Raw genomic sequence first — 139,434 nt, forward strand, 5'->3', positions numbered from 1 at the left:
AAACTACTAATATGGAAACTACAGGGAATGTGGACAAACACATTCCAACTGCAAATGTCTGCTATGGTGGGGACGTTGAATTAGGAGAAGCCGTTAACCTCAAGACAGGAAGGCAGCTCTTCCGTTGGAATCTGATCTTTAATCTCATCTTGTGGATCCTTGTTCCTCTTCCTATCTGGTTGCCTTTCGTCTCCCAAGAGATCTCGCTTTTTCTCCTTCCAAGCATTCAGGGGGCCTTTATCGTATTCTGGATTTGCGTCTGCTTGTTGGCCATAAGAACTACAGCGGTCATGTTTTGGAACAGAAAGACGGACTTCAAATCCAAGTGCGACCAGTTGATGAAGAAATGTAACAAGGATCCTGAAGCACAAACAGCTGAGAAGACACCGATCCAACACGTAGCAGTCTTGGCTTGTTATAAGGAGCCTGTGGATTTGATTGCTGCTTCAGTTCAAACTCTGGCCAATCAAACTGTTTCTTCCAGAGTAACCATGGTGGTGTCATTCGAGGAAAAAACTCCGAACCTGTGCAACAAACAGCAGGATTTGGCAAAACTCTTCGGATCACAATTCCGTGAACTTATTTTTGTTACGCACCCCTTCGGCATGGAAGGAGAGATCCCAGGAAAGTGTTCAAACAGCAACTGTGGCATTAGGACAAGTATAGCACACATGGAGAGAAAGGCTGGCAGTAACTTTGATCCGGATAGGATCCTTATAACAACTGGCGATGCAGACTCCAAATTTCATCCAAGATACATGGAAGCGCTGGAGTACAAATACGAGCGAGAATTCATTAAAACAAAAGATCTCGATAGAAAGATGGTAAACTGCTTGTTCCAGTCACCACTACTCTATAACTGGAATTTAGATGCAGCATCTGTTGTTACCAGATTGACTGGCATGTTGCGTGCATTCCTCATGATGGGAGCCATGATTCCATTTAATGTCAACACTATGAGCATATACAGCTTCTCAGCTTCTCTGTGCATGGCTGGGCAGTATATCCATCCTGCATACCAGATGGAAGATATAATCGCTCTCATAAGGTAAGATGAAGCAACGTACATACACAAAAAAGAGAACTGCACTCTTTTTGAACACCCCGTGTATAATCCGCTTAAGGAACACAACAATTACTTTTTTCCTGAACTTTATCCTCGGTAGTACATTTAAATCATGATTCGTGTTGCTATATTCTTTATATTGAGAATAGCTATGGCCGAGTGAGCATGGCTAGTATTAATCAACTGAGTCAAGAAAGGCAATTTACACCGAAAAAAGATTGAAAAGCTAACTCGCACGCTAGTCCTTCGTCAGAGCGAACCAAGGAATTGTAGGTAGTGTGGTTCATATATCGAGCGGCCGCGGAGCTGTCCTAGTTAATAGTGTGAACTGGTAACATAAAAAACAAGAATAATTTAGTTGAATAAAAAGCGTTTATTGATTCCGAGGAGATTTAGAGAACCGATCTGAGACATGAATTTTATTGCAGGTCACAAAGTTAGATTCTTAGCAGGGAAGGTCAATTTATGGTACTGTCATTGATCTGTCTTTTTCCTTTTTGTCCGATGACGTCATAGGTGGATGGGAGTCTGCAAGAGACGGCTTCGCATTGTAATGGTTCCCGTACCCACTCTTTCCGGTCCAACATCTGGAAGGGTGATTGAGGAGGAGTTGGAGGAATGGGCACGACAGGCGCGAAGATGGACTATTGGAGCTGCTGAGGTGTTTCACTACTTCATGGTCAAGTCAAACAATATTCCATTCTTTACTGCCTTGTCCTGGGGAATCACTTTCATCATCTATTATGGTAGTTACTTGTCTTTATTTATAATCATCATCTTCACTTTAACAAAATTCTGCAATTTGATTGGCTATCGGTAGCCCTGATTTCAGCATTAATAACAATACACCCTACATGAGGTTCAACAATGTAATAGGACAACACATCACGTGACTCTCTTTGTCCCGTTCTCGATTTTACGGAAGAAGCCGCCATACAAGGTTTTATTTTGAAACTAAAACTGATATCCCACATTTGGAGCGATTTTAATAAATTCGCTTAATTCTGTCCATTCCCTTTACAGGTATTATCCTGTGCTGCTCGTCACTCTACAGCGTTACGTTGGCGATCTCCGTTAACTTTCTGTTTGTGGAGGTTCCAGTCATCCTTGAGTGGGGAATGTTAGCTTTCCTTGTGTTCAACTACGCTGTCTTCGCCTTGATCTTCTTGTTGGATCGAGTCACAGTCAGGCTGACGGAGCCGAGAGTAAAGGAGAGGATCTCTTTTGTTAGAAATCTTTACCATTGGATCGTATCACCGTTTGTGCTGACGGCCTACTCCATAGTGGAACTGTACGCCCTACATGAGGTCATGGTACGGGGAAAGAAGGTGTGCAAGCACGGGGCAAGCAAAAAGGATGCTCTTGGTTCTAAATAAACAACAATTTCCTATTTTAAAATTTCATGCTTCTCTTCCCGAATTTAAGTATTTTTTGACGCATATTTTCGCAGTACAAGTTTTTTCATGGTCAGTAAATAGGTTTATCAACAGTATTTATCTACGCAATATTTATTATTAATTACAGCAGACAAACGTAAAATAACAACTTTGCAACCAATAACACGTTTCATAGCATTTTTAGCATCGAAGTAAATGTACCTATTTTATTTGTACTCATATAATTGGCTAAAAAAATCTTGCTCCATTTTCTCGGCCAATCAAAAGCAAGATCGTAGCCAATCATCACGCGGTTGCACGAGGTATTGTTCGTGTCAGTGGAATTAATTAATGAGCAAACTTGAATATTTCCTAGTTCATAAATTAATTTTATTTCAGACTTAACGGCATTTAGTGTGTTTAATTTAATATATTTTTTTTACATGTAAATATATTTAGTATTAATTTATAAGCGGAATTGTAAGGTAAAAAAGTGTTGAGGACAATAAAAGCGAGACCTGGCAAGTGCGCCATCTTTTTTTAATAACCTTTTTTAAACCAACTAAATAATGGTCAGTTCAGGTTCAGAAAGAGATTGCAAAGGCTTGACAACATATCACGTTAACACAAGATTGAAGATGAGATCTCTGACTACATGAAGCGGTTTATCTTTCCTTAACTTCTGTAAAGCTTTCTTGAAATTTTCCAACGGATGAATAGTTTGAATGGTGGCAGCTTAACTACTCTGGATACTGAGTCAAATCCAAGGTGAACACTCGGCTCACTGTGCAGTCTTTGTCAGGCTAGAAAACAAAAAGAAACGTCATTAATGAACGTCAGTAACTCAAGTGATGAAAACACGGGCTGAACTAGACTGTTCAAAATCCCCTACTTTTCCATAAGATCGTCGGCATGATACACACTTACGACCGAGTCAAGCCTGGAAATGAGTACCAAATCTACTTAGGGGACGGGGGACGGTAAACAGCGCCCAAATATTATCATCAGAGTAAATGCATACTAACTTCAGCAGTAATTCCAATAAGAGCTTCTGCCCTGGTATAAAACTCTTCTTTGAGGGAAATCACAATACACTGGAAATGTTTTTCAGTTTCGCTGATAATGTACCTGGCGACCTAAAAAGAAGTAGTATGTTAACATTGCAAAACGAATAAAATCTCGCCATGATGGTAAACAATAAACAGTTATTTTATAAGGAGGCGTCTACTGACATGATTTACAAAAACGCGTACTGCAAAATCCACGGTTAATTATACAAGTAGGGCACGCCTTCAACAGCCGCCTACTTGTTTTCACATAAGATCTCTGATCTAGCCGACAAACGAAGGCTCGAACGGATCCCGCCGACCTGACTCAACAAAAGTACTGGCGTATTACACAGTCAGTTACCACATATGTTTTACAGTCAAACCAGGTCAAGCGTTCCCGTCGCTAACAAACTAATTAATTCATTAATGGAAAATGATTTCGTTTGTTGATTCAATGATCCATTCATAAAATGAATAACCCAACAGTCAAATTGTACCTCGATTCAATAATCAAATGTTGATTTGGTTTATGAACAAAATCTACCTGTTCTTTATTCTTGTCTGTTGTGTTCAATCGTATTTGCTTCCTTTTTCCTGCCGTTTGCGATTGCGTTTTTCATTGCCTTTAATCAAAATAACAGCTAGAATAGACAGACCGCAAATGCAAAGAAACTGACAATGGCCGAGGATCGAAATCCACCAATCACCGCACATAACCTGACCTCAGTTTGACCGTCGTGTTTTCTAAGAGGTCAGTCCTAGGTCTGTTGCACTGATTACAACAAACTGGCGTACATGTAACAGTTTGTTTGGGTTTGAACTTCAGAACTCGCCAGCACTCGACTCTCAGAAAAATTCTGAGGTCAACTTGTGGAGAGAGTAGTTTTTCAAAAAACAGTAATCGAATCAACATTCGATTATGGAATCGAGGCTAAATATGAATATTGGATTGTTCATTTTATGAATGGATTATTGAATCAACAAACGAAATCATTTTTCCGTGAATGAATTCATTAGTTCGTTAGCGACGGGAACGCTTGACCTGGTTTGACTGTAAAAATAAGCTTCCTAGCTCTTGCATCTCAGTTGTCGGAGCTTTTAATGTACCTTATTGATGTTGGTGTTGTCAAGAGCGGCGTCTATTTCGTCCAGGACAAAAAACGGTGCTGGTTGAAAGCTGCAATAACATAAAATCAGTAGTCAAAAAAGTAACAAGGGCCATTTAAGATTCTTTTGCACTCAAAGTATGATAGTAACATTCCAAGCTCGTTTCTAACGCGATGAATGGTATAAGTTACATGTGACAATCATATTGTTATTATCTAGAACAAAACAGAGCTACTTATTTACCTGTGAATACTGAAGAGAAGAGCAAGTGCTGCTACAGTTTTTTCGCCACCAGATAAATTATCCATTGGTCGGAACCTGGGCATTTACACAGCACTAATTAGTAAAACTAAAGAGCTCTGCTTAATACTGTATAAACCAAAACTTAAAAAGTAGTACTAATATTCTGACCTTTTCCCGGGCGCTACACAGTTGTAATTTATTCCTCCAAGGTAGGGCTCCTAGAACGGCCAAAAAACAACTTTAAGAACAAAATTAACACAATTTATCCCCCCCACCATTAAAGAACCACCGGAACCTTAAGAACATGACCTCTCAGTGGTAAAAGGACGGTAGACACTGAACAGCGATATACTGTGTTTTATGCTTATTACTATCCTTGATCCGAACTTAAGGGTCTGTGATTAGTAAATATTGCATACCTCGGCATCTTCAGGACCAAGGAATGCTTGTGCGCTGGCATTGTTGGCAATGTCCTGAAAGAAAATAAAGGGACAAGAGGAGTATAAATAAAATTATACTTGAACCGGCCTTAAATAATAATGACGTAATAATATTTGCTTTAAACTTACTATCACTGTACTTGTACTACAACCCCAAGCCCGGTATGTGTTCTATATATTTCAAGAACATGGTATAATAATTTTCTGTGTGGTTTATATTGACCTGGTAATAAGAAATAATATGTTACGTTCAGTTTTTGGTGGCTTCTCTTAGTTTTATAGCGGAGCTCTCGCGCGCGAAGCGCGCGCAGGGAGCACTATAGGTAAGAAAATTAGGTAATCTATGCATCCAACAAATTTTGGTACTGAGAAAATCGTCCGTACCGGGTACGTCCACCCCTTCATGTAAGAAGGGATGAAATTTTGCATTTCAAGCACCCGCTCGTTTCGGCGGTAAATCGTATACCGTAAAATTCCGAAAATAAGCCCCGGGGTTATATTTTTCAAAGGGCCTTTGTGAGGGGCTTATTTTTGGAGGGGGCTTATCTTCGGAGGGAAATTTGCGTTTGAAAATCGATTGGGCTGGCTTATAGATGGAAGTAAATTTACCGTCTTTGCTTTGTTTTACTATATATTTGAGGGCATTTTTCCAAGTACAAGACCCCGGGGACCTTATATTTGGAGGGGCGATTTAACGGTGGGTTTTTTCCGTTACCGGTTTGGGGAGCTTACATTTGGAGGGGCTTATACATGGAGGGGCTTATTTTCGGAATTTTACGGTAGCTTTCCGGCCTTTTAGAGGTAAAAACAACAACAACAAATGTCGACTATTTCTTTCGACTTAATTTCAAGAGAAAGAGCTAGAGCGAGAGATAAAAACCAAAGGAGACCAATTTCGTTGGCAGAAAAACAAACAAAAATCATAGCGGCGGTGAGAAAAAGGGGAAATATTAGCCGCCAAAAAAGTGAAAATGAGGGGCAGCGAGAAAAAAGTGAACAGGTAGAACACATACATTTCCTCCATAAAACGTGTAACTGGAAAGTTTCTGGAAGTTTCGCGTTTTATTCGTTCAAAACAACGGCAAAGAAATGGACAAAAAAAGCGTGCAAAGTTGTTTTTTGCTAATTAGAAAAAAAGTGTGCTGCACGTGCAAAGTTTTTTTTTGGCTAATTAGACCTACTGATTGTTTTTTGGCTGTTTTCGTTTATATTTTGTTTAGTAAATTATAGATTTAACGAGAGCTTTTCTTTTAGCCCTGGCTAAATCTATATATTATATGTATATGTAAATACACGACAAACCTTGTAAATTTCATCTATTTTCGTTGAAATATGTTCAAACGCTGTCATGAAGAGTTCATATCTGGTGGTGAAAGAGACTGTCAGGGCTATGTAAAAGTATATTGCAGTTTAGTAAAATCCAACTAGTGGTCTATTATCAATGCTGCGTTCTGATTGGTTGAGCTACTACTAGGCTATATGTTATAGACCACTAGTAGCGAAAAGCGCGGGCTTTGAAAACCAAAACAATGGCGGCTGAATCACGTTTTACTAGCTAAAGTTGTTTTATCTCGATATTTTTGACCAACTAGTTGGATTTTACTAAAAAGATTATTCCTCTCGCCCTCATGGCCTCTGAGTCAATAGCCCATTCGGCCTTCGGCCTCATAGGCTACTGACCCAGAGCCCATTCGGGCTCGAGGAATAATTGTTAAATATTGATATTTACCTTGAATACAAAAGATAACTACTACTGATACGTCCAATCTCTACTCGAAAAAGTAAAGTTATATTATATTATCATAGAGTTATAATTTCATGATTTAATGAAACTTTACGAATGTAAGTCACTAAGGAACGACGAAATGCGCTCTGTTGTTTGTGGACCTAAAAGCATTATTTCCCTTTCATGCTACACACCTACTATGCACTACTATTCAATAATAAAAAAATGGTTCTCACTGAATCACAACCTTAATCGCATCTTCTAACCAACATCTTCCACACTTCCGCACCATTGGTCAGTACTACCTGAAAAGTTCCTTCTTGAAATAGACATGCGCAATAGGACGAAGAGTCTGTTTACTGACATGCGCAAAAGGAAGGAGGGCTCTGTTTACTGAAATCTTTCCTTGGTTACAAAACAAAGCAGCAAGCGGTGCACGCAATACATCAGCTTAGCAGTTTCTCGCGGTTTCTTAAAATATGCAATGACACGTACACTCGGGCGTACGTGCATTGGTTTGTATCCGCTTAGTCGTTGAAAGCTTCTACCGAACAATAAATAATGATTGAATTATCATCATGCATAAAATGGTCCCCTCAACAAAACAGCGAGCTATAAGCATATTTTATCTTCAGGTATATTTTCGTTTCTGAATTACTTTTAATTTAAACGGCTTTTTCGATATGGTCCAATAGTGGAAGATCTTGTCTGGTTGGAGCTAATTTACTGTAGGATAGTACTCAGTCAAATTTCGGGTATACAAATGGCACACTCTTTGTCAGGCTAAGAAAAAAAGAGAAACACGACATTACTGAATCCGTGCTACAGTCGTCATTAACTAAAGTGTTGAAAACATGAACTGAACTTTTGGATCAGTCGAGTGTTTAACTAACAGGACTCAAATAATACCAGAGTCGATGATACTTACTTACGCAGTAATTCCAATAAGAGCTTCCTTACTGGTAGATAAAACTCTTGCTCGAGGCAAGGGAAATCACCGGCTGCCGGGAAGTTTTTAATGTACCTCATGGCCTACACTGCAAAACAGTCCCAGCCAACAATTTTAATCAGAAACTTAAGTTATTTGTCTTTATGCTGCTATGTAGAGCAGGATGATAACGGTAATGGGGAATACAAGAAGTCCTACATACAAACGGAGAACCGGTGCCTCAAGATGGCTTTGATCAGTGATTGAGACCAATAAAACCTGAAAAGCTTGACTCTGCGGGATTTGCAGAAGATTTTTCTTTGCATTACAAATCTGTGCGACTAAAGAGTGGAGAACGTTAGTGAGAAAAGGCGTCTTTTTTTAATCTAGAACGGAACAAAATTTGCTCAGTCATTAAAAAAAAGGCCTCTGAGTGCTTTTCCGACACTAAGGTATATTGGACTGATCACTGACAGGGTTAGGGTATCAACAATGCATGATTAGAGAGGTTAAGCATCACCTTTACGTCAAACGGAAAAGGCGAATTTGTACCACATGACCAAGTTTCCCCTTTACTTATCGTTTACTGTTCATTATTTCAACACAACACGTGAAGCTTAAACTCCCTATTAACTAAACTTATAGATCCCTGAGTTATCAGATTTGGGCATGTTGTTAAAATATTTGTGAAAATGTTGTTCTTCTGTCCTGGCGAAGACATTGTCGTTGAGAAAATTTCAAAAGTCAGAGCAAATATTAAATGTTAAGTTCCACTATTACGCTCGAATCGCTGTTACACAGGGGCGGATCTAGGGGGAGGGTGCAGGGGGTGCGCACCCCCCCCTGAGATGACCTGCAGTTTTCTAATACAACTGGTATTCTGCAAAAAAAAAAACTATGTGGTTTATTGGTGTTGAAGTAGAGCAAGAGAAGAGTGCACCCCCTCCTAAAAAAAATCCTGGATCTGCCCCTGTTACATATATCCGAGAATACTAATCCCAGGAATCTTCTGCCGTGTTCGCTCACTACCAGGCAATTTGGGACGAAACATCAACTCAAACGAAGTAAAAGTTCTGATCAATGAAGACCACACCATCAAGTGTCAAGTTCAGGATGCCACTGGTAATTAAACAAAGTAAACCCTCCCTGAATAGGGAAGGCACTACGCCAGAACAAAACTGCAGGTGAAAATGATCTGCCTAAATGGCTAAGGAAGTTGGAGCGATTCGAACGAAATACGTGAATGTAAATTTATTATTTCTAAAACAGGTAATAAACATAAGCATATTAGCATTCTTAGGAAATTTAAGAGAGCCGGTTTCGTTTTCCCTTAGGCGGCTTAACGGGATTAACTGGCTACAGTACTCAGCTGACTCAGTTTTGTGAAGCCTCTGTTGGGGCTACACTAGTGAAGTAACACTAAAAAACGTTTCTATAAAAAAGGATGAATTCGGTCCCAGCCAAGAATTGAACAAGGAACTTTGAATAGTTATTTGTCTGTCAGCTATGTCTAGACAGATTGAGATTGAGGAACCGGTGCCTAAAGATGGCTTTAATCTGCTGGATTTGCAGAAGTTTTTTCTTTGAATTCAAAATCTGTGCGATCAATAGATGGACTACTTTAGTGGAAAATGGGAATTCTAAGTTTTTCTGTAACGAAAAAAGCATTAGCTGTCCTTTCCAGAACGCCCTGCGTCATGTTGGGTATATAGTTGTAATCATTACAATCAAGCTACGTTGCCAATATCAGATTCATTCCTTTATACTTGCATACGCAATGAGCGGTAAATTCCTTGCGAATGCTTTTTGCGAATGGAGTTCAGCTTTCTTTTTGAACTCAATAAAATGTCTTCACAGGACAATATTTTATCCGTTCAAAGTCTGAAAGATGTTTAAATCTGACCGTAGTCTAAATTGCTCTTCATTATACAATCAGTAAGTAATGGCAACGGCTAACAGATTCAGCTTTTACACAATTAATTCATTAAATATGTAATCAATTAACGAAAAGAATCTATGGTGTACGCTTGACCTGACTTCTATGTAAGGTGTATTGGACTGTTCCGAGGTTACGAGTATCAACAATAGACCACGGCACTTAACCGTCTTAACATTGACACTTTCCTTTTTTCATGAGAGAAAGGTTTTTTAAAACATTGAATATGTCGCCATGTTGACGAATTGCGTATAGTTTAGAAGCTTTAATTTACTTTGCCTCAACTGGATGTAACGATATTGGTAAAATAAACAGATTAAATCGGGGCAATGTTTCATGTGAGTGTATTCTGTTGTGGCTAGAGATCCTTCCTTATATTTATTTTTATATATAAATTTGCTATTAAATAAAGCTGTTTTGAGAAACATGAAACGGAAATTCAACAGAAAGTTACAATTATTCAATCAGTCATTCTTTTGCAGGAAATATAGTATCCTTATTAGTATGGAGGAAGTCAAAAATTAGTATGCAGGAAATCCAAATTAGTATGTAGCAAGTCCAAAGGGGCTTATCTTTGCTGAAGCATAACTACCGAACTATGTATGATTTGGTTTGGGTTGCAAACATGAAAGTTAGTCATCTTAAGTCGGAACCGCTAAAAATGTAGCTGTTCATTAATGACTGTCTAGTTCATTGGGTTAACATTGCCCATAACGCGTCTTTATTCGTTAAGGAATTTAACGTTAAAGAGGAATTTACTCAATAAATGACAACATCACAGCTGCTTATCAAACAACAACTCTCCCTGAGCATTATATCAAACGCTACAAACAACAAAAATGAACTTTGAAAACCTGTTAGGCTAACAAGTTTTCAAAAACCTCAAATGTAATCCGTTTTAATCTTCTTCAAGTTTGTCCATTTGTGCCTTCGTTTTGTACTTGTTTTTTTTACTCATACCTTCTTTGAATGTTTTCAACTCATACTTTAATATTTCACACAATTTGGTGGCAGCTCTCTTTGTTTGAATTTTGATAAATGTTGTGACGCAGCTCCTTAAAAAAAATTGCTTTACTTTGATTTTTAATTTTTTGCTTGATAAGGGTTGAGACCGACAGGCCGGCGCTCTTTGCAAAAAGTTCCAAAACATCCCCTCCCCTCCCCTCCCCTCCTCTCCTCTCCACCCAAAAAGGACCAACTATGTATGAGACAATAAACATGAAGAGTTGACTAAATAATTTTTATTAAATGGACGTTGTTTTTTATTTGGCTGCCTTCGGCAACGCCCAAATAAGTTCTTAGTAGCGTCATGTCAAAAAAACACAAAATGGCGGACGTATAACCAAGAGGAGGTTGCGCCGGCGTTACGTGTCCTGACACTTCAAGGTCTTTGGAAGGGGGGGGAACAATTTTGGGGACAACAGTGTTTTGGTCGATTTTTCTCTCTTAGCATGCTGAAAGTCACGTTTCATTTCAGTCAAGCGTGAAGCATCCGCAGTTTAGAAGTCCACATTTCTTGCTTGCGTATATCACCATGAATTTATGTGGCTTATTATAAAGAAATAAACTCACAAATAACATTTTAAAGTTCTACTTTCTTTAACCACGACTAGAATTTTTAAAATGGGGGACAATTTTGGCGCAGCATGACAAGTTGTTACTTAAACCGGCAGACCAATGTACCCTCATTTGGGGGGACTTGTTATTGACTTAAATTAAGCTTCTCATGGGGTGTATTTAAAAGTTTCAAAATGACGACAATTGTATTTTTGATCTATCTTTTAAACTCACCAATATAATTAAGCTCTTGCGTATAGGATGCAAAACAGGAATGATGAACATAATAAGCTTATTTGTCCTTTGGTCTAAGTGCTTCTGATACGGTGTGCGAAAGCAAAGTAAGATGTTGCTGAATAGTTATTTTGTCTTCGAATACTGAACCTGGAACATTGCATTAAACTCAGTTCACGAACATCAAGTATTAAATCACGTTAGCCGGCTCTGAGTAAGCCGTAGACACCCTGCACAGTGTATAAAAGGATATTGGACTGTCCAAGCTTTATAGACATTAGATTTTAAATTGACCATGCTACTAATCTATCATTACTTATTTGTTTGAAGCCAGTCTAATTCTCCATATCAATATGAACAGGTGTATGAAATAATTAATTTGCTGTCGTGAATCTGTGGTTCTGAAATAAGGTTTAAATTTGTTTAATGTGCTTTGCAAAAATACCCAGAAATACGTTGCATATTTCGAAAGAAATACCTTTTTAACGTGTATCAGGAATATCAGTAGTTTAAGGCAAAGGAAATACAGTAAAAAACTAGAATACAATTGGTTGGCCGGGTAAGTTTTGACTTAACAGTATTATACCTTTAAGGAACGTCAAATAGCTAAGAAGTAACAGACCCTTTAACGAAAAAGTTAACTCAAGCAAAACCTCCAAACTATTCGAGAATTGTTAAGATCATGATGAAATTGAGTAGTTTAGAGAGCCTTTTTACGTCACGAAAAAGATCTAAAATTTGATTGGACCCCGTGGCAACAGGGTTTTCAGAAGTTGTTTGTCATAAAAGTCACCCCCTATTCCTTAAGCTGTCGATATCTTGTGGTATTGCATCAACCAGGTGGTCTGAGTGTCTCAGCCAGGAAAAAAAAAGGTTAGTCAATTTTCGTTATGACTAAAAATGCTTAAAAATACAAAACACTTTATTTGGAGTAATTCTTTATTATAGCCGGTTTTTGGTTGCATGTATGACATCCCGGTCGCGGGAATGCAACTGCACGGGAGAACATATGTGACCCAGTCTGGCCAACACAAATTCTAACAGCGACAGCCGGGCAGAAACAAGCATGTTCTTAGATTTTTTGAGAAAAGGTTGGCTTAGCCCAAAGTAAGGAAATCGTATATAACTGAGTAAACGTAAGAAAAGAACTTCAGTATTTCAGGTTTGCTTTTCGGCCGCTGATTCTCACTGGATCATCAAATGAGTGCTTAGTGCCAAAGTAGTTGGAACTTGATACTGTTGGTAATCATGAATTAAAAAAGAAACTTGTATCAGTAATTCATTTACAGTGGTAAGGTATCTAAAGAAAAAAGTGGAGAATACACCCGGAAATTTAAGATCTAGGATCGCCCGCAGGCGACTCGACTTAATAATGAAAGCAAGAAAAACAAATCTGTCTATTTTTTGGATTCGTCTCATCATTGCTTTACTTCGGTCTTGCCAACAATGAAGACAGGATTAAAAAAACGTATATCTTGGTGGCAACACTAGCACCCGATGATTTCTACAGAGGGAGTTTACTGGAAATCACAGAGGCGTAACTAGGACAGACATATGTACAGTTTCCACGCGTGAACAATTGGGAAAACATCGCATTTTATTTTGAAAAATATCTGAAAGAAGTTAATGCGGAGGTACATGGGAGCTTGTTTTATTTTCAAACTTTCACCTGATTACTCACTTCCCTATCGATTCTCTCCTCTCTTTTTTTTTAAAAAAAACTTGCAAATACGCGAAGCGCTATGAACGAAAAAGCTGTGAGGCCTTTGGGTCCAAAGTCTCTCCATCCCTCTTAATAGTTAACGATCGTTAACGGACTTGAACAAGATGACACCTGCAAATCACGTGAAGAAAAAAAAAAAACGCCTGATCACAGGTTAGTAGCTTTCTCAATGGCTCACTGGATCTCAGTTATTTAACAATTACTGAGTGAGGCTGTGTATGATGTGAAGATTTATGTGTATGATGTGAAGACTTATGTGCTTTTCGGCCTCGGCGGATAACAGCCTCCGAGAATACTCATTCTCCAACGAATTTTTTTCATCATTACCAAAAGAAATAGGAAAAGAAATGAATAGCAATATTCTCAATTATACTTCTCAAGAGATAAGTGTGTCATGGCCAATGGAGGAAAGCGTTTTAGTTGGATATAGAGTACTAAAGTGATGGAAAACTCCATACAAACCCTTCTAATTTTTTCTTGGGTCGACCCCAAAAAAATTTAGAAGGGTTTGTATGGAGTTTTGTAAGCATAACTGGGCTACGATCTCAGAGACAATTTGCCCCCAACTGCTCATTTTTGGCAAGTAGGCCTCTTGAACATTGTTCTTTCAGAATATCCTGACAAATCCCATAATTTCAGAAATTTCATTTTTATGACGTCACACTCTAGTACTCTATAACCACATACTGCAGTCAGCATCGTCAGCGTAATTACCAAAGAGAGGAAATAAAAAAAATCTCGAGGCAACGAGAGCTGACCTGAAATACCTTCAAATTCGACTTTTACCTAGGAATAAACCTTACTCTATATCAAAGAACTGCAGTTGGTGTTTAATACCTCCTTAGGTTTTCATCAGAGAAACTCAAGCTGTACTCAGTTATGTCTTCAATTGATGAAACAGGATGTAGTGAGGCCTGTTCTTCAAGACTGCGCCTCAATCAAGCTATATCAACGGAAGAAAGTGTTGTGGAAATACCCAAGTCTGGTGAGATTGGAATTTAATGAGTGTGAAAGATAACGAGAGAAAAAAACAAATTATTCTTATTCTAGCAATCAGGAGTTTCGCTACTTGTAAGCACGTACGCACGTGCTGGGGGTACCTGAAAAAAGTCAAAGGTTCGTAAAACTTAACACAAAACCAAAAAAAACGACAAGGGAAATAAATGAGACATATCATGTTACTGTGATCCCTTAAAGAAGGCTAGCCTGCCAAGTTTTACAAAGAAAAGATAACAGGATATTTTAATTTTAACGTATAAAGCTAAATAATCATTAGCTCCGGAATATATCTGTATAATAAACATGTTTTATAATCTGGATAAACATTAATAACTTGCGAGGTCATTTTCCTTTTCCAGGCCAGTATCTTTGGGGCAAAATTAGCCAAGATACACGCAGTAAGACTAGCCTTAATAAGGGGTTTGTGGGATATATATAAATGCTTTGAAGTGTATACAGATTTATTTCTATTCAGTTTTCTATTCTTTTTTTGGACTTAAATGATTATCATTTAGTGTCTCCAATTAGCTTCTCCACCTCAATACCTAGACACTCAAATAAAGTTCATCTTTATTTGTATGTCCCGTACATGACAGACAGAGGACGATTTGCCAGACAGACTAGTCTGGGGGTTATTGCACATAAATAAAGCCACTGTTTATACACTGAAAAACCCCTTTGCCGTTTTTAAACGGCACAAGTCCCCCTAAATGCCGATTTTTAAAGAACGAAAGACTTCAATAGAAAGGTGGTAGAACTTTTGTTCCAATCACTTCGTTCCACACTTGGGCTCCAGTAATGAGGATACTGAGCATCCGTTGATGACTGAACAGGATATCATAGCGAGCCCTTTCCTCAGTTCTTATCTGCGGCTCAATCAAGCCATACCAACAGAAGAAAGTGTTGAAGAAATACCCAAGTCTGATAAGATTGGAATTTAACGTGAATGACAGACTTGAGGAAAGAACTACCACTTTTTTTCTGGTACCTCAGTGTACCCACGTATGCCCGCAAGTAGTCTAGCGTAAATTCTTTAACAACAATTTTTTTAAACAAAACACACCGTTCAGATCGGAAATGTCGGTTTTGGCCGAAGAAGCCACTTGATTGGATCACTAAACACGAATATTAGGGTGGGAAAAGGCGAGAACTACACAGTGATATCTCAAGGGGTTTTAAGGCCTGGGTCAAAGATGTGTTCTGAATATATAAATAAATGGCAGTATCTTTCGCTAGGAAACCTAGAACAAAATGAACTTTTCCCCAAAAGTAAATCTTGAGGTTTCCTTGTGCCTTAACGTTTAGATTATGGTCACGTGACGGAAACTGGCGAATTTACTTTGTTTCGATAAACAAATTGGTATTTCTGAAAGATGACAAACATACCTAACTTTCTACGTTTGGAATGAATGTACGCGAAGTTTAAAATTAAAGTTTTAAATAATTCAAGATTAAATTTGGGTATTTAAAATGATGTTTTCCCTCATAACATTTTATTGAAGTGCAATGGACGGTCATTCCAAACGTAAAGTGTTAGAAATATTTAATATGAATTACAAAAATGTTTTTTCCCGATTTCTTTCCTTAAACCGGCCACCAATTGGTCAATAATTTACGATTTTTAGCAAAATGGTCACGTGACATATCACGTGCCTTATTAACACAATGTTTGTACTTTAAAATGTTAAGGACGATGAGTTCTTTATGTGTGCCAAACTTTAATTCAGCGCCATCATCTATGCCAAAGATATAGCAAATAATTCATTTTCCACAAGCAAACGCCTTAGTCCCAGGCCTTAATCTATTTAGGTCTTTATTAATCACCTTCCTTGTCCCGCTTTTAGAATCAACAATGCCTCCAAGTGATGAAAATGTATGTGGAACTTCTCCTGTTGGGCTGCTGAATTACGCAATATCAGTCGACAGTTTGGAAATCCTACACGATTCGAACTCTGTTTCTAACATTGCACACTCCGCCGGTAAGACGTAAATATCATTATAAGTTTAAAAGTTGTGTGTTTAGTCCGCTCTGAAAACGCTTATGTGACAGCTGTGTTTGCAAAGTTTGATAATTACTAATAATTTGTTTAACAGTCTAAATTAGTACAAATTAGCGTCTTGAAGTCTCACCTCACGATTCGAGCTCTGTTTCTAAAAACGAGAAGTCCAAAGACCAGTGCAAAGCTGATTCAGAACAACGTGTATTGTTTTTCATAACAATATTTCGGCTGGTCATACCAGCCTTCTTCAGGTTTACAGATGTTACTGAACTTATGTAGGAATCACAATGTTATATAGATGGAGAATGTCGCAATAAAAAGTCGGTTTAAAGTGAGAGGCGGAAATGACGTACAACATAAAAACTGGAAAGGAAAAATACTAAGGATAGGGATTACAATAATTCGTCCCGGCCGTTTAGGCCATGAGGTTTAAGAGTCATGTCCTTATCTATCAATTGCGACTCCCTAGCCTTACGAACTGAGTCACGTGAAGAATGAATTTTCTCTAGTGAGATTAACTGCATGTCAGTATGAAAATGGTTAGAGTGAGAGAGAAAGTGTTCAGAAACAGTAGTGGGTTTAGATCAAGAGCCATAATAGGACTATATGGCTCTTGGTTTAGATTTAATGTTAGTTAAACGTAAAAGTGCCTAATTACCTGTTTTATCGAGAACAGCCTGGAAGACACGACAGCAACCTTTTTTTTCCTCTGAACTTTGATACTGTCCTTTAGAATTCCACTGAAAAAAAAATTTGCCAGCCTTTGACGAATTAAACGGGATGGAATAAGCGTGATAAAGTTTAATAAGGCAGCGCAAATTCAATTTTTAATTGACGTTTTCGTAGCCCGTCGTCGTCCTTGTTGCTTCGGTGGCAAAAAAAATGTTTTACATAGTTTATTTCATATTATCAGATTGATAACTTGCAAAAATAATTTCAGTCCTTTCGTTTTCATTCACTTGTTTTAAAACCTCTTTGTAAACTTTACAAGAATTTTCTTTTTAATCTGTTCCTTTGCTTGAGGCTTTTAAAGCCACGGCTTTCGTCACATGGTCTGTTGCTGAAAAAACGGTTGGATTTTTGACGGTAAAGTAATGGCGTTACTAACAACTTTTGTTTCTATTCTGAAGTAATTTTTCCCAGTGAGTTTTTTTAAGGCTTGTAGATAAGTTCCTGGTTTCAGCTTAGCCCCCTTCCGAAACACCCCCACTTTCAACCTCCAAGCTTGCTCCGTGGTCCCTGATATTCCTTTCACTCATAAAACTGCACTCCTCCTCTTTATTAAGATTATAGTAATTGTACCCTAGACAGATACAAAGAAGCATTAAGTAATTGTTGAGCGAATTTCTTTTTAGCATCACTACATTCTTTAAAAGACGAAAGGGCACAAAGTGAATCCCCTTTAGCCAGAACAGCATCGGCTGCCCCATTGCAGCCTTACGCTACTGTCTACAGTAGGCCTAATTCAAATCCAACTGCTGAGCCAGAGAAAACTACTAATATGGAAACTACAGGGAATGTGGACAAACACATTCCAACTGCAAATGTCTGCTATGGTGGGGACGTTGAATTAGGAGAAGCCGTTAACCTCAAGACAGGAAGGCAGCTCTTCCGTTGGAATCTGATCTTTAATCTCATCTTGTGGATCCTTGTTCCTCTTCCTATCTGGTTGCCTTTCGTCTCCCAAGAGATCTCGCTTTTTCTCCTTCCAAGCATTCAGGGGGCCTTTATCGTATTCTGGATTTGCGTCTGCTTGTTGGCCATAAGAACTACAGCGGTCATGTTTTGGAACAGAAAGACGGACTTCAAATCCAAGTGCGACCAGTTGATGAAGAAATGTAACAAGGATCCTGAAGCACAAACAGCTGAGAAGACACCGATCCAACACGTAGCAGTCTTGGCTTGTTATAAGGAGCCTGTGGATTTGATTGCTGCTTCAGTTCAAACTCTGGCCAATCAAACTGTTTCTTCCAGAGTAACCATGGTGGTGTCATTCGAGGAAAAAACTCCGAACCTGTGCAACAAACAGCAGGATTTGGCAAAACTCTTCGGATCACAATTCCGTGAACTTATTTTTGTTACGCACCCCTTCGGCATGGAAGGAGAGATCCCAGGAAAGTGTTCAAACAGCAACTGTGGCATTAGGACAAGTATAGCACACATGAAGAGAAAGGCTGGCAGTAACTTTGATCCGGATAGGATCCTTATAACAACTGGCGATGCAGACTCCAAATTTCATCCAAGATACATGGAAGCGCTGGAGTACAAATACGAGCGAGAATTCATTAAAACAAAAGATCTCGATAGAAAGATGGTAAACTGCTTGTTCCAGTCACCACTACTCTATAACTGGAATTTAGATGCAGCATCTGTTGTTACCAGATTGACTGGCATGTTGCGTGCATTCCTCATGATGGGAGCCATGATTCCATTTAATGTCAACACTATGAGCATATACAGCTTCTCAGCTTCTCTGTGCATGGCTGGGCAGTATATCCATCCTGCATACCAGATGGAAGATATAATCGCTCTCATAAGGTAAGATGAAGCAACGTACATACACAAAAAAGAGAACTGCACTCTTTTTGAACACCCCGTGTATAATCCGCTTAAGGAACACAACAATTACTTTTTTCCTGAACTTTATCCTCGGTAGTACATTTAAATCATGATTCGTGTTGCTATATTCTTTATATTGAGAATCGCTATGGCCGAGTGAGCATGGCTAGTATTAATCAACTGAGTCAAGAAAGGCAATTTACACCGAAAAAAGATTGAAAAGCTAACTCGCACGCTAGTCCTTCGTCAGAGCGAACCAAGGAATTGTAGGTAGTGTGGTTCATATATCGAGCGGCCGCGGAGCTGTCCTAGTTAATAGTGTGAACTGGTAACATAAAAAACAAGAATAATTTAGTTGAATAAAAAGCGTTTATTGATTCCGAGGAGATTTAGAGAACCGATCTGAGACATGAATTTTATTGCAGGTCACAAAGTTAGATTCTTAGCAGGGAAGGTCAATTTATGGTACTGTCATTGATCTGTCTTTTTCCTTTTTGTCCGATGACGTCATAGGTGGATGGGAGTCTGCAAGAGACGGCTTCGCATTGTAATGGTTCCCGTACCCACTCTTTCCGGTCCAACATCTGGAAGGGTGATTGAGGAGGAGTTGGAGGAATGGGCACGACAGGCGCGAAGATGGACTATTGGAGCTGCTGAGGTGTTTCACTACTTCATGGTCAAGTCAAACAATATTCCATTCTTTACTGCCTTGTCCTGGGGAATCACTTTCATCATCTATTATGGTAGTTACTTGTCTTTATTTATAATCATCATCTTCACTTTAACAAAATTCTGCAATTTGATTGGCTATCGGTAGCCCTGATTTCAGCATTAATAACAATACACCCTACATGAGGTTCAACAATGTAATAGGACAACACATCACGTGACTCTCTTTGTCCCGTTCTCGATTTTACGGAAGAAGCCGCCATACAAGGTTTTATTTTGAAACTAAAACTGATATCCCACATTTGGAGCGATTTTAATAAATTCGCTTAATTCTGTCCATTCCCTTTACAGGTATTATCCTGTGCTGCTCGTCACTCTACAGCGTTACGTTGGCGATCTCCGTTAACTTTCTGTTTGTGGAGGTTCCAGTCATCCTTGAGTGGGGAATGTTAGCTTTCCTTGTGTTCAACTACGCTGTCTTCGCCTTGATCTTCTTGTTGGATCGAGTCACAGTCAGGCTGACGGAGCCGAGAGTAAAGGAGAGGATCTCTTTTGTTAGAAATCTTTACCATTGGATCGTATCACCGTTTGTGCTGACGGCCTACTCCATAGTGGAACTGTACGCCCTACATGAGGTCATGGTACGGGGAAAGAAGGTGTGCAAGCACGGGGCAAGCAAAAAGGATGCTCTTGGTTCTAAATAAACAACAATTTCCTATTTTAAAATTTCATGCTTCTCTTCCCGAATTTAAGTATTTTTTGACGCATATTTTCGCAGTACAAGTTTTTTCATGGTCAGTAAATAGGTTTATCAACAGTATTTATCTACGCAATATTTATTATTAATTACAGCAGACAAACGTAAAATAACAACTTTGCAACCAATAACACGTTTCATAGCATTTTTAGCATCGAAGTAAATGTACCTATTTTATTTGTACTCATATAATTGGCTAAAAAAATCTTGCTCCATTTTCTCGGCCAATCAAAAGCAAGATCGTAGCCAATCATCACGCGGTTGCACGAGGTATTGTTCGTGTCAGTGGAATTAATTAATGAGCAAACTTGAATATTTCCTAGTTCATAAATTAATTTTATTTCAGACTTAACGGCATTTAGTGTGTTTAATTTAATATATTTTTTTTACATGTAAATATATTTAGTATTAATTTATAAGCGGAATTGTAAGGTAAAAAAGTGTTGAGGACAATAAAAGCGAGACCTGGCAAGTGCGCCATCTTTTTTTAATAACCTTTTTTAAACCAACTAAATAATGGTCAGTTCAGGTTCAGAAAGAGATTGCAAAGGCTTGACAACATATCACGTTAACACAAGATTGAAGATGAGATCTCTGACTACATGAAGCGGTTTATCTTTCCTTAACTTCTGTAAAGCTTTCTTGAAATTTTCCAACGGATGAATAGTTTGAATGGTGGCAGCTTAACTACTCTGGATACTGAGTCAAATCCAAGGTGAACACTCGGCTCACTGTGCAGTCTTTGTCAGGCTAGAAAACAAAAAGAAACGTCATTAATGAACGTCAGTAACTCAAGTGATGAAAACACGGGCTGAACTAGACTGTTCAAAATCCCCTACTTTTCCATAAGATCGTCGGCATGATACACACTTACGACCGAGTCAAGCCTGGAAATGAGTACCAAATCTACTTAGGGGACGGGGGACGGTAAACAGCGCCCAAATATTATCATCAGAGTAAATGCATACTAACTTCAGCAGTAATTCCAATAAGAGCTTCTGCCCTGGTATAAAACTCTTCTTTGAGGGAAATCACAATACACTGGAAATGTTTTTCAGTTTCGCTGATAATGTACCTGGCGACCTAAAAAGAAGTAGTATGTTAACATTGCAAAACGAATAAAATCTCGCCATGATGGTAAACAATAAACAGTTATTTTATAAGGAGGCGTCTACTGACATGATTTACAAAAACGCGTACTGCAAAATCCACGGTTAATTATACAAGTAGGGCACGCCTTCAACAGCCGCCTACTTGTTTTCACATAAGATCTCTGATCTAGCCGACAAACGAAGGCTCGAACGGATCCCGCCGACCTGACTCAACAAAAGTACTGGCGTATTACACAGTCAGTTACCACATATGTTTTACAGTCAAACCAGGTCAAGCGTTCCCGTCGCTAACAAACTAATTAATTCATTAATGGAAAATGATTTCGTTTGTTGATTCAATGATCCATTCATAAAATGAATAACCCAACAGTCAAATTGTACCTCGATTCAATAATCAAATGTTGATTTGGTTTATGAACAAAATCTACCTGTTCTTTATTCTTGTCTGTTGTGTTCAATCGTATTTGCTTCCTTTTTCCTGCCGTTTGCGATTGCGTTTTTCATTGCCTTTAATCAAAATAACAGCTAGAATAGACAGACCGCAAATGCAAAGAAACTGACAATGGCCGAGGATCGAAATCCACCAATCACCGCACATAACCTGACCTCAGTTTGACCGTCGTGTTTTCTAAGAGGTCAGTCCTAGGTCTGTTGCACTGATTACAACAAACTGGCGTACATGTAACAGTTTGTTTGGGTTTGAACTTCAGAACTCGCCAGCACTCGACTCTCAGAAAAATTCTGAGGTCAACTTGTGGAGAGAGTAGTTTTTCAAAAAACAGTAATCGAATCAACATTCGATTATGGAATCGAGGCTAAATATGAATATTGGATTGTTCATTTTATGAATGGATTATTGAATCAACAAACGAAATCATTTTTCCGTGAATGAATTCATTAGTTCGTTAGCGACGGGAACGCTTGACCTGGTTTGACTGTAAAAATAAGCTTCCTAGCTCTTGCATCTCAGTTGTCGGAGCTTTTAATGTACCTTATTGATGTTGGTGTTGTCAAGAGCGGCGTCTATTTCGTCCAGGACAAAAAACGGTGCTGGTTGAAAGCTGCAATAACATAAAATCAGTAGTCAAAAAAGTAACAAGGGCCATTTAAGATTCTTTTGCACTCAAAGTATGATAGTAACATTCCAAGCTCGTTTCTAACGCGATGAATGGTATAAGTTACATGTGACAATCATATTGTTATTATCTAGAACAAAACAGAGCTACTTATTTACCTGTGAATACTGAAGAGAAGAGCAAGTGCTGCTACAGTTTTTTCGCCACCAGATAAATTATCCATTGGTCGGAACCTGGGCATTTACACAGCACTAATTAGTAAAACTAAAGAGCTCTGCTTAATACTGTATAAACCAAAACTTAAAAAGTAGTACTAATATTCTGACCTTTTCCCGGGCGCTACACAGTTGTAATTTATTCCTCCAAGGTAGGGCTCCTAGAACGGCCAAAAAACAACTTTAAGAACAAAATTAACACAATTTATCCCCCCCACCATTAAAGAACCACCGGAACCTTAAGAACATGACCTCTCAGTGGTAAAAGGACGGTAGACACTGAACAGCGATATACTGTGTTTTATGCTTATTACTATCCTTGATCCGAACTTAAGGGTCTGTGATTAGTAAATATTGCATACCTCGGCATCTTCAGGACCAAGGAATGCTTGTGCGCTGGCATTGTTGGCAATGTCCTGAAAGAAAATAAAGGGACAAGAGGAGTATAAATAAAATTATACTTGAACCGGCCTTAAATAATAATGACGTAATAATATTTGCTTTAAACTTACTATCACTGTACTTGTACTACAACCCCAAGCCCGGTATGTGTTCTATATATTTCAAGAACATGGTATAATAATTTTCTGTGTGGTTTATATTGACCTGGTAATAAGAAATAATATGTTACGTTCAGTTTTTGGTGGCTTCTCTTAGTTTTATAGCGGAGCTCTCGCGCGCGAAGCGCGCGCAGGGAGCACTATAGGTAAGAAAATTAGGTAATCTATGCATCCAACAAATTTTGGTACTGAGAAAATCGTCCGTACCGGGTACGTCCACCCCTTCATGTAAGAAGGGATGAAATTTTGCATTTCAAGCACCCGCTCGTTTCGGCGGTAAATCGTATACCGTAAAATTCCGAAAATAAGCCCCGGGGTTATATTTTTCAAAGGGCCTTTGTGAGGGGCTTATTTTTGGAGGGGGCTTATCTTCGGAGGGAAATTTGCGTTTGAAAATCGATTGGGCTGGCTTATAGATGGAAGTAAATTTACCGTCTTTGCTTTGTTTTACTATATATTTGAGGGCATTTTTCCAAGTACAAGACCCCGGGGACCTTATATTTGGAGGGGCGATTTAACGGTGGGTTTTTTCCGTTACCGGTTTGGGGAGCTTACATTTGGAGGGGCTTATACATGGAGGGGCTTATTTTCGGAATTTTACGGTAGCTTTCCGGCCTTTTAGAGGTAAAAACAACAACAACAAATGTCGACTATTTCTTTCGACTTAATTTCAAGAGAAAGAGCTAGAGCGAGAGATAAAAACCAAAGGAGACCAATTTCGTTGGCAGAAAAACAAACAAAAATCATAGCGGCGGTGAGAAAAAGGGGAAATATTAGCCGCCAAAAAAGTGAAAATGAGGGGCAGCGAGAAAAAAGTGAACAGGTAGAACACATACATTTCCTCCATAAAACGTGTAACTGGAAAGTTTCTGGAAGTTTCGCGTTTTATTCGTTCAAAACAACGGCAAAGAAATGGACAAAAAAAGCGTGCAAAGTTGTTTTTTGCTAATTAGAAAAAAAGTGTGCTGCACGTGCAAAGTTTTTTTTTGGCTAATTAGACCTACTGATTGTTTTTTGGCTGTTTTCGTTTATATTTTGTTTAGTAAATTATAGATTTAACGAGAGCTTTTCTTTTAGCCCTGGCTAAATCTATATATTATATGTATATGTAAATACACGACAAACCTTGTAAATTTCATCTATTTTCGTTGAAATATGTTCAAACGCTGTCATGAAGAGTTCATATCTGGTGGTGAAAGAGACTGTCAGGGCTATGTAAAAGTATATTGCAGTTTAGTAAAATCCAACTAGTGGTCTATTATCAATGCTGCGTTCTGATTGGTTGAGCTACTACTAGGCTATATGTTATAGACCACTAGTAGCGAAAAGCGCGGGCTTTGAAAACCAAAACAATGGCGGCTGAATCACGTTTTACTAGCTAAAGTTGTTTTATCTCGATATTTTTGACCAACTAGTTGGATTTTACTAAAAAGATTATTCCTCTCGCCCTCATGGCCTCTGAGTCAATAGCCCATTCGGCCTTCGGCCTCATAGGCTACTGACCCAGAGCCCATTCGGGCTCGAGGAATAATTGTTAAATATTGATATTTACCTTGAATACAAAAGATAACTACTACTGATACGTCCAATCTCTACTCGAAAAAGTAAAGTTATATTATATTATCATAGAGTTATAATTTCATGATTTAATGAAACTTTACGAATGTAAGTCACTAAGGAACGACGAAATGCGCTCTGTTGTTTGTGGACCTAAAAGCATTATTTCCCTTTCATGCTACACACCTACTATGCACTACTATTCAATAATAAAAAAATGGTTCTCACTGAATCACAACCTTAATCGCATCTTCTAACCAACATCTTCCACACTTCCGCACCATTGGTCAGTACTACCTGAAAAGTTCCTTCTTGAAATAGACATGCGCAATAGGACGAAGAGTCTGTTTACTGACATGCGCAAAAGGAAGGAGGGCTCTGTTTACTGAAATCTTTCCTTGGTTACAAAACAAAGCAGCAAGCGGTGCACGCAATACATCAGCTTAGCAGTTTCTCGCGGTTTCTTAAAATATGCAATGACACGTACACTCGGGCGTACGTGCATTGGTTTGTATCCGCTTAGTCGTTGAAAGCTTCTACCGAACAATAAATAATGATTGAATTATCATCATGCATAAAATGGTCCCCTCAACAAAACAGCGAGCTATAAGCATATTTTATCTTCAGGTATATTTTCGTTTCTGAATTACTTTTAATTTAAACGGCTTTTTCGATATGGTCCAATAGTGGAAGATCTTGTCTGGTTGGAGCTAATTTACTGTAGGATAGTACTCAGTCAAATTTCGGGTATACAAATGGCACACTCTTTGTCAGGCTAAGAAAAAAAGAGAAACACGACATTACTGAATCCGTGCTACAGTCGTCATTAACTAAAGTGTTGAAAACATGAACTGAACTTTTGGATCAGTCGAGTGTTTAACTAACAGGACTCAAATAATACCAGAGTCGATGATACTTACTTACGCAGTAATTCCAATAAGAGCTTCCTTACTGGTAGATAAAACTCTTGCTCGAGGCAAGGGAAATCACCGGCTGCCGGGAAGTTTTTAATGTACCTCATGGCCTACACTGCAAAACAGTCCCAGCCAACAATTTTAATCAGAAACTTAAGTTATTTGTCTTTATGCTGCTATGTAGAGCAGGATGATAACGGTAATGGGGAATACAAGAAGTCCTACATACAAACGGAGAACCGGTGCCTCAAGATGGCTTTGATCAGTGATTGAGACCAATAAAACCTGAAAAGCTTGACTCTGCGGGATTTGCAGAAGATTTTTCTTTGCATTACAAATCTGTGCGACTAAAGAGTGGAGAACGTTAGTGAGAAAAGGCGTCTTTTTTTAATCTAGAACGGAACAAAATTTGCTCAGTCATTAAAAAAAAGGCCTCTGAGTGCTTTTCCGACACTAAGGTATATTGGACTGATCACTGACAGGGTTAGGGTATCAACAATGCATGATTAGAGAGGTTAAGCATCACCTTTACGTCAAACGGAAAAGGCGAATTTGTACCACATGACCAAGTTTCCCCTTTACTTATCGTTTACTGTTCATTATTTCAACACAACACGTGAAGCTTAAACTCCCTATTAACTAAACTTATAGATCCCTGAGTTATCAGATTTGGGCATGTTGTTAAAATATTTGTGAAAATGTTGTTCTTCTGTCCTGGCGAAGACATTGTCGTTGAGAAAATTTCAAAAGTCAGAGCAAATATTAAATGTTAAGTTCCACTATTACGCTCGAATCGCTGTTACACAGGGGCGGATCTAGGGGGAGGGTGCAGGGGGTGCGCACCCCCCCCCCTGAGATGACCTGCAGTTTTCTAATACAACTGGTATTCTGCAAAAAAAAAAAACTATGTGGTTTATTGGTGTTGAAGTAGAGCAAGAGAAGAGTGCACCCCCTCCTAAAAAAAATCCTGGATCTGCCCCTGTTACATATATCCGAGAATACTAATCCCAGGAATCTTCTGCCGTGTTCGCTCACTACCAGGCAATTTGGGACGAAACATCAACTCAAACGAAGTAAAAGTTCTGATCAATGAAGACCACACCATCAAGTGTCAAGTTCAGGATGCCACTGGTAATTAAACAAAGTAAACCCTCCCTGAATAGGGAAGGCACTACGCCAGAACAAAACTGCAGGTGAAAATGATCTGCCTAAATGGCTAAGGAAGTTGGAGCGATTCGAACGAAATACGTGAATGTAAATTTATTATTTCTAAAACAGGTAATAAACATAAGCATATTAGCATTCTTAGGAAATTTAAGAGAGCCGGTTTCGTTTTCCCTTAGGCGGCTTAACGGGATTAACTGGCTACAGTACTCAGCTGACTCAGTTTTGTGAAGCCTCTGTTGGGGCTACACTAGTGAAGTAACACTAAAAAACGTTTCTATAAAAAAGGATGAATTCGGTCCCAGCCAAGAATTGAACAAGGAACTTTGAATAGTTATTTGTCTGTCAGCTATGTCTAGACAGATTGAGATTGAGGAACCGGTGCCTAAAGATGGCTTTAATCTGCTGGATTTGCAGAAGTTTTTTCTTTGAATTCAAAATCTGTGCGATCAATAGATGGACTACTTTAGTGGAAAATGGGAATTCTAAGTTTTTCTGTAACGAAAAAAGCATTAGCTGTCCTTTCCAGAACGCCCTGCGTCATGTTGGGTATATAGTTGTAATCATTACAATCAAGCTACGTTGCCAATATCAGATTCATTCCTTTATACTTGCATACGCAATGAGCGGTAAATTCCTTGCGAATGCTTTTTGCGAATGGAGTTCAGCTTTCTTTTTGAACTCAATAAAATGTCTTCACAGGACAATATTTTATCCGTTCAAAGTCTGAAAGATGTTTAAATCTGACCGTAGTCTAAATTGCTCTTCATTATACAATCAGTAAGTAATGGCAACGGCTAACAGATTCAGCTTTTACACAATTAATTCATTAAATATGTAATCAATTAACGAAAAGAATCTATGGTGTACGCTTGACCTGACTTCTATGTAAGGTGTATTGGACTGTTCCGAGGTTACGAGTATCAACAATAGACCACGGCACTTAACCGTCTTAACATTGACACTTTCCTTTTTTCATGAGAGAAAGGTTTTTTAAAACATTGAATATGTCGCCATGTTGACGAATTGCGTATAGTTTAGAAGCTTTAATTTACTTTGCCTCAACTGGATGTAACGATATTGGTAAAATAAACAGATTAAATCGGGGCAATGTTTCATGTGAGTGTATTCTGTTGTGGCTAGAGATCCTTCCTTATATTTATTTTTATATATAAATTTGCTATTAAATAAAGCTGTTTTGAGAAACATGAAACGGAAATTCAACAGAAAGTTACAATTATTCAATCAGTCATTCTTTTGCAGGAAATATAGTATCCTTATTAGTATGGAGGAAGTCAAAAATTAGTATGCAGGAAATCCAAATTAGTATGTAGCAAGTCCGAAGGGGCTTATCTTTGCTGAAGCATAACTACCGAACTATGTATGATTTGGTTTGGGTTGCAAACATGAAAGTTAGTCATCTTAAGTCGGAACCGCTAAAAATGTAGCTGTTCATTAATGACTGTCTAGTTCATTGGGTTAACATTGCCCATAACGCGTCTTTATTCGTTAAGGAATTTAACGTTAAAGAGGAATTTACTCAATAAATGACAACATCACAGCTGCTTATCAAACAACAACTCTCCCTGAGCATTATATCAAACGCTACAAACAACAAAAATGAACTTTGAAAACCTGTTAGGCTAACAAGTTTTCAAAAACCTCAAATGTAATCCGTTTTAATCTTCTTCAAGTTTGTCCATCTGTGCCTTCGTTTTGTACTTGTTTTTTTTACTCATACCTTCTTTGAATGTTTTCAACTCATACTTTAATATTTCACACAATTTGGTGGCAGCTCTCTTTGTTTGAATTTTGATAAATGTTGTGACGCAGCTCCTTAAAAAAAATTGCTTTACTTTGATTTTTAATTTTTTGCTTGATAAGGGTTGAGACCGACAGGCCGGCGCTCTTTGCAAAAAGTTCCAAAACATCCCCTCCCCTCCCCTCCCCTCCTCTCCTCTCCACCCAAAAAGGACCAACTATGTATGAGACAATAAACATGAAGAGTTGACTAAATAATTTTTATTAAATGGACGTTGTTTTTTATTTGGCTGCCTTCGGCAACGCCCAAATAAGTTCTTAGTAGCGTCATGTCAAAAAAACACAAAATGGCGGACGTATAACCAAGAGGGGGTTGCGCCGGCGTTACGTGTCCTGACACTTCAAGGTCTTTGGAAGGGGGGGGAACAATTTTGGGGACAACAGTGTTTTGGTCGATTTTTCTCTCTTAGCATGCTGAAAGTCACGTTTCATTTCAGTCAAGCGTGAAGCATCCGCAGTTTAGAAGTCCACATTTCTTGCTTGCGTATATCACCATGAATTTATGTGGCTTATTATAAAGAAATAAACTCACAAATAACATTTTAAAGTTCTACTTTCTTTAACCACGACTAGAATTTTTAAAATGGGGGACAATTTTGGCGCAGCATGACAAGTTGTTACTTAAACCGGCAGACCAATGTACCCTCATTTGGGGGGACTTGTTATTGACTTAAATTAAGCTTCTCATGGGGTGTATTTAAAAGTTTCAAAATGACGACAATTGTATTTTTGATCTATCTTTTAAACTCACCAATATAATTAAGCTCTTGCGTATAGGATGCAAAACAGGAATGATGAACATAATAAGCTTATTTGTCCTTTGGTCTAAGTGCTTCTGATACGGTGTGCGAAAGCAAAGTAAGATGTTGCTGAATAGTTATTTTGTCTTCGAATACTGAACCTGGAACATTGCATTAAACTCAGTTCACGAACATCAAGTATTAAATCACGTTAGCCGGCTCTGAGTAAGCCGTAGACACCCTGCACAGTGTATAAAAGGATATTGGACTGTCCAAGCTTTATAGACATTAGATTTTAAATTGACCATGCTACTAATCTATCATTACTTATTTGTTTGAAGCCAGTCTAATTCTCCATATCAATATGAACAGGTGTATGAAATAATTAATTTGCTGTCGTGAATCTGTGGTTCTGAAATAAGGTTTAAATTTGTTTAATGTGCTTTGCAAAAATACCCAGAAATACGTTGCATATTTCGAAAGAAATACCTTTTTAACGTGTATCAGGAATATCAGTAGTTTAAGGCAAAGGAAATACAGTAAAAAACTAGAATACAATTGGTTGGCCGGGTAAGTTTTGACTTAACAGTATTATACCTTTAAGGAACGTCAAATAGCTAAGAAGTAACAGACCCTTTAACGAAAAAGTTAACTCAAGCAAAACCTCCAAACTATTCGAGAATTGTTAAGATCATGATGAAATTGAGTAGTTTAGAGAGCCTTTTTACGTCACGAAAAAGATCTAAAATTTGATTGGACCCCGTGGCAACAGGGTTTTCAGAAGTTGTTTGTCATAAAAGTCACCCCCTATTCCTTAAGCTGTCGATATCTTGTGGTATTGCATCAACCAGGTGGTCTGAGTGTCTCAGCCAGGAAAAAAAAAGGTTAGTCAATTTTCGTTATGACTAAAAATGCTTAAAAATACAAAACACTTTATTTGGAGTAATTCTTTATTATAGCCGGTTTTTGGTTGCATGTATGACATCCCGGTCGCGGGAATGCAACTGCACGGGAGAACATATGTGACCCAGTCTGGCCAACACAAATTCTAACAGCGACAGCCGGGCAGAAACAAGCATGTTCTTAGATTTTTTGAGAAAAGGTTGGCTTAGCCCAAAGTAAGGAAATCGTATATAACTGAGTAAACGTAAGAAAAGAACTTCAGTATTTCAGGTTTGCTTTTCGGCCGCTGATTCTCACTGGATCATCAAATGAGTGCTTAGTGCCAAAGTAGTTGGAACTTGATACTGTTGGTAATCATGAATTAAAAAAGAAACTTGTATCAGTAATTCATTTACAGTGGTAAGGTATCTAAAGAAAAAAGTGGAGAATACACCCGGAAATTTAAGATCTAGGATCGCCCGCAGGCGACTCGACTTAATAATGAAAGCAAGAAAAACAAATCTGTCTATTTTTTGGATTCGTCTCATCATTGCTTTACTTCGGTCTTGCCAACAATGAAGACAGGATTAAAAAAACGTATATCTTGGTGGCAACACTAGCACCCGATGATTTCTACAGAGGGAGTTTACTGGAAATCACAGAGGCGTAACTAGGACAGACATATGTACAGTTTCCACGCGTGAACAATTGGGAAAACATCGCATTTTATTTTGAAAAATATCTGAAAGAAGTTAATGCGGAGGTACATGGGAGCTTGTTTTATTTTCAAACTTTCACCTGATTACTCACTTCCCTATCGATTCTCTCCTCTCTTTTTTTTAAAAAAAACTTGCAAATACGCGAAGCGCTATGAACGAAAAAGCTGTGAGGCCTTTGGGTCCAAAGTCTCTCCATCCCTCTTAATAGTTAACGATCGTTAACGGACTTGAACAAGATGACACCTGCAAATCACGTGAAGAAAAAAAAAAAACGCCTGATCACAGGTTAGTAGCTTTCTCAATGGCTCACTGGATCTCAGTTATTTAACAATTACTGAGTGAGGCTGTGTATGATGTGAAGATTTATGTGTATGATGTGAAGACTTATGTGCTTTTCGGCCTCGGCGGATAACAGCCTCCGAGAATACTCATTCTCCAACGAATTTTTTTCATCATTACCAAAAGAAATAGGAAAAGAAATGAATAGCAATATTCTCAATTATACTTCTCAAGAGATAAGTGTGTCATGGCCAATGGAGGAAAGCGTTTTAGTTGGATATAGAGTACTAAAGTGATGGAAAACTCCATACAAACCCTTCTAATTTTTTCTTGGGTCGACCCCAAAAAAATTTAGAAGGGTTTGTATGGAGTTTTGTAAGCATAACTGGGCTACGATCTCAGAGACAATTTGCCCCCAACTGCTCATTTTTGGCAAGTAGGCCTCTTGAACATTGTTCTTTCAGAATATCCTGACAAATCCCATAATTTCAGAAATTTCATTTTTATGACGTCACACTCTAGTACTCTATAACCACATACTACAGTCAGCATCGTCAGCGTAATTACCAAAGAGAGGAAATAAAAAAAATCTCGAGGCAACGAGAGCTGACCTGAAATACCTTCAAATTCGACTTTTACCTAGGAATAAACCTTACTCTATATCAAAGAACTGCAGTTGGTGTTTAATACCTCCTTAGGTTTTCATCAGAGAAACTCAAGCTGTACTCAGTTATGTCTTCAATTGATGAAACAGGATGTAGTGAGGCCTGTTCTTCAAGACTGCGCCTCAATCAAGCTATATCAACGGAAGAAAGTGTTGTGGAAATACCCAAGTCTGGTGAGATTGGAATTTAATGAGTGTGAAAGATAACGAGAGAAAAAAACAAATTATTCTTATTCTAGCAATCAGGAGTTTCGCTACTTGTAAGCACGTACGCACGTGCTGGGGGTACCTGAAAAAAGTCAAAGGTTCGTAAAACTTAACACAAAACCAAAAAAAACGACAAGGGAAATAAATGAGACATATCATGTTACTGTGATCCCTTAAAGAAGGCTAGCCTGCCAAGTTTTACAAAGAAAAGATAACAGGATATTTTAATTTTAACGTATAAAGCTAAATAATCATTAGCTCCGGAATATATCTGTATAATAAACATGTTTTATAATCTGGATAAACATTAATAACTTGCGAGGTCATTTTCCTTTTCCAGGCCAGTATCTTTGGGGCAAAATTAGCCAAGATACACGCAGTAAGACTAGCCTTAATAAGGGGTTTGTGGGATATATATAAATGCTTTGAAGTGTATACAGATTTATTTCTATTCAGTTTTCTATTCTTTTTTTGGACTTAAATGATTATCATTTAGTGTCTCCAATTAGCTTCTCCACCTCAATACCTAGACACTCAAATAAAGTTCATCTTTATTTGTATGTCCCGTACATGACAGACAGAGGACGATTTGCCAGACAGACTAGTCTGGGGGTTATTGCACATAAATAAAGCCACTGTTTATACACTGAAAAACCCCTTTGCCGTTTTTAAACGGCACAAGTCCCCCTAAATGCCGATTTTTAAAGAACGAAAGACTTCAATAGAAAGGTGGTAGAACTTTTGTTCCAATCACTTCGTTCCACACTTGGGCTCCAGTAATGAGGATACTGAGCATCCGTTGATGACTGAACAGGATATCATAGCGAGCCCTTTCCTCAGTTCTTATCTGCGGCTCAATCAAGCCATACCAACAGAAGAAAGTGTTGAAGAAATACCCAAGTCTGATAAGATTGGAATTTAACGTGAATGACAGACTTGAGGAAAGAACTACCACTTTTTTTCTGGTACCTCAGTGTACCCACGTATGCCCGCAAGTAGTCTAGCGTAAATTCTTTAACAACAATTTTTTTAAACAAAACACACCGTTCAGATCGGAAATGTCGGTTTTGGCCGAAGAAGCCACTTGATTGGATCACTAAACACGAATATTAGGGTGGGAAAAGGCGAGAACTACACAGTGATATCTCAAGGGGTTTTAAGGCCTGGGTCAAAGATGTGTTCTGAATATATAAATAAATGGCAGTATCTTTCGCTAGGAAACCTAGAACAAAATGAACTTTTCCCCAAAAGTAAATCTTGAGGTTTCCTTGTGCCTTAACGTTTAGATTATGGTCACGTGACGGAAACTGGCGAATTTACTTTGTTTCGATAAACAAATTGGTATTTCTGAAAGATGACAAACATACCTAACTTTCTACGTTTGGAATGAATGTACGCGAAGTTTAAAATTAAAGTTTTAAATAATTCAAGATTAAATTTGGGTATTTAAAATGATGTTTTCCCTCATAACATTTTATTGAAGTGCAATGGACGGTCATTCCAAACGTAAAGTGTTAGAAATATTTAATATGAATTACAAAAATGTTTTTTCCCGATTTCTTTCCTTAAACCGGCCACCAATTGGTCAATAATTTACGATTTTTAGCAAAATGGTCACGTGACATATCACGTGCCTTATTAACACAATGTTTGTACTTTAAAATGTTAAGGACGATGAGTTCTTTATGTGTGCCAAACTTTAATTCAGCGCCATCATCTATGCCAAAGATATAGCAAATAATTCATTTTCCACAAGCAAACGCCTTAGTCCCAGGCCTTAATCTATTTAGGTCTTTATTAATCACCTTCCTTGTCCCGCTTTTAGAATCAACAATGCCTCCAAGTGATGAAAATGTATGTGGAACTTCTCCTGTTGGGCTGCTGAATTACGCAATATCAGTCGACAGTTTGGAAATCCTACACGATTCGAACTCTGTTTCTAACATTGCACACTCCGCCGGTAAGACGTAAATATCATTATAAGTTTAAAAGTTGTGTGTTTAGTCCGCTCTGAAAACGCTTATGTGACAGCTGTGTTTGCAAAGTTTGATAATTACTAATAATTTGTTTAACAGTCTAAATTAGTACAAATTAGCGTCTTGAAGTCTCACCTCACGATTCGAGCTCTGTTTCTAAAAACGAGAAGTCCAAAGACCAGTGCAAAGCTGATTCAGAACAACGTGTATTGTTTTTCATAACAATATTTCGGCTGGTCATACCAGCCTTCTTCAGGTTTACAGATGTTACTGAACTTATGTAGGAATCACAATGTTATATAGATGGAGAATGTCGCAATAAAAAGTCGGTTTAAAGTGAGAGGCGGAAATGACGTACAACATAAAAACTGGAAAGGAAAAATACTAAGGATAGGGATTACAATAATTCGTCCCGGCCGTTTAGGCCATGAGGTTTAAGAGTCATGTCCTTATCTATCAATTGCGACTCCCTAGCCTTACGAACTGAGTCACGTGAAGAATGAATTTTCTCTAGTGAGATTAACTGCATGTCAGTATGAAAATGGTTAGAGTGAGAGAGAAAGTGTTCAGAAACAGTAGTGGGTTTAGATCAAGAGCCATAATAGGACTATATGGCTCTTGGTTTAGATTTAATGTTAGTTAAACGTAAAAGTGCCTAATTACCTGTTTTATCGAGAACAGCCTGGAAGACACGACAGCAACCTTTTTTTTCCTCTGAACTTTGATACTGTCCTTTAGAATTCCACTGAAAAAAAAATTTGCCAGCCTTTGACGAATTAAACGGGATGGAATAAGCGTGATAAAGTTTAATAAGGCAGCGCAAATTCAATTTTTAATTGACGTTTTCGTAGCCCGTCGTCGTCCTTGTTGCTTCGGTGGCAAAAAAAATGTTTTACATAGTTTATTTCATATTATCAGATTGATAACTTGCAAAAATAATTTCAGTCCTTTCGTTTTCATTCACTTGTTTTAAAACCTCTTTGTAAACTTTACAAGAATTTTCTTTTTAATCTGTTCCTTTGCTTGAGGCTTTTAAAGCCACGGCTTTCGTCACATGGTCTGTTGCTGAAAAAACGGTTGGATTTTTGACGGTAAAGTAATGGCGTTACTAACAACTTTTGTTTCTATTCTGAAGTAATTTTTCCCAGTGAGTTTTTTTAAGGCTTGTAGATAAGTTCCTGGTTTCAGCTTAGCCCCCTTCCGAAACACCCCCACTTTCAACCTCCAAGCTTGCTCCGTGGTCCCTGATATTCCTTTCACTCATAAAACTGCACTCCTCCTCTTTATTAAGATTATAGTAATTGTACCCTAGACAGATACAAAGAAGCATTAAGTAATTGTTGAGCGAATTTCTTTTTAGCATCACTACATTCTTTAAAAGACGAAAGGGCACAAAGTGAATCCCCTTTAGCCAGAACAGCATCGGCTGCCCCATTGCAGCCTTACGCTACTGTCTACAGTAGGCCTAATTCAAATCCAACTGCTGAGCCAGAGAAAACTACTAATATGGAAACTACAGGGAATTTGGACAAACACATTCCAACTGCAAATGTCTGCTATGGTGGGGACGTTGAATTAGGAGAAGCCGTTAACCTCAAGACAGGAAGGCAGCTCTTCCGTTGGAATCTGATCTTTAATCTCATCTTGTGGATCCTTGTTCCTCTTCCTATCTGGTTGCCTTTCGTCTCCCAAGAGATCTCGCTTTTTCTCCTTCCAAGCATTCAGGGGGCCTTTATCGTATTCTGGATTTGCGTCTGCTTGTTGGCCATAAGAACTACAGCGGTCATGTTTTGGAACAGAAAGACGGACTTCAAATCCAAGTGCGACCAGTTGATGAAGAAATGTAACAAGGATCCTGAAGCACAAACAGCTGAGAAGACACCGATCCAACACGTAGCAGTCTTGGCTTGTTATAAGGAGCCTGTGGATTTGATTGCTGCTTCAGTTCAAACTCTGGCCAATCAAACTGTTTCTTCCAGAGTAACCATGGTGGTGTCATTCGAGGAAAAAACTCCGAACCTGTGCAACAAACAGCAGGATTTGGCAAAACTCTTCGGATCACAATTCCGTGAACTTATTTTTGTTACGCACCCCTTCGGCATGGAAGGAGAGATCCCAGGAAAGTGTTCAAACAGCAACTGTGGCATTAGGACAAGTATAGCACACATGAAGAGAAAGGCTGGCAGTAACTTTGATCCGGATAGGATCCTTATAACAACTGGCGATGCAGACTCCAAATTTCATCCAAGATACATGGAAGCGCTGGAGTACAAATACGAGCGAGAATTCATTAAAACAAAAGATCTCGATAGAAAGATGGTAAACTGCTTGTTCCAGTCACCACTACTCTATAACTGGAATTTAGATGCAGCATCTGTTGTTACCAGATTGACTGGCATGTTGCGTGCATTCCTCATGATGGGAGCCATGATTCCATTTAATGTCAACACTATGAGCATATACAGCTTCTCAGCTTCTCTGTGCATGGCTGGGCAGTATATCCATCCTGCATACCAGATGGAAGATATAATCGCTCTCATAAGGTAAGATGAAGCAACGTACATACACAAAAAAGAGAACTGCACTCTTTTTGAACACCCCGTGTATAATCCGCTTAAGGAACACAACAATTACTTTTTTCCTGAACTTTATCCTCGGTAGTACATTTAAATCATGATTCGTGTTGCTATATTCTTTATATTGAGAATAGCTATGGCCGAGTGAGCATGGCTAGTATTAATCAACTGAGTCAAGAAAGGCAATTTACACCGAAAAAAGATTGAAAAGCTAACTCGCACGCTAGTCCTTCGTCAGAGCGAACCAAGGAATTGTAGGTAGTGTGGTTCATATATCGAGCGGCCGCGGAGCTGTCCTAGTTAATAGTGTGAACTGGTAACATAAAAAACAAGAATAATTTAGTTGAATAAAAAGCGTTTATTGATTCCGAGGAGATTTAGAGAACCGATCTGAGACATGAATTTTATTGCAGGTCACAAAGTTAGATTCTTAGCAGGGAAGGTCAATTTATGGTACTGTCATTGATCTGTCTTTTTCCTTTTTGTCCGATGACGTCATAGGTGGATGGGAGTCTGCAAGAGACGGCTTCGCATTGTAATGGTTCCCGTACCCACTCTTTCCGGTCCAACATCTGGAAGGGTGATTGAGGAGGAGTTGGAGGAATGGGCACGACAGGCGCGAAGATGGACTATTGGAGCTGCTGAGGTGTTTCACTACTTCATGGTCAAGTCAAACAATATTCCATTCTTTACTGCCTTGTCCTGGGGAATCACTTTCATCATCTATTATGGTAGTTACTTGTCTTTATTTATAATCATCATCTTCACTTTAACAAAATTCTGCAATTTGATTGGCTATCGGTAGCCCTGATTTCAGCATTAATAACAATACACCCTACATGAGGTTCAACAATGTAATAGGACAACACATCACGTGACTCTCTTTGTCCCGTTCTCGATTTTACGGAAGAAGCCGCCATACAAGGTTTTATTTTGAAACTAAAACTGATATCCCACATTTGGAGCGATTTTAATAAATTCGCTTAATTCTGTCCATTCCCTTTACAGGTATTATCCTGTGCTGCTCGTCACTCTACAGCGTTACGTTGGCGATCTCCGTTAACTTTCTGTTTGTGGAGGTTCCAGTCATCCTTGAGTGGGGAATGTTAGCTTTCCTTGTGTTCAACTACGCTGTCTTCGCCTTGATCTTCTTGTTGGATCGAGTCACAGTCAGGCTGACGGAGCCGAGAGTAAAGGAGAGGATCTCTTTTGTTAGAAATCTTTACCATTGGATCGTATCACCGTTTGTGCTGACGGCCTACTCCATAGTGGAACTGTACGCCCTACATGAGGTCATGGTACGGGGAAAGAAGGTGTGCAAGCACGGGGCAAGCAAAAAGGATGCTCTTGGTTCTAAATAAACAACAATTTCCTATTTTAAAATTTCATGCTTCTCTTCCCGAATTTAAGTATTTTTTGACGCATATTTTCGCAGTACAAGTTTTTTCATGGTCAGTAAATAGGTTTATCAACAGTATTTATCTACGCAATATTTATTATTAATTACAGCAGACAAACGTAAAATAACAACTTTGCAACCAATAACACGTTTCATAGCATTTTTAGCATCGAAGTAAATGTACCTATTTTATTTGTACTCATATAATTGGCTAAAAAAATCTTGCTCCATTTTCTCGGCCAATCAAAAGCAAGATCGTAGCCAATCATCACGCGGTTGCACGAGGTATTGTTCGTGTCAGTGGAATTAATTAATGAGCAAACTTGAATATTTCCTAGTTCATAAATTAATTTTATTTCAGACTTAACGGCATTTAGTGTGTTTAATTTAATATATTTTTTTTACATGTAAATATATTTAGTATTAATTTATAAGCGGAATTGTAAGGTAAAAAAGTGTTGAGGACAATAAAAGCGAGACCTGGCAAGTGCGCCATCTTTTTTTAATAACCTTTTTTAAACCAACTAAATAATGGTCAGTTCAGGTTCAGAAAGAGATTGCAAAGGCTTGACAACATATCACGTTAACACAAGATTGAAGATGAGATCTCTGACTACATGAAGCGGTTTATCTTTCCTTAACTTCTGTAAAGCTTTCTTGAAATTTTCCAACGGATGAATAGTTTGAATGGTGGCAGCCTAACTACTCTGGATACTGAGTCAAATCCAAGGTGAACACTCGGCTCACTGTGCAGTCTTTGTCAGGCTAGAAAACAAAAAGAAACGTCATTAATGAACGTCAGTAACTCAAGTGATGAAAACACGGGCTGAACTAGACTGTTCAAAATCCCCTACTTTTTCATAAGATCGTCGGCATGATACACACTTACGACCGAGTCAAGCCTGGAAATGAGTACCAAATCTACTTAGGGGACGGGGGACGGTAAACAGCGCCCAAATATTATCATCAGAGTAAATGCATACTAACTTCAGCAGTAATTCCAATAAGAGCTTCTGCCCTGGTATAAAACTCTTCTTTGAGGGAAATCACAATACACTGGAAATGTTTTTCAGTTTCGCTGATAATGTACCTGGCGACCTAAAAAGAAGTAGTATGTTAACATTGCAAAACGAATAAAATCTCGCCATGATGGTAAACAATAAACAGTTATTTTATAAGGAGGCGTCTACTGACATGATTTACAAAAACGCGTACTGCAAAATCCACGGTTAATTATACAAGTAGGGCACGCCTTCAACAGCCGCCTACTTGTTTTCACATAAGATCTCTGATCTAGCCGACAAACGAAGGCTCGAACGGATCCCGCCGACCTGACTCAACAAAAGTACTGGCGTATTACACAGTCAGTTACCACATATGTTTTACAGTCAAACCAGGTCAAGCGTTCCCGTCGCTAACAAACTAATTAATTCATTAATGGAAAATGATTTCGTTTGTTGATTCAATGATCCATTCATAAAATGAATAACCCAACAGTCAAATTGTACCTCGATTCAATAATCAAATGTTGATTTGGTTTATGAACAAAATCTACCTGTTCTTTATTCTTGTCTGTTGTGTTCAATCGTATTTGCTTCCTTTTTCCTGCCGTTTGCGATTGCGTTTTTCATTGCCTTTAATCAAAATAACAGCTAGAATAGACAGACCGCAAATGCAAAGAAACTGACAATGGCCGAGGATCGAAATCCACCAATCACCGCACATAACCTGACCTCAGTTTGACCGTCGTGTTTTCTAAGAGGTCAGTCCTAGGTCTGTTGCACTGATTACAACAAACTGGCGTACATGTAACAGTTTGTTTGGGTTTGAACTTCAGAACTCGCCAGCACTCGACTCTCAGAAAAATTCTGAGGTCAACTTGTGGAGAGAGTAGTTTTTCAAAAAACAGTAATCGAATCAACATTCGATTATGGAATCGAGGCTAAATATGAATATTGGATTGTTCATTTTATGAATGGATTATTGAATCAACAAACGAAATCATTTTTCCGTGAATGAATTCATTAGTTCGTTAGCGACGGGAACGCTTGACCTGGTTTGACTGTAAAAATAAGCTTCCTAGCTCTTGCATCTCAGTTGTCGGAGCTTTTAATGTACCTTATTGATGTTGGTGTTGTCAAGAGCGGCGTCTATTTCGTCCAGGACAAAAAACGGTGCTGGTTGAAAGCTGCAATAACATAAAATCAGTAGTCAAAAAAGTAACAAGGGCCATTTAAGATTCTTTTGCACTCAAAGTATGATAGTAACATTCCAAGCTCGTTTCTAACGCGATGAATGGTATAAGTTACATGTGACAATCATATTGTTATTATCTAGAACAAAACAGAGCTACTTATTTACCTGTGAATACTGAAGAGAAGAGCAAGTGCTGCTACAGTTTTTTCGCCACCAGATAAATTATCCATTGGTCGGAACCTGGGCATTTACACAGCACTAATTAGTAAAACTAAAGAGCTCTGCTTAATACTGTATAAACCAAAACTTAAAAAGTAGTACTAATATTCTGACCTTTTCCCGGGCGCTACACAGTTGTAATTTATTCCTCCAAGGTAGGGCTCCTAGAACGGCCAAAAAACAACTTTAAGAACAAAATTAACACAATTTATCCCCCCCACCATTAAAGAACCACCGGAACCTTAAGAACATGACCTCTCAGTGGTAAAAGGACGGTAGACACTGAACAGCGATATACTGTGTTTTATGCTTATTACTATCCTTGATCCGAACTTAAGGGTCTGTGATTAGTAAATATTGCATACCTCGGCATCTTCAGGACCAAGGAATGCTTGTGCGCTGGCATTGTTGGCAATGTCCTGAAAGAAAATAAAGGGACAAGAGGAGTATAAATAAAATTATACTTGAACCGGCCTTAAATAATAATGACGTAATAATATTTGCTTTAAACTTCCTATCACTGTACTTGTACTACAACCCCAAGCCCGGTATGTGTTCTGTATATTTCAAGAACATGGTATAGTAATTTTTGTGCGGTTTATATTGACCTGGTAATAAGAAATAATATGTTACGTTCAGTTTTTGGTGTCTTCGCTTAGTTTTATAGCGGAGCACCACGGGTAAGAAAATTAGGTAATCTATGCATCCAACAAATTTTGGTACTGAGAAAATCGTCCGTACCGGGTACGTCCCCCTATTCATGTAAGAAGAGATCAAATTTTGCATTTCAAGCACCCGCTCGTTTCGGCGGTAAATCGCATACCGTAAAATTCCGAAAATAAGCCCCGGGGCTTATATTTTTCAAAGGGCCTTTATGAGGGGCTTATTTTTAGCGGGGCTTATCTTCGGATGGAAATTTGCGTTTGAAAATCGATTGGGCTGGCTTATAGGTGGAAGTAAATTTACCGTTTTTGCTTTGTTTTACTTTGTATTTGAGGACAATTTTCCAAGTACAAGCCCCCGGGGAGCTTATATTTGGAGGGGCGATTTAACGGAGGGTTTTATGCATTACCGGTTTGGGGGGCTTACATTTGGAGGGGCTTATACATGGAGGGGCTTATTTTCGGAATTTTACCGTAGCTTCCCGGTGTTTTAGAGATAAAAACAACAACAACAAATGCCGACTCTTTCTTTCGACTTAATCTCAATGTCTGCATTAACGTGGATAACAGAGAAAGAGCTAGAGCGAGAGATAAAAACCAAAGGAGACCAATTTCGTTGGAAGAAAAACAAAAAAAATTCATAGCGGCGGTGAGAAAAAGGGGAAATATTAGCCGCCAACAAGGTGAAAATGAGCGGCAGCGAAAAAAAAGTGAACATGTAGAACACATACATTTCCTCCATAAACCGTGTAACTGGGAAGTTTCTGGAAGTTTCACGTTTTATTCAAAACAACGGCAAAGAAATGTACAAAAAAGCGTGCAAAGTTGTTTTTTGCTAATTAGAAAAAAGTGTGCTGCCGGTGCAACGTTTTTTTTTTGGCTAATTAGACCTCCGATTTTTTTTGTCTGTTTTCGTTTATAATTTGTTTAGTAAATGATAGATTTAACGAGAGCTTCGCTTTTAGCCCTGGCTAAATCTATATATTATATGTATATGTAAATACACGACAAACCTTGTAAATTTCATCTATTTTCGTTGAAACATGTTCAAACGCTGTCATGAAGAGTTCATATCTGGTGGTGAAAGAGACTGTCAGGGCTATGTAAAAGTATATTGCAGTTTAGTAAAATCCAACTAGTGGTCTATTATCAATGCTGCGTTCTGATTGGTTGAACTACTACTAGGCTATATGTTAAAGCCCACTAGCAGCGAAAAGCGCCAGCTTTGAAAACCAAAAACAATGGCGGCTGAATCACGTTTCGCTAGCTAAAGTTGTTTTGTTGCGATATTTTTGACCAACTAGTTGGATTTTACTAAAACAGTTATTCCTCTCGTCCTCATGGCCTCTGAGTCAATAGCCCATTTGGCCTTCCGCCTCATAGGCTATTGACCCAGAGCCCATTCGGGCTCGAGGAATAAAAATATTGTTAAATATTGATCTTTACATTGAATACAAAAGATAACTACTACTGATACGTCCAATCTCTACTCAAAAAAGTAAAGTTATATTATATTATCATAGAGTTATAATTTTATGATTTAATGAAACTTTTTTGCCCCATTTAATAATTACGCAAAAAATAAATACTTGTGAGGCAATGTATCATAATAACAAGGCAAGACTAAAAACGAAAAATCTGTTTCTTCTGTGAAAACAAGTTTCATAAATTAAGTTAATACAAAAAATAGACAGAAAAGGCAAGGATCGGCAAGTAAGATTTTGTTAAAATCAACTACACAGAAAAAATACCTTTCCTTCTTGACTGTTTCAAATTCAATCTTTGCCTTCCTTGCTTTGTTTCTTGCTTGCTCAAACTCTGCACTCGTTTCTTGGAAACGGCTACTCACACCATCAAGCCTGAATGACAAAATAAATAAAGGTCAGAACTGAGTAGAGATATTAAATATTCATCTAAAATATAATCATCAATGGATGGAAATCCTCTTTTGTAGGTGTGCAGAGGACATAAAGGGAAACAAGTAATGTTGAAAAATCGCAACATTCGATTGATAGTTATTCTCTGACTGTACAGCGAGTTCCTCTTGAAGGAGTAAAATTATTGTTACAATCATTGTAAATGCTTTCTCCTGACAACTTAGATCTTTTGGCTACGAAAATGTTTTAGGCAAACACTCTGAAGCATTAGGCCATTTGCATAATGGCCTCATTTTTCTACTACTACCAGAATCCTTCAGGGTTTTGCTTTCTTGTGCAAAATTTGGGCTTTTGTTATTTCAACCTCAATGGGATTAACAAATTTAAATATGAAAGAAAACACGAAATGAATTCTGGTCTCAGTAGTAAAAAAGCCGTAATCGTACAAATGGCCTATTCCATGAAAGCTCTGAGCAATGCAAAGCAATTTTTTGTCTCCAACGTTCTTTAAGATGTCTACTAAAAAGAAGTGTTCTTACTTTTCAAGTGCCTTCATGTTGGGAGCTTGAATCCTTTGTAAAGTTGTCTGCAGTTTATTCACCTTGTTTGTAAGCTCATTCATCATGTTGCGAATTTCAGCAGGGTCTTCAAGCTGACAATAAAATAATAATAATGAAAAATAACAATAATGATAATGATAACAATTATAATATAAACTTTCTTTTGCATCGAATTCTAAAATGAAACCTTTCCTGGATAGTTTAAAATGTCATAAAGGTTTATTGGTGAGTAATTTACAAAGCAAAGCAAATACCATTTGGCTTCAACAAAACTCCAGATGCACTAGTCAGAATCTAAATAACAGGCCATTTCCGAGTTCCAAAAATTCTCCCTTTTAAAACAAGACTAAGTACAAAACATTTGTGAGAATGAGTTTTATTTGCATAAGAATAAAACAATCATTTTCATATCAATGGCTTTGCACTTAGCAGCCTTGGTTTGAAACAGAGGCTTGAGGCATCTTGGACATAGACTATTCTAATGGATTTTGGAGGTATGTTCTCACCTGCTTTAATCCTCTACTGAGTGATGAATAATCAATGACCAGGTTAGCCTCTCTCTCATATGTTATTTTTGCTCCCTGCAAATAGAATGTGCAGGGTCAAGAATATAATGTAGTAATAATAATGAAGTGAAAGATAAGGCAAAGGCCACTTGGATGGGGTGTTAGGCTATGAGCAAGATGTTTTGTTTTTAGAAGAAACAGAAGTAGGGATCAGAGCTTGACTGCGGGTAACATCCTACAGTGTGATAATGTATCACAGATAAATCTTCTCCGGACCGTTTCTATAAGATATGTTTGGTGATGAAAAATGGAGAACTTGTGTTTTGATAATAGGGCTTATATGATATGCTCCTTTAAACAAGCATGTAACAGTGAACAAAACAAGCAGAATTATCATAAAACATTAAAATCATGGCCTTGATTAATAAAGAACTTCTCCCCATTAGAACCTTAGAAATGTACGGATGACAGTTTGGAGAATCAGCTTATAGGTAGCCTGAGTATCACTAATCAGGTGTTCCTTAGTGGTCCGAGGGGGAGGGTGGAAAGAGATAAGGGAAGAAGAGAGAGAAAGAAGAGGTTTCTCCCCCTTAGCAGTATCCCCTTTTGCTTCTCTCTTCCTCCTTTTCCCCAGAAACGTCTGACAATCAGGCTAGCTAATTGATCTAAGAGTGTTTTATAACTGGGTTACAAGGCTCTGCACCTGTGTGCTTGTGCTGTCGACATCCATTGAAGATGATTCAGTCTGGTCTTGGCTGGATGTTTCAGGTTGACTGGATGATGGTTCACCAAGATCAATATCATTCATTCCACCCTTCTTAAATGGAAGGAAGATATCTTCCATCTGTATGATAATCAGAAAAGAAAGAAGAACAAAGTTAAAGCATTTTCCATGCTGTGTGGAAGCTGTTCAGCAACAAAACACTACACTAGATTATATGCTCAAAGACCCTTTTGGAAAGAGCCTTAACTCACTAACCCTAACCTAAGGGCCATAAGTTTAAAAGACTACAAATTGCACTGATAAAGTTTGACTATACTAAAGTCTTATGGTCAGTCAAAAGAGCTATCTGTTGAATTAATCATTGAAAGGTTTACCTTGCAAGACTTCAGTAGACTATGACGATCAGCTCTCTTTTGTTCAAGCTGGGTCTCCTGAAAAACATCCAATGAAATGGAGAAAATGAACAAAAATGGATAACTACATAAATGGAGACTGACTATTCAAATATTGACTTTTCAGACAACTTCTAGTAACATGATAACCAATCTCACAAAGAAAGTTTTACAACTCAATTGTAAAACGCAGTTAATGGAGCGTGACGCCCTCAATCAACAACATGTAACGCAGTGTTATGCTATAGCCCTTATCAAATCTCGTAGAAGTTTACTCGTGGTGGGTAAAACTACTGGGTAGTACGTAAAATCACGGCTATAGCTGGGAAACTACTGATACAATAGCAATCCTTGTTTTTTGTTGCAGTTGAGGCTAGTTTCTGATGTATCGCTCGTTTTGTATGGCTAGTAAAAATAATTTTCCTCATGCATATCTCGTGGAGCACTTTAGGTGCACGTTCTGTTCTGTAGTACAGTATTTTTCATTGGCTTACCTTGTGATAGCACTCGGACTATAAAAGGCCTAGTAAAAGTCCTGTGCCTCATTCCGAGCTGTATTGCGAAGTTGGTTACTTCAACCGTCCTAAAGTTTTGTAATTCCCACCCTTCCCTCCCTTTGGAGGCTTTGTTGCGGTTCCCAATAAACACGGGCTCACCGCTTTCTTTCGCTTTCGGTTTAAGTCTCACGGCGACTTCCCCAAGCTTTGATTTTAACGCAAACTTTTATATTTGACTGTATTCCAGCACGTGCCGGCGGAGTCGGCTCGTAGTGCTGATAAGATAAAGTTCCCAGAACAAAATATTTGCCTACACCGTTCCATTAAGTTGCACGATGCTGGCCGGAGGTTTCAGCTCGTAGTGCCGTGGAGTGTTAGGCCGTATTAAGTTTGTTTCTTTCGGACCTACCTGAACTTGTCCGATCCGGCGCGTGTAAATTAGCGCCGGGGAGATAAGTAAGGCTTTATGGTCACGCTATGGAAGTCGTCCACCACGCCAATCGCGGAGCGGTGTTCCCCCCATTACGCCATCTGTTTGTTGTCTTATTTTATTACAGTTATTGTAAAGTCTAGCGAAAGGAACTACGACATTAACTAAAATATAAAATGATAGTTCTGTGGATTTTGACTGACTGTCAACTTATGCAGTACTTATACCATCAGTTACAGATATGTATGCAGTTTATTTTGTTATATTGTATGTACCAAGAAATAAAAGGAAAAAATCTTCATGTACCATTGCAGTCATTTGTTTCTGATGAGCTGTTACGTCCTTCACACATTGCATCACATCCTTCTTCACTTCTCGGATTTCTTGTTCCTGAGTTAAAAATAAGGCAAAGCATAAAGCTTCAATCTTGTGATTAAACAGGTCTGAAGATATAAATTACAGTAACAAAACATGTTGCAAATTACATTTACAATAATGACCAGAGCACAGATAGCTAAGTAATTAACTAGTAAGACATTCGTGTAATAGACTGGCTATATGTTGTCAAACCTTCTCATCAATCTCTGACTTCTTGCTTGATTTCTCCAAGTGCAATTTTTGCAGTTCACTATCAACCTGATTGATTATCTGCAAGTTATACAGCAAAATATCTGTCAGAACTTTTGTAAAATAAGTTCTTATGAGCAAAAAAAAAAAAAAAAAAGAAGGAAATTTAAGATATAAATAATAATATACACATGTTGGCATAATAAATGATGTAAAAAAAAAATGATCTTAATGAATTAAGACCACTGTCTTGGTAACCCAAATAGTATTGTTTTAAAGCATATGTGGTATGATGAATTATATTCAAAAATTCCTGCAAATAGAGTTTATTAGAGAGCATAGATGAATGATTACACACTATCTTTGTCAATCAGCCAAGAAAAGTGCAAAATTTTGCTGTTTTCAAATCAAAATGCTCCATTGATTTAGTAGACTTCAGTTTGATACTTTAATTAGTAATGTCTTCCATAGTACCGGTAACAACAGTAACAATAATTATTATTCTTTACTAACCTAATGCCAGGGACAATATTTAAGTGTTAGAATGACATAATCTTCCTGTTTTGTTCGTTTAGTAACTACAATTTGAAGCTTGCCACTATGTTAGACCTGCCTTAAGTTTTTCTTTCTCCTCTGCTTCGAGTTTTAAACACTCTTCCTTATCTGCAGCCCGACTGTCTTTAAGTTTCTTCAGTTGACCTGAAAGCAACTGATCACTTAGCAAATCTTTACAAAGAATAGTTATTAGCATCCAGTTACTTTTTCTAGTAATATCCAGGTGTTAAGAATTTAAGATAAAATTGTCAAAAATGAATTTAGTCATTTGTCTGGTCTATGTGCCTGTTGGTGAGAATGCCTTCCTTTTTAATTTTTTTTTATATTACCATCCAAGAATGAAAAAAAAAAGTTTCAATTATTAGGTACTGTATTGGTCAAAAGGTTACAAAAGTGGACAAACTATTTTAAGACGTTTGTGTAAAAGTTATGTTATATGCAAAATAACAAAATATGCCCTCAAAAAAGTAATCATGGCACTTACCTTTAGTATCTCTACCCCTTTCATAATCCAACTATAAAAACAAGACAATAGATCCTTAAGATAATACCATGAATACTACCCTAAACTACCTTAATAACTTGAGTATAAGCTGCATCTTTTTGCATAGATTTTAGGCCCAAAATCATGAGTGGCTTATCTACAAGAACATCTCTTCTGGTCAGTTTGGTGTCAGAAAAAGGACAGAAAACATAGTAAAAAATATGAAAGAATGAACACTACTGACTTGAGCTTTAACATTCCAGAGAAGGAATAACTTGAGAGTTCATTGACGTATTTAATCAAGCAACAACAAATATGCAGCTAACACTGAATTTACCAAAAACTTGAATTACACTCATGAAGCTTAGCACTAAAATTAAAAACCTTCATCATTTTTTAAGTGTTTTTTTTTTTCAAAATCAGGATTGAAAGTTGGGGGGGTGACTTATCCACCCATGCATACGGCTTATACATGAGTGTTAAATCAGTTTGGTAGATTGAACAAATGTGTAGAGTCACATTTCTTTCTAACCTGATTCATTAAGCGGGACTCCTGGTTAGAAAACTCCAGACGGCGTTGAGCTCTCTCTTGCTGGGACCTCAGTTGTCTTTCTTCATATTGCCTTGAAAAGATAAAAACACAATATCAGTTACAGGTTCTGTTCTATGTAGATGGTTCCAGGCAAGGAACAAGGGTGAGACATTATTCTATTTATTTTTAATAATGCTGCATCTACTATTTGACTTCAATGGTCCTTGACTCTTTATGTAGCCATAGGAAGGGTTGAAAACCTCAATAACCATTATTCCCATTCTCCCTGTCTTGTAAATAAACCCTCACTTTCTTCTATTGATCTCATTCCCCACAACATTATACAGCACTGGAATTACATTTCACAATTAAGACAGTGAAATCATTTCCAATAGGGAACACAACAAAGTCAGATTTGTAACATTCTCTGTGTAGAAAGATGATCTAAATCTGTATGTATACCTTATGTTCTCTACACCAATTTGATCACAGAATTCTCTGAATACCTGTAAAAAAGTGCTTTGGTGAAAACGTTTTATAAAGTTAATCATGCTGCTTTCCTGTCACTGTTTGGCCATAAAGAACCAAACAACCATTTATACATTGAACAGTATGCCGTCTCCAGCTTGGAAAGTTCAGACAAGCACAGAAAGCAAAATTTGCTTTTCATCCTCCCCCCCAGGGCTCTTTCCTTGCTTTTTTACCTACTTTTTTCAAGTTTTTGGTTAAAATTTTAGGATCATAGCATTGGAAGGAAGGAGGTGCAGCTGGGTGTCAGAAAAAGATTATCATTGGACTTTTTGGGTCAACTTTTCATGGTTTTACACATTTTTCTCCGGCCCATTAGACTGAACCTTTCTAATTTGATTCTGCTTTCAGAGATCTTTTCCCCCTGCACAAGTTAAAATTAATTTCAAAATCGTCTATGAAAACACATGACATCACAACCAGCAAAAGGGACAATGATCTGCGTGGGGTGTTATGGGTGGTTCAGCGGTGAATGAGTTAAATCTGGAATCAAAATAACTAAATTGGAGAGTATGGCATCACTTGGATATCTGCAAGTAGTTTGTTATGTTATATCTTTAAATAATAAAAAAAAGGAAAGGAAGAAATAGAGACAAGGGTGTATTACTGGTTCTCAAACTTGTGTTGGTTGGTTGCCCATTATGTTATTTAAAGAGAAGTTCGTATTAACCACTCCTGACTAGCAAATTAAGGTTTTATTAGGTTAAGGTTAAGATCAGTCCCTGTGTCACCATATGAATTAACTTACCTGATCCTCTACTCTGTTCATTCTTTTCTCTGTGTTGGTGATTGCTATGCTTCTTTCTTCCATTGATTTTCGCAACTCATCCCTCTTTGGCTGAAATGTCCACAACACGCATCACTTAAAAAGTCCAATAGAAATTATGGCATACAGGAAATTGCATTGCCCGAGTGATAAACCTGAACAAGCTGTTTTACTATCAAAGTGATAAACAGTGAACTTCATAATGTTTTTTAACTGTACTAGTGCTTAACTACACTGTAATAATATCAGGGTATCGTGTTAGGTGAACTCATGACTTGCACAGACAAAAATTAATTTTAACATTTAAATGGTTTGGTTATTGACATAACTAATTTTGCCTACCTTAGATTAAGCAATATTAGAAATTTCTGAAAAAATGGACTTAAAAAATTCCTAACTAAATACATTGTTTTTGAAAAAAATGAAAAATACCTCCAAGCTTCTCAGTTCTTTTTCAATGAAGTCAAGGTCCTTAGAGATGGCAGTCAATGATTGCTTCTCCTAAGACAAACAAAAAGTAATGTATGCAATGCTGCTTAATTCACCAGATCCAATTGTAAATGGAACATACTTTCTTTACATGGTAACTACTTAAAAAAGCTTCACTCTCTTACTCTGGCATTTTGTTATCACTTGTAAAAGGAAGTATGGAAGGTAGTTGAGGGTACAGGTGTAGTAACTGCATCCTCATACAAAACTGTAGGTTTGAAGAACAACTCATCTTTGTGGGGAAAAAACACTACAGTACAAAAAGCAAACTCACTGTGGTTTCTTTGTCCTTGTGAGAGTACCTCAGTCGATTCCGAAGCCCATCAATTTGAGACTTCAAGTTTTGTAGTTGTGGTTCTTTTCTACGATGCTTTGATAGCTCTTTCAACTCAGCCAAGAAGCTGTCTCGTTTACGTTTCAGTGCATCAACTTGCTTTTCATCCCATCGTCTGGCTTTGGCCTTCAGATCACTGGTTGAAAATTATGAAAAAATTGTAAAATGTTGAAAACTTTATTGCCTAGTTTACATGACACTCAAACACTTGGATCTAGTAAAAATAGCTTTAATGGTGTATAATAATAACAATATATGGAGGAAATCTCTGTGTAAGTGAAAAAGTGCTCTGCTCTTAAACAACATAATATATATTATTTAACATAAATATAAGTTTAAGAACAGAATTTGATCATTGATTTACCTTACTCCCCCTTTAATGATCCCAGACTTTTGAAACAGCGTTCCATCTAAGGAAACTGTCTTCTTTCTTTCAGCTCCTGAAAATGCTAACTGTCTAGCATCCTCCATTCGGTCACAAACAAGAGCATTAGCACAAGCATACTGTAGGGCTTTCTGCCAAAAGAGAATGATATATTCCTTCAGCAATACATCATGGGTATATTGTTTCATATCAGATTGGAAAAAAGACAGTGAAGGATGGTTATTTTGTAAAAAAATTCTTCAAAATAAAAAGTTATTGTGCCATTACCAGTAACACCACAGGACAATGTCAATGTAAAGCATATTAAGATGTATAACAGTTTAAGTAAACTTAATAGTCACAACCCTATATGGTACACTTAATAGAACTAGTTGTTATACCTTGATAACTGCTGGTTCAAATTTGATCACATCAATGACTAACTTAGCCGAACCAGCGCTCTGCCGGTACTTCTCTTGAACAGGTTTGACCTGAAGGGAATCCAGTGGAAGGAACGTCTCTGGATCAGCCCGCTGTAATAAAATGAACAAGATAAAAAATAATTATATTTTCAATATTTTTGACAATTAATTTTGAGCCCCCCCTTCCCCCCCCTGCCCTGCCCACACACACACACACCTAATTTTGATTTTATGTTACCTTTGGATCTCATGCAGACACACACAATCAAACAATTGAGCTGTTGCTTTTGTAACAAGAAAATGATCATAAATATGTTGGATCTACACGTAGCAAATCAAACCTGTTCTTTAAGGTACTGAATGCAATCTCTTCCAGTTTTCTCTGTATCCACAACAATGGCATCCATGTTTCTCCCAAGAACCCTGGTTATGGCCAGGGTATACCTGAAAAAAAAAAGGCATCATTATAAATTAAAAATTTGTCAATTAATAAACAACTCTTAAATATAATTTTTCAAAAATGACGAAAAAAATCGACAATTTTATTGACTGTTTTACGATAATTATTGAAAAAGAATCAAATAGTAATATTCTTGCTTGTCACACTTTTGTGGTTCCTCAGCTCCTAACCAAGTGCCAGCTCAAAACATAGCTAAGTGACAAATAAACATTACAGTAGAACTTCCGTACCTCGAACTCGGATAACTCATACTCCTCGTTAACTCGAACTAAGTCCCATTTTCCTTGGATTTCATCCCACATTTCAGTCATTTTTACTCAGATAACTCGAATTCCCTCCTAACTCAAATTAAATTTCCTTTCACTTGATCAAAATTTCACTGAAATTTCGCCCGACAACTCAAATTCTGGCTCTTGTTACCCCACTCGGATTCCATCCCGTTAGTTTTTCTTGTTGTAGGTAAAAACAAGAGCCCCTATTATGACTCTTGGTAAAACACTAAAACTAACACTACCAGAATTTGATTGTAGTTGGTGCAACAAACAGATCGCATTTTATCATAAAAATGCATAATCATTTCACCATTTTTCATGAAAATTATAAGTAAATATGCACTAGCTATACACACTGAATTGCCGAAAAATCAGTAACTATTAATCATTAAAGCAGACAATTGATCCCGATAACCCGAACTCCCGCTAACTTGAACTGTTTTTCTTTTCCATTCAGAGTTCAATTTACCAGGGTTCCACTGTATTATTGTAGCAAAAGTCAAGTTCTGTTAACATTTTGTATAAATTAACTTATTGACTTTGAGAGAGGATGGATATTATTTTTCTTGACTAAAACTGCTGGTTGATGACTCACTTTTTGTGCACTGGTTCACATAGCTCTATGAGCCGTCCATAAACTCCCGGAAAGAGTCTCTTCATACTCTCCAGCACTTCCTGTTTTTTCTGATGTCGTGCATTCTCATGTTTGTCTACCTTAGCTTCGCTCAGTTCAACCTGCACCTCCTCCAACAGCTTGCATAGTTCAGAGTGACGAGAGTTGGCATTACTAATAAAGACATATTAAGAAGCAAAGACAGAGAAAATCAATGAAAGTAAATATATACGGTTAACTATAAGCCTAGGAATATATTTTGTTGTTTGTTTCAACACATACTTGATTTCTGTGTCTAGTGCATCATGTTCTTGCTGCAATTTCTCCACTTGCTCATGATTTGATCTGAAAAATAAAAAATATGCTCACTAGGACCTTACTAAAAAAAAGCATTATATTAACAACAACAACAACACTATGATTATAATATCAAAAAAAGAGAGAATTAAACATATTGCATGTAAACAAACACTTACTTTTTGCAGTATTTAATATTTACTACACTGGTATATTGCCCATACTGAAAGAGTCATAATGAACACAACAAACTCTACCTCTAATCTTACAGTGAAACGTTTTATATACAGATATACCTCTTGTTACCTCTAATTAATTATCATTTGCCTGTACCATTAAAATACACTGCACTTGAGCAATATAATATTCCGTAGAGAAATGTGCCAGTTACGTCCAGGCTTTTACCATGACTTGAAGAAGGAAGCTATTTTGCTTGAGTAGACAGTAATCAAACAAAATAGGAAAAGTACAAAGTATACAGCTGTACCTGATATAATCATCAAGTTTCTCCATTCTCTCCTCTAACTGTTTCCTAGTACATAAAAATATAATACTTGCTCTTTATTTTGAATAACACCAACAACGACTTTAACAATTATTAAAACAAAAGAATGTCACTAGTGCGAGGGTTTGGATATCACTTACATGTTGATACATTGCACGTTGTATTGTATTTTATTTTACAGCAACGGACTTTCAATAATACTCTCAAACGATTAAAAGTTATGCACAAACCTTTGATCTATCTTGTGTTTCTGCTGAGACAATAAACTTATTTCTCTCTGCTTCAGTTGATCAAGAGTTTTCTGCTCCGCATTCTGCTCTCGGACAATCTATAAGAGACGAACAAGCCAATAATAAAATTTATTAATGATTCTTTATTTTTATGTTGTTTATTTAAATATTAACCTTCAGTTTTAAGGTTATGCCTGATAATTTTTGAGTACACATACATACCTTGTCAAGCTCTAACTTAACTGCAGCAGTTTCCCTTCCAGCCTCCTCCTTCAAGGCATTATACTGTTCAAGCTATTCAAAGAAATACACACATTAAATCATGGCTAATTCATCACTGACTGTTACAGCACTTGATCAAGGTAATTGCAGGTTAAGTTGGCCATGATCAAACATCCAAAACAATTTTCTACAGTAGCATTTCTTAACAGCTATGCCTAAACTGTAAAAAAATAAAGAAATAACAAATTTTTTACTGCTCTAGGTTATAACTATGACAAGGTGACTTAACTGCAAAGAACATTCAGAATACCGCTAATTTATTTTCTATAATATTCTTTTTGATACAGGGGTATAGTATCTGTCAACAAACTGGCCAGTTATCAATTACATGTACTTGTCTTGGTTTAACATCTCACTTCAAAGAAGAACCATTGTAAACTATGGGAATGGAAACTTATGGATATGTTGTAGGTCAAACTGGTTTCAGCCTGAGTCGACTGTCAAGTTTTCTTGTTTCTTTTCACTAACTATTCACAATCATAAATAGTTCTCATTTCAGCCTGACTGATGCATTGGCATATAGAAGTGCCTGCAAATACTTGTTGATACCCTTAGGTACCCACAAGTACTTAAAAAGGAATCTCTATGCTGATCTCACCTGTGCTTCCATTAGTTCAACATTTTCATCTTGACTGTCTCCCGACACATCATTTTCATATTGTTCAGCAGCCCTGCGAACTTCTTCAAGTTCTTTCTCAAGCTCTTCAATCTACACAATTTGAAAGATATGAAATTACTGTACATCTTGGATAAACTCTCCTACACATTACGGTGAAAGATGTGCTGAATGAAAGCAGTATATATGCTGAAATTTCATTTCATCCTTGCATGGCTGGTTCATTTAACACAAATTAGAGAATACCTGTAGGTGAACAGGTCATAGGTAGGTAAAAAGGTACCTCAGCCTCATGTTTCTTATGCGCTTCCTTTGCTTTGGCCACAGCCTTCCTATAGAAAACAAAAGTTCAAAAATTGCAAATCTTGAACAATCTAATACTTAATGTAAAATTTCAACATGAAGCAACATAGCACAAAGAGCAAAAATCATTCATTAAAAAGTGATTGTACAGTTGAACTTCCACCATAAGGTAATAAAGATGTATTCAAGCTATACCTGGAGTTTAATAATTGCTTCCAAGATTTTGAAAACTCAACCTTCTGCTGGGGAAGCTACTGCATATTCAAGATTTTGAAAACTACAGGCATTTTAGATCTTGCTGCCAATAGGGTGAAAACTCAATATCATGCCACCAAGTCAAAATGTTAAAGAGTCAAGAATTTGCTGCCATTTTATGCATTAACAAACCAAAAGGAACATACACTTACTTGGAGTTTTCTATTCTTTTTGAGAGATGAGAAGTTTTCTCTTTGGCTTTGATGTACAGAGGTTTATTCTTGTTCTGTTCAGCTTCCTTAAAGGGAAATTTACTTGGTTTCAAAGTTATCAAAACTGAACTATTGAAAGAATATACAATGTACATGTAGGCCTGGCCCAAATAAATTTGAAACAAAAGAGTATGGGTTGAAACACGACAAAAATTCTGGAAACAGAAATGCCTTGCTATAATAATTATTAATATCAGGCTACACATCTGGGTATATGTGTAGCAAAGTACGGTTGCTACAACACCTTGGATATATTTTTTAAGCACCTCCCTTCCCCCCCCCCACCCTCACCCCTCCCCAACAACAGAGTAATCAATGGCTAAAACTTACATCTAATCTTAATGGGTTTACCCTTTCACTGTAAGTTATTTAAATATATACTGTAATAGGGTATAGCAATGATAGGGTATTGTACCTTGCTTGCTATTTTCTTTTCCACACTTGCCATCTCCCGTGATAACTTTGCATTCTCTTGCTTCTTGCTCTTCAGTTTTTGTTCAATTTCATTCTTCTCTTTTTCTAGTCTGTCCACATCACGAGATTTGGTTTTCAGTTCATTAGTGAGGTGGTTGATGCCTTGTTCATTGTGATACAACTTAAATAACTGCAACTCCAGCTGGCAATTGTCCTACAGAAGCCCAAATAAACAGACTTGAGTCTACTAACTATGCACTGCATAATAGATGATTGCTAATCACAGGTATGTAACATAAGTTCTACATGTCAGTTAGTTAAAGCACCCACCAGTTCTTGATTCAACTTGTGATACTTATCAGCTTCTTCCTTTTCTGCTTTAGCTTCCTTTTTCTCGGCTGCAATTCCCTAAGAGAGTGATTGGAGAAATATTTTAGGAACTCCTTTGTCAAATCAATTACCACTTACAGCTTCAAATGAAAACATGGAATAAGGAACATGACAAATTTCATGGTGTTGCATTATCAGGGCGTTCTAACAAAGCCTAGGGGGAGTGATTTATTTCAAGAGCTATTCTAACAGAACTTCCAGTGATGTTTTAGCAATACTATATGCAAGTACCATCTTGGAAACAAAAACACTTGCCATCTTGCTTACTATAATGAAATACCTTCTTTTTGTGATAGTTAAAACTTGTTTCCTCTTCAGCTTTTTGCATTTCTTGCTTCTTTTTTTCATAATCGTCTGAAAGCTCTCCAGACCTGGCAAATTTCATAACAGGTCATCATTTCTGTATCTTTGCAGATGTATTAATACAAGTTACTGCATGCATTTCCTTCATACCCTACTACTGCTGTGTATCTTTTAGCAGCTGTAAGAAAGCAGGGCATGTCTCCTCTTGTGTTAATTTGCATGACAATGATGGTAATAATTATCATAACTGATAATACTGTTGGTGAAACAAAGAAAGGTGAAAGATAAATGATGTATAAAAGAATAACAAAATTTATTATTAAAGGGGTGCATGGAATAATGACTAAGTGACTACTGGGCTGGTTTTGTTCAAAGCTGGCATTAAGATAACCCAGGGTTAGTGTGAAATTTGAATTCAGATATGAAAGCTTAAAAAGTAAATTCAGTTTTAATTCTTTTTGTCAACAAGTTGACGATGGGATGCTCTTAAAAATAACAGAGAAAATTATCCGAGGAAAATGCGTTTGAACAAAAGAAAAAGAAACCCGGGTTAAATTTAACCCTGGGTTAAGCGCTAATTGGCCTTCGAACAACTGGGCCTTGATCTCACATCAAATTCTCCTATTATTAAAAAGGCATACAAGGAAGGAGGATATAGCATTTTATTAGAGGTTTGGGGCTTAGGGATTTATTGCAGGCACCCCTTCAATATTAATATTAGTATTACAAACACTGCAAAAATCTCAAAGGTGTGGGGCTTGATTTAGAAGAGGTAAATTTTGTTATACAGATAACTTCTCAAACCTGCTTATTTTTTCAAACATCTGGGTTCTTTCCTTGGGAGTTTTCATTGCTATTGATTCAACAGTACCCTAACAATGAAATAATTCAAACATAAACACCACCAAAATCTGTTGACACAAACAGCTTTGGGTATTTCTTCAAACCTTCAAAAATAAGGGCATAACCTTGTAAAAGTTCAAGCTTAAATCTAGAATTCATAGTAAGGAAAGATTGCAGTTAGACACCCTGGAAGTCCTGGGTTCAAACCATCAGGGATTGACAAAGACTACATGCAACTACTTTTTATTTTATTACTGAGCTCCTGAATGTTATGATTGGATGAGACTTTCACATTGACCTGTGCAATAATGGGAAATCTTATTGATGCTCCAGGGCACAAAATGATTAAGAACAGCTCTCCCAAAATCTGTTGACAGAGAGGTCACTGGCAGTTGGCCAGTCCTTAATAATACCAAAACTTAAATACACTTTGCCTGACAGTAGGCTAACCGCAGCAAATAGTTGGTTGACAGTCACCTGATAAGTTCTTTTGCAATTACCTACCGTATTTCCTCAAATAATAGTCATCACTTAATTAATAACCGCCCTCGAATAATCCCCTCCCTTTAACAGAAATGTTCAAAATAATTGCCTTGCCCTCAACCCTATAAGTTACCATTAGGGATACCCATAGTGGTAAACCTGGAGGATGAAGTTAAAGTGGAGACTGATCCAGCAAAACTGATTAGTGATGAGTCACGTTCTGACACCCACAGTGTTCTCACCAGGATTTTGATTTTTTTTCACCACGATTGGTGTGAAAAAAATTCTTTGTAATTTTTCTGCCTCCCATTTCATCAAAGCATGTCTTAGGGACTTAAGGACGAAAGAAAGAAACTAATCTTCGCTGTGCCATGGTGCATCAGCTGCTTCTTCATCAGCAAAAACCACGTGGTACGAATAACCTGAGCCCGCACTCCCAATGATCTGTTACAGGACAGGGTGTGTACGATTCAAAAACGGTGCATACACCAATCTTTGCAATGTACGTGGGACCAATGAAAGTTAAGGAAAGAAAATTAAACACTTTGAATCTTTTGATACCATGTTTTTTATTCATTTGACCAAGCAAAATACTGGATGGTTAGGTTGACCATTAAAACTACTCAACTATAGACATTCTAAACTCCGTTTTCCTTGAAGCATGCCCCTGCGCCCTAACGGGCGCATCTTCTTGGCTTTTTATGCGCCATCTCAGATTTTCTTCCGGGAATTCCACAAGACCACAGCCTGGTGAGAACACTGCACCGAGGACATTGACATTGAAATTAATCAAGGAACTGAATTTGGAACACTTTGAATGCCAATGTTCAGTTTACTTGATGTGATTACTTTTGACTTAAATGGAAAAATAGAACCAAATGTTAATTTTAGAACACGACTTCCAGTGAGCAACATTTGAAATAATCACCTTTCTTGAATAATCACCCCCTTTTGGTGTGAAGTAAGAAGTAATTTCCCCCAGCTATTATTGGAGGAAATACGGTATACTGTTCTTCCACCTATCAGTGGGTACAAAGCCAAGTAACAAAAGTATATAATTTTACTGCAAATGAGATACTTTACCTGAAACACAAGAAAGTTTTTAGCTTTCACCAAAATACCTAATTCCTCCAGTTTTTTGGTGTACTGTTGTGGTGACACAACTTTGTTATCAATTCTGTATTCAGTACCACTACCAACAATCCTACAACAGACAAAACAAGCAAAAGTTAAGATCTATTATTAAAAGTTGAGTTGCCAGTTTAAGGTCACAGCTCACTAAGGGAGGGGGGGTTGAAAAATGCTCCCTTAAGACATTTGGAAATATTGTTCTTACAATGTGTTTTCCTAAATTTGGAAGCACCAAATGGTAAATGTTGCCAAAAACAGGAATATTTTGCACACCAGAAGTACTAGCTAAAAGAAAGAGTCCCAATGCCTGCTTGAGTTTGGTTTAAGAAAATGACAAAATACTCCTTATTCCATCAGAAACTATACAAAATAAGTAACGAAAAGACAAATTCCCCAATACTCAAATAAACACTACTCTAAAATATAGTTAGACCTGAGTATGATCATACTTTCGAGTGAAGTTGATTTCAGTTCCATCCTGCTCTGCATATACAGCAGAGACCATTGCTGTATTAGCTACAGGTTTGCCTATAGGAGCTCCATGGATAAGATCCTTTGAGGAAGAAAAGATATACAATGTTTAAATTGTGATGGAAGGGATAGGTGGAAAGAATGAGTACTTTAGTAAAGGCAAATAAAAACTGCTCAAGTGTACCCCCAACATACAAACTGATGCATTTCACCTGCCTTGTCCTTTCAACTTGCTTGTACAGCCACTACTAATAACCCTTATCTGACAGATGACATGTCCAGGTTGGAATGCAGATCTTGTTTAACAAGTGTGTTGTATTTGAACAGGTTTATTTCCAGTTTTATATTACCTCAAGACTGACAATTGTAGTATTACCAAATTTTTTGGTAAATTCCTATTTATGAGGGCACTTTGTGACAGCTATCGCAAAGATGGTATGTGGATTTGTCTGCATCTTTTTGGGAATGAAAGCAGAAATGATTTATTAAAGGGTGAAAAGATTTCAGATCCACTTCCCAGATAATTAACACTCACCTTAACTGTGCGAACTCGAAGACTCTGTGTTCTTTCACCAAACACAAAACTAATGGCATCCATCAAATTAGATTTTCCTAGTTATAAAAAATATAGCATAAAACAACAATATTGGAAATCTGGGGGGGTTCTCCCTTACATAATCCATACAGGAACGTGTTGTCCCAAAGGGTATGGTTTTTGGGCCTTTTTGGTCTGAAAACGGGTATACACTTTGCCCATTTCTGTCTGAAATTGGGTATGGTTTTTGAGGGAACTAAGGGAGTGTATAAACACGGTATCATTTCAATTCTAAATGAATAGGAACAATATAGAAATATGTGAATTCGAAATGCATTTGTTGGTACTCTTATCTAAGTTATGATGACATAATTTCTGCCTAAAGGCCAGATCTGAAAATGGGTATGGATTTTAGAGGTCTGGTCTGAAAATAGGTATGGAAAAATATGACATTTTTTGGTCTGAAAAAGGGTCAGCATTTGTAGAACCGGGCAGCACACCCCAACCAAGAATTCCCATGAGTACCCCCCCTACCCCCAGGGGGAAAATGGGCATTTATTGGTACTATAACCTGAGATCAGGCCCAATTTGGTTCTCATACATTCTCTCCAACGGCTACCGCTGAAATTGGGCCTGAGTTTCGTCTTGCCCGCCGGAATGTAATTTTCAAAGCGAAACAAAAATAGAGCCTGATCTCAGGTTGTTGGTACTATTATATAGAAAGCTTCACAAAACGACTGTCATGTGATTTGATCCACTTAAGCTGATACAGAAGGCCATGCAACTACAAGAGTTATAAGCTTTGAAACTCTGAAAAAGCACAAATAAGCCTTGAAATGAAGCTTTTATAGTTGCCCATCAAATATCCACTCACCACATCCATTTGGCCCTATAATGGCTGTGAATCGTTTGAATGGTCCAATAGTATGCTTTCCCTTGTAGGACTTGAAATTCTCTAACTCCAGCCGTTGAAGATAACCCATTTCCACGGAACTTTGAAGGGACAGCAAGCGTCAAAGCCTACAAATCATAATCATGAAGTACACCGCATATAACCACAAATGATTCGTAGTATGTAAAAGAAATTTGCGTATAAATATGCTAACGACAATAAAAAGAAGAAGTACAATAAATAGTTACTCAAGCTCTGTTTCGAAAGGCGTTCTGAACGAGTAAATCGTGGTCAAAAACAGGTAAACAACACTTCCACTTGTTCGTAAATTTGGCGGGAATGAAACTACAGCAAAGTACGAAAACAATGCGCATGGTCAGCTGTTGGGCATCGCTGGACAAGTTAAACCACATTGCGGGAGTACCCACAGTATCCCCTCCCTTATTTTTAAATTGTGTAAACTCAAACTTATTATTGACGATTTTGTACCCTCCTTATATTTTGAAAAGTTATAGCCTTTTTGAGATTATAAGTCTACGTCATTTATTCTATAATAAATTTTTTTTTCTCTCATTTACTTGGTCAAAAGTTTGTTTATAGTGTGGATTTAGTGACGGGGTAGGGTGGGGAAAGTAGCCGTATGTAAGGTATGCATGGTGATGGCTTAGAGTTAAGTTTATCAGGTTTTGTACTTTTATGGAGAGGTTTATAGCTGATGATTTAGCCGCTCGAAATGTAAGTTTGAACACTATTTATTTCTCGGACATTTTTGGATCATTTTCTACCTTTTTGTGGAAGTTTTTTAGTAGAACAACAACATGTGTATGCAGTATTATATGGCTATAGATTACTTGTAAGCCCTCATGTTTCACCCACAATAATTTTAAAATATATTCGATAACCAATAAGTGGTTTCATAAATAATTGACCATGTACTTATGGCATGTCATGATGCTGGTTTAGTATTCTAAGTGATTTAAGACTTTTTACATTTTTTGGCATAATTTTTTTTACTCTTTCAGTACAAAGAGTTTTTGCAGCTATACAACAAGCTCACTCAGGACTGTTTCCTTGCCTGTGTAACTAATTTAAATTATCGCAAGGTCACTGCTGAGGAGGTAAGAAGCACGGTATTATTGTAGCTGCTATCTGGTTCTCACCCATTCAGCATTAGCCCTGCAGCCCTATAGGGGGCTACTCTGGATTTCAAGGGACTTGGATGATCAAATGGGGAGAAACATCACTGAACCCCCAAACATCCCTGGCCCAAAGGCTTCCTACAAAACCTAAAATAATCCCTGAACCAAAAGTCCCGCGCAAAATTTTTGTGCCTTAGATGGAATGTAACGCAATAAATATTAAAATATTATTATTATTATTTGCAAACCGTCGCAGCTTGAATACTCTGGCACTACCCAGAATCTTCACTGATTGTTTTGAATACCCAATACCCTACTTAACTCAATCCACCCAAAAAGTACTTGCCAAATTTTCCTGTCCAAAAAAATCCCAGAAACAAAAATTTCAAACCCAAAAGATTCATTCGATCTTTCCCATCACTTAAATTCCAGAGTACCCTTCCCTCCAGCTACTGCTCAGGTACTCTATACACTGAACCCTCATCAGAGGCAGGTCTAGGGGAGGGCCCCCCTTATATTTAGACCAAACTGAGGCCTGAAGGGCCGGAAAAAGTTTTTTTTGAGATCATCCCCCCTCTATCTTAGGGTCTGGATTAGGGTCTGGGTGACCCCTTCCCCCCCCCCCCCCCCCACCCTCTTCTCTAAAGGTCTGGATCTACCACTTCTCATGATCACTTCTTGTGGAGGGAGTACTTGACCTAAGTTTGGTCATTAGATGATGTCACTACTTGAACAAAGCCATACAGGATTGGTTGGAAAAACAAACAAAAGCAAAAAATAATGGTACATGGCCCAGAAAGAGCTGTGAAGAACTGGGTCCAAGAAAAAAATGTTTTAGAGGGCTGCCACACAGCTGTTGGGCAAGGTACAATGCCACTGAGAGTTTGAAATCTCATCTGTTCACAGACATTCCTTTTTCTCTTCTGAGGTTTTTAAGCATACAAACAAACAAAACTGTGCCAGGGAACTTGTTGACTATTTGAATCCCCCTAACCCTGTACAGTGGAACCTCGATCTAATGAGGTACCAAGGAACTGGGGAAATTTGTTCGTTAAATCAAGGGTTCGTTATATCTAACACCTCCATTTAACGAATTTTGGGGAAAACTACCAAAATGTTCATTATATCAAGGTATAGTTAATAATTAATTTACAGAACCCAGCCTTCCCGAATCTGAAAAAATACTGTAATAACATTTCAGTACCGAGCTATACATGGCTACTGCACTAGAAACTCGAGAAGAGGCCAAAAAAACTGCTCAAAACTACTGTACACATAAATTTTATCCTTGTTGGTCTGTTTGGCATTCATCTTTTATCGCATGCTGACATTTATTCATTATATTGAGGTAAATTTTACGTTTTCGCTAGTGGATTGTGTTCGTTATAACAAAGATTTTCTTAAATGGAGGTTCTGATCCGTACATTTTACTGTAATTTTGGCCAGGTTGAAGAAAATTGTTCGTTGTAACAAAGAATTCATAATATAGGGTGCGTTAAATCGAGGGCAATAGTGGAATAGGGAATAGTGGGCAAAATACCAGTGCTGATTCTTTTCTGTTCAGGATGAATTGCATGAAATTGCATACCCTTATTCAGGACCAAGTGGCCACAAAGAAATAAAAGCGGTCCAGTGGCTTATTCATTGGCACATACCAAAGTGACCCTGTACTCAACACTAGCCCTTACGACTTTCACCTCTTAGACTGTGGTACAGGTTACATTATCAATCTGATTTTAAAAAGCACACAAATTTCTAATCAATTCTTATTTTTATTTTAAATAGCAGTCATGTATTGACACTTGCAGTACAAAGTGGATGAATCTCAATCAACGTCAGATGGCTGTGTTCATGGAGGTGGGACCCTTAGCTGATAAAGCAAGAATGGGCCAAGGAATGTGACTCTTCAACACCTGTGATATTTTGTTTCCAATTTTAGAAAATGTTGTGATAAACACCCTGCACTCTTCCTCATCACTGGTCAAGTTCTTTTTTTGTTAAGTACTAGGCAAGCAAAGGTTTTTTTTTCTTCTGGGATATGCACTGGTAAACTAACAGTTTTAAGTTTCTTTTTTCAGACAGTAAAATCAGAACAACAATATTTTTTTTATTTGTTTTTCTTTGTCATCATATAATCTTGACATTTTCTTTGGTTCAAAACCATGGAGTTTTGTGGTGTTAAATTTAGTTAATCAGTAGACGTTTTGCATCTAAAATGAATACCTAACCATGTTAGGCTCTCCCAGCAGATTCGAATATTACAGAAGGAGTAAAATGTTTACGTTTATCGATGTGTGTAGACTGTTTTGTAGTGGCCATGTAAAATTTTAAAATGCATGCAGTCAGCTGTTGCAAGGTCTAGAACCAACAAATTTTCAAAACTGCTCAAAAATGTCACCATATTGTTCTTGGCATTTTCCAGTGGGCAGTAAAATAATTTGTGGTTCCAGACCTCACATCAGCTAACTGTGTACTTAAAATTCACAACAGCTGACACAAAACTGACCACAAACATAAAAAAAAGTCCACATTAAGTGTTCCTCTTGCAAGTCTTATCAGATGTAAGTCCTCCCACCCCCCACTGTGATCAAACTCAAGTACATCAGAGGATTATGGAAGAAAATGTATAACAAAATAGAAGATCCTCTTTTTATAAAGTACAAACTTTTATTTTCACTCCATACTAAAATATTTACAGATAATAAAGGTGTCTACACTAATGCCTTTTCTCCATTCCACCATATAAAACCAATAAAATGTACAAATGTACAGTCATATTAACACAACGAGATACCACAAGTAACACAAACCCGGCAAACCATTAAACCAATAAAATGGTTTTTGGTCATTTTAACAATAAAATTCATAAAAAAAGAACTGTACAAAACAGTTGACATAATGAGAATCTCTAAGTATGATGTTGAGCTGCTTGTTTGCTTTGGGTGGTTCTCAAATTTATACATAATTTTGATTTAAATATACATATGTACTGTTCATTACAATTCACACATCCCTAGTCTAGTCTTGAGTTGTGATAGTTAAGTAAAGTGTTCCTTTGTTGCTTTACATACTAAACTACACTGTAGTTAATCACGTAACAAAGAAAACGTCTTAGCAAGCAGTGAGGACCTACAAGGAAATAAAAGCTGCTATTAGTTTTGTTTGGAAACCCTCAGGCATGGACCCAACTCCAACTCTATGCAGGACAGCATCTGTTTTAGAGAACCAACATTCAACCTGAAATGACACTCTGCTTTATAGAGATCAAAACAGTGTTGACTGAATGCATATGTCACTGTCTGTGGTGCATACACTACATGTAGGACAGAATGATTTCTGTCACAGATTGATCTCTCTTATAGGCAACTGTAGGAAAGTTAATTCACTGGGCAAATAATTGAGGATCATTACAAACCATTTACTTGTTTGATGCTTTTGATTGGTTTAAAGGTCATCAGGATGAATGCAGAGGTTAGCACATTGAAGGTCTCTAATTTAGGTTGTGACAGAAAGTTTGACAGTGTATATATACTGTTGAAAAATAATAAGCAAGACAAACCTGTACAAATTCATTTTCAATTTTCTATCACTGGAAACTCTTCATCTTCATTCTCAGTCATCGGTAATGTCTTGAAACTGGGTAAGTGTTTTTGTATAACAGAGTTCAGATGTTCATTAACTAGTTTTGAACACGCCCAAAGCTCGGCATCTGAAACCTACAAAAAAGAAGCAGGTGTTAAAATCTACAGAAAGAATTGTTTCAATATCTTGGGTATAAAGATGAGGGGTGCTCTGGATATCTTAGTTGAGCCCTTCGTGGCATTCTTATTTCTATTCCTAATGCTATAAGTTATATCAGCTCCTGAAGTTCCAGGATGTACAGAAAGCAAAATTTTGAGATTTAGGGTAAAAAAGTCACAAAAAAGTCTTAACAGTTTTGCCTCTTGCTTTCTCTCACCCCCCCTCCCCCCTCCCCTTTAGGTTTTTTTTTTTTACATTGACCTCAAGCCTGTTGGACTGGATTAAAACTAATGGTGACTCGAGTGGTCAGAGATCTTCTGCACATGATTAGTTAAGGGGTGAAGAGGTTACAACCTGACAAATCATACCTTTCCTTCATGTTGCAAGTAGTGTGTTGCCATAAACCAGTTGTTACTGACATACACTAACTCATGACTCAGCAAAGCAAGGGCAAGGGTTGATGGCTGAAAGAAAACAAATCCATACAAGATCAATATGATGAACCCCAGAAACCATTGTGCAGCACTGTACTCCATGTACAAGTGCAAGCCTGTTGTAAGCAGAAGTAGTTCAGCCAAAGAATGCTCTCCTAGGAGATGGCTAATGAGCAGCCAGTGGGCTCAAGATATTTCCTTACTGTTGTTTCACTTGCAGTGGTAATTCTCAGAAATAAAAGCCTGATTTATTCCTAGCAACATTTTGTTTGCACAATTTAATGCACAAACATATATATATGTTACATAGTTAATTTTTTATCTCAGGTAATTTTTTATTTTTCTTTTGTTTCAACTTCATTTGCATATTACCATACCCGAAAACAAAAAAGAAAGAAAAATTACCTGAGATAAAAAAAAAATAACTACAACATATATATTGTGTTTGATTAACAATACTTAAATTAAAGGAGAATTTACCTTAAAGAACATAAACTTGTGGTGGCAGAGGAGGCCCTCCATAAGAGAAGTGATGTGTTGTAAATGTTGGTTCACTGGGCAATGATCAAGAAAGCCTTTTGCAACGCCAAGAGCATGGAACTGCAGAAAATTAAAAATACATACTTATTACAAGGTCTTGTACTAAAATAATAAAAGCAAATAAAAAATCATGTGGAAAGGGGTTAAGAAAAAGAGAAAGGAGGGATAGAAATGAAGAAGCAAGAAAGAAAGAAGGATGGAAGGTTTCATGAACGATACTCGTTGCATATACTTACCACTTGCAAAAAATATAAAGGAGTAGTAGCATTTAAATTCCAGTTGAGTTTATCAAGGATGATGCGCTCCATACGAAGCAGATCAGAAGAAGAGAAGCGAAGACCACTAACTTTGACAAAATCAGCTGCTGTTGGGACATCCTGAGACAAAAATGAATAAAAACACATTAACTAGGTCAATATATGAGAGAACCAAGTATCATGACTTTATTTACTGAAGAAACTGCTGACATCAGATTTGAAGATTTACCCTCATCATTCACTGAAGAGATAATAATATGGGAAATTGAAATTTGTTTCTCCATGAAGCACCTGGGAGTTCTTACACTTAAGAACTCATTTTGGAAGTGTTGGTTTTTGAGAAGAAGGGAAAACCAGCAAGATTACAGAGAAAAACTGGAGCAAGGACAATTTATCCCACATAATTATGGGTTTGATGCTAGGACTTGAACGCGGGTCACCGCTGTGCCACGATTGCTTCCCTTGACTCTCAGTGAAGAGCAATGACAGTCTTTCAAGACGCAATAATATTTTTGTAGTGGAAAAACCTTAGATCTTAGTTTAAACAGTAATGTAGTGTATGGGTTTTTTTTTACCTCATCCTCCTCAGACATCTTAATGGCCAGAAAAAGACAGCAGATGCTCATGCAAGGAAGGTACTTAGGATTTGCCTAAAATAGAACAGACAAGAAAATTTCTCAGCTCCAAAACCTTATTTTAATTTTAAATATCCCTGGACTGGCCGCTTACTTTGACCACTCATCGATCTACTTCAAAACTTTCTGACAACCCTGTTTTTACAACCTGATATTTGACATTTTTAAAATTAATAGAATGCACATGCTTAAAAAAAAATAAGACCAGTAAGTCACAGTTATAAGTTTTCTTCCTGTTAACTCAATATACAAAAACAAAATTTTATTATTTACCTGGGAAAAAAACTTACCTTTACTACTGAGAGGAAACGATCAAGCAAGTTAACAGAAAGGGAGTATGTTTCTGAGTGAAATCCACAGTGTCTGCTCAGATTCAGCATGAATGTTGTGATGTTATCCCGCTGAGAAAGACTGATTCCATCTGAATCCTAAAATAAAAGAAATGTTTTTAGATAATTTTGTTGCCATATTCAATTACAGAGGCAGCATTGCCAGGCAGTTAGTTAATGCCTCTCAAGCACTTACCTTTGCACTAGAAATTAATACATTATGTTACAAAATAAAATTGGGTTTTCCCCTTTAATTTAAAGATGAAGTGTTACCTCATTTCCCACCAGGCATGTGAGTGGTGCAAAGTGTGCAGCCTCTTCTTTCAGCAGCCCCTCCTGCAACACTCTAAGCAGCTTGCCAACATTCAAACCACAAGAAACTTTCATCTAATAAGAGAGTATATTCACACATTGACATTCTTATAAATTTACTGTTGAATCTTTTAAACCCTTATTGAGATCTACTAACTTGGTAAAGCATGATAATAGGTTAAAGTCCTGTTGTAAACTAATATAGTCATGGTGTTATACTATACAAAATGTCCTTAGTGACATGCTTATACCCTAACTCACCTTGACTAACAGTGACTTTCTAATTCTACAAATAGCTGCACAAAATCCTCGTATCTGCAGATGGGATACAGAAAATATATATAAAAACAAGAGCAGGAAAAAGTGGGAAAATTATTAAAAATTAACTGTTATTATATAAGTATATTGCCACTAAGGTAACAATTAATTTTACACAAAATTTAAAGAAAGACAAATAATTTGATATTTACTGGCAGGATGACAAATGAAGTCCATTAGCTTTCTGTCTCAAGTTACAAATTTCAAGAGTGACTTCAATAACCATTTAGGACATTTCAAAAATCAGTTAGTATACAGAGGGGGTCAAGGGTATTGACACCTGAATCACCCATTGTTGCCTTTGTTTGTCCATCCATCTTACCATATGATTTTTGTCTCATGTGATGCCTGTAAGATTACTTGAAATGAATTTGAAATGGACCATTTCCATAAAATGGTGATATTTCTGTTTCTATAGTTTTGCAAATAAACCACTTTGGAATATTGAAAAGCTTTTCATTAAAGCACTGATTTACATACTCAAATGTGTCTTTGAAGTATCCTGCAGTTTATTGTATTGACAAACCAGGCCCCGGTTGTTCAAAAGTTGGATACCGCTATCCACCGGATAAATTACTATCCAACGGATAAGTGTTAGGGAAACCAATTGCGCTATCCAGTGGATAGTGATTTATCCGGTGGATAGCGTTATCCACGTTTTGAACAACTGGGACCAGGTGTTTTACCATACTGCACAACAATGTACTTTTCAATCATATATCTTGTCAGAAATAATGTAACAGTAGCAGAGATTTTTTAAGAAGAATTTACAACAAGTTGCTCTGTCATTTCAACCTGATTTTATTAAATCAATTTGCCTAGGTCCTAGTTGTTCAAAAGGTGAATAGCACTATCCACTGGATAAATCTCTATCCACTGGATAGCACTAATCCACACATTTTTCATCAACAAAAACTTAAGATTCAATGTCTTATTTTAAAAAAAAAGTAACCTAAAAAAGAATTTTTTCCACCCAAAAAACTCGTGTGCCAATATCAGTATTTTGACATTTCCCTAATTAACAAAGTCCGCCTTTGACGTCACAAATTATTTTTTGGCAGATACTAGGAATTTTGCAATCTCGGCTAGATCCTCAGCTTTTTTTGCTAATATGAAAACCCTTTTGGAATGGATGAATTAAACGTATTTCTACCGACAAGACTGTTTTAAGTTTACCACAGAGTCGATGTTGAAGCTAAAATAAGTATATTACAACTACTTTTTTTTTTTACATTCAATTAGCGATCACGAAGGGAGCCGGGCTTTTCCCCTTTAACCTCAAATATTTCTTTCGCAGCAAGCCTATACATTAAAAGTAAAACGCAGAACTCGAATATAAACTGTGAGTGAACATGGGTTTTGTCCTTCCAATTTAGGCAAATGACAAGAAGAAATTCCTGAAATCAACAAAGAAAAGCTTCACTAAAAAAAATTAACCTGAACTTTGTGCCGGCCGCCGGCTAACGAAACGAATTAGAAAGAGCGAACACCAAACCGATATCCCTTCGCAGAATGTTCGTCTCAAACAATTTTTTGCTTTACCGTTAAATACAGGATGAAGATAGGGATTGTTTTTCTGTAATACATTTTACGGATGGTGAAATTGTTGCCAGGGTAAAGAAAAATACACGAAAACAATAAGCCTAAGTTTACGTCGATCGACTGATTTCGAAAGACGAAAAATATTTGCTCGCGAAAGCAGTTTTCTTACGATAAAATTACCACGCAAAAATAAAAAGGAATAAAAGCACAAGGAGCTCATGTTTTTGCATTCTGTTTTACGTTGAAGAAAAATATAATTCCCCTCGGAACGGAATATAAAGTTCAGCTGTCACCATCGAGAAAGACGCCATTTTAGTATGAAGAAAATGCGCTTACAAAACACGATAGCTTAGCTTTCACATACCTCATTTGTGCGCTTCCACCACCTCTCTGCTACCAGAACTGCAGAACTACGAGATAAGAATAGCTTTACCTAAAATGCATAGGTAAGATGAACGGAACTTTGCTTACACACCCAAACTCAACGTTCCATGATCAAAATAGTCGATGTAAACAAAAAAGACTGAAGTTTTGGGCGCCAAAGTTCATTTCATATTTGTCGGTGATCGTGATTGGCTAGTTTAAAAGAAAGTCGCCTTCTAATTGGCTGAAAGATTATCATATTATGTAAGCGGACACGTAGCATCTTTTGTTTTCTTTCCGTGACATAGCCCTGACAAAGGCGATAGAGCCTGCCATTCGTAGATTGTAAATAATCAGAAATTTGAGCTTATTTTTAGTATTAGGCGCAAAAAAAAACATAATTAAAAAAATGGCAAGATTGGAGATTAAATATCAAACTGTTCAGGTTCAAGATTCAAAGGTCTGATCCTGTCGACACATCTGGCGACACATCGAGACTCCGGTCTCGTGATGTGTTTCCCAAAATAGACAGAGAACCGACAGATAGCCGACAGATAGGTCCGCAATGTGTACGAAATCTCTCGAATTGCTCCACACGCTTAAAAATCCTTGCTGTTTGCGCCTGGTTGGCGTTATAAAGTTCATTTAAACCCGAATATGTCTGACTGAAAAAATATATGCATTTCTTTTTTTAAAGCACATCAACCAACATCGAAAGTCAGGATGGTAATTTCAGAATAGCATTGTATAACCTCAAAAAACTGGGAAAAAATGATTCGGTCTTGCCGATATTTCGGTTTTGTTAAAAGACTTCGTCAGGGCTTAATATGTATCAAAGTTCAAAACATTTTAAAGCCGTAATTTTAACGACATGGAAATTCGAGGACATCTATCTGTGCTTGCTTTAAGATAGCAGGCCGTATTTTTCTTTAATATATTTTTCCTTCTTAAAGACTGATTTAAAAAAGAAATAACATAAAGCATTTAAGACTGCGCCAGACAGCTTGTCCCCTGAGACAAGGCACGACGGAGGTTGCCTAAAAATATCGCGAGGCGGAAATCTTTATTTTTACACGCCACATGAAACTTTTTGTGCAGGCGCCGAACGCTTTCAGTTTCCATTCTATTATTAGATCAGAAGTTTTTACAATCACTGTTCCAGAAAGTTCAATTTTTGATCAAGTTTCTCTCTCTGTATCTCACTTTAGAAAACAGACTAACAAACAAACAAGCAAATTGACCCCTGATCGACAGTGGCTGCGGGAGGATTGGTGCGAGCAGGGGCAAGGAAACATGGCCCGGTTTTCAGTTATCATCTTATTTTGTGTCTTTTTGCTTCATACATATGGCAAACTTTCATTACAAAAAACAGATACGGGCTCCAAGTTCCTTCCTGTGGTTATTAACACTTGGGGACCTCCATTTACGAACGCAACATCAGAAGGTTAGCTAGTGTAACCAAACTGTACCGCACGTACTTTGAGTCGTTTGATGCGTTTTCCCTTTGTCTGAGTGTTAAAAGGTCTTAAAAAGATGAGTTACCTCGTTTTCAAAGTCAGCAGCTTTTTGCTTTCACTCATTTCTATTGTTAGAAGCGATGTACAGATGATGATGTACAGATAAAAAGGAAATAGACATTTATCAACACAGTAACCCCTCAAAATTTCTCATGAGAAACTATTTATGACGATGATGCTAATAGGTGGTGGTGGTGGTGGTGGTGGTGATAATAATGTAGAGAGTGTGTGGGAGAGAGAGACCTTTGGAGATCTTAAATCCCAAGACTATCTCTTTTGTAGTATCCCTCACCCCCATATCAACCCACCCCTTCCCCAATACACACAATTGGCCCAGTCCTCCCAATATCATAACATGGGTGTGGCCAAGGACACTCTTCATATAGTCTTACACAAGTTACAAATGGACAAAAGTCCCTGACAAAATAATCTTTGTCAGGGATAAAATATGTGGTGTCATTGTGTATAAGGTTCAATAATACTTTTTCTTTTCCTGTAAACTGTCAAGGGAAGGCAGCAATCTGTTTCATAAATAAATTTCTCGCCATGAAAAGCTCAAATTGTTGATGTTAATTAGCATATCTGTAATTATTGATCTTTAGCTTGGCAAATTATATCAAGTGGAAAAGGCAGTGCATTGGATGCAGTAGAGTCTGGCTGCATAGTATGTGAAGCTGAACAATGTGATGGTACTGTAGGATTTGGTGGAAGGTTGGTGTGCTGTCACTTGCTAACAGAAGTAGTTTTGCTTTTTGAATCGATCATGTGTCACTAAAATGAAGCATGTACATGTTAATATACTAGTAAGGCATATAACCTACTGTAATTTCATTTAGTCATTTGAAATATCCTGTTAAAGCCTGAAAAATAAGATTTTGTTGAAACTAGATAAATGAAATAAGCATTGAAGAAATAAAGTGAAATAGCTAGTGGGGATGGACATGTAAAGTTTCAGACATCATGAAAACTTTTGTAACTTTTTTATGACTAACTATGTAACTTTTGTAAATTTTCTTAGTAACTTTTGTAACTTTTTTCTTTGTCCAGTCCAAATGAAGATGGAGAAACCACTTTGGATGCAATGATCATGGATGGGTAAGATACTATATCTTTTTCTCTAACTGTACTGTAGTCATATGTCATTTGTGTTTCTCAGTCAGTCTAAAGTTTACCCAGCTTTCTTTTTAAGTGTTACACATGATGTTGGAGCTGTTGGGTGTCTGAAAAGAATAAAGTCAGCCATTTCGGTTGCCCGTAGTGTTATGGAGCATACTTCTGAAACCTTCTTGGTTGGAGATGACGGTAGATTGATGCTTTGTTTCTTATTTCTCTATTATTTTGTGTTTGTTATGTCTGGCACCCCTTACTAGTTTGTAAATAAAGTGTTTAGATAGTTAATTGTTTTGCTCATTATGTTTACAGATTTGCTCTTTTCATTCACTCAATGATGTAGTGCAATTATTATCTTTTTAGCAACTCGCTTTGCTATTGAGATGGGATTTAAAAGTGAAGACTTACACACAAATCACTCATGGTGAGTCATTAGCAAAGAGAGAATTGAACTTGTTTTGTCAATTTTTACTACTTGAACAGATCACATTAGCTGATGTTGCCCAATTAATGCAAATTAGTATCCCGCATTTGTTGTATACTGTATATCTGTTTAGGAAAGGGCGTCATCCATGAGTGTTAAAATCTGATTGTGTAAAAATTTTGAGTTTTTAATATGACAAAAAGGTGGAAAGAAAACACAGGTGACTCATTACCAGTGATACTGCTTTTTAGATTTTGAGATTTGATAAATTAGTTTAGAGACAATTTTACCACCCACCACCCTTTATTTTTTAATTATAAATCTTGATGATTTACCAGTAAAATTGCTACTCTTTGGCTTAAGAACTGAGCAGAACTGTGTATTTCCTATAAGAATATTACATTTTAAATCCATAGGTGTTTAACTGACATATTTCATTTTTGCAGGCAAATATGGAAAGACTGGAAAAATAACAATTGTCAGCCCAACTTTTGGCAGGTAGATATTGTGAGATGACATTCCTTTTTGTAACAAAGGTTCACATTTCTGGTAATCAGTGGGCATTGGATTCTGTCATAATCTTTACTTCTAAGCCAGACTTTTTCAAAAATATTTTATATAATTTTTAATTAATATGTACATTATATTAATTTTTGTATGATGTTATTGGTAAAATAAATATTTCTTTAAATGTTTTCAAATTCAGGATGTGGACCCAGACCCCCATCAGTCTTGTGGTCCGTACAAACCTAAACCTGGGTTAGGGTAAGTTCCCAATAAAACGCATGTTTCAATATATTTACAAACTTTAAACTGAGAAATTAAATTATTTAATTTGTCAGTTTAAAGTTTGCAAATATATTGAAACATATGGATGGTTTGGAAGGTTAAGGTATACATTCATCACCCAATCTTCCTGGTTTTTCTGTATTCTTCTTGGTATAAGAAATTTAAGCTTAAGAGTTGATTGGGTTGAATGCAGATGAGAAAAAAATTGTTGAGTAGAGTTACTGCAGGATGAATGCTTTTGTGTGAAACTTAAATTGTTAACAACATTTTATAATTTACATTGACAGGAAGCAGAGAAGATCACATCGCAAATCTCATGCCGACATTAATAGACACAATCATGACACCATTGGTAAATAATAGCAAGTCCTTAAAGAAAGATGACATCCCAATTCTTTTTGCTGTGCAACCCTTATACCTCGGTGGATATAATCTATACTACCTGTTTCTGTATTTCTTCTATTTTTACTGTGGATTTCTGGCACTGAGTCACTGTGTGTTTCTGTTGTTCAGGATGAAAAAAAATGAGTGTCAATGTATTTAGCGTGAAAGTAATATTGGGGGACACTATTATGGGACTGCCATTTTATGTGGTCATCAGAGCCATGTATAGGTCTAGCCGCTAGTAGGGTAAAGGAAGACCTGAATATTGTTCTGGCCCCTAGAAATCGAACCCACAACATTATCAAGCTGACATGTAGTGCCTCCAGGGGGGGGGGGGGGATGGGGGTACTCCCTATGATGGCCTTTACTGGGAGGCTCTGCCTGAAAGGGGTACCTTTTTCAGGCTACAGGTATATGAAAGGGTACGGAGTTTTCTAGTTGAAGTATATGAAAGGGAAGGGAAATCTGTCATGTCGGTCTGTAAGAGCGCTCAAAAGGGCTAACAGATGAATTTTATGGCTTTGAAAAGTCGAGAAAACATTCTATTTTTGTGATTGATTCCGTATTAAAAAGACAGTGCAATTACAGCAGTTAAAAGGGATGCAAAGTTCTAAACAAGGTATGTGAAAGGGGTACCATTTGTCAATAGAAAGTATGCAAAAGGGGTACCTTTTTCATGAAAAAGGGTATGTAAAAGGTAAGGGGTTGAACCTCGGGGCGGAGCCTCCCCATATAAGGTCATAGGACAATAAGTACTGGTGGTCAATTATACAAAAATTATTTTTAACTTACATGGTCATCTCACTGGGTTATATTTTTCCAAGGGATGGTGGTTGTTGATAGTGCTGGAAATCTCGCTGCAGGAACAAGTACTAATGGAGCAAATCACAAGATTTCAGGGTAAGATGCAGTTTACCACACATCCTCTGTGCAAAAACGTGCTATTTACACTCCTGACATTGTATAAACCCAACAACCAAATGTTCTCAATAAATCTGAAGGCTAAGTAGAGCAGTAACCCCAGTCCCTCTAGTTATTAACCCTAACTACTTTTGTGATTGAGAAGTAAGGACCACACCCATGTTCTGACAAGTTTGCTCTTGAAGATTAGTTAGAATGATATCTGTTGGAATAATTATGCCATTTCATCTATTTCTATTTCTCTCTCTGTCTCTGATATTTCAGTCGTGTTGGTGACTCTCCAATTGCTGGAGCAGGTGCTTATGTTGATAATGATGTTGGAGGTGCTGCTGCTACTGGAGATGGTGATGTAATGATGCGATTCCTTCCCAGGTATTAAAAGTCTTACCCCGGGCTTTCTTGTGAAATTTTGTATTATTTTTAAAGAATTATTAGAAAGATAAATTCTAGTCGTGGACAGCTCTTTCTGAATTTTCTGAATCTGCTCCTGTCTTACACTTTACGAAAGCATGCTGTCCATGGTATTGTAGAAATGACAGAATAAAACTGATGTTATCTTATTTGGCTTAGTTTCCAGGCTGTTGAATATATGCGTCAAGGGAAGAGCCCCACAGAAGCAACAACTCTTGCCCTGGAAAGAATTGCAAGATATTACCCAAATTTCAGTGGAGGTCTTGTAGCTGTGAATAAAGAAGGACAATATGGTTAGTTAATTGAAATAGAGAGTCGAGCCAAAACACAATTCAATTCAATTCGTTATTCACACTATACAGAGCTAAACAAAATTTAAAGCAATGCATGGTGGATCTCAAAAAGAATTTCAGTATTTTTTTAATCTTTGGCTGTACTCTAAATGCAAGAGTTTAGTTTCCTAAAAAGTTACGTATTTGTTCCCTTACATTTTGTACCATATTGGCTTTGTAGGAGCCGCGGCACATGGTTGGACATTCTTCAAATATTCTGTTTGTAATCCAGAGTTGGGAAAAGTTACAGTTTTTTCTGTGAAACCAATGAACGCTTCGTGACTGATGTTTTTCAGTGAAAAAAATATAGATGTTATACTGTTCATTTTTTGTTGTTATACTGTTTTTCTAGTAAAATGAATAAAGTTTTAAGACATTTTTGAGACCTCTGTGTAATGATTACTTTTACAATTTAAGATCATTATGTTAAAATAACAACAGCTAACAAAGTTTAATATTTCAAGCGTAAAAGAACAATGCCTGACGAACCTGACGTTACCGACTTACAAACGGATTCTCTCAGCCGGTTCTATCAAGTGCGCGGATCGCTGATAGAAAAATCGAGAACATATTTGATTACGTTACTTTGATTCACAAGTTAAGGTTCCGTTTAGACGATCGGGGTCCTCTTTTGATAAACCCTGAGAGCTTTGCATTCATCCAAAAAAAAACCCAAAACGTCCGATCTGGGTTTTCAGCAACTTCCAGTACTTACCTAAGCTGTAAAGTCTTAATCTTTTACCCACATACGTTGCGCAGCAACAACGACAGAGAGTGGTTATACATTTCTATTTATATTTTAAGTTACTGCTACTCGTCTGAGTGTGCACGTCTTTCTACAAAAAATTGGTCTATTTTTTCCTCCCCCTCTGACTCTTAATTAATGTTTAACCAACCCCAAAAAACCTATTACTCCTTCCGAACTTTCTGACCAATTGTTTATTTTGATCATCTCAATCCAAAGTGATCATATGGAACGTTAAGCGCCAAGTAGATCATAAACAACGAAATGCAGTCGTCTTGTTTTTACCGACCCCATCAAAAGACGGACTCCTCTATAAACCGAACACCCAAAGTTAGTCACTGCAATTGTTCAGCCTTTATCTTTGGTCATCTAAAAAGCGGACAACTAGGTGACATGAATATTGAGGGCCGGTCTTAATAGTGTTCGTTCTTTAAATAATACATAGGGTTGACGGCCCCCCCCTCCCAAAAAAAAAAACATTGCCGATTGTTGTGAAGGGAGGGGACAATAGTATAACTTTTAATCAACCTTAACATTACTTAAAACAACTATATGAAAGAACACTGTACTGTAACTTTATTCAAATTCACTTTTCTATAAATAAAACACGCAAGATGTCCCTTGCATTTAAAGACACCGAGATGACACCAATTACTACGATCGAGCAAGGAAGGCGCCTTACTTTCAGTATATCAACTATGTTTCTTTGAACACTCGCTGGAGAATAGGAAAACACTTGATAACATCGACTGAAACAAGAATTGTGATCCTGCGGGAATGAGCATCCTTACAGTACCAATGCCTTGTTTCCACTACAGCCACTGGTCACTGAATCTGGTTTAGATAGATGTGATCTAGTTCCTTCCTGGGCAATCAACATTTTTCATTCACATGATAAAGGCACCAACGCGAGAACCTGGTTGACAAAATACGCTAATGATTCCTAAGAAATTGTCCATCCAAGCCTTGACCTCATTTCATTGCGTGCGCTCAAAAGAGTGGAATGCTAGCAAGGTTCACCTTAACCAACACATTTCGGGCAAGTGCTTGGCTGTTTTGCTAAAATAATTTTAAAACAGTTCGATAAGTTACATAGTTGTCCACGCTGATCTGTTCAAAATCAGTATCAGTAATAAGGCGCAAGTTTGGAGTTTGTCACTGAATATGTGCAGTAATTAACTTCTCCTAACCAAAAATATAATCTCCGCTTTTACAAAATCTAAAAAGGTCGCTAATGAAAGTCACTGAGCGGTATTTCCCTGTAGCTGAATTACTTATTATGCTGTACAAAGTACCGGTACTTTTAACCATCGAGTCTACGGACTAAGTATGAGCATTCGAATGAAAGTTACCGAGCCCTACTTTCTAGTGGTAGTGTTTACTTGCTTTACAAAGTTATTCATATTTCGAGTTACTGAGCGAAACCCAAAATAAGAGCATATGCAGCTCTTTCGTTTGGCTAGTTTGTTTCAAGTAACATAATTGGATAAAGACAATTTAGTAGTTATAATCTATTTTTTTTGCTCTCGTAAGTAAAAGAATTCATTATTGTCCATCGTGAGTCATGTCCACATCCTCATCAGGGTTCTGCTCAATGTCTTTTTCTTCCATCCTCTCCTCGTCAGCAGGCTCTTGTCGCTCGTAAAAAAGAACGTAAGCAGCTTTGGACTGAAACAATAAAAACAAGGAAAAGTCGCTGAGATTCAGACTAAAAACAAGTTTCATAAGCTGCGGAGCTGCGCGAAAATTGGGAACTAGTTAACTGATTTCACCCGCAACAAGATAGTATCCCAAGCATAACAATGCCGCCAGCAGCTACACTGGCTATCTATGCTCTTACAGCCATTCTTTGTATCGTGACACAACTCATATGAGGAGAGGCGTTGCGTGACGACACAAAGAACGGATGCCGATCCGGCGTCAAGACCGGGTGACTAGGTACAGGGACTGGTTAAAAATGTAACGCAAGAATTTTTTTCCATTCAAAAAGTCTAGCAATGTTAAACCAATCTTGGACACTGAACTGAAACTACCGTATTGAAATAAAAGTGATTCATTCATTCAAACTCATTCTGTTTCATGAAGTTGTTACAACAAGGAGCGCGGACGTGGTCAGCGGTCAGTCGCCGGTTTGGCTAAAGCGCGGTCTGCCTTTCTTGCACTAACTCCATGTGCTCAGTACAGCGTTTTCCTGGCGGCCACTCTCTTCGTTTAGCCTTTGGATCATTCTTTTACCCCCATCCCTCCCCCCTTTATTTTTCCACTGACAAATCAGTGTGACAGGTGCCTGGCTCCATTGGCATGGGGGCTCATGGCTGGAAGGCGCGGGTTTGCCAGCCATGGTGGTGTAACTCTGTCTTGGACATCCCAGGCACCCACCTCCACTAAGCGACGCAGTTGTTAAATTGGTTATAACATTTTCGCACCCAGAGCAGCTTAGTCCCCGTGCGACCGAAATACGGACGGGACATTTGGGCTGCTAGAGGTCCCTAAAACTCGGTGTAAGTCGCCGAACATCGCGCTCTACAAACAGACAACAGCGGACAGACTTACAACCACTTGTATTTCGTCCACCGAAGACACTGAGCTATCATCAAAGGAGTACCATCTTCCATCTTTACAGTTTTTAGCATAGGCAGTGTCTGTAAAACCAAGGAGTAAAAGGTTCAGTTGCTGCGACAATATAACATGTAGTAATAGGTCATTTTACACTAAACGGAAGTAAGCCCACATACAATATATAGAGCAACTACCAGTGAACCATAACAAACTACTTACAATGTCCTCCTCCCATGCCGCCATAGTGGTTCTGTAAAAGCAAGAAAAATCGGAACAAATTGGAATTAAAGGAACGCTGGCGTTAGCTTATGGGTCGACAAATCAAATGAAGTTATTTATCTTGGCCAAAAAATCGATTGCGGACAGAACGATGAATGAATTGCGCATTGGCTGAAAAAACGGCGGGACTTTAACCAGCCACAAACAAAGGAATGAGCGACACTTATCTGAAACCCATCTTCGACATTTTAACTCAGTAGTAACAAGGTCCTTAAAGGACACGCCTTCGCGCTAGATTCGTAGCCTGCGTAGCAGGCGTGGAAAGGGGTAGGGGGTAGGGGATAGGCAGGAAGGGAAAAAGGGGAAACTGGTACAGCTATGAGTCTGATCGTCATAACACAAGCAGGAAACTTTCCCTTCAATCATGATTTACACAATAAAAAGGGCTTTGTTTTCTCTTCAGCAAAATAAAAAGAAAAAAGCGCTCAAACAATCCCAGAAATCACTGCACACAAAGCTTGTACCCATTCTCCGTCGAGTTTCTGAAGCGGGAAATTAAAAAAGCCATACTACTTACTGAAACTGCAATCAGATTGTAAACTGGACGCGGCTGATCCTTGTTAATTACATAATCCGACATATCAAAGTTCCTGAAATTAAAGGAAATGACTCAACACCAGTTCCAATTGTTATTTTGGTGACAAATTGCAATATTCATCGTTGATTGTAGCCGCCGCTCTTGTATATCTACGCACTGGTGGACGGACGAGGACATGTCTCCTCTCCTCTACTCCCTGCCATCTTCTCAACAGTCAGAGATTCCTGTAACAATCAGTCAAAGGATGCCTCATAGGAATAACGAGCCAGAAATCTGGCAAATTGAATTTAAATTAATGGGAATTACCAGTGTCAACTAAAGTAAATTTTACTGTTATAGCCAACAGGAAGAGCGGCGTAACATGTAATGAAATGTATAACCACTGTGTTTGTCCACCTTGTCCAAGAAGTAAAGGTGATGTACATGAGACGATTTGCAACGTCTTTTTTAAGCGCAGCACAGCGCTGCAATGTTGAAACAATGTCGCAACCTCAAGACATCGTAATTTCTTGCCTCCCATTTTTTCAAGAATGACACAATGCAAAGTTCTAAAAAATTTATACATATGTTAAAATAGCGGAAAGAACAGGAAGTAACATAACGCACCTTAAAGGAACATTTACCAGTGTGTCCAACTTATCTCTCCAGAAGCTTTTGAGAAAAAAAAAAAAAAGCAAAACTGTAAATCTGACCTAACTATTACACAACTCAACGAGTAATATTCATCTTTCATCACGATTTACAATTACTTAAAAATTAAATGACAATATCAGAGTGATCAAAATGACCAGGCTTTCAAGGTATTTTTAATCAGTGTTTGTAGGTTATTTGACGATAACGCGGCAACAGCAATAATTAAAGGTCCGAACCACGTGCCCAACCCATGGACTGTCTTAGATTTCCCGTTTTCTCTATTTTCTAGCAGCCTGTACCTCTCCTCAGTCTCCACGGAGCGGGACTTTTTGTGTCGTAGGGAGGCTGGGGAGGGGGAGAAAAAAAGCGCGCGGGGGACGATGTTGGCGCGCGCATACATTTTTTTATTATTCTATTTTTTATTGGAATACCCAACGGGAGCCCCTGTGGAGTACGGAGAGCCTGTTCGGTTTCACTAGACTCAAACTCATATTAAGACACCATGATACTAACCTGTTATAAGAGAACCGTTTGAGGTGAACAACAAGGATTTTAGGAAGCGACCAAAGATCAAACTTCTTGGTAGCTTGTTGATGTTTTTTGCACGACGGACAGTACCTGAATAATAAATGTTGCGTTCAGTTTTATCCTGGGTTTAAATCTTATTTTCTACTGCTTCAATCATACCCAAGAAAAACGAAGGAAAATAACATTAAACCATGGACTAAATTTAACGCCTGCCTTGTTCAACAGTGTGTTACTTCAAATACAAACCACAGTCAGCTAAGCCTGAGACAGAAAACACCATGGCGAGGAGCCATCCCTTAATGTCCTTCTTTAACAAGCTTATAGAGGTGTCCAGCATAAAAGGACGTAAATTACAGCAAAATGACCAGAAAAACGGCAGGATTGGGACTTACACCACGTGTCCATCTTATAGAGGGATCCGTTAAGAGACTGTACTCTAACAAAAAGATCTGGCTTTGCTTCCGTTCTATAAATTTGATCAAACAATTTTTCTTTCTTCACTAGTCTAGTTTGTTTGCTGTAGTGATCGTGTGGTCACACGAACTGGATCATCTCCGCTGGTTTTGTAGACAAACACATATGTGGTTCCCTTAAACTACCAGTGAATCTGAGACAGATCATCATAGCAGTTGAACCCGGCTTACCATGGATCATTTGCACCAAGTTTTTCTTTGGATAAAAAGAGCTCAATGCAGTCATTTAAACCAACACAATTCTTCTTCTGTGCTGGTTTCCTGTTCACGCTTTCATGTTCTTCAGTTTCCTTCGAAAGAAGAAAACAACCAAAATTACAACGGGTTCCCTTGAAAGACAGCCATTTGATTAGTTACACTATTTGATAGAAGAGAGATGTTTTCACACACATTGTCGTCTGAGACTAATTATTTAACCATTTAATTTCTCTTGAGAATGAAAATACAAATTAAATATTTTAATCTTACAAAGGAAAAGTTAAATAATGCCGTTTCATTAAAAATCTATACCTAAATAACAATCTTTCAAGATTCCATGCACAAAATGAACATTTTAGGCATTAGTTTCCCAAAATTCCGACAAAGACAAAGAACTTTCGTTCAATTTCCAACAGCGACGTGAAGCATTTATAAACACCGACACGAGACGTTTTAAAATTCAGACGAGCGACGTAGCACTCCTCAACCCCCCACCCCCTTGGCAGGACCTCTTGACAGTATAATTATGAGGATTGCGTGATGTGACAAGTGATGGCCCCTAGAACTCCGTTACAACTGAGATTAAATAAACCAAAAGATAGTCACCTCTGCCAGTTTTTCATCATAATACTTGTCCTTCACTTTTGAATCCCAGTCAAGAGCGAGGAAGCAGCGTCCTTTAAATCAGACAAACACAAGTTAATTACCGCTTTCACTAACCAAAGCATCCAAAAATGAAAACCGCTGAATACTGACACATCAAAAGGTATCAAAGGAAACTTAGCTGGCGTACTGAATTAACGCACAGTGATTGTAGGATTGAACATCAAGGTTAAACACTTGAAGATTGCGAAAAGCACTCACTTGCGCATCAAGCTTCTCTTCCTAACCTGTAAGTTTAAGAATCTTGTCATCATCTTGCAAGGCCTGGATATCAGCACTGCCGTATGAGTTTACAAGAGTCAAGTTGAAGAGCGGGTTTTTTGTTTTTCCTTTACACTCTGTGTTCACTTTGCTCTTTTGATTTGAACTGTCGTGGTCGCCATTCTGTGTATCAACATTATCATCTTCATTTTCATCACTCTGCAGAAAAAAACGTAAGAAACAAAACAATAAGTAAAAGTATGTCTAAGGGAAGGAACCCACATAAAAACTACAGTACCTCTTACAGTGATTTTCAGGGACTAGAATGAGCACTGAGATCATTAATTACCACTTAAACGAGAATCGTATTAGAAACGGCATGTAGGACATTAATTTGTATTCTGTTTTGATTTGTTGTGAGAGAATATTACTAGGAATATTTAACTGTGTTCACTGTTTTTTACTTACATTGACATGAACATTTTGGTAGGCCTTTTCCAGTTCTCTTTCCTCAGAATCCTCATTTTCACCACAATCTTCATTCATCTCAACATCTTAAAACACGAAAACAGATCTTTACAGTTTGGATTATTATTTTGATATGTCAGTTTTGTCTTTTTTTAAATTAAAAGAGCTCCATTACATTTGAACAACTGGAAAGCAGATGCACGTGCAGTACTTACCATCCCCGCCATTTTCTTCCTTTTTACATCCCTTTTCAGCTTCCTCCTCAGGTAACGAAATAAAGCGTCTGAAGAAAAAAAGTAATCTATTTAGGTTTCTATGTAACTGCTCGCCTACCCCTCCCCCAAGTCACAATTTTGCCCTAAGTGAGAGGTAAGTGTTAATGTTGACTTAGGGGAGGGGTAGGTGGGCACTTTTCCAGAAATCTTAATTGAGCCAAAAAAAACTCATGAAACTTACCCGATGCTACCTAATTAACCGGTGAAAAATGTGTTTACCTCTTGAACAACATTGCCAGTCCCATTTTGTTGAGAATGGTGTCTTTCATGAGTATTTTAACTTAATGACCTTGAAATGCACGTAAAAAAACAAAGAGGAGGAAAGCCAGTGGAACAAAAACCGATACTGATAAGACCGGAGAAGTGTTATGCATGGTTTACAAAGTTGAGAATCTAACTTGTCCTTACGGTATCTTATAGCTGGCAAAACAGGGTGAATTGTAAACGCTGTACATTCACTGACTTTTTTTTCTTTGTAATGACATGTTTGTGTCAATAACTTACCTCAATCTGTCCAATAAGAAATTGTACAATCTCTTGTAAGTCAAGTTATTCCTTGGAACAGACACCATCAGTGGGAGTCCAAACAGTGTTTTACCAGAACTCGAATAGCTGTAGCCAGACAGTCTCGCCCTACCAAGAGGAAATTGAGAAATAGAGTTATACCTCAAAATTGGCCATGGACGGCCTGTTTACAAACAGCTACCTGAAAGATAAGCCTTACAAGACTGTACCATATACCAGGAAGGAGGAAAAACAAGTGGAAGGACAACAAGAGTTTCCTCTCTCCTCAGTTGTGTCCTCATGTAAGCCTCATCTCTAAGTCTAAAACTGATAGTGTTCTAAAGTGTTATTTTTTTTACAAGTAAAAGTAAAAGAAGATACAAATAGGTGTTTGGGGTGGGGGATATTGCTAAAAAACAATACCGATGGCGGCATTACTGGAATGGACAGATGCACATGAATGTAAATGTTTAACCAGCAAGGCAAGTTAAGTTGTGGAAACATACCTTTTCTCTCTTTGGTAAACAGGGAGGGTAATATATTCATCACTGTCATCTTCAGTTTTGCTATGCAGCAGCTCATAACTGTAATATAACAAAGCATTACAACCATTGTTTCCTAATATTGTACTATATACTTGCTTAGGCCTTTTTTACACAATAATTAAACTTCCTTTGTTTCTATCAATAGTGACAAAAAAGAAATGCCACCCTCATAGCTACGTGACCAAATTAAGCAGTTAAAAAATCTCTTGAAAAACTAATGTGGCTCTTCTTCAATACCCTAGTTCATTAAAACACCGTAAAGATCACTTTTCTCTCATCTGCTCCATCAACATTTCTTGGCGGAGAAGCAACACCTGAAAAGGTCTCTGCTGAATGAACAGCAGGCTACAGTTCACATATCAGTGTTGTACTTGTTGTATTTTTGATTGTGTTAAAGCACAATTGGGTCTTGTAGACCAACTGAGGGTTCACCAAGACGACATGCTAATTTTGTTCGTTATATTTAACTTAACACTTATATCATCTCATTGACCCGAGACCTGCCTCTTAACTGGAACACTGATCACTTTTACTCCAACATGGTTACAAAGAGTAAGTTATACTACATGTACCACTTACACAAAGATGTCATCTCTGTCAAGAATCTGAGTCAGTGACTCATTGAGAGTAAACACTTTATGAAACCTGTGATTGTACACATCTGTTACTACCATCTGTGAAACAAACAGACAACAGAAGTTGCATGAGCTTTCTGAATATGGGTGAGTATCGGTGATACTTTCCAACAACAAAATTGTATATTTATGATTTCCTCACAAATTTTTCCAAGCACTTCAAGTTCGTTAAATATCTTTTTACCTTGAATGTCACAACACAGGATTTTGACAACACACTTACTTAACAAACTAGTTAAAATGAAACTTCCACATTAGCATTAGATTAGCCATCGCTGTGTTTTGTTTGGTTATGGTTTTGCGTTTATTTTTTTTGGATATGAGTGCATTTGTGAGTGTGTAAATCAAGTTACACAACCTTTTCCTTGGGAATGTTTGTTTCCTTTGAGAGAATAGCAAGTAAATCAGCAATATTTCCCATCTTCGGCACCGTCAATTTGTACTGCAACAGAAACAAAATAGATATGACAATCCATAGGAATGACTTAGTGTATTGAAATAAGACATAATAGACCTTTTACTAATACGGTGGCCATATTGAATTTATTAGATTTAAGGAGTATTATGGAATGCCCAGGGGGCACTCGCTTAGCATTTATGCGTGCTTTTCGGGCAAAAAGAGAACTTCAATATATATTTCTTGGCAAAAAGGTGATCATCATTACATCCAAACAAGGCACAACAATCTATTTTTTCCATTACAATTTTTTTCTGGGAAAACTTTAAGAAAAATCGGCCCGTAAAACGGGCGTAAATACTGATTCGAGTAGCCCCCTGGGCATCCTATAATACTCCTTAAATCCAATTAATTCAATATGGCTGCTGTATTGGTAAAAAGGTCTATTTGAATGTGTAATGATAATACTAATGAAAAGCAGCATAATAAATTATATGAATGTTAATTTTATACTCACCAGTATGGGTTTCCGAAGAGGATCACTTCGCACCAGAAATATATCAAGATTCCTCTCCTTTTTGACTGGCAGCGGTAAAGAAAGGTAGCAGAATGGATCAAACGTCACTGACACCTGGGAGGGATCAATGAGGTGCTTAATATATCCAACAGTATATTAATATAATATCATCTAATATAAAATACATTATTTGCTGTTTCATATAGATTACAATCAATCATGAGCATGCCAAGGAAAGAAAAAATATTTTGTTACTAAACGTTTTAAAAAACATACCAGTAGGCATACTGACCTTACTACAATCAGGACAAACCAGAGTGGACTTGAAAAGTCCATGAAATATGTCCACAATGATAGAGTTGTTTCTTTGTAAGTGATTTTGCCAAGACTCTTTAGCAACAACCTAAAATGTAAAAAAAATCTTTGTGACTACTGAAGATAATTTTGAATTAGTTAAATGTAATTCTTTTCTTGGCCCAGAGTTTTGAGGCTACAGTCAACAGGCAGGAGATAATTATATAGTAATCTTGGTCTTTAAGGTGGACCCCATAACTTATAAAGATATCTGCTGCATAGAGGGCCAGAGAAAATGAGTGAAGAACTGTATGGACCAACCTTTTAATGTCTGATTTCACCTTAGAGGTCTTCACCACTCCTAACCCCTCCAAACCCCCTTACTGAACCCCTATCCATTAAGAGAGAGTTTACTGTTCCTCTAAAACAACTTGAAATGACAACATATATGAAAATAATTAATATTAGTTTCACCCAGAAAACCACACTTAGTAGAAGGTATCTTAGGCCCAATTCAAACACGGACCTTTCTATGTACCAAACCTAATCCTCAAGTACTTTAAGAAATCGACATTTGAATCAAATTAGTCCAACATATCTAATTTGGGTCAACCCAAGAATTAAGATCGAGTGGCCCAGACGTGAATTTTGACTGTGGAGCGACTTCATTTCAAATATTGAACTTCTCATGTGCCTAAACTAATGCATAATTTCTATACTTAATTTTATTTTCACTGGCAAGCATTGTAGACAAATGTACATTGTGAAAAAAAATCAAGTCCAACCTGATTTAAGTTTGACGTTTGAATCCACCGTCAAACTTTCATCATTGCGGTCAACCTAAATAGGTATTAAGTTCCACACAGGAAACGTTCAATGTTTGAACTAAGGCTTAAAGATCTCTAACAAGCGTATAAGAAACTCACTTCATCAGGCCTACCATCTGCATCTTTCATCTCCACATATGGCTTCTTTTTTACCCGGTTTAAATCCTCATGAAGTCCATCCAGCAAAAATGCAAGAAGTTCCTGGGAGTCCTGTTGCTGGTAACCAGAAAACTGTGGCGCAAAGCGTCCAACCTGCGTCTTGAATTGTCGAGGTGCCACAGAGCTGTATTGGTCTTTCCACATTTGATGTAAAAGCCCTGCATAAGCATTGGCTATCTCACCTCTCATTCCTAAAGGATTATCACGATTCAGCTCCTCTTTGTGCTTGTCAGACAAAAAGTATCGAGTCAATGGAACTGAGTTACTTAAGCACTGCAAAGCAGAGTTCATGAAACAAGTATTTCCAAGATTTCCGAGGCCTGTTAGCCCTGGTAAAGAACTGCTTGACCTCCGCCCATCATATCCCCAAGAACTTCTTGAACTGTAACTGCTACCATATCTGAAACAGGTGTAGGATACATATGTTTTTAGGTTTATTAGAGGTTCTTTTCTGTTATAGGTTACACTTAAATACAAAGACACCACAAACAATGCATTTAGGTTGGCTCTTGCAATAAACTATAATTTCTACTTTGCAATTGGGTAAACAGGTACATGCACTTTTCTAAGCTTTATCAATCATTTATAAGAAAGTTGAAAAGGCAACTTTGCTCACCCATAAGAACTTGATGGCTGACTGCTGTGTGAGCTACTTGATGTAATCTGCAGATAAAAGAGTTAATAATTAACACCTGCAATGAAAGATTTTTTAAGAGAAAATAGAACTTGCTTATCAAACATTCCCGCTCAGCCATTGGAGGCATAGTAATAACAATATTATAGTCAACAGACTGCTCATTTATTTTGCAGTTTAAGGGAGGATCTACCATGAACAGTATTGACTACTCAGGTAAAAAGGTAAGATATAAAAACTTACCGTTGAAGTTGAGTACGAACTGCAAACAAAACAACAATAAAAGCAACTGTTATTATTTACATAACATTCACTGAAATACAATAATTTTAAAAGCTAAAGAAATGAAAATGAGAAAACCGTCTACTTTAAAAATGATAGACATGTTTTCTCATGCTAATAACATGCCAAGATTTGTTCCATAGCAAGGTGAACTTTAGTCTCACTTCCTTCCTGGCCAGGTCCAGCAAAATCATATTAAAACACTGTAAACTACCTTTGCTTTGTTTGTCGGGGCCAGGTACCATCTTCATTCTTCTTCTCTATAATAAGAACCTTAGAAACACAGCAAAAGAAGATACTCTAGTTAATTCACCATAGCTGTATGTCAAAATATTCAACAGAATGTTGAAGTCACATTCAAAGTTATAGACATTAACTAAACAATGGAGTCCCTCTCTAAACCCATGGGATTAGTTTCAGCTAAGTGCTTTAGACACATGTCCTTCTTTAGAGAGTATGGCTACAGACAAACAATATTCTGTCGCTGGAGAATGGTCATCTGTGACAAGACAAGAGCTGGCATCCACCTTGGAAGACAGCTTGATAGGGAGATAAGCTTCCAGAAAAATGGTTTTTTTAATACGACAAGGAGAAGTCTGCCTTAAAAATGTTGCTATTTCGATAGCTGGTACATGTAGTACTTAGTCTTCCCTAGCCACTTACTTTGTCCTTAGCTGTTGGCAAACAAGTTAAAATTGCCATCACAGATTACGCAGCCGTGTTAGAGATCTAAGCAGACGCATCTATCTTCCCCGCAGGAAGCCCATTCACTGAGAGACTGAACTGCAATGCATTCTCATCTCTGTAGCTGCAATCCTATGCTAGTGTCACAGGCCAAGAGCTTGATCCATGGCATTGGTTAAAAGGATTACAACTATGGGGACAAGAATGACTGTGTTATCCTTTGCCTTACCTGCCCCTGATAAAGACCAGCATCCTGTACTGTTTGCTCCATATTTGGAAGAAGTTCACATGAATTACTCATGTACTTATTCCACAATCTTGTTTCAGTGTCCTCTGTGATGTTAAAAACTTGCTTCATTTCAGACATAACATGACCTAAATAGTAGAGTCCAAACAACATAATTTATTAATGTAAAGTGTATGTAGATTCCATTTAAAAATCTTACTTATTCTCTAACCTCATTTAGTTTGCTACTTGAAAAAGGAGGAAGGTTTTTAACTACCAACAATGTCACTATTGTTGAACATATAGGTTTTCTTCCTTGTTTGTCAAAAGTTGAGCATGTCCTGAAGCTTTTACCAACTGACTGAGTGCACCTGTACAGTCAAGTAGTATTCAACCTACAGGTGATTTGATTCAGAATTTCCTTTGTTGCCTAGCCCTAATTATTCATAGGAGACAAGGAAAATTCTGTTTTAACCCTGCATATAGATTTTAAGAGCAAAATAAATGTTGTAGTTAATTTTTTATCTCAGGTAATTATATAATTTTCTTTACTTTCAACTTTATTAGCATACATTACCATACCCAAAAACAAAAGAAAAAGAAAAATTACCTGAGATAAAAAATTAACTACAACATATGCATTTATTAAAACCAATAACTATTCACCTCACAGACAGTTAATAAAGGAGATATTGACCTTACAGCTTTCTGGCAAGGAATCCCCTCTCTGGGAAATAAGTTATTGTCAAAATTGTGGCTCAGTTTCATCCTTTATTTATATATGTAATTATTTATTCATTGTTTTAATTCCTTTAGTTTTATCCACCTTATCATGCATTATCTACATGTGCAGCAGTAAGCAAGGGACAAGGCTAAAAATGAACAACAAGATATTCTTAACTTTATATGATTTTTACCAAGACCAGTAAAATAAGGTTTCAAAGAAATAAGAACTTAGAATTAGGACTCACCAACAGTATCTCCTTTGCTGAACTTCTTTGGGATTAGGGTGTCTGGATCAGAGTGCTGAGATAGTTTGATCTCCATAAGATACACTTCCACTTTACAGTTTTTTACATACATCCCATGTTCAACAACGTTCCTTGGCAAAGCATGTTGATCTGATGTCACTCCATACCATGATACCAGCTTGAACCATGCTTCTTCAGGTAACAGGCTATAATCCAGCTCATCTATTAAATGTTCCTTTAAAGTGACTCCATCAGCTACAGAAAATGAAATGTTAAAAAAGGCATGACAGTCAGTGAATAAGGGCACATGAATGAAAAAGGTTAGGCTCAGTCAGTTTTGATGACATATGAAGCACCTTGGAAGTAGAGCTCCTCCTACTTAGACAGGACGCTTTAAAACATGCTGCATACTACTATTCAAACAGAGAAAATATGAACACACACTAACTATGCAATGTCTTCAAAAGGTAAGGCATGATATATTCCAGAAATGGCTCAAGTTTTTATTCATAGACACACCTGCCAAAGGCTTCATGTGTTTTACAACTGAAAGTAAAACCTAGCGATAGAGGACACATTTATGGTATTTACTGTACCATAAAAAAGCACTAGATAATATTGATTCATCTTATCTCACTGATCATGATTTGGGAATAGTGTTAAAATTGTTCTTACCAGCCAAAAGGCTTGAATTGTCTATAGGCCCAGGATTGTTCATCTTATCTCCAGCCCCGTACACATCCCATGTATCATATCCAACAAACTTTTTCCACTGTTTAAACCAGTGACAGTCAACAAGATACCTTGAAAAACAACAAATATATCTTGCCTTTCTCATTGCTGATTAATTATTGTGAAAGATGTTCTCTCGGGCATGTCACATAAATATAAAAACTGTTGCGACATTTATTTGAAGGGTCATACTCATATCAGCCAGAGGAAATTCCAGCTCCCAACACTTAGTGAAAGCCCTGGGAAGGTGGAAGAACTTGCTGTGCATGCATGTGCAAATCCATGCCAGTTATGTTACTTTTTTTACTAAAAAGGAAAAACAGATTTATGAGAAAGGAATGAGCACCTATCCAAATATTAGAAGGGTTCGGATGACAGGGTAATCTGTAATCCCTCCCATGCTTCAACTCTCTTGGCAACCTATGCTAACACTAGAGAACTAAGTTTTTATGCCCTTTTTATTAAATTTTCTCGGTTTTTTTGTTAACAAGCACAAGCCGGCCCGTTCACGACGACTGAAAAATCATCACTCTGTTGACGAATGGAAAAAATATCGAGAGCAATAATGACTTATCTGTACCCTGAAGCAAAATTAGTGCAAATGTACGATAAGTCTTGACAAAGAGAAAGTTAATCTCACGGGAGAAACCAACTTCACTTCCGTTTCCCTCCCTGACAAGGCAAATTCTAATGGAATGTAATTTTAAACTTTAATTAACATGGCCTGTCACAATAAACTTACCAGGTATCACCTTTACGTAGGGATTTTTTCAGTTCTACGGACATTTCCTTTTTTTGTTGCTCAGTATTTGCCGGGGAAGGCTCTACTGAAGCACCGTCATTTTCACTTGCACCAGCGCCGGCCATTTTGAAGTTGTGCGGGTGCGGACATAATCGGTATTGCGGTTTTCACAGAATGTCATGCGCCCTTGCGCTGGCGGTCTGGGCACTTTTTTTACGGTGCGTCTCAGGTGGTGTGAGCAAGGACCTTGTGGGCACTTCCGTGGGTTTTAGCAAGGCAGGGGCTGTTTTTTTTCAAAAATCAAAAAATTCCGAAAGCAAACGATTGTTTGAATATAGTCTGTAGTACGTCCTTTTTCCTGAAGAAAATGTAATCTCATAGCTGTAAAGTCTGAGTTAGCCTTGTTTTTTTTTACTATTTGCCTTCGATTTATGCATGTCTTATTTGACGAAATTCCCAACAAAAAACGAAATGTTGCAGACATACGGCAAGGACAACAACGAGTCAGGAAGGAAAGCGAGGGGATCGAGACGGGACTAGACTGTAACGTGAAACGCTTGAAACGTTCTGGGTGCTCGCGAGCCAAGATTTGCGAACTTATATACCAATTAGAAAAACGTTGCAATAAAACACGCGCGCTTTGGATAGAAACTGAAATGGTTCTTATAAATTTGGAAACATAAACTAGATTTATTTATGACATAACAAAAAATGAAATTAAAAAGACGGAAATGCTAAAAGAAGATAAATTTACTCCCACCCCCTCCACCATAGGCACACACACTTCACACGTCCCCTTCGCTTCAGCTACATGTCTAAGAATCATGAAAGATGTTTTTTTTCGCGGCGGGGGGAAGGGGGGGGGGGGGAAAGGGTAATTTTTAGAGTACTTTCAAAACAGTGATGGTTTATTAAAGTCATGAGGGAGCATCATTTGTTGATTTCCATCAGAAATGATGTGAACTTTTATTCCAGTTACGCCAAAACAGGAAAGCAAAACAAGCTGACTTAAAAAGCCTTATGTGCTTTACTATTTAGCGTTTCATTGTCCAGCTCTCCAACATATCATGCAATGAACGATCTCTGAAACATTGGCCTCGCTGAGTTCAAAAATTCAGTTTTCCATTGACTTCTGACATTTTGCAAAATTGAAGGTTATTAAACCGCCCTGCGGATATATCAGGCAAGTATGACGCGTACGTCGATGATAATAAGCACAAACAAGACTCGCTTGCAATGGTTCCTTTGACCTCATGAGCTTCTTTTCCGGTTCGCGAATGTAGAAAGCGAACAACAAGTGCGGAACTATGAAGTATAAGTCACTGGCATGGCCATTGACGCAGGTTAGGGTCACAAGCGCCATTTCGTCGATCACCAAACCTCACACTTCGTCCGTGGATTCATGGTGCTATTTACAGGACAGTTAAATGCCACGGAAAACTCTTTAAAATTAGAAAGCGTCCCAATAACCCTGAAACAGAAAAGTAAATTTATTCTCATTTCCAACTGATATTATAACACAGTATTACAACACATGCAAGAAAGGTTCAGCCCTTTTGCTTGTTAAATACCTTGCTATCAAATTGAAACTGAGCTGTTATTGTTTTGTCTGTTTTCAGTCAGTTCTGCAATGTTGTTACTCCTCAGTTTTAGCGCTCCACCTCATTCTGTTGTAACTTGTGCCTGTGATCATTTTTTCAGCAAACTCTGGGCCAATAGATTGGTCCCAAATGACATTTTTACCGTGATAAACGGCCTAAATAATCTCAAAAGCAATTATGAACTGCCATGAAGTGTTCAACGTTTGTTTCTCAGATACAGGGGAAAAACCCTTTTAATTTGTAAAGAAGCACTGAGCAATTTTACCTCATCCACGAATAAATATCACTTAATTTTTCCAAGACTTGCCTGAACTTGGGGGGAGCATGAATCTCACTCAATGTAGCAATGTATTCCGTTTTTTGTCTTGCATGACTGCAGTACTCCTGCAAAAATGATTACAAACACTCATCCCCTAAGAATCCGTTTTTATTTACTGCGTACATAAGCAACACAAAAGATCACCTAAAGTCAGCCACTCGAGGCCTGTTTTCCAATACTGTCTTTATAAGATTCCGTATAAAACGGCTGGCTTTTTTAAAACCTTTTTCGGCACTGCCTTCTCAAAATACCGAAGCAATAATTCTGTGTTTTCATGAGTCGAGATCCATATGAACTGTCCGGTTTCATCAGTTTGGGAGTGTTTCGGAGGCTGGCCTCGCCGGTTTCGTAACGCGTGTTTACACTATCTACCAGTTTCACGTTTCTGAACGTCTTTCGTAACGCGTGCTTACACTATCTGCCAGTTTAGTGTGGATGGACGACTATAATATTAAGATAAAGGCACTATTTTAAAATCGGGTTGTCTATTTCGTGAAATATACTATGTATGTTATTTTGTTTTTAGTCCTGACCTGTGCATATCCAATGAAGAACAATTGTTCGTTGCTGTATTCCAAACCAGGAAGGAGAAATTCCTTGTTACCAGTCTGATGCAGCCAGTCGTGATAAGCCTTTGAGGAAGTGAGACAAAAACAAATGAACTTAGACCCCATTTACACGGGTCTGGCGGACGAAACTTTTACATAAGCAACCCGTTTACGCGGAACAATGCAAAGTCTGTTACAGACTGCAGTACTGTTTGCCGTTGATGAAAACTTGCACGGTTCCGCAGGTCCCGTGTAAACGAAAGGCGTTCACGTTTTTGTCCATTCAAAAATTTGTCAACAGAGTCATTCTTAGCCGTTGCTGGCTTTGTTTTACTAGAAGAATAATGTAATTCAAAAAATTTCATTTGGAACTCGAAACAAAATTGCTTTACCCAAATTCACGAATTCTTTTGACCGCTTGAGTCATAGAGGCAAGGTCTCAGACTTGCCACAAGTCGAGCTCAGGAGTTTCTGTATAAGCCGCCGGCAGAGGGAGCTTTTTCAAGCAAGGTCTGAGCTGTTGCCAAACCTCTAATGATGGTGATGTCAGGACGGAGAGATGTGCACTTCTTCAAAGAAGTAGCCTGTTTTTTGTTTTTCTGCTCACATTTCATTGCTCCGTCCACACCATCTGAACAGCTGGAACAGCCTGGTTATCAAAGAAGCAGCAGCGGTAGAGAATGAGTTGTTGAACATATATGAAAATGATCAACCCATCCCTGTTGCATTATTTTTACTGAGTTTACACAGCCCATGGACTAGTCTAGAAAACGCATAAAAGTCATAACAACAACGATCTGTGTGATCAAGAGCCATAAAAGGACAGAAACGGAAACGTCCAGTCTACTGAGCTTTTGGGATACGTGAATTGCACCAAAGTTATTTTTAGATCAATTAGACGCTTGAATTTAATCGGAAGCGGGTTCCCCGAGAGGTCTGCAAAGTTTTGTTCAGTGTTGTCAAGAAAGGATAATGTGAGAGAATAATGGCGTCGCGTGTGGAGGTGCGGGCGAAAGCGATTTTGTTAACAACGAAAAAGGTTTTATCTTGAAAGATAATCGAGATAATCCAAAGTGGGAGCTAGATTCCACGATTTCGTTGAAGCTGACTGATTCGCTGGTGCGATGAATTACTCAACATGAGAAAACGGCCGACGCCACTACAACACAGAAGCACTACCCAGAGCTGGGTAGTGACGCGTACAAGAGTCTGGAATTTCTGCTCTCGTTTCTCCGACGTCATTACACGGGGAAACCAGTGGTGGCGTTTTTAAATGTGGGCTGTTTTCTCAGACTATGATTCTTCACCCTACGGTAAAGTATACTATACTAGTTAACTGGTCTATCTGAGTGACTAAAGTATTCGTATTTACAGTTAATATTAAGGTTATTGTAATAGTAACGTTACTTACAAAATACGACAGCTTTGTGCCTCCATTATCAGCTATGTTTTCTCCAAGGGTCACCTTTCCACTGATCTGCAGCAAAAATGAAAGAGGTATATAGGAGGCCGTATCATTTATTTTTGAAATCTTAAGAGCGCCTAACTCTGAATTCGAGGAAACCTCACCAATTTCCACCACTACCACCTCCCCGTCCCCCTCCCCCCCCCCCCGTTAAAAAAAGGGAAAAAAAGAAAGAATAATTTCACGCCAGAACACTGTTTAATTTAAATGGTTAAATCACAGAATTTCGTCGGTTTAGAGCCTCGACAGTATAGTAGTTAGAAGGACATTTCGATCCCCCATAATTAAGTTACCACGAGAGTTAAGGAGGATAAAAGGCAAGCCTAGGGAGGAGGGGGGGGGGGCAGGGGTCTACAAAATGAAGCCGCTTACCGGATACTTTCCTTGCACTTTGTATTTGGAGTATTGCTTTTCAATACACTTTGCTTTCTTGTTAAATTCCTTGACGGACGAATTGGACCACCATTCTTTCACAATGTCTCCATTTTTGTCAAATTTTCGACCTAGTTTGATGAAAAAACAGCCAAAAGTTAAAGCATACGTTCATAAGCTAATAACAGTTAGGAAAAAGAAAAACAAGATGAAGCTTTCTGTTAATGCAAACTGGATCACATTTTGTTTTCCCGTTGCGTGAGTGTCAAAATGGGATTAAAAGTCTCCCGTCTTCGATGGTACCTTCAAGTTGCTGTTTGTTTTTAAGACAGTTTTGTCCGCATTTTAAGATTTTTCCAGTTTCGGTCTTTGTAACTGTAAATTGGTTGTTCAGCCTTTATTTACTAACCAGTGTTGTCAAATCCATGAGTTATCTCATGTCCGATAATGGACCCTAAGGCTCCGTAACTAAGCGACCTGCAATGGAATAAACAATAAACCAGTTGCTAATGATGCACACTTTAAAAAAACGGGAACGACCCATCTTTTCCTTCGTCCTCCCCGCCATCTCACGTAAACCTCACTGTCTTTTTCCAGGCAGGTTTTTATTGCCTTGAATAATCAATGAGTCGACTTCTGCGTACGAGCTTTTTTTTCGAAAGACTGTTCATGCAGTGCGTATCGAAAATATTGTGGAAGGCGCAATGGGAATCAAAGGCAGTGGGGTATTGATTGTTAGACTTACCGTGGAATGTTAGCAGAGTAGAAAAATGGGGACTGTAGAATACCAGCTGGGATAACTATCAAGGGGAAAAGTAAAAGGAAATCAGCATTGGTGAACTGTTTCCAGTTTTGAACGAAACAGTGGGAACGTTAAAAAACAAGTAAAAACAAAAACGGCCAGCTAGGACAGCATCTCACAATTCGTCTGTTTAAACTTGTCACCAAGATGATGTCACTTGATGGCCATAATCAAAGGCGGTGACATTGCATTGTTTTATCGCGTTTCTTGGAAACATTACCGTGCACTGATTGGGAAAAGCGCTGGCGGAAGGGATTCATATGTTAATGACGGAAGGGTTTAGGGTTTAGTGTTCAGCTGGGTGTTTAAAACTGCATGTCCGACTGTCTGCCAGCTCTTATTTAGATGACTCGGCTCCGAGGCTCTGTTGCTTACCAATCTCATTTTCATAGAATTGATACATCGCGTTTATTGTTTGAGGAAACATGGGCCACCTGTAAATACAGTAAATACACAACAGTTTAAAATATACAGTATTTTGAATTTGATTGATTGATTGATTAATTGAAATGTATGAACTTTGAAAACGGTGCTATGGACTGAACCGGTGAAATCCACCCCCATTCACGGATTCAGCAGTGAAAAATTCTTTATTTTAAAAATTTTAAGTAAAACCATTGGCTGGTTACATTAATTTCTTTTATAATTTGATGTCTAATAGGTGTAAACAAGATAAAGTCTGTCAATTTTTAATATAAATTTAAAAGACAGATTTTTCTAATCCACTATCCTTGGTATTATGATATCTCAGGTGAATCGTTTGCAACTCGAAAATAGATCTCAGTAACAGTAAATGTAAAAACTTACTTCTCCTTGTCGACGGGCTTTCGCAGTTTGTTAAATAGTCGACGTCTCACCCACTTGTCTACTTCCAGGTTATTTTTGAAAAACTTTCTGGATGCAATCCTGAGCTACGATAACAACAATATCATGATGGTTATAAACTACTGACACTCTTGAATTGGATAGTACTGGATGTCGAAAGGAGTTTTCTAATTATGTTGGCTTTGATTCTAGGACCCTCAATGAGAAACCGCTCTATGTAATTTATGAGAATCGAACGACTTACATTTTTAAAGCGTGAGACAAGTTCCTCTGGTTGCACCACATATTTCGCGTAACCAATCTTGCTTCCTAGGGCGTCCGCCTAATAGATTGAAATAAAGCCATGCACAGCAATGTTTCAATTTATAAATATTTCAGTCATGTTCTAAAAAATGTGCACAAAAATATTTCACACCATTACAATATATTGAACACACAATTTGTCTAGTTCAAGGCAATCACAAACGGGCTAATATCAGTTGCCAGCGAGGTAAAGTAGCCAGCATCAATGTCATTTGCAATGGAGCAATGGAATACGCCTCACACTGACACTATATTACTCTCTCTAAATCCATAGCTACTGTACTTTTGTACAGTGAGAGGGAAGGAGGATTTGATTTGCAATGCATGGAATAACATATTTGCCTTTTCAAACACAGATTTTGTCGTTTTTTCATCGATCCATTCATGCTTCTTTACTCTATTCTTGAACGTCTTCATTATTTCATTAATCATTGTCTGAGTCTGGAAGGCAAAGAAATATATACAGTTACCATGGCTCTAGCTAACAAAGAATATGGCGGAATATGATAACTTTCGATCGTTAGGACCTGGAACTCTTGATAGTTATACTACAGCTTAGCAAGGGAACAACGAAAAACAAAAAAACAAAAAAAAAAGCAACAAAAAAAAATCCGCTAGGCCAGACCCTAACCCGGTTACGGTCCCCGAAAAACCTCCCCCACCCCCCTCCTGGATGACGTCCTTGACTATAGCAGTGTAGCCACTATGTTTTCCTTGAGTTTGATAAGCCGTAGCGAAGGCTTTTTTATGCTAAAAATTAAAACAAAAGGAAATTGTTGTCTTGGATCGCTGTTTAACAATCTCAACGTGCATATGACCACACCCGATACTCTCGGCATCAATCCAACAGGAATCCAAGGCACAATTATATTTCGCATAGCTAGTTTCCAACTCCCCTTCCCTTTCAATAAAAATCAAAGAAAAGAAAGCATGAGGAGCGAGTGAAGGTGGCGAAATTACTAACACAAATGGCCACAAAATTGCAGATTAATACTAAGAAATGGCTTGTCTCATTCTATGTGCCACATCAGAGCTCGTCAGATAGACAGCAATACCAAACTCGTCACCAGGGCTCTAATAGTTATACCTTTTCAATTGCCGATTGAGCAAAGAATTTACTGACGTAAAGTGAGCCAATGGGAACGCCCATATTATCATTAGTGATGCCAGTGCAAGTCCGCCATCTTGGATCTGTGTCTTCGACTCCAGAGATTCGCTCATTGAACTTTGCTCGGGCTTTACGGAATGGACTGGATAATAAGCTAATTTTATCTCGAATCATTTGCCACACCACGTAGTTGGATAGTAACCTAGAAATACAATTATCGCTCTTATTACTAAATGTTCACTACAGGATTCTTCAAAGGAATGAGAAAGTGATCTTGCCGTTGAATTTATCGTCACACACTCTCAAAGTTTATGTTCAAGGCCGTGAAAACAGAGGGTAGCGCGCTTAAGAAGTTACCTCTCAGGGATATTAATTTCACTTTTAGTTTTCCACATTCTAGGAAAATTTCTCTCAATGTTCACCTCAGCAACAGGTGTGTCAGTGAACACTACAATCAACCGTCGACCTTTAAGGCGGACGTTACAAGAGACGATCCGCCACGTCGATTTTTAGTACAACAGAACTAAAGTTGTGTTGCGCTGTGTTGCGCTAAAATCGTTATTGCGAATCATCCGTTGTAACATCACCTTTACAACTCAATCGAATCCTTCTCTTACCTCAGTGAGGATTTGCCTAGTTCCTAGGCCTCATTATTCCGCGCGGCCTATGCGTTTCGGATCACGCCGTCTGAAATGAACTGAACTAGAAGGCCTGAGAAGACGCCGTACAGGGACTAAGCGAGGATATCTTTTGGAAAATTCCAACTCACATGTCTAAGATTCTGTCTACGGTTAAGTTTGCTTGCAACAGCGGGGAAAACAAATTGTATTTGGTGGTATATAAGCTTTGTCTTTCTGTTACTACAGAATGTGCGCAGAGTTCCTCCCCTTTTTGTTGAGCACAACAGGCAGATGATTAAAAACGATACTTACTCTTTGGAAGTACTTTTTAAAAGTTTTGTCATTTTCTGCAGATATGATGGCGATGTAGCTAGCACCACCTCTGTTTTAGTTACATGTGCTTCTTTAAATATAGCCCGCATGTGATCTAACCAGGGAAACTATAAATCAATGCGGACAATTTATTAGTCACAAGGGTAAATTTACATAAAGACACAAGAATAACACATTTTCCCTTTTTTCTGTTGAAATAAGCTATTATAAAGTCTTTCGAACACCTGAAAACTCCCATAGTATAGCTTCAAGATATAAATTTCTGAGGAAAAGATGGATCAACGACACACAGGCACCAACCCACGACTTACCTGACCCGTACCTAACGCATGCGCACAGCCATGTCACCCCGGCAGTGGCAGCCGTAGACAGTTGTTTTGCTAGACTTTCTCAAAGTCCTTCGCTTCACATTTCCGGTTCCGGTAGTTGCCGCAGAAAACAAAAAAAATCTACCGCTGCCGCTTCGAGCTCGTGAAAAAATATGAGCTTGACTTGTAGACAAGTCTTTTGTTTTGCCATCAGCACCGTACAGAGGTCCGACGGCTATGCCTTGCCAGGAGCCCATAACCCGATGAGCCCTAATAAGCGCGAAACAGCTTCCCATGCCATTGCCCGGCTTATATGGCTCTGCGCACGTGTAAGGTACTGGCCAGGTCGTGACGAGTAGTCGTGTCCATGTGTCACTTTCTGTAAGGAATAAAAGTTTTTCCATTAATTTTTGCAAGAAGAAGTCAGACGTAAAGGCCAAAATGGCAACCAATAAAGTAGAGACTAGGAGTGTAGATTTCTCTCACCTGTGGAACAAGTTTGATGAGAGTCTTAAGGTTCATTCTTCGGTAAATTCCTTCTGCTTTATCCTCAGCTGAGGTGGTGAACTAAAACCATCAAGGAGAAATGATAGATTCTCACTATAGCTTATTACGAGGGAAGCACATATTACCACGTACCCGGGTAGGATTGAAATGGATTTGTTTATGGTAAAAACTGTTAATCGTTCCCTTGTAATCATAGAGCTGTCACAACATAAAAAAATATACTTACCTTAGCCAGTTTTTTCTCAAAATCAATAATTTCGCGCATCTTTGCCGTTGTATTACATTTTGTTCCAAGAAGCTTTGCGACAGTAGACATGTAATCTACATAAATATCCACCATCTACAGGGAAAAAATAAACAAATGGCCGAATTTCGTGAGACAATTGCTCCATAACTGACGTGAGTGGTTGGGGGATAACCAACGTCGTGAAATAGCCATGAAAGCGAACAAGGTGTGTGTGTCTAAATCAGCAAAGAAGCGATTTACTGAAATTGGCACGAAAGCAATGTAGTCAGTCAGTCAGTCAGTCAGTCAGTCAGTCAATGATTCATTGATTAAGAATTAATTATGAAAAGTAAAATACCAATGAAGCAAAAGCAGCGCCGGGGTAGATGGTTGCTTTGGGACTCTCGAAAATTTTTCGTCTGTCCCTCCCTCGTATATCACCCACCCCCCCCCCCCCCCCCCCATTTGGTAGAAAAATATGTGGTACTTGTCTCCTACTCTCCCCTTCTCAACTAAATAATGTTTCTTACCTCAGGATGTTTAAAGTAAATTTCCCTTTGTAGACTCAAGCCGGACTGATCAACCTAACAATATTACAACAAATATTGGTCATTAAAATTCATTTTCCTAAAGAGTAGTTCTCGTGCTTAGATCTCACCCAACAGTGTACGTTTGAAAAGGAAGTCAGTCTCTCATACGCTTGGCCATGTTTAATATAGGTAAGATGGAAGACAACTTTCAATCATACGATCCAAATAAGACTGAATTTTGCCACTATCTCATCAGAGTTTGACTAGTTGACAGTGCCTAGAAAACTGAACTAAATTGCACGTCATTGATGACTTAACTGTTCCAAGGCCATTCTATCTCCAGCAGGTAGCGAGAAGTGAACCGCTGTTGGGCTGAGCCGAAACAAGTCTTTAACCATTCAGGGACGTCAAGAATTCGGAGGTACAAATGAGCTGACTCGAACCAAGTTGGGAGGAAAAAATGCCAATCATGACCCACTTAAGTTTATGATTAAACTGAGTATTCTTACCTTTATTAGGTGCTTTGTAGAATTAAGGTGATCATTTGTGACTTCGACAGAGAAGAAAGGTGAGGCGGGGTAGTATGTACTTTGGAGATATTTTAATACTTCATGAATGTCCCAAGCAGACTTATTCCAGCTTCCGTCATTACAGATACTCCAAGAGCCAATTTCTCTGATAAAATCTAACATGGGTTTGGCTCCCAGTCTTTCGATCGCGACAGTGTCCATACAGGAGCTGTAAAAGTCTCTTGTTTTCACCAGAGCCTCGTTCTGAGGGGCACCATCATGTGACATTTGAAGAAGTTCGTAAATTTCTTTCTCAATATCTTTGGAAAGTTTAGTAAAAGTAGAAAAATCATTATAACTCTTAGGGATTGGATTCCTCTTGATCCAGCCCCCGCAGGAAAATTGAAAAAAGTCACTACAAGGGTTTACTGTGGAATCTATACTCTTCTTAATGTATTCCGCAACTTGGATGCATTCATGAGCTGTACATATCTCCGAGTTTTTTCGATTGTGGACGTCTGAAAACATATACAAGGCTCGCTTTTGCTGTTTTGTCGAGGCATTTGGGTTATCAAAATGGCGATTGAGGACAAGTACCAAAAGTCCAACTGTACTAACACTTAAAAAGGCCGATACGATGAAGGCATATCTTCCCAACATGTTGCCCTTAACGTTTACCTGCCAAAAAAAGGTGCTAGGATATTTTCGATTTCTCTCCAGAACAGCTTGGCTGTAAAGTATAACTTGATTAGGGCCATAGAAAGTTCATTTTATCTGGGCAAGCTGGGCAAGATGATGTATTTGTCCAAAATGTTTGTAACATCATATCGTATATTTGGCGACACTGAGTGTCGAGCACCTGTTGGTCACATTGTACCTGTTTATTTTACCTGTCACTTTTGGAATATCAAGTGATCCATGAAATTATGCTTTTCCTTGCAAGACGAAGAAGTATTCTTTAAGAAAAATGCTTTGCATATTGCTAATTTTGTGTCGAGTATGGGTAACGTTAATTCGACAACTTAGCTCAAGAATGTCTGAAAACCGGGCCAAGAAATCATATGTTATGAATTACACTAGTTGTTACAATAATAAAAATGCAATTAGCAAAAAATAAATCAGACAATATCGGGAAAATGGCCATGCTCACCAATTTTTGCAACCAGGACAAACATGTACAGAGTGCATTGTTCACGTATACAACTTACGGGGTCGGTGGGGCAATGAAGCACAAAACTTCGGGTTTTATCTACTGAGTTGATCGATTCAATTTACTAACTTAAAAAGATTTACTGACAATTTTAGCGCTAGCTAGCACTTCGTAAGAGCAGGGAATCGAGCTCGAAACCTCTGGTTTTGAATCTTTCGGTTCACATCTTAGTAAATGACTTGCACCAATATCCAAATTTTGCATCTTAGATAGCCTAGACCAAGTTAGCAAATCTCTTCAATCGTAAAATGTAGAATAATGAGTGCTTTATTACTGTATTGGGTTGCAAACCAACAGTCATGGGGGCATGGTGCCTAGTGTTAAACAATCAAAATTGAAGCGATGAAAAATGTTTTTAGTATACGTGTTTTGACAATTGAAATTATTGAAAGAATTTTAGTTGGTGTTTGGGTTTATTACAAGATTTCTTACGATTTGGGGAAATACTTATTGTGTAAAGGAAAATGTCATAAAAATAATTTGCAAGAGTTGCGTTAGCCATTAGTGGCATTTAATGCGATCCTTGTTTGTAGTTAAGTTTTACAAGCGTTCTTGTTGTTTTGCTACCCATGGTTTTGGCTTGTGGGTTTAGTTAGTGATCGATAGAAAGTTTCTCCTAATGAAATGTGGAGACAGGTGTTTTGTTTCTACTGGTTTCGGAAGGTTACACAAAAGCTTTGTCTCCGTTTTCGAATATAGCTTGGTTTAACGTCTTGTCCTTGACTGGTGGTACGTTGGTAATTGCCAGGAAATAGTTCCTGTCCGTGTTTTGGATAAGTTTTGGCTTGTTTCTCTTGGATTCAGTCGAATTCATACTGTAGATGGTGTTACTTAAAAGTTAAAAGTATTTAAATAATAATAGTAAGATATTTCCTGGTCACATCACAGCTCAGTGTATTGAGTCTTCAAGCCGTAAATGACCTGTAAGAAGTTGTTAGCCGCCCGTGTTGCAATCGGACTTGTAAGGTCGTGTTTGTGGCATCGCATTGATAATTCATAAGCAAGCGTCGCCAGTCACATTCGGAGAAGAAGCTTGACACCTTATCTAGATCGACTACCCAGCATAATCTTCAAGCAACAACTTTAGAACCTTTTTTAAAGAATTGTAAAAATTCTATATAATACTCGATACCTTGTAATTTTTATATTGCTCCCCTTGTTTTGTATTAACTGAAAAGCCCAATCTTAACAGTGAAAATTAAGGAAGAAAATCATTTTGACTAGGTAAATGCCTCGAAGGTTTCATACGGATGAGTCACTTCTAGCCAATCACAGTAGACTTGCGTAAGCATTCAATTGAGCTGAGAGTTGGTCGGACTAGTCGGTATAAAGGCAACGTGCGACAACAGTATAGATATAGAGAGAACGACATCCATATTCGAGAGAGAATTGTAAAGCTAGGAGCTACAAGCGAATAAACAACCAGAGAGCCAGAAGAATTTGTTTTGTTGCAAGGGCAAGCTAGTCCCCGACGAAAAGCCCTCCAGCACTAGTTACCAGGCACAACTACTTTCCCTATTGGCAACTTCTTCAGGTCAGTCACGTGGTTATTTGTCACGACCTTGGCTGTCTGGTAACAATGGCACAGACCTTGCACAGACCAATTTCACAGACCTAGCTGAGAAAGAAACTGCGCAGGTGACTTTCAGGTACCCGTCTGAATAATGGTCTTAACGCGCATGCGCTCAGGTCTTAAACTATCTGAATCACGGGAAAACCTTTGACTTTTGCGGTTTTTAATATTAGAATGCTAAAGAAGAACATCAGTAGGATTTTAAAAGGTAAGCTGAAAAATATTCTTAAATTTGCTTTCTTCAGACGATCTGATTCGACATATATGTTTACTTTGTCGCGGCGGCGTAGGAAGTGAAAACTTGAAGGTCGTGCCTTTTTATTACATCGCTCTGTCAAAATTAGGTTATGTTTTGAAATGCGGATTATCCTCTACATGAACCTTTTGAACATCAAAACAATTGTTTCGTGAAAAATTTTACTGGCTTACACACAGACTATAATCATGAAAAGGCAACGAGCATAAGGTTGTCAGCGGCATTGCTAATTGTCATCCAACTTTGCATGGTTGGTAAACCATATAGTAAAGTAAAGATGACAAATCTGACTAGTCCACCCCAGATGTGTTAGAGTTATTAAAAGCCCCCGGGATTAAAAGTTATGATACACTGCTGGTTCAACATTGCTATCATTCCACCGGCAGTACAAGGATTTTTACTCTGGCAACAATCTCCTCTTGACGGCATATTCACTTGGCTGTGAAGCAGAGGCAAATCCGAGTTTCTACAAGGATATACTTGATTGTCGAGAAATTTCTTCCATGTGAAGATCTCAGTGGAGAGCTGTAACTGTCTCTGGTACTGCATGGTCCACCTAACACATGAATTTTCCGCAACTTCCAATAGCGATTTCTGAAAATTTCCAAAAAAGAGGACAACCTCGATACCCAAATTTTCGAATTTTTTTCCCGGAAGTTCTCTTTATTTCCATTTTGAACTTTGCTCCCCGAATTTCTAGAATTTTTGGTTGAATGACTCGCATTTCAGAAATTCAACAGCTTTCGGAATTTCTGTTTCGAAAGTTTGGCGCCCACTATTTCTGCGGAAAAAATGACGTCATGGCTAAATTAACACGTGGTTCTCTGCGGATTCAAATTCCCGGATAAGACAAGTCACGTCAGCAAATGTGGCAACAACATGGCGGATGACAGGGAAGAGGGTATGGACGGTATTCGCGAGACAGATTTAAACGACGATGTGATTTCCGGTGCCATTGGAACTAATGCAATAACGAGTATCGATTTGGAAGAAGAAGACCCAAGGCGTTTCCCTGGCATGGATGAAATGTTGAAAGTTGCGACTGATCTGCAAGATAGTGGACATTCGGTACAACTCAACGATTCACCGGCCGCAACGCCCAGATTAGAATTAGAAAATTCTGGTGAGGAACACATAACTTACCTAACTGCTGAGGCCTTATTGTTATTGGTTTTTTCGTATCGCAGCATCGATTTGAAAGTTTCCCTGTTCTTTCACAAAAAATTTGACACATCACTCACACGTTTGGCCAAGCGAGTACTTTCCAGTAGGCAAAAATTTGTTGTAAAGGGGAAAATGGAATTGAAGTTCTTAGCTAGATGAATCAAAGCTTATTTGAGCCCCTTTGCTTACATCCAATTCGTAGCGTTATTGGGAAGTAAAACGTCCTTATACTCTACAACAGTACTGCTCGAAGTTTTACTAGTAAGTCCAACACAGTAATAGATGCTTTCTACGGTTTCAACAGTTTTCTTAAGGAAAATGAGTGAACCTGCGAGAAATGCTCCACACTCACAGTCTCTGAGATATAGTCTATTTATGATGATAAATTACACAGGAAACATTTAAAGAATTTTCTGAACTTTATGTGTCGGTCAAATGGAAGCTTCAATCCCCCCTCCCCTCAAGGTTATGTTACACGGAATGATTCGCAACGACTATTTTTAGCGCAACACATATTTACAACATTGTTGCGACCTTGTTTCGAACAGTTGCAACATTGTTCCAACATTGCAATGTAGTGTTCTTGTTGCAAATCTTCCTGTGTAACATCACTTTTGATGAACATAGGCTTCTGCGGGGTGGGAACTTGAAGGCTAGCCTCACTTCATATGACTTGTTGCAGCATTCTGTTTTAGATGCATCGGGGTGCACTTTGAATTATTACAGTCCAGGCTGATAACTCATAATGACATTATATCCACTGTTGTAGTAACTTCTTTAATGTACTGTTTAGAGCAGGCATAGCTTCCTTTTTTAGTAGCCTGAGAAAACAGCTAACATTTTGCATTATGCTACCACTGGTTTCCCCATAAAACAACATCTGAGAAATGAGCACAAAATTCAATACTGTTGATGTGACACTACCCAGTTTTTGGTAGTGATTCGTACTGGTCGGAAATGGAGTTTTTGTGCTCATTCCTCAGTGGTCATTTCACTGGAAAATCAGTGGTGGCATCTCAAAATGTTGGCTGTTTTTTCAGGGTACAGTGGAACCTCAATTTACAAACCTCTATGTAATGAAGTCCTCAGTATAATGAACAATATTTCCTGCCTGACTAACAGTAGAATATGTGGAAAGGAACCTTGATATAATGAAACCTCCTTATAGCGAACATATTTTGTTGGTCCCTTGGCCCTGTGTTATATCAAGGTTCCACTTTGCACCGTAGCTTTGGCTTACAATATTCATTTTTATTTTTAGAAAAGTTGCTTTCAGAAATTATTTGACATTAGATTCTCATTCAAATGCTGTAATTTTGCGTGTGGTTGCCTACTTGTCAACATGGCTTCCAAATTTGTGATAAGGCCTGTTGCTGTGAAACTTTAACAGATATCCATCCATGAGAGGCCCTATAAGTGTTGGTAAACTGGTGGTGGTAACTGGCATGTATTGAAAGTTCTAATTAAACTGACCTCTATTAAGAGCAAACCCTTTATTGAGCGGACAAGAGTATTAGTCAGTTTTACCCTTTTCTTCCCATATTTTTTTTTGTAAAACAGGCCTGTGTTTTGTTTACTCCTCTATAAACAAAGTATTTTTCCATGGATGCATGTTAAACATAGATTTCACTGTTCTATTAGTTTACTTGAGTAATAAATCCATGGAGGATATTCTTTCAGCTTGTGATCCTCTAGCTGATATATTACAGTAAAACCTCTATGAAGCGGACACCTTCGGGACCTCCCCAAATTTCTGCTTAATGGAGGTTTGCAAAAATTGCACAGTGTTTGTTAACAATTAACATTCAATGGTTACTTTGTACTGTGATAAAGTTCCATCTTGTTAAGGGTGGATTTGATTGTGAAAAGCTGTGCTGTGCTTTGTGCAAGACTTTTCACGGAACTTTGATTGCGGATGACAATCATTTGGCCAGATATTGGCCCAAGCTACATTTGATTGACAGCTAAATGTATTGATTTATAAAGTAAACCAATAGTCCAGTTCATGCTATTGTATTTGTAAAATACCTTCGAGTAAAAAGAGTAAGGTTTTCTTTGAGTTTACTGTTGTATTATAAACTGAGATAATATTTTCATGTGTTTTTTACACCAGGGCCATCCTCAGTTTCGTGGCAGCCCCCTGATGGGACATATCAAAATGGCCATCCTTCTGCTCCAGCTGTTATTCGTCCTGGCACTGTTCAGAAAATAGATCACCTTAAGAAATGGAGTATTTCAACTTACAAATACACTAGGCAGTATCTTTCAGAAAGGTTTGGGAAAGGAACAAGAACTGTAGACACTGAGCTTGAAGGACAAATTCTTTTGCTAAAAGAAACACAGGTCAAGTATGCTAGCATCCTGAAGCTTGCAAAACAGATGACGCAACATTTTCAACACATGGTTCAAAGTCAACGCGGTCTTGCTGATGCTTTTGCTGATTTAGGCATGAAGTCACCAGAGCTACAGGATGAGTTTAACTACAATGCAGAGACTCAAAGATCTCTTGTCAAGAATGGTGAAGTTCTTTTAGGTGCTCTAAATTTCTTCACGTCCAACTTGACCACGCTTGTACACAAGACCATGGAGGACTCCATCATGACAGTGAAAGCTTATGAGTCTGCCAGAATAGAATATGATGCCTATAGAACAGACTTCGAGACTACCCAAGCAGGACCAAGAACAGCAGCAACTGCTGTAAAAGCTGAAGAGGCCAAACAACAGTATGATGTGCAAAAAGAAAAATTTGACAGGCTCCGTGGGGACTTGGCTATCAAGCTCAGATTTTTAGAGGAAAACAAGGTAGAGAACCTCATTTTCTTGAATGAGTCCCTATTACTGTTCATGATTTGACTGTGATAGACGGAAAATGGACTGTTTTTTTCATTGTTCTTACAGACACCAAAGAACAGAATATATAGACTTCAAATAATGAGTTTCATTTTTATGTGAATTAAAAGATGTTTAATTTCACAACTGCCAAGTTGTTTGTAGAGGCTATATTTCTGGTAATAAACAGTCCTGCAATGAATTGACATGCACTGTACAGGTTGCTTTTCTCTGTATTATTTTTTTGCATTTTCTGTAAGTGCTCAGAATTCTTCTGTGTGGAAATGTGCTTCACAGGTTATAAAATTTTATGAGGTATGGTATTTAAAGCCTTACTTTTCGTGCCTGCAAAGCTTAACTTAACTGATCACATTCTTTTTTCTCTGTTTGACTTAAATAGGTGAAGGTGATGCACAAGCAGTTATTGCTCTTCCAAAATGCTATAAGTGCTTATTTTGCTGGGAATAAGCAGGCCCTGGAGAACTGTATGAAGGAGTTTCATATCAAAATCAAGAGCAATGAAGGCAAACAGCAATCATTTCTGGAACACTAAAAGACAGTTACTGATGCATCATGTTTGTAGGTTATAGAAAATTTGAACAAGCAAGGACAAAAATAGAACTGCTTGTGTGATTTACATCACAGTAAGCTTTCTGTTGCTAGTAAGATGATTTTATTGCCTTTGAGCATTAACTTATTAATGTAAAATCTACTTAAAACCAAAGAAAAGGAGCAGATACATATGGAGAAAATAATGTGGTTTTTAGACTTTGGCTTGTTATCTAAAATTTAAGTTATGAGAAGTTATGATCAGTGGCTCTGTATATCTTTATCTGTATGCAAAAAGCATCAGTAGCATTTTTTTTTACACTGCATATAGTTTCAAAATAATATTAGCCTTCTTATTCCTAGATCATGTTACGACAAGATTATTTGTTCCTCTAATTTTGAGATCTGAGGACAAGATCCTACTGAAATTAAATTTCTCACAAAACCAATTTCATATATTAAAGGTACAAAGGTACAATGTATTCAGTGGTTTGGTAGATGAGTGTGGATACATGTAGACAGTAAATAGGAGGTTTAAACCAGATTAATGTATCAATTTGTTGTTCAATTTCTCTTATCTTTTTTGTGTTCCTTTCCTGTATATTGTAAAATGATGACACAACTGAAAATAAAATTTACACTGCTACAGTCAAGTAGTATTATAGGTAGTGAAATTTTCTTACAACCTTGAAGGAAAACAAGTCAGGGATAGGGAACAAATAGAGAACAATACCAATGTAGTTTAGCAAGTGAAGCTAATGTTTGTAACTTTTGATTGTTTTAAGTTGAAGAGAATAAAACAGGACAAACTATTTAGGACCGAATAAAATAGGACCAACGCCTTTACATTTAGCTTTTCCTTGTTCTCTATCTAAGAAATATTCTCAAGGTCATTTGAAAATATCTCAACTTACCTACAGTATTCTTGTAATTTGTTCCTTTTAATTTAATACTCTATGCAGAAACATACATCAAGGAATAATATTATTATGATAAACATACTTAGTAATAGCTTAGTCAGATTGAATTCTGGTCTGTTTAGAGGTAAAAAGGAGAAAAAAGCAGAAGTCTAAAACATTTGCACAGGTTAAGTAGTTACCAGGGCCCAGTTGTTCGAAGGCCAATAAATTAGCGCTTAACATGGGGTTTAATTTAACCCATGGTTTCTTTTTCTTGTCCTCAAAAGCATTTTCTCAGATAACTTTCTCTGTTATTTTTAGAGCCTCCAATCATCAACCTGTAGACAAAAAGAATTAAAGCCGAAATGCTTTTTAAGCTTTCAAATCTGAATTCAAATCTCGCACTAACCTTGGTTTATCTTAACCCAGCTTTGAACACCTCAGCCTAGGTCAATAAACTTTAAATCATGTCATGCCAAATCAAGGTAGTGTGAACACTTTGCTCAGTCTTGAAAGCTGATGGGAGTATCAGTAAGTTATAAAGAAGTTTCTGTTAAATATGACAAATTACAAAGCAGGATCTTTCTTTGCTGCCAGAAAATATTATTGTAGTCATCAAGACAACAGCAACAAATGACATACAATTATATATTTGAAGTACAGGCATGGTAGTTTATATTAATGATGAAATCATTTTAGACCAGTAAGCTGTTATACTAATAACTTTGCAGTTGTTGGCTTCAAGACAGAGTTTTGGTCCCTTCTGTAGGTACCGATGCATAGATTACATACAACAAAAGACACAGTACAACCAAACAGTAAAGTCCATAAGAGAACTCCATTGTTTGGTTCCTATGATTATTTTGTGATGATGTTACCTGCAGAAAGTCCCAGAGTTTTGCTGTTCATACCATTCTGATTTGCATTGTTATAGTACACTTAAATAGCACAATACTGTTGTCAGTCTTCTTGGAATTCGAGAATAAATTTTTAAGGGTGTAAAACATTACTAAGATATTCACAGGCAGGTGATAACCCTATAGAGAACATCACAAAACATCCTCGGAGACCCAGGGCTCCTCTCTCTTCTGAAGAAAAAAAAGGAAAAATGCCTTTGCTTTTAGCCTGTGAACCTCTTCCCAGTTGTTGCTTCTTTCAACTTTTCAGCCGAGAGAAGTGAAAACTTTGAATAGTTCTGCGTTTTTCACAGGTGACTTTGCTATTGTTGGAAGTATGAATAATAATGGTAAATTCAATAAACATATGGTGTCAATGTTATTATCCCACCATGCAGTTCAGCTGGAGACCACCATTTATCACAAATTATGCTATAAAAGCTCCCCCCCCCCCCCATCCTATGTAGATAGCATCATAAAATACCACCTTTCCAGCAACTTCCTAAAAAAAGTTTTTGAAAGAAACTGAAGAGAAGAAAGGTCAACTGGACTTGTAGCATGATGAAAAAAACAACAACAATAACAACAATTGAAAACATAAAGGGAAAGGGAGGTGCTTTTCTTCTCTTTGCCCAGTGGTTGACCCTGTGCCCCCCTATGTAAAAGAGTGGCACACAGGGTAACTAATGTAATGTTGTCAAGGGAAATTCTCCTTTGTCGTTTTTAAGTTTATACGAACGTATACTAAACAATAAGAAGATATTTAAAACAATCCACTCTCTTCTTGACCTGACCTCTATATCTGAGAAAACAAAACATTGTCAACTTTCAAATTCAACTTCAACTTTCAACTTCATTTAAATTTAAAAATATAGCAAAAGATACATTGGGACTGGCCTGCAGTTAGCAAATGCCCATAATACACTCCGTTCCCCCGCCCCCACCCCGCCAAAGTTTGCACCCGACCGTCTTAGCAACCCACAGTGCTTTGCTGACCTTGGAAGCTATTCCTTCCGGTTATCGGAGCGCTTGTTTCAGTCATGAAATTTGACATGGTTCTCGCTATTAAAGCTACATTCGTGTGACTGAAATCAAAACACTCAAAACTGGGCATCATGTACTTCGATCAAGGAGAACAGAGGGAACTGAAAGTTTCCGTTATGTGGAAACGAGCCCAGAGAAAGAAGATGCTCACTTCAGTGAACTGGAAAGAGCGAGTGTTTGTTCTCACCCCTATAACTCTCAACTATTTTGAAGGCTCTGCAGAGGTAAGGATGTGCAAATACCTTAAAATGATGTAAATTGTACTTTGAATCCAATATTTCATGACTGTTCAAAGATCGGTGTTTTATCTCCGAGTTTGTACGTTTTGCACAAAATAATAATAACAAGACACCACGTCGCGTACACAGTGTACGCTCCGTAGCGTCTTGTTATTAGGGACCTTAAGATCCAAGGACGGCGACGGCAGACAAAACGTCGCTGAAAAAGTGAATTCACGTTCTTTCAATCTTCATCGCGATTACTCCAAGTCACTAACTTTTTCAAATGTAGGTGAACCTTCCTAAAGTTAAATCCCTAAGAACCATATCCAAGTTCAGAAAGAGAAAGGAAATTTCCTTGTCGCTTGTGTACTTCCTCTTTAAAACGTGAAATTAGGCATTTTCACGTCGTAGTCATGCAGTGACGGCAAAGAAATGTACAGAAAAGCGTGATGCACGTGCAAAGTTGTTGTTTTGCTAATCAAACCTATTGATTTTTTGAAGTTCTCGTTGCCGTCGCTGTCGTCGGATCAAGTAGCGCACATGAGAGGACACAGAGGCTTTTTACTGGAAGTACAATCCCACGCAGGGATGTTTTCTCCGCTGGCAGCTAATCCGACTTAATCCCATTTAATATGTCGCGTTCCTCGAAAGTGCAAAAATTTTCTTGTCGTGTATTAGATTTCAGATACATTTTCTTAATCTTCATTTCGCGCCAGAATAAATTAGTTTGCGCGCAAAGCGCTCCTGGTTTGTCCCACTTCGAGTCCACCTTCTGGAGATACGCCGGCTTGGTAGCTAGAATACATTGCCGAGGCGAAGATCTGGCATTTTTTCCTCCTCGTCGTTAATGTTTATATTTGTGGTGAGAATGCAGCGCATATCGGTGGATTTTACTTCATGCAGCTTGCTACTTCTGAAAGAAGAGTGCCGGATTTCATCGTTTTGTCCATGTTTACTAGTGTTGGCGAAATATGTAAGGTAAATGAACCGACAACTGTAAGGTAAGAATTGAAGTTTTAAATTTGTTACTCGGTGAAAAATCGTGGAATTGGAATTCGTGAAACCCGTGGGTATTACCTCTGTTACCTAATGTCATGCGATGACTCCTCGCTTTTTCGATGCGTAACACGGATACAAGAGATAAATCTCTTTCGCAAAGTGAAGTATAATTTACTTAACGAGACCATTTGACGAATATTTCTGGTTATATGCTTTATTTATATTTGCTTGGCTTATTCAGGCTACATGCCAGGAGTTTGATGACAATGTTTGTGTGCTATAATTATGCTGATAAGTTTTTGCACCTTTATATTGAAACTCATGTAAGCCAAATGTTTCTAACCTCTAGCAAAACACTCTTCTATTGTGGAGGAACTTTTAATGTCTTTCGGGGCTCAATATGGTGTCAAATTTTTAGGGGGAACAAAGCTTGATTTTTGGCCAAACAGACTATAGCTTTTTTGTCTCTGAAGAGAGCGCGAGGCAAACGTCCGTCACAGAGCGCCGTGTAACCCAGTGATTCTTTAGGCAGGCACACCCATGGGTGCAGTGTAACCCAGTGATTCTTTAGGCAGAGCTAACAAACATAGGCTGCACTTTAGGTGGCACACCCATGGGTGCAGTGTAACCCAGTGATTCTTTAGGTAGAGCTAACAAACATAGGCTGCACTTTAGGTGGCACACCCATGGGTGCAGTGTAACCCAGTGATTCTTTAGGTAGAGCTAACAAACATAGGCTGCACTTTAGGTGGCACACCCATAGGTGCAGTGTAACCCAGTGATTCTTTAGGTAGAGCTAACAAACATAGGCTGCACTTTAGGTGGCACACCCATGGGTGCAGTGTAACCCAGTGATTCTTTAGGTAGAGCTAACAAACATAGGCTGCACCTTAGGTGGCACACCCATGGGTGCAGTGTAACCCAGTGATTCTTTAGGTAGAGCTAACAAACATAGACTGCACTTTAGGTGGCACACCCATGGGTGCAGTGTAACCCAGTGATTATTTTAGGTAGAGCTTACAAACATAAACTATACAGGTGTACATCAGATGGCAACAAGCTTTCCAGTTAAAACTTTGTCATAAAGTGCTGCACCGTGGCACTTAGACAATTTCTTTATCGCTTGCTTGATACATTGTTTTGACGCACAATTGATAGTCAGGAGAAGTCGTATTGTCTAAAATCGTAGCAAAAGACAAATTTACACACATCACAGAGGTAAGGTAAGGTAATACACGGTATTTCCCTTAGGTACATTTACATTCAACTATAGAAATATAACCAGATAAAAACTAAAATAATAACGATATAACAATAAAAACCTGCTTCACATTTAGGCCTTGTGTAAAGATACATATATCTAAATTAAGGTTTTTTAATTTTCCTTTAAAAAAATTATTGCCGCACCTTCAGTGACAAGCTGTTCTACAACACTCTTCCGTTATAAGAAAGGCTTCTCTTTTAAAATTCAGTGCGGGGTTGTGGAACAGCGAACTTGTTTGTATTCATGCATTTTCTGTTAGGTTATAAGCAATTAAATCGCATGCAGCGACGAATAAAACGCGAAACCATCAGATATTCTAGAACCATGTTATTTACAGTGCTGTGCATTATTATTGCTTAACTAGCTAACTACGCGCTGATGGAAGTAAATTTCGCCCCTTTAAATTTCGAAACAATTCACTGGTACTGTATAGTCATAATTGGAACGGAAAGTTAGCACGCGAGCAGGGCGATTCTGCTGTAGTTTCTGCAATGTAGAAGATATTACGGCAATGAGGCTCCCGAGGTCCGTTTCCGAAATCACAACTACATGTAGTATGAAATGAATTCTGCGTGCAGACGTCTCCTTTTCCAGGTTAGGTTAAATAAACCAACGGTTTGTTTGACAAAGCTCCCACGAGACGGTTTTTTGGTGATTTTATTAATTTTTCCGATCCATTTTTTGTTTCATCTCTATTTTCGCAGCTTTTGCGATACAAACTAAATTCATTTTTAGTTGTGATGGCATTACACTGCTTAATCAAGACTGCTTTGGAAGAAACTGAATATATTGTGCTTCGCGATTTCGCAAAATTGCTGCGAGAATTAAAATATATTTTCTTCCAGAAAAGTGTTTTCACGCTTTTTTCTCTTGTCAATTATCTCGTTTTCTAAAGGTCTTCGAGAACTGAATAAGACAATATTTTATTACCTACAACCTACAAACCTGATTTATTTTGACCACATCGAAACAAAACTGGAAGAAGAAAAGCCTTTTATTTTTGCCGGCTTCGGCCTGCCGACGCGATCGTGTCTGGTTTGCTTTCATATGATGACATTTTCCTGACAGAAGGGTGTCGGGAAAAACACCTCACGCTGATCATACGTGACAAAATCCGCCGCGCCTAAGCTAATGAAGAAAAGTCTCCTGGAAGGCTCCATACAATTCCTTATAACAAAATTATAAGGAATTGTATGGAGCCTTCCGGGATACTTACAGCGCAAGCCCTTTGTGTCTTCTCATGATTGGCTAATCCCTCAACTTAGAGTCTCCTCTGACCTGACGGGTCACTCAGCTGAGTTGGTTCAAACCCCGGGGAAGCCAAAATAATAATTCTTTCTTCCTCGAAAAAGTTAAAGAATAAATTAAAGAAATCGAAGTGATCTGGAGATATCTCGAACTAATTTGGCTCTCACTTCGTCAAATAGCCAAATAAAACCGAAAACCTACAGACTTTGCATGCCCAATCTTGTCAAAAAATGGTAACTTTGATACATTCCTGAGTGTCGCGAATCCTTTACTTCGCACTCCGCCAAAGTAATAATAATAATAATCCATTTATATAGGGCATTTTCTACAAAACTTAAAAGTAAAAATAATCACAAGAATTTGACATTAAAACTAGACGCTAACTACAAAATAGATAAATGTACACAATAGATAAGAATCAGATAACAAATAAAAACATCACGATTCATAAGCTCTGCATGAGCTTTAATCTGCTTTAAGCTAGTCGGAAATTAACATCAAGTCATTTTCATCTGCTTCTAAGAGCTAATTAGCCTGAACCTCCTTTGAAATCTGTTTCATACTGCTAAGTCCGTGGATGGAGTAAGTAATCGAATGCGTTACAAGAGTGTTAGGCAGGAAAAACTGCCTTGTGAAAACACATGCCAGCATGGAGGTCACAAACTTCATGTTATACATGAGTATGGGTTGCTGACATCTGAAGTACTTTGCTCCTGTTAAAATTATGTTTGTGATATTGTTTTGAGCAGAAACGTGGAAAACGGAAAGGAAGTATACCTCTAAGCTCAGTGAAAGCAGTAGAGTTTGTTGAAGACACTGCATTTGACCATGAAGTCAAGAAATACTGCTTTCAAGTGAGTTCAGTATACTCTCACTGATAAACCTCTCATGGAGTTCTGCATGGGGTGCTTGGAATAAGGTTTCTATTGACTCCTGATCAAATATAAAATTCTCCTTTGATTCACAATCATAAACAAGACAAGTGTAGAAGAATTTCGCACTTAATCAGAAGTCACCAGGGCTTAAATTATTTATTCTAGGAAATTGTTCTTGTCTGTCTTTTCCTGAATACAAACTGTGCTTATTAGGCTGCTAATCAAAATAATATTATTACATGTTCAGCATATTTGCATACCACACAACAGTGCTAACATTATTTCAAATAGTCTAGCTTGGGTGTTCATTGCATGTAGAAGTCTAATTTCTGTTTATTGGTGAATTTAGCTTTTTTATGCCGGTCATGTTGAAACGCAGACCATGCAGACTGCAGACTGCAGACTGTGCAGACCGTGCAGACTGTGCAGACTGAGTGTTATTTTTTTGAAATTGTACCTTAACCCATTCGCCCCTGAACCGCCCGTAACCGCCTGTGCGGATCCACATTCTTTCTACCCTTTGTGACGTCATCGGTTTTAACGGTCAAGGACAACTTTGCCCGCTAACTTGTGCAGAGTGAAGAGATCTTTCAAACTATACCAGAATGAGCACAATTCAGTCAATGATACTGGAGAAAGAGGCAAAAAACCATGTAACATTGACCTGAAAATCTCCATGAAAATCTTGTTCCATTGCCCACCTACCTTTCCTTTCACCTAATCCTACGATCCTAAAAGCTTTCCTAAAAACTATTCCCACCAAAATGAAGCCTACTAAATGCCCAGCAAGAGAAAACGATGACAAGCAAAAACGATGACAAGCGGTATCTGTAAGATTTGAAGAAATGACAGCAAGTCACCAGTTGAATTACAGAGTGAAACCAAAGACGATTATCAACAATCAAGGAAATTGAGGAAATGCCTCTCTTGTAGCAGTTGTAGGAAGCCAAAAACAGTTTTATTTTAAGTCGCTCAACCTGAAAAAGCTTCTTCTACTAAGAAAATAAATAATTGTGGCAATATAATACAGTTACAGAAAGAGACGGCTTACCTTCCTCCATCGTGCTCACTCCTGCGTGAAAGCGGCGCAGCTTGAAAAGCACGCGAAACTGCTTTTACATCTGCTGGTAAACATGAGCCCGTGATTTTCTCATTTCCTATGACCCTTGCAGGTACACATCAGTGCACACTGTATATGATGGTGATGCACAGTGCACATAATGAGAGGAAGCAGGAAACTATAGTAAAAATTTTACTAGAAAGTTAAGGTACAAGTAAAAAAATAATACTCAGTCTGCACAGTCTGTACAGTCTGCACGTACGGTCTGCACAGTCTGCAGTCTGCATGCAGTTTGCAGTCTGCATGGTCTGCGTTTTAACATGACCATTTTAATGCTGTAAACTCTGAACTTCATCATACTTCAGTTCTAAAAGAAGGTTACTGGAATAGTATCTTTCAGTGTGACTGATTCTGTGTTCTTGAACTTACCATTAAGAACAACTTACTGTCTTTGTTACTTTTAACCCAGATGATTATAATGTAGCCCTTGACATCTAGCATTGTTGTATGTAAGCACCAAATCTGGTGCATGTGATAGGTCAGTTAACAGAGTAACTGTGAGACAGCTATTGTAGACTGCTGTATTATTTTCTCAAAATGTTTTTATTATAGATTTATCATATTACAGGTACATGTGTGAATTCCAAATCTTGTAATGTTTACATGTATTTCATATGTCTATTTGTGAATGTTCTGACAAAGAGTGAAACACATGTTCAGACCATAGTCAACTTGATATGCATTTACTATCTAGTAATTGCTTGGGTGATGTCTACATTAATCTGTTTCACAGATTAATAATATAATAAATATTATATTGATCATATCCACAGGTTAAGTACACCAGCTAAGGACTAATGAAGGCACTACCATATTTTTCTACTGATCAACAGGTTGTCTATGATGATCTGGTTTTGTACATCAGTGCAAAAACCAAAGATGAAAGAAAAGAGTGGGTGGATTCCATTCAAGATGGTACTTAAGTAGATTCTTTTTTTTTGTTGATAAAGACAAAGATGATTGATGAGGAGCCTTGATGCTCTCACTCCTAGACCATTGTATAACAGGATTATTTGTCATTCTTACTATTAAATCTGTGGATGAAACTCTGTGGGGTTACCATTCAAGTAAAACCTCTTTGCTAGACCTTTTGGTCATCACTAGAGGTCTTTGATGTGACTAATTATAAGGTGAAATTAATGGAAGTGTAAAGTCATTATAGTACTTAACCCATTCGCTCTTGGAGATTTTGCAGAAAAATGGGTTTTGAAGCTAGTCGAGTGGTTTTCTGGTCACTGTTGTGCTATAAAGAGCTAAAACTTACCACAAACTGGTTTACAGATTGTACACCTCGCGGCCTTCTGATCCAGATGCAAAATATCAGCTTGCGAAGTTTGGGCATGTGCAGAAAGCAAAATTTCAAGGTAGTTTTTGGGTTTAAAAGTGACACAGCTTTCTCTCCTCCCTTCTTTTTTCGCTTTTCTCGCCTCATTTTTTTTTCTCTTGCTGGGCATTTAGTAGGCTTCATTTTGGTGGGAAGAGTTTTTAGGAAAGCTTTTAGCATCTTAGGATTAGGTGAAAGGAAAGGTAGGTGAGCAATGGAACAAGATTTTCATTGAGATTTTCAGGTCAATGTTACGTGGTTTTTTGCTTCTTTCTCCGGTGTCCTTGACTGAATTGTGCTCAGTCTGGTATGGTTTGAAAGTTCTCTTCACTCTGTACATGTACAAGTTAGCGAAGAAAGTTGTCCTTGACCGTTAAAATGATTAACGTCACAAAGGGTAGAAAGGACCTGGATCCACACGGGCGGTTACGGGCGGTTCAGGTGCGAATGGTTTAAATTTAAAGGTAAGGGTTACATACTCTATACATCTGATAATAACACTTTGTTTCTAGAGTGTAGTGGTAACAAGTTTCTCCTTATGGAATATCATCCTGGAATTTTTGTAAATAAGTGGACATGCTGTGATAGGAGGGAGAAGACAGCTCAAGGCTGTCAGAAATCTTTTGCTGCAAATGAGAAAGATGGCTATCAAGGTAAGAGCAAACATTTTATAGACTACTATGAATTACTATGAATTTACCAAAAATGTTCCGAAAGTTGCAAGTATAAGTATGATTAATGGAATCTGAAGCTCGTTTTGATGCCCCAGACATAAAGGGGCAAGAGTTTTGGGATAATTATTATTTCAAGTGACTGAGTTTGAAATCTTGTACTTGTACTCAAACTCATACTCATAGTCAAATCTTAATGTCCATTTCTCCCGGCCCGACTGACCACCCCTGGGTCTCCGAGGATTAACCATATCAAGACAGGTTGTTAATTTTTAACCCCTTGCCTACTAGAGCCGAATACACCCAGCAACCAGCAACCTTTCTCAACTACCAGAGTTCCTTTCCTAATGACCAGAGTTTTGGTGATTTCATTTGTCTGAGGACATATATATATATATGTCCTGGGTTGCTGAAGGACCCCACACAGGATGTATATATATGTCCTTGGTAGACAAGGGGTTAATTAAACTGAATAATTTTGCATAAGACATTAACATTTAAAGTTGTATTCCAGGCTTAGTTACTAGACTAAGGCAACCTCCTTCCTTTGGTCAGGCACCAGTAGCAGCATTTGGTCATGGTATTTAGTTGTGCCTAAAAATATGATGTATCTTTTATATATTTGAATATCCACCCCCATGACTGACACCTCTAAAATATTCACTTGCAAATGTTAATAGTTTATAGTCTAGCAAAATTGAGATTATATTCATAGCTGTCCCTTCTTTCATTGTAGATGTATGGGAAATACCCAGATCAGAAATAGTGCTTGGAAAGGTGTTAGATTCAGGCGCGTTTGGGGTGAGTGTAAATCATCTTTTTTGACTACTGTTTTGCAAAATGGATGATGAACAGGTAAGGCAGCCAGCTCCCAGCTGGAGGCCCCTGATCCCTTCCTTGATTGGCAAGTACTGCAAACCTAAAATTACAGTGAAACCTGTATTAAGCGGACACCCTCAGGGAATGCTGTAATGTCTGCTTAATAAAGGGTGTCTGCCTAATACAGGTTTTGATAAATAACGTCATATGAGGTGTCAAATGCCATTCAAATGAACGGTGGAAACGTTTAGAATACTCCCAGAGACTATAACGATATACGTTTGCATTAATTTCTTTATTAAAGAGGACCAATTGATCATAGTACCATAAACATAGATTGCAACTCAAATTTGAAGAACTCAGATGAGTGAAACAAGCTCTATACAAACTAAACGAAATATAATTCAATAGTGTACTGTGAAACTAATCAAATAAGATCGTCAAGTCACGTTTTTTAATGTAACAATCGAAAAATTTGTGGGTGGCAGTCTTTTGCATTTCTGGTTTCTGGCATGTTGGGTGGTGGAATTTAATTATAAGTGTCCGTTTAATACAGGTTGGCAACAATAGAAATGACCATTTCAGGTACTTTTTAGGTGTCTGTGTCCGCTTAATAGAGGTGTCCGCTCATAAAGGTTTCATTTAACGTAAATAAGGGAAATAAATTTGGGGACCTCTGCTACTGTCTGCTTAATAGAGGGTGTCCGCTTAATATGGTGTCCGCTTAGACAGGTTTCACTGTATAAGCCTCCAAACTGAAACAGCTGACAGTTCAGGCACCTGTCATACTGATAAAACAGCAGTGAATTAGCTACTGGTAATCTGCAATTTCTGGATATTTCCTTGCAATAATAATTTCCTGGTAGTGTAACTTTGCAAGGGCAGTGAATATCAAGTAGCTGAATGATGATGCTGAGATATTCATTTTTCATACAACAGACTGTGAGACAAGGCTGGTGGCAAGGTACTCCTGTGGCTGTTAAAATGAGGAAGGAAGTCCCCATGTCTAAAGATGTCATGTCTGAAGATGACTTCATAAATGAAGCAAAAGTCATGACGTAAGTGCAGTTATTTACCTCCTTAATACAGACACTTCAAGTGAAAAAACCTAGTGTTTGCTTAACAGAAGTGTAACAGTTCATTAATTTCAATGGAAGGCAAATGGGTAGCCTGTGTAGAACTTTTCCACACCCCAAACCCCCTCCAGGATTTCTGAAAAACTGAAACCTGCAAAGACACGACCTAAGGGTTGAAAACATAACTTTAAATACTGTGTCGTTTGTTTTGTTTTTTGAGGCAGTGGCGCAAAAGTTTTTTGAATTGATCACAAATTAGAAATATTTTAAAGCAAACCAGATGCTTAATTAATAAGAATGTACTTAGTTGCCTCTTTCTTTTCTAACAAGCCAATGAATGTTTTGCACTTCAGAAAACTCCACCACCCTCATGTGGTTCAGCTGTTTGGTGTTTACAGCGAGAAGCCCATTTATATCATCACAGAATTTATGACACAAGGTGGGATATTATTTTTATTAACGCTGCTTGAATTAACCACAATCAGTGTTTTTCTGTGGTCTTGTAACCTCTCTCCTTCTTATAATTTCACTTTTCCTGATCAGTAATGACCCTACAAGATATTATGTTAAAAGAAGCATTCAAACCTTGAGAGAAAAACGCTATACACTTATTCTCTTTAGTATATTGCCAGCCAACCTGCTTTTAGAGATTTTGTTTTAGGAGAAAAAGAAAGAAAACTTCTTTGAATTTAGCAGTTAGCTCGCGCTAGAGATCAACTCATGATTTATTTTGTTGACAATTTAGGATGCCTTTTAGCCTATTTACGGAAACATCAAAATCACCTGCAACCTCCACAAATGACAGAAATGGTTCGGCAGGTAGCCTATGCTATGACTTATCTGGAAAGTAGGAACTTTATCCACAGAGATCTGGTAAGTTAAAATGCAAACATTTTGGAATCGGTGTTATGCAACTGTTGTTAGGGAGCTTAGGAAAGTACGCCACCACAACTCAACGGGACGGCAGAAACACAAAACAAAACAACCAAAAAAAACCATGATAGGTTTCAGCGAGTAAAACAAGACTTCTACATGTGCGTCATTGTTTCAACGAATTCCGACCTTCTTAAATTTCAAACTGAGTGCCCTTACTTAGTCATGCTGCTAACTGATGTCATCATTTTTGTCATCTTTAATCAGGCAGCAAGAAACTGTCTCATAGGAGATAATAATATAGTAAAAGTAGCGAATTTTCATTCAGCGAGGTGGGTTATTTTTTTCTTATTAGAAATAGTGAACTACTTGATGTTTTTAGTTGTGTTCACACGTGTTTCATAAAACTAAGTGAATGTTTTATTTGGACCCGTCAGAGGAACACCAGGGGCAACTGAACAATCCAAGGAGTCAAGCGCGAGAAACCGCTTCTGTTCAATTCGAGTCGTGTTCTGATTGGTTGATGGAGTGTGGCGTTAGATTTTTATTAACAAATTTCAAAGCTTGGCGATGCAGATAAATCAAAATGATCGTGAAGTTACTTTCGACTCTCCACTGTTTTCTCCGCTAAAAAACCAAGCTTTATGTTAAGTCTCCAGAGTGGTTTATACTACGACTAATATTATTATTCTCTCTTAACATGTTATTGTTGATTCCCGACAGATATGTCATTGACGATGAATACACGGCACCAGAGGGCACAAAATTCCCTATAAAATGGGCGCCCCCTGAGGTCATTCTCTATACTAAGTTCAGTAGTAAATCGGACATCTGGGCTTTTGGTAAGCCGCCATTCAAGTTATTGTTTAATACATCTCGCTGTATTTATGTTGCTTTTCTGTTTGTCCTCGTCGTTTTTTCTGCCTGGTTTCCTTTTACATTGCTGCCTTTAGTTTTGACGAATTGAACAGTCATAACTCAGTGATATATCTTTCTATTGATAGGTGTTTTAACATGGGAAATATACACTGGAGGAAAAACGCCCTTTCCCGGAAGGACCAACAAGGCTGCTGTTGAAAAGGTCAGCACTCTTCTCCTCAGCTGACGTAGATAAAAGTTTACCCCTGCCAAGTCTTCTCTTGGCTCACTCTGCACCTCGAATATTTTTTTCATTTATGATTTTTTTGTGATACCGTAGCCATGTTTTTTCAGGCTTAATGAACCAATCGTAGAATAAGCTTAAATATTCTTATCGGAAGAGCTGTTCGCATTAAGGCCACAATAGGATAGTTTGCTTTGCTAAAATAAGATTTAAATGCTGGCTAAGATCAGGTGCACGAAGATCCCCTGCTTCAGTTTCCATCTCCCGACGACCTCCTCGCTCTTCGCACGCATAAAAAGGAGGTGTTCAATTTTCAGTTCATGTAACGCATGTCTAGCAAGGTACGATTCCTGCCTAATCCCTAGGCCTCATTATTCTGCGCGGCTAAAGCGTTTTGGGTCACATGGTCCAGTCGACCGAGAGGGACTGGGAAAAAGGCCGTACAGGGACTAGGCGACTGGGCACTATTGTGTAGGCAAGTAAGATTCAAGGTTACGCGCGCACAATAGTCTCATCTTTTTCAGTTTTACGTACTATTTGAAGAGCTTTTAGTTTAAAAGATGCGATAGTTTAAGGAATTTTCTTCACTGATCAATGTAGAAAAAATGTTTGATATTTGTTTAACAGGTTATGAATGGTGATCGACTACTAAAACCAAGAAGGTGTCCTGAGGAGATGTTTAGAATTGTGGAGAGGTGTTGGCATGCGGTAAGCTGCTTGCAGTGTCACATTATTTTTTTTTCTCAGTGGTATCAGGTTGAATTACTCTTTTTACGAGTGAAGAATTGTGATCAAAGTTCACAGACACTAGAAAAGAATTAAGAGTATAGATTATTTGAACCTCGGAGACAGAACAGATACCGTGGAAAAAGAGATTTCTTCAGTTATGTCTGCGTTTGTCTTGGTTTGCTTTTTTTTGCGATAGGATTTTATAAAAATACTGTGTGGGAAAATCCTGAAAAAATTGATTCGCGTCTACCTTTTCGTTGCGTTGTTGGTGAAAAGTCTTGTGACTAACTTAAAACTTTTAGCTGATCAGAGGTACAGCACATGAGGATTTTCTAAAATTTCAAGCCAATCAGAACTTTGAAAACTTGGCGCTTTCCCTTCAAAAACGTCTGCAAGAAGGAAAAACTTTCTCTAAATTTAGTTGTTGTTGTTCTTTTCCCCAAGGAACCAGAGTGCAGACCGGCTTTCGCGTCAGTCTACAGAAGTATTCTAGAGTTTACTGGTGAAGATAACCTCCCTTTGGAGAGTAAGGCGCAATAAAGATATACTATACTATACTAAACTCACTCACTCACTCACTATACCAAAAAATTTAATATAATCATATTTAGCGGAAATGGACAAAACAAAAACAAAACAAATTTCAAATACGCAAATGAAAATATAGAAATTATCAACAAACAAACATACCTAGGAATATAAATGACATCATCTGGTCGTTACGCCTGTGCAAGGAAAATTCTTAGTAAAAAGGCTACTGAAATTGTCTTCACAATTAAACGATTACTCTCCAACATCGATTCTTCAGCGGTCGAGACAAGGAATAAACTTTTCGATGCCCTTGTTAAACCTGTACTACTTTACGGTTGTGAAATACGGGGGCCAGAACTACTATCTTATAAGACACATTTTGATAAAAGTACAATTGAGCAAGTTCAAAAAGTACAATTGAGCAAGCGTTTTCGGCGAGTTAGCGCTATTACCAAAACAGCGCTAACTCGCCGAAAACGCTTGAAAACGGCCTGAGACGCGAGCAAACAACAAAGAATACAATAAGGCAATAAGGTAAGTCGATTTTATTTAAAAACATAACATTTTTTTCCTCTTTTAAGAAAAACCGTTTACATCCCATACAAGCCTTTGTAAATAACCGTTTGTAACACAACACCGCTCGCAAGCAAGAGTCACGTCCGCGTTCATGTAATGAGCTTGGGCCGCCTGTGCTTGGAAGAATACCTAAAGATAGTTAGAAACCCAGCTCATAGAATCAGTATGACTAAACTACGATTGGGAGTTCATACTTAACGTATACAAACAGGGAAATATGAAAATAAAGAAGCTTCTATACCAGTAGAGGAAAGGCTTTGTTTGGTTTGCAAAAGAAACTGCATAGAAGACGAGAAACACTTCTTAACTGATTGTACTGAATAAGAGAGTCTTAGACAGCAACTTTATTTTCATATTTCTGAAAATGATGCAACCTTCATGAATTTAACAGATCATGACAGAACGTTATATTTACTCAGACTGGGCAATGACAAAACTTCACATGTTATAGCCAAATATGCCCATCTAATGTTTAAAAAACGAAAACAGTTCGTGAGTCAAAAATCCAATTTATTAGGTAATTAAATTATAGTATGATTATTATCGAAATGGTATATGCCGTATAATTTTGTTGTTTCCGTTCATATTTCTTTCTTTTTTAAATTTGTTGTAGTTGAAAAAACCTTTATTGTAACTAGACCGATGCCTCTCTTTGGAAAGTAAGGCGCAATGAAGATATACTATACTATACTATACTGTACCGTACCGTACCGTACCGTACCGTACTATTTAACAAATAGATTCCATGTTGCCGTGCGTCTGTTCAGTAATAGATCACAGATGACGTCAGAATGTCGTAAAAACAAAGAAGTGGCACACGAGCCGCAGGCCAGTGTGTCACTGTTGTTTTTACCTCATTTTGACGTCCTCTGTGATCTATTACTGAACAGACCCACGGCAACATGGAATCTATTTGTTTTATACAATGATCAGAAAAGAAAAAGACCGATACACATACTTGCCTCGAACCGCTTGACCTTTTGAGGATTTGTGCTAGTTTAGGCATTTTTTAAGTCCCAAACCCAACTTTTCATCTTAGCTTCTTCTTTATCTTACTTGTGTACAGTTTCTTCGAAAAGTTTTTCACCGTCTTTTCTTGCTCAAAGAAGAATAGTAGCGAAAACAATTTGCAAAACAGCGAGTCTCTCGTAGCGAAGACACACGATGGCAACTGTTGTGAAGATTTCTTGTAGTTTAGGCATTGTCAAGTAGTCAATAGCTTTTTTGGTCTCCGTTTCTCCATTTTTCTTCTTTGTAAATAGCTCCTGCTAAACTTTTTCCGAAGCTTTCACTTGCCTCAATCCGAAATAATCTCACAAACATTTTCAAAACCGCGTGCCATGTTGAACAAAACAAAGAAAACAAGTTTCCCGTGACGTCATCCATGTATCTGTACTCTAATAGATTATGGGCAACGACCAATCACAGCGCGCGTAGCATTCACATTATTGTATAAACTATACTATACTATACTATACTACACTATACTATACTATACTATACTATACTATACTATACTATACTATACTATACTATACTATACTATACTATACTATACTATACTATACTATACTATACTATACTATACTCACTCAGTCACTCATTCACTCACTCACTCACTCACTCACTCACTCACTCATTCCTTCCTTCCTTCCTTTATATATTTATTTATAGGTACGTATCTACAAAAAAACCAGCCAGATGGAGACAAACGCATCAAAAGTAAAGGAAGTGCGCCAAACAGTGCGAAAGCCCCTGTGTACAGTCATAGTCGGATCCACTTAGCGATATGGGACATCCAATGATCTGTGTTATAGGTCACTAATCATAAACACCTGCCTTTTTTATCAGATTCATTTGTACCACCAGAGATTCGAGCACGGGGCCCAGAAGCCAAACTTGCCTTCCAAAAAGCCCTGCAGAATGGAAAGGTGAAAGTTTACCGTGGTCGTATAATGCTACTTGGCCAGGACAGGGCGGGCAAAACGAGTCTCAAAAAATCTCTTTTAGGAATGCCTTTCAACCCACAGGAAGAGAGTACGGTTGGAGTTGAAGTTGATCCTTCAAAATGCCAAGTGGACATCGACCAAATTAAAAATTGGGAGCCCATAAAAGATAAGAAGCTTGAAGTATCTGAGTTTGCTGAAGACATTGCAATGCTCATCGCGAAGGATCTGAGTAAAGGACAAGGTGACAAACAAGATCTTTCGCAGCCCGCGGGAGTCTTAGAAGAGGTACCTTTGATGAAACATTGTACATTTTTTGTAACCTTTGTTGCTGTAGTCGAGATGACGATTTTGTTTCTTTAGCATAAAACTGAGACTTCAATGAGGTTATCTCAACCCACGGCTTCGTCTGATTTTGTTTTGCTGTTGTTTAATGTTGTATTTTTGTTCTCCGAACAGTGGAGATGTTATTTGCTGATCTATTATGTTGAACTCAAGGCTAGGGCGCCATTTCAAGTCTTTAATTAAAGAATGCAAAACATCAGTTTACTTTTCGGTCAGTGGAAGCTAACTTGGGGTCCTTTAGTCAAGTTCAAATTTTTCTAAAGCTTGTTATACACCTGATTTTTTTGTAGAGGAAAATGGACGAATTGGACGGCATTAGACCAAAGCAATCTGAGACCTCTTCACCCGTAGCTGAGTCGACAACGAATATAAAACCTGAAAGCTCCTCAGAGCTTCATTGCTCCAGGGATGATATTGCAGAGGAGAAAAGTTTAAGCAGTTCATCAGATCAAGGTGTGCAGTTAAATATCGACACCACTGCAGCGTTGTCGGACGATGTCACAGAATTGGTCATTCAATACTTGGAGCGGCTTAAATTGGATGATGACATCAAAGCAAAGGAAGTCATTTTGACGCTGTGGGATTTTGCTGGACAGCACCTATACTATGCGTCACATCCTGTCTTTCTTTCACCGCGAGCAGTGTACGTCTTGGTGTATAATCTTAGCAAAAGTCTAAGTGCTGAGGCTCAGCCCTGTGTGAGACAAGGTATTCATGACCTTCTCCTGGACAACCCAAACAGTGAGACCAATTTAGATAATTTACTGGCCTGGTTAGTTTCTGTTCATAGCATTCGTCGTCCCGCAGAGAGTAAAGCTGTGCAAGGTTCAGATCATCAAGGCAGGAACTCGCCCTATCTTCGTCCACCAGTCTTCATTGTTGGTACAAATGCTGATCACCCTTTTGAAAACCCCAAGAAAATGGAAAAGTGCATCGAAAGGGGTATGTCGGGCAACACTTACGAAGAGCACGTGATCAGGCCATTCTTTGCTGTCGATAACACTCAGTCGCATAACGATGACGGGATCCAGAAACTACAGAGGAAAATTATTGAGGTATTGAAACGAGAACCCTACATGGGTGAAGAGGTACCAATTAGGTGCGTTTCACAAAAGAGTATGTTCTATTCAAAGTAGTAATGCGGTACCCTTTTTTGGATTGGGTTGAAAAGTGCAAGTAAAGGGAAACTCAATATAAGACGTCTACTTCATTTATGTCAGGTTCCGCTATTACAAAATTAGCTGCAGTGTTTATGTATAATGGAAAATTTTACATATTTTGTTGTTAAATGAAATATCGTGGCATTTCGTCATTATTATTATTATTACAGTTGAGGGGTTTAGACCTCTCAGAACAACTTGCAGCTCTTCTATAAGCAAGCTAGACTTAAAGTGAAATATTTAATTCCCTTAATGCAAAAACCAAATACACAAAGTCAAACCCACTTTTTTTACCTCCAATCCTTTTTCGGTCGACTTTGCTTGTAACGGTTTTTTCGTTGTCCCTTTATTGTTCACGATAGGTGGTTCAATTTCGAAAAAGTTGTCGAGGCATTGGTTGCGAAGAAAACTTTCCACATGTCCCTAGACCAGCTTCTGACCGTCACCAGAAGAGTTTGCCAAATCGAGGACGATGCGGAGTTGACGGCCATGTTGAATTTCTATCATGATCTTGGTGTTATAGTCAAGCATGGCCATACAGTAGTGCTGCAGGCTCAGTGGCTAATAAACCTATTTAAACAACTGATAACTGTCCCGCCTTTCAATGAGGTGGTAAGTAAGTCATTTCGAAGACGGGGACGAGTACGAGTTCTAGATTTTGCTCAATACAAAGTAAAGCGCTCGTGAAACAGTTTCCTTCTTGGGAAAAACCTGACAGCCGTCGTCTTTTTATTTCGAGTTTTAGCGATAATATCCTAGTGGCGGAAACAAGAGTTGTCGGATGTTAGACGTTTTATCATTTTGAGATCGGGAAAGGGCATAACCTCCTTCAATAAGGGTAATGGTGCTATCTTTTCTGCTAAAAAAGTTCTTAAGCATTTTGGGTATCTCATACACAAAAAAAGTCTTTAATTCAATTATAGTACTCGTAGTTGTTCTCGTCCTCGAATCTAAAGGTCTCTAATTGTGCGTTTGAGCGAGTTACGTGTTTTTATCCCCAGGTCGATACGAGTCATTCGTAAACTGGTGCATGTCCCATACGTCTGCATTTACTATCCTTTACGAAAATCTCTTTAAAAATTTTGAATATCTCCGTTAATGAGAACTTTATTCATGTGTTCCCTTGTTTTTATACTCCTAAGGTATTGGATGCACATCTATAGTCAACTGTAACATTTATTGATATAAAGTCTTTTACCATAACCTGAACGATTTCGTTTACATCTGTTGGTCAACTGCTATTGTCTGTACGAACATAGACAACCTCTTGATAGCGCAAACATTTTTCGCAGCCCTCGCTCGCGAGTTTCTGGCGAACATCTCTGGAATTAGGCATTCAAGGACTTCTGTCAGTGTTATTGCAAACAAAAACACAAATCGATCATACTAACGACAGACGTGCGTGAGATTTATTCATATTTTGAAGATGTTTTTGAATTGTTCCGTATTTTAGGATCCTGTATTTTCCAAATGTTGGCGCGAGCTAGAGGAAAACGGCATCCTTAGAATGGCTCTTGTAGATCACGTTTTCACGGAATTCATTCAGAATGGCCTTTTAAAGCAGGACATTCTTGATATGATGGAGCTGTATGGCTTAATTGGCAAGTTCTCCTGCTCGTCTTCGACAAACGCTCAGGTGCAAGAATACTTTGTACCAGCTCAGCTCAGATCAACCCCATCTGGTCTATGCGAAATACGTCCCTCTGATAGTGATCCGTGTCCACTATATATCCATTTCCCGGATGGCTTTGTTCCATATGGGCTCTTTTCGCAACTGCTGTCGAGGTCTATCAGTTGGTGCTCCCAACAAGGCCTCAAGCAGTCTCCACAGCTATTTAATAATGGTGCAAGGCTTTTCATTGGAATGCAGAGTGCTTTCGAGCTTTTCCTAATTTGCAGAACGAGATTCATCAAGGTTGTGTTGAAGATGAGTCAGAGATGTCGTTCCATGACTGGGCCATTGACGGCTGCCTCAACGAAAATGGCCAATGAGGTTCGGGCCTTTTTTGAGGCTTCTTTAAAAGCCCTTACGTCTGAGCTGTCCTGGTTGCAAAACCTCCAGTATGAACTGTGTGTCGCTTGCTGTCTCTGCTTGCAAAATGGTGATCAGTGCACTAAACATGAATCAAAAAGTTGTTCTCAGGATGAATGCTTGCATCTTCTCCGAGTACATCCCGGAGAAGAGCCTATTTGTACAAAGAGCCACAATGGTGAATTGGTTAAGGTGAATGGATTGGAGAAATGGTTCCAAGCTTACAAAGCTCAGGTAATCTTGTTTTCACTGATGCCATCTGTTTAAATGTCTAAAACAATAGTCTCTGCTTTATAATAGAAGCAGACTGATATTGCGCCTTCTCTAACGCTTGTGTACTCCTCTGTTTGATTTAAATTAGCATGACGAGGAGACCTTGGAGTGCCCGTTTGTTTGCAACGAAATTTTAAAAGGTACTGTGTTGATTTCCTTTTCCATTGTCTTGATTTCCCTTTCCCTTTTGTTTGTTTGCTTGCGGCTTGTTTTGTAATATGCCACGCTTGTTTTAAAACTCGCGTCAAACAAATTCAATTTAAAAGCTAATGTACATAGTAGCTGTTGGTTCCTTGATCTGTACCGCTAATAATTCACTCTTTCTAAGTGGCACGCCTTTGAAACAAAAGTGTCTGAATTACAGTCTTGACTGGTTGAACCAGGCAACTGATCAGAATTTATCTTGTTCGTGTTATATATTTCCATTACCGTTCGTCATTTAATTTCTACTAAAATTAACCTTGAAAATAGGAGGCTTTTTTGTCACCTGTTTGAGGTGATTGAAGGCGGGCGCGGTGCGCCAGAGACGCCCGTTGAAAGATGGCGAAAAAAATGCGTTATTAGTTTCACGTCCCTCCTGTCGTGCGTGTCTGGTGCTCCACGTCCGCTTCGTGCTGGATTTCGCTGGCCTGAAAAACGCAAACCGTCTGTTCTGCACGTTAACTGAACCTCACCCTGTTAATCACTCTAGCGGGGCCTTTTAAGTATTCATTAAACGTTGCTTTTAACAGATTTTGCATCACTCAAGTGTGGTAAACCCTCAACTGACGACCTTCTACTTATTGCTTATGACCTTGGTTCCTCGTGGAAAATGTTTGGACGGGTGCTTAACCTAGACAAACCACAGCTAGAACAGATTGAAGAGGATGAGCGAAAACTGATCGAAAAGAGCTATGGTGTGTTTTTGATTGTCGTTAGCAGATAGGATGATTTGCATGACTTGCCATTGGTATAAAGACATACCAATCTCAGCTGAAGACACGGCTGAAATCCTTAAATAAACTTGTCTTCGGAGTCATGCTTAGTTTAGTATTTAGAGTGAGAGCTACAATTAACTTTCCAGGTTATGGCTTTTGGTATGTGCTTGTTCGTGTAAGACGTTTGCGCTGTGTATTTTCTCCTGGTTTCGAGTGTAGAAATTAAAGTAACTTAATCCCACTTCAGGTATGCTAAAGAAATGGTTGGAGTCTTGTGGTGGCACTGCAACGTATCAAAGTCTTGCGGTAGCATTCCAACAACTGGGACGAACAGATCTTGCTGCAAAGTACTGTAACGTGCACAGCGATCCCTGTAAGGGTAAGTGTTCCTCGTTGAAAATACTTAGTTCCGCTTATTAGTTAACAGGATCATGGGGTGGGCAGCTCGTTATTGGGAACTTCAACATTTTTTTAGTACGATAACTCCTCTTATAAATTGTCTAGTTTTCCTTCTTTATTTTGTTGTTTCTATTATTGTTTTAAAAATAGTTTTTGGCGGCTAACTGTGCCTGCTTTCCGCCTTGCACCTTGTCTAGTTCATAGTCATGCGTAGTTCACAAGTAGCACCACCCTTGCGGCTAAGGCGCTCAACCATTACAGGGTCGGGGTGGACAAAAAAGCTCTTTCTCTACGGCGGGAACAAGAGCCGAAAACGGTGTCTGCTCTCGAAGGCTAGGATGGACGTGGGATTACTGTTTAACTTGCTTATCAAGCTGAAAAGTGGAATTTGTTTCTTATTTTTCACAAATTGTGTAGTTTTGCCTTCATTATCTTCAGCTAAGGCTGGCACGCCATGCAGTAAAGACCTTCTCGATATTGCTGGTGAATTTGGTGCTTCTTGGAAGATGTTCTGTCGAGCATTACACCTCACTGAAGCCACGCTGGCAGAGATCGAGGAGAACGAGCGTGATATGGTCAGCAAATGCCACGGTACAGTTACTGAAAATACTTTCATAAGCTGAAGCCTTAATAAGTCCTAATAAAATGTCGATACGTTGCTTTAGTTGAGTAGAAAAGAAAAGTAGATTGCAGGCGATTAATAAGTGAGTCGGTTAATGTCAACAAGGCGTCCTCAAATCCTAAGGGGAAAAAATAATGATGATGATGATTATGTTATAATAACAATAAGAAAAATTCAGTGGAAAACACAAACAATAATGTGAATGGTTTCTGCTAAAAACGAAGTCCAGCACCAGATATATTTACGTTAACTAAGAACACTTATTTACCACTGCAGCTGTGTTACGAATGTGGACAGAAAAGTGGGGATCTGAGGCGACCTATCAACGCTTGGCACAAGCACTGCAGCATCCAGCTGTTAAGCACTCAAATCTGGCTGCTAAGTATTGTCACGTAGACAAGAGTACTTCTTAAGGTGGGAAATGGTGTCCGAGAAGATATAACCGGAAAAAATAATTTGTGCATTCATTTTTGTATCAACGCTTAGCGCAAGCTCTGCACATCCAGCTGTGAAGCACTCAAACCTAGCTGCTAAGCATTGCGCAGGATTGCGTGACGAGCAAAAAGAACGTCTGTATGGAAGGCTACCTCGTATACCCAGTTCCTTGGAATTCGTCGAAGTGGTCTAGTGATTAACATATCGATCTTTGTTGGATCCCAATCTCGGTCGGAGCGTTAATTGACAGTGTCATTGTGTTGTTTTCTTAGCAAAAGAAAACAGATTGCTCCATCTTGTCCCTTTTAATCAAGGTGTTTAGATGGGTCATGTCGATCTTGTGTCATGGGGTATCACTGTGTTGGACTAGCATTCTGGATGGTTGTGGTGTGCAAGTAAACTTTCTTATGCTTCCTACTACTTAGACGGTGAATGTAGACCTCAGTGTAAGCCAACGTTGTTCTTTCGATTAGGACAGTTCTTTGGGTTCGTGCCACAGCAAGTTAGCATAGATTATTTTCGTTTCCGAACCCGTAGATCTTTGCCTAAAACACCTTTGAAAGCAGTCGAAAAATACATTAAAATTCACTTTTCACCCTATTTAAAACCTATTTCACAAAACAGGTTAAAAACAGTTTTCAAAAATAGCTTAAACATTCAAAACAGTGTTGGATTTGGTAAGGGTAGGTGCTCTACTTTGAAAATACGAAGTTACGATTTCATAAAGCATGTAGATAATAAACATTTTTTTTTCAGTAATATTGAAATGTTACTGATATTCCTGTGAAAGCAAGGCAGACAATGTTTAATTTGTCAGCAAATTTCAAATAGGAAGGAGCCTGATACGCGCGTATTTGTTAATATCACGTATGTATTCGTTAAATTCACGATTATATACTGCTGTTCTAGAGCAGTGTAGTGCACTCGAATTTACTGCAAAGCGCAGCTCCATTATAAATCGGTGGATCGTTCTTACAGGCGATGAAAATGTATGAAATGATCATTCTTTGCTTGCAAATTGCAAATTAATTTGTATTTCACTGCATTTTTGTTGTAAGTATTTTTTTTTGTAAGTATAAATATTGATTTTAGTTCCTATTTTTAAGTCCGATTATGGTATAAGTAGGATAATTTTAATATCCATTTTTTATTTTTTTATGATTATTTTATTATAATAATTTTTTGTTTCGTTCGGAACTTATTACTAAAACAACAACATAAGAGCAACAACAACTTTTAGTGATTATTTTTCAATTATTATTTTTCTGAGGTTTTTTTGTTAAACAATGTATTAGTTAATGTGATAACTAGTAGAATTAAAAGGTCATTCAGGTTTTAAAGGTGTTGTTTGTATGTTTTTATTTTGTCTCGTCTTATTTGTTTATTTATTCACTTATTGTTTATTTTTGTATCTATTTTTAGCCGAAGGTGGGCTAACAAATTCTTGGAAACAAGTAATTTTAACGGAAAAAAGAAAAGTTTTTCGACAATGCTTTGAACTTCTTGGAAGTTCTTTTGATCTCTCCAAGACAAGTAACAGAGGAGATCATTTTCATTTTCTCCTGGCCACTTGATCGTCTTTTTTTCTGATCACTCAAATGCTGAAGTGTGCCCTGAACATGAACGCAACTGAACTTGTTGTGGCAAAACTAGCATGACTTATTACTCGGCGTTTGTTTTGACTTGTGGTTCTGTGTTTGACTTCGCAACTATTTTGCTACAATCATGACCTTGGCTTGTGCACTTTCAATACACTATCATTACTTAGCCGTCGGCTAAATGCCTTAATTGCGATGCCCAAGCCCAGAGACTCCAGTCACTATCCTGAGACGTATTTGAGACTTTAACGTTCTGCTTGCTTGAAATTCGTTTCATTAATTGTAATGTTAAGTACGTAGGTCTCTGAAGGTCAGTCGATTAGGCTATGAGTTGCCGAGTTTTCTTGGACTTGCTTCTTGCACAAATTCGTCAAAAGAGATTGGATCTATAATAGGAATAAGTCGTGAAGAGGTATCTCTAGAACTGAAGATGAATCGGAGGGTGAAGAGGAATAATGGCATAAGAATTTTTTGATATTGGAATGAGTGAACAGTGAAAGGGCAATGATTTTAGAGTAACTAGTCATATCCCTGAGCCATGATATGGTTCTTGATTTAAATTAATTACCGTGATCAGGGAAATCAGCACACTAACTTGAGCTTTTCAGGGGAAATTCCCTTAAGGTACTTAATTATTTACGGAGAGCAGATGGGTTTTTAACACATTTCCAAAAACAGAAGGTGGGTTTTTAACACAATTCCAAGAATAATGTCATTTTGTGGGGCGGAATAACGGAATAGCTACTTTAAATTCTTTGGAATAATCGATTTTTCGATTTTGGAATAACGAATGACGGTTACGCTGTCTTCGATCTTAACATTTCCCTCTAGTGGTTAAATTTTTTATTCGATTTTCGGTACTCTGTTGCTACCCCATTTCTCGGAGCCTGGAACCTGGAGTTATTCGTTCCAAAAGGATGAAAATCAACTATGAACGAAACAACAAGCTAATACTAGTATCGAGAAGGTGCCAACGTATATCTCACCTTAATCAAATCATGGAATCGTCATAGTATTGGTCAACTCATTCCTAGCCTAAATTTAAGCGTTGGAAGCCGGTTTGCGATTAAAGTACAGTATACTGTTGCTCACTTGTCTTTAAAATTAGCATAACCCAGTTACTCATTACACCTCAGATTGGCTCCGATGGTGTTATATTGCCCGGAATAAGTAGAGTTAGTGCAACGGAGTAAAGCTGGTTTCTTACAAAGCCAGTTCTAGCAGAACTCCTGTAACAGCACTGTGCAACAGGAACTAGGCATTGACGTGCAGAAAATTCTCAGCTTTCCAACACAAACAAGAAGGGTATGCCTATACAACAAGAATGGATATGTTCTTCAAGTCTCCCAAGGACGAAGATGAGAGAAACAAGAAGTTTCAAAAATTGAAACAGGAGGGTGCGGGTAAGCGACGATAAGTGAATAATTCCAAATCAGCCGCATTAACGTAATCGGTCCATAAACTCGACTGTTCACAAAGTTCAGGAGGAAAACTTCGTTGCTCACCCACATAGCTCTGCTTAAAAAGGGACTGACGACTTTCAAAGGTGGAGCTATGGCAACGTGAAATGTTTACAACTGGAATTTTTTTGTTTTTTAGCATGTCTCAGCAAGGATAATTACTTACAATCTAGGTATACACATAACACACTTTTGCATAATTTCTCGATCAAGAGATACTCTTGTTGCCCCAGATCTGTGAAGAGTATTCTGGAAACGTGGGAAATGAAGAAATCACAAAAGAAAGACTTTTGTTTAACAGAAGATGTTGCAAATTTCTGCAAGTAACCATGAAGTTGGACCTTAGCAAACTGCGTCTACTCCGCAGAAGACAGCTACTCTTAAAATATGATCAATCAAAATCAATAAATACTCGCGTCCGCAATGTATTTTTTTGGGCGGAACTTAGAAATTAATTACTTAATGGACCATCTTCACAAAATTTTGCAATTTATGCCATTGCGTGCGAAGTAAACTGAGGTGTGTATAAAAGAGCACGAAGCGACGAAATCACTTTTGAAGTGATTTTCATCTCACTCGGCTACCCTGCTTCCGCGACTGATTTCCTAATGAGCAGAAGTAATTCTAGCCTGCGCAGCTGGCGGTATTGTGTGATTAAAGTTTTTTGTGTGTGTGTGATTTAAGTTTTGGCGGCGGAGCCGCGATCCAAAAAAAAGGAGTGGGGACGAGGCGTTTGAAATACCGCGTTATTTCTCGCGGCTCCGCCGCCAACTCTCACGCGACTGGTAGAGCGGCTCCGCCGCCAAATCTCCCTCGCCTAACACCCTCGCCTAACACAATACCGCCAGCTACGCAGGCTAAAGTAATTCAGTCTTTTTGTTCCCAAAAATGCTAACCCGTGTTACTCAACATAACATCGTTAGAGTCCAAATGGGAAATACTCTACTTTTTAGCCGAGAGAAGTGAAAACCTGAATAGTTCTGTGTTTTTCACAGGTGACTTTGCTATTGTTGGAAGTATGAATAATTATGGTAAATTCAATAAACATATGGTGTCAATGTTAGTTTACCACCATGCACTTCAGCTGGAGACCACCATTTATCACAAATTATGCTATAAAAGCTCCCCCCGCCCCCATCCTATATACATATCATCATAAAATGCCATCTTTCCAGCAACTTCCTACTTCCTTCAACTGGACTTGTTAGCATGATGAAAAAACAACAACAACAACAAAAACAATGGAAAACAGAGAGGGAAAGGGACGGGGGAAGGTGCTTTTCTTCTCTTTGCCCAGTGGTTGACCCGGCCTGTGCCCCCCTATGTAAAAGAGTGGCACACAGGGTAGCTAATGTAATGTTGTCAAGGAAAATTCTCCTTTGTCGTTTTTAAGTTTATGCGAACGTATACTAATTATAAGTAGATATTTGAAACAATCCATTCTCTATTTGACCTGACCTCTATTATATTTCAGAAAACAAAACATTGTGAACTTTTAAATGCCCATAATATATTCCGTTCCCCCACCCCCACCCCGCCAAAGTTTGCATAATTATGCAAGCTTTGCGGGGGCAAAGCCCGACCGTCTTAGCAACCCACAGTGCTTTGCTGACCTTACGAGTTTGCAAGCTATTCCTTCCGGTTATCGGAGCGCCTGTTTCAGTCATTGTTAAGGAAATTTGACATGGTTTTCGATATTAAAGCTACATTCATGTGACTGAAATCAAAACACTCAAAACTGGGCATCATGTACTTCGATCAAGGAGAGCAGAGGGAACTGAAAGTTTCCGTTATGTGGAAACGAGCCCAGGGAAAAAAGAAAGTGCTCACTTCAGTGAACTGGAAAGAGCGAGTGTTTGTTCTCACTCCTAAAACTCTCAACTATTTTGAAGGCTCTGCAGAGGTAAGGATGTGCAAATACCTTAAAATGATGTAAATTGTACTTTGAACGCAATATTTCATAACTGTTCATAGA

General features: G+C 38.0%; 15 protein-coding genes across 16 annotated transcripts in view; 9 read left to right on the plus strand and 6 right to left on the minus strand.

The window, feature by feature from the left end:
* Positions 1-816: 816 nt before the first annotated feature.
* LOC140948255 (uncharacterized) lies at positions 817-2,711 on the plus strand. The gene is made up of 3 exons (XM_073397482.1): positions 817-1,048; positions 1,583-1,812; positions 2,090-2,711. The coding sequence occupies exons 1-3, from the start codon at positions 822-824 to the stop codon at positions 2,440-2,442; spliced, it is 810 nt and encodes a 269-aa protein (XP_073253583.1). The 5' UTR covers positions 817-821; the 3' UTR covers positions 2,443-2,711.
* Positions 2,712-2,965: 254 nt separating this feature from the next.
* On the minus strand, positions 2,966-6,838 carry LOC140948554 (structural maintenance of chromosomes protein 1A-like). The gene is made up of 7 exons (XM_073397808.1): positions 6,584-6,838; positions 5,261-5,314; positions 5,010-5,059; positions 4,842-4,916; positions 4,599-4,668; positions 3,468-3,578; positions 2,966-3,245 (listed from the first exon to the last, which is right to left on the minus strand). The coding sequence occupies exons 1-7, from the start codon at positions 6,629-6,631 to the stop codon at positions 3,183-3,185; spliced, it is 471 nt and encodes a 156-aa protein (XP_073253909.1). The 5' UTR covers positions 6,632-6,838; the 3' UTR covers positions 2,966-3,182.
* A 7,426-nt stretch (positions 6,839-14,264) lies between these two features.
* Positions 14,265-20,586, plus strand: LOC140948083 (uncharacterized). Its single transcript, XM_073397304.1, has 5 exons — positions 14,265-14,370; positions 16,229-16,363; positions 17,740-18,922; positions 19,457-19,686; positions 19,964-20,586. The coding sequence occupies exons 1-5, from the start codon at positions 14,265-14,267 to the stop codon at positions 20,314-20,316; spliced, it is 2,007 nt and encodes a 668-aa protein (XP_073253405.1). The 3' UTR covers positions 20,317-20,586.
* A 253-nt stretch (positions 20,587-20,839) lies between these two features.
* On the minus strand, positions 20,840-24,711 carry LOC140948594 (structural maintenance of chromosomes protein 1A-like). Its single transcript, XM_073397848.1, has 7 exons — positions 24,458-24,711; positions 23,135-23,188; positions 22,884-22,933; positions 22,716-22,790; positions 22,473-22,542; positions 21,342-21,452; positions 20,840-21,119 (listed from the first exon to the last, which is right to left on the minus strand). Exons 1-7 carry the CDS (start codon positions 24,503-24,505, stop codon positions 21,057-21,059), a joined length of 471 nt encoding a protein of 156 aa, XP_073253949.1. The 5' UTR covers positions 24,506-24,711; the 3' UTR covers positions 20,840-21,056.
* Positions 24,712-32,140: 7,429 nt separating this feature from the next.
* On the plus strand, positions 32,141-38,462 carry LOC140948085 (uncharacterized). Its single transcript, XM_073397309.1, has 5 exons — positions 32,141-32,246; positions 34,105-34,239; positions 35,616-36,798; positions 37,333-37,562; positions 37,840-38,462. Exons 1-5 carry the CDS (start codon positions 32,141-32,143, stop codon positions 38,190-38,192), a joined length of 2,007 nt encoding a protein of 668 aa, XP_073253410.1. The 3' UTR covers positions 38,193-38,462.
* A 253-nt stretch (positions 38,463-38,715) lies between these two features.
* On the minus strand, positions 38,716-61,115 carry LOC140949265 (structural maintenance of chromosomes protein 1A-like). Its single transcript, XM_073398488.1, has 40 exons — positions 60,824-61,115; positions 59,950-60,026; positions 59,393-59,496; positions 58,896-59,016; positions 57,291-57,358; positions 56,464-56,554; positions 56,124-56,201; positions 55,795-56,007; positions 55,320-55,405; positions 54,893-54,941; positions 54,592-54,702; positions 53,934-54,005; positions 53,712-53,809; positions 53,464-53,508; positions 52,962-53,024; positions 52,662-52,853; positions 51,676-51,778; positions 51,314-51,445; positions 50,913-51,064; positions 50,489-50,684; positions 50,158-50,226; positions 49,708-49,797; positions 48,894-48,937; positions 48,432-48,522; positions 47,900-47,930; positions 47,474-47,559; positions 46,864-46,941; positions 46,600-46,683; positions 45,349-45,405; positions 44,954-45,094; positions 44,251-44,325; positions 43,724-43,836; positions 43,059-43,166; positions 42,321-42,381; positions 41,011-41,064; positions 40,760-40,809; positions 40,592-40,666; positions 40,349-40,418; positions 39,218-39,328; positions 38,716-38,995 (listed from the first exon to the last, which is right to left on the minus strand). The coding sequence occupies exons 1-40, from the start codon at positions 60,930-60,932 to the stop codon at positions 38,933-38,935; spliced, it is 3,711 nt and encodes a 1,236-aa protein (XP_073254589.1). The 5' UTR covers positions 60,933-61,115; the 3' UTR covers positions 38,716-38,932.
* A 332-nt stretch (positions 61,116-61,447) lies between these two features.
* On the plus strand, positions 61,448-64,271 carry LOC140947743 (mitochondrial import inner membrane translocase subunit Tim10 B-like). 2 transcript variants are annotated; one of them, XM_073396920.1, is made up of 3 exons: positions 61,448-61,576; positions 61,864-61,959; positions 63,766-64,271. In XM_073396920.1, exons 1-3 carry the CDS (start codon positions 61,538-61,540, stop codon positions 63,880-63,882), a joined length of 252 nt encoding a protein of 83 aa, XP_073253021.1. In that variant the 5' UTR covers positions 61,448-61,537; the 3' UTR covers positions 63,883-64,271. The 2 variants fall into 2 exon arrangements, with proteins under 2 accessions (XP_073253021.1, XP_073253022.1); XM_073396921.1 differs by having other exon boundaries at positions 63,769-64,271.
* A 356-nt stretch (positions 64,272-64,627) lies between these two features.
* Positions 64,628-70,614, minus strand: LOC140947742 (cyclin-I-like). The gene is made up of 10 exons (XM_073396919.1): positions 70,453-70,614; positions 68,490-68,543; positions 68,190-68,303; positions 67,878-68,015; positions 67,528-67,602; positions 66,932-67,072; positions 66,636-66,755; positions 66,090-66,185; positions 65,540-65,696; positions 64,628-65,109 (listed from the first exon to the last, which is right to left on the minus strand). The coding sequence occupies exons 3-9, from the start codon at positions 68,301-68,303 to the stop codon at positions 65,556-65,558; spliced, it is 825 nt and encodes a 274-aa protein (XP_073253020.1). The 5' UTR covers positions 68,490-68,543; positions 70,453-70,614; the 3' UTR covers positions 64,628-65,109; positions 65,540-65,555.
* A 1,105-nt stretch (positions 70,615-71,719) lies between these two features.
* On the plus strand, positions 71,720-76,724 carry LOC140947692 (N(4)-(Beta-N-acetylglucosaminyl)-L-asparaginase-like). Its single transcript, XM_073396869.1, has 12 exons — positions 71,720-71,895; positions 72,571-72,679; positions 73,016-73,063; positions 73,158-73,270; positions 73,442-73,502; positions 73,949-74,000; positions 74,209-74,267; positions 74,579-74,643; positions 75,500-75,575; positions 75,861-75,968; positions 76,167-76,300; positions 76,521-76,724. The coding sequence occupies exons 1-12, from the start codon at positions 71,745-71,747 to the stop codon at positions 76,619-76,621; spliced, it is 1,077 nt and encodes a 358-aa protein (XP_073252970.1). The 5' UTR covers positions 71,720-71,744; the 3' UTR covers positions 76,622-76,724.
* A 913-nt stretch (positions 76,725-77,637) lies between these two features.
* On the minus strand, positions 77,638-92,184 carry LOC140948244 (ubiquitin carboxyl-terminal hydrolase 15-like). The gene is made up of 25 exons (XM_073397464.1): positions 92,049-92,184; positions 91,250-91,377; positions 90,575-90,829; positions 89,607-89,752; positions 88,908-88,966; positions 88,655-88,673; positions 88,394-88,440; positions 87,718-88,177; positions 86,790-86,900; positions 86,498-86,611; positions 85,942-86,025; positions 85,528-85,622; positions 84,910-84,987; positions 84,404-84,532; positions 83,840-83,907; positions 83,625-83,710; positions 83,183-83,375; positions 82,899-82,969; positions 82,266-82,384; positions 81,607-81,711; positions 81,067-81,111; positions 80,440-80,512; positions 79,863-79,893; positions 79,638-79,726; positions 77,638-78,752 (listed from the first exon to the last, which is right to left on the minus strand). The coding sequence occupies exons 1-25, from the start codon at positions 92,171-92,173 to the stop codon at positions 78,630-78,632; spliced, it is 2,853 nt and encodes a 950-aa protein (XP_073253565.1). The 5' UTR covers positions 92,174-92,184; the 3' UTR covers positions 77,638-78,629.
* An 803-nt stretch (positions 92,185-92,987) lies between these two features.
* Positions 92,988-103,191, minus strand: LOC140948222 (endothelin-converting enzyme 2-like). Its single transcript, XM_073397443.1, has 17 exons — positions 102,425-103,191; positions 101,916-101,969; positions 101,386-101,499; positions 101,139-101,219; positions 100,324-100,451; positions 99,371-99,593; positions 98,626-98,724; positions 98,225-98,302; positions 97,963-98,066; positions 97,531-97,589; positions 97,099-97,153; positions 96,763-96,830; positions 96,354-96,484; positions 95,928-95,993; positions 94,502-94,600; positions 93,957-94,033; positions 92,988-93,519 (listed from the first exon to the last, which is right to left on the minus strand). Exons 1-17 carry the CDS (start codon positions 103,082-103,084, stop codon positions 93,420-93,422), a joined length of 2,196 nt encoding a protein of 731 aa, XP_073253544.1. The 5' UTR covers positions 103,085-103,191; the 3' UTR covers positions 92,988-93,419.
* Positions 103,192-106,309: 3,118 nt separating this feature from the next.
* On the plus strand, positions 106,310-110,817 carry LOC140947555 (arfaptin-2-like). The gene is made up of 3 exons (XM_073396695.1): positions 106,310-106,586; positions 108,741-109,429; positions 109,857-110,817. Exons 1-3 carry the CDS (start codon positions 106,343-106,345, stop codon positions 110,007-110,009), a joined length of 1,086 nt encoding a protein of 361 aa, XP_073252796.1. The 5' UTR covers positions 106,310-106,342; the 3' UTR covers positions 110,010-110,817.
* A 2,098-nt stretch (positions 110,818-112,915) lies between these two features.
* LOC140948086 (tyrosine-protein kinase SRK3-like) lies at positions 112,916-125,731 on the plus strand. Its single transcript, XM_073397310.1, has 13 exons — positions 112,916-113,068; positions 117,326-117,430; positions 119,405-119,486; positions 120,408-120,548; positions 121,303-121,367; positions 122,325-122,443; positions 122,815-122,900; positions 123,207-123,334; positions 123,602-123,666; positions 124,058-124,176; positions 124,339-124,415; positions 125,064-125,144; positions 125,610-125,731. Exons 1-13 carry the CDS (start codon positions 112,916-112,918, stop codon positions 125,703-125,705), a joined length of 1,317 nt encoding a protein of 438 aa, XP_073253411.1. The 3' UTR covers positions 125,706-125,731.
* A 136-nt stretch (positions 125,732-125,867) lies between these two features.
* Positions 125,868-135,741, plus strand: LOC140948087 (uncharacterized). Its single transcript, XM_073397311.1, has 10 exons — positions 125,868-126,017; positions 128,090-128,506; positions 128,854-129,662; positions 130,086-130,335; positions 131,177-131,989; positions 132,117-132,168; positions 132,760-132,924; positions 133,193-133,324; positions 133,783-133,935; positions 134,243-135,741. Exons 1-10 carry the CDS (start codon positions 125,868-125,870, stop codon positions 134,377-134,379), a joined length of 3,078 nt encoding a protein of 1,025 aa, XP_073253412.1. The 3' UTR covers positions 134,380-135,741.
* Positions 135,742-139,080: 3,339 nt separating this feature from the next.
* The window catches only part of LOC140948245 (tyrosine-protein kinase Tec-like), a 13,211-nt gene continuing 12,857 nt past the window's right edge, over positions 139,081-139,434 (plus strand). Inside the window, exon 1 of the mRNA XM_073397465.1 lies at positions 139,081-139,362. Coding sequence (XP_073253566.1) covers positions 139,207-139,362 — 156 coding nt within the window. The 5' untranslated portion in view covers positions 139,081-139,206. The remainder of the gene's footprint in view (positions 139,363-139,434) is intronic.

This window comes from Porites lutea, chromosome 9, assembly GCF_958299795.1.
Source record: "Porites lutea chromosome 9, jaPorLute2.1, whole genome shotgun sequence".
Taxonomy (NCBI): domain Eukaryota; kingdom Metazoa; phylum Cnidaria; class Anthozoa; order Scleractinia; family Poritidae; genus Porites; species Porites lutea.

Coding starts and splice junctions, on each gene's coding strand:
- LOC140948255 (XM_073397482.1), top strand. CDS start 822: ATGGTAAACTGCTTGTTCCAGTCACCACTACTCTATAACTGGAATTTA. Junction 1,049..1,582: donor GATATAATCGCTCTCATAAG/GTAAGATGAAGC, acceptor ATGACGTCATAG/GTGGATGGGAGTCTGCAAGA. Junction 1,813..2,089: donor CACTTTCATCATCTATTATG/GTAGTTACTTGT, acceptor TTCCCTTTACAG/GTATTATCCTGTGCTGCTCG.
- LOC140948554 (XM_073397808.1), bottom strand. CDS start 6,631: ATGACAGCGTTTGAACATATTTCAACGAAAATAGATGAAATTTACAAG. Junction 5,315..6,583: donor AAATAGATGAAATTTACAAG/GTTTGTCGTGTA, acceptor ATTTTCTTTCAG/GACATTGCCAACAATGCCAG. Junction 5,060..5,260: donor TTGGTCCTGAAGATGCCGAG/GTATGCAATATT, acceptor TGGCCGTTCTAG/GAGCCCTACCTTGGAGGAAT.
- LOC140948083 (XM_073397304.1), top strand. CDS start 14,265: ATGTCTTCAATTGATGAAACAGGATGTAGTGAGGCCTGTTCTTCAAGA. Junction 14,371..16,228: donor TGTGGAAATACCCAAGTCTG/GTGAGATTGGAA, acceptor TCCCGCTTTTAG/AATCAACAATGCCTCCAAGT. Junction 16,364..17,739: donor TAACATTGCACACTCCGCCG/GTAAGACGTAAA, acceptor ATTTCTTTTTAG/CATCACTACATTCTTTAAAA.
- LOC140948594 (XM_073397848.1), bottom strand. CDS start 24,505: ATGACAGCGTTTGAACATATTTCAACGAAAATAGATGAAATTTACAAG. Junction 23,189..24,457: donor AAATAGATGAAATTTACAAG/GTTTGTCGTGTA, acceptor ATTTTCTTTCAG/GACATTGCCAACAATGCCAG. Junction 22,791..22,883: donor TGTGTAGCGCCCGGGAAAAG/GTCAGAATATTA, acceptor GTAAATGCCCAG/GTTCCGACCAATGGATAATT.
- LOC140948085 (XM_073397309.1), top strand. CDS start 32,141: ATGTCTTCAATTGATGAAACAGGATGTAGTGAGGCCTGTTCTTCAAGA. Junction 36,799..37,332: donor GATATAATCGCTCTCATAAG/GTAAGATGAAGC, acceptor ATGACGTCATAG/GTGGATGGGAGTCTGCAAGA. Junction 37,563..37,839: donor CACTTTCATCATCTATTATG/GTAGTTACTTGT, acceptor TTCCCTTTACAG/GTATTATCCTGTGCTGCTCG.
- LOC140949265 (XM_073398488.1), bottom strand. CDS start 60,932: ATGGGTTATCTTCAACGGCTGGAGTTAGAGAATTTCAAGTCCTACAAG. Junction 54,942..55,319: donor AAAAGAATAGAAAACTCCAA/GTAAGTGTATGT, acceptor TGTTTTCTATAG/GAAGGCTGTGGCCAAAGCAA. Junction 38,996..39,217: donor TTATTGGAATTACTGCTGAA/GTTAGTATGCAT, acceptor TTTGTTTTCTAG/CCTGACAAAGACTGCACAGT.
- LOC140947743 (XM_073396920.1), top strand. CDS start 61,538: ATGGAGAGGTTTATAGCTGATGATTTAGCCGCTCGAAAT. Junction 61,577..61,863: donor ATGATTTAGCCGCTCGAAAT/GTAAGTTTGAAC, acceptor TTACTCTTTCAG/TACAAAGAGTTTTTGCAGCT. Junction 61,960..63,765: donor GCAAGGTCACTGCTGAGGAG/GTAAGAAGCACG, acceptor TATTTTAAATAG/CAGTCATGTATTGACACTTG.
- LOC140947742 (XM_073396919.1), bottom strand. CDS start 68,303: ATGAAAGTTTCTTGTGGTTTGAATGTTGGCAAGCTGCTTAGAGTGTTG. Junction 68,016..68,189: donor CATGCCTGGTGGGAAATGAG/GTAACACTTCAT, acceptor CTTTTATTTTAG/GATTCAGATGGAATCAGTCT. Junction 65,697..66,089: donor ACTTGCAACATGAAGGAAAG/GTATGATTTGTC, acceptor TCTTTTTTGTAG/GTTTCAGATGCCGAGCTTTG.
- LOC140947692 (XM_073396869.1), top strand. CDS start 71,745: ATGGCCCGGTTTTCAGTTATCATCTTATTTTGTGTCTTTTTGCTTCAT. Junction 73,271..73,441: donor CTTCTTGGTTGGAGATGACG/GTAGATTGATGC, acceptor TTATCTTTTTAG/CAACTCGCTTTGCTATTGAG. Junction 75,576..75,860: donor GCAAATCACAAGATTTCAGG/GTAAGATGCAGT, acceptor CTGATATTTCAG/TCGTGTTGGTGACTCTCCAA.
- LOC140948244 (XM_073397464.1), bottom strand. CDS start 92,173: ATGGCCGGCGCTGGTGCAAGTGAAAATGACGGTGCTTCAGTAGAGCCT. Junction 84,988..85,527: donor GACAGAGATGACATCTTTGT/GTAAGTGGTACA, acceptor GTTATATTACAG/TTATGAGCTGCTGCATAGCA. Junction 84,533..84,909: donor GTTTACCAAAGAGAGAAAAG/GTATGTTTCCAC, acceptor TCCTCTTGGTAG/GGCGAGACTGTCTGGCTACA.
- LOC140948222 (XM_073397443.1), bottom strand. CDS start 103,084: ATGTTGGGAAGATATGCCTTCATCGTATCGGCCTTTTTAAGTGTTAGT. Junction 97,590..97,962: donor AAGCCCGTCGACAAGGAGAA/GTAAGTTTTTAC, acceptor CTGTATTTACAG/GTGGCCCATGTTTCCTCAAA. Junction 96,831..97,098: donor TACTCTGCTAACATTCCACG/GTAAGTCTAACA, acceptor ATTCCATTGCAG/GTCGCTTAGTTACGGAGCCT.
- LOC140947555 (XM_073396695.1), top strand. CDS start 106,343: ATGGCGGATGACAGGGAAGAGGGTATGGACGGTATTCGCGAGACAGAT. Junction 106,587..108,740: donor ATTAGAATTAGAAAATTCTG/GTGAGGAACACA, acceptor TTTTTACACCAG/GGCCATCCTCAGTTTCGTGG. Junction 109,430..109,856: donor GATTTTTAGAGGAAAACAAG/GTAGAGAACCTC, acceptor TGACTTAAATAG/GTGAAGGTGATGCACAAGCA.
- LOC140948086 (XM_073397310.1), top strand. CDS start 112,916: ATGTACTTCGATCAAGGAGAACAGAGGGAACTGAAAGTTTCCGTTATG. Junction 123,667..124,057: donor GCGAATTTTCATTCAGCGAG/GTGGGTTATTTT, acceptor GATTCCCGACAG/ATATGTCATTGACGATGAAT. Junction 124,177..124,338: donor ATCGGACATCTGGGCTTTTG/GTAAGCCGCCAT, acceptor TTCTATTGATAG/GTGTTTTAACATGGGAAATA.
- LOC140948087 (XM_073397311.1), top strand. CDS start 125,868: ATGACATCATCTGGTCGTTACGCCTGTGCAAGGAAAATTCTTAGTAAA. Junction 130,336..131,176: donor TCCCGCCTTTCAATGAGGTG/GTAAGTAAGTCA, acceptor TCCGTATTTTAG/GATCCTGTATTTTCCAAATG. Junction 132,169..132,759: donor TTGCAACGAAATTTTAAAAG/GTACTGTGTTGA, acceptor TGCTTTTAACAG/ATTTTGCATCACTCAAGTGT.